The sequence below is a fragment of the Excalfactoria chinensis genome, chromosome Z, assembly GCF_039878825.1.
Source record: "Excalfactoria chinensis isolate bCotChi1 chromosome Z, bCotChi1.hap2, whole genome shotgun sequence".
In the NCBI taxonomy this organism is placed as follows: domain Eukaryota; kingdom Metazoa; phylum Chordata; class Aves; order Galliformes; family Phasianidae; genus Excalfactoria; species Excalfactoria chinensis.
In genome coordinates this window covers 35,868,174-36,002,633 of record NC_092857.1, presented here as the reverse complement: position 1 = coordinate 36,002,633, position 134,460 = coordinate 35,868,174, and the positions used below count along the sequence as shown (strand labels likewise).

The 134,460-nt window shown below is 44.0% G+C and overlaps 4 protein-coding genes across 4 annotated transcripts; 2 read left to right on the top strand and 2 right to left on the bottom strand.

Moving 5' to 3' along the window:
* Window positions 1-10,294: 10,294 nt before the first annotated feature.
* On the top strand, window positions 10,295-16,873 carry LOC140264545 (rho GTPase-activating protein 32-like). Its single transcript, XM_072360399.1, has 11 exons — window positions 10,295-10,345; window positions 10,530-10,611; window positions 11,094-11,237; window positions 11,485-11,587; window positions 11,748-11,880; window positions 12,141-12,223; window positions 12,588-12,695; window positions 12,961-13,106; window positions 13,428-13,585; window positions 15,147-15,211; window positions 16,684-16,873. Exons 1-11 carry the CDS (start codon window positions 10,295-10,297, stop codon window positions 16,871-16,873), a joined length of 1,263 nt encoding a protein of 420 aa, XP_072216500.1.
* Window positions 16,874-35,533: 18,660 nt separating this feature from the next.
* Window positions 35,534-52,626, bottom strand: LOC140264544 (rho GTPase-activating protein 32-like). Its single transcript, XM_072360398.1, has 13 exons — window positions 52,576-52,626; window positions 52,310-52,391; window positions 51,684-51,827; window positions 51,334-51,436; window positions 51,041-51,173; window positions 50,698-50,780; window positions 50,225-50,332; window positions 49,814-49,959; window positions 49,335-49,492; window positions 47,709-47,773; window positions 46,094-46,241; window positions 36,738-36,834; window positions 35,534-35,703 (listed from the first exon to the last, which is right to left on the bottom strand). The coding sequence occupies exons 1-13, from the start codon at window positions 52,624-52,626 to the stop codon at window positions 35,534-35,536; spliced, it is 1,488 nt and encodes a 495-aa protein (XP_072216499.1).
* Window positions 52,627-63,718: 11,092 nt separating this feature from the next.
* On the top strand, window positions 63,719-90,241 carry LOC140264543 (DNA topoisomerase 2-beta-like). Its single transcript, XM_072360397.1, has 26 exons — window positions 63,719-63,855; window positions 64,167-64,377; window positions 64,828-65,018; window positions 67,676-67,892; window positions 71,343-71,435; window positions 71,531-71,645; window positions 73,555-73,676; window positions 74,471-74,619; window positions 75,186-75,417; window positions 76,987-77,121; window positions 77,599-77,799; window positions 78,887-79,082; window positions 79,217-79,308; window positions 79,954-80,109; window positions 80,275-80,358; window positions 81,280-81,477; window positions 82,030-82,174; window positions 82,706-82,819; window positions 84,452-84,510; window positions 85,694-85,727; window positions 86,165-86,366; window positions 86,862-86,944; window positions 87,258-87,368; window positions 89,117-89,233; window positions 89,711-89,808; window positions 90,003-90,241. The coding sequence occupies exons 1-26, from the start codon at window positions 63,827-63,829 to the stop codon at window positions 90,162-90,164; spliced, it is 3,546 nt and encodes a 1,181-aa protein (XP_072216498.1). The 5' UTR covers window positions 63,719-63,826; the 3' UTR covers window positions 90,165-90,241.
* Window positions 90,242-99,775: 9,534 nt separating this feature from the next.
* On the bottom strand, window positions 99,776-120,476 carry CEP78 (centrosomal protein 78). The gene is made up of 16 exons (XM_072359760.1): window positions 120,313-120,476; window positions 118,773-119,042; window positions 118,386-118,561; window positions 117,719-117,791; window positions 117,141-117,244; window positions 115,610-115,784; window positions 113,985-114,098; window positions 113,689-113,753; window positions 110,322-110,430; window positions 108,736-108,871; window positions 107,805-107,850; window positions 107,038-107,151; window positions 102,785-102,862; window positions 101,579-101,745; window positions 100,775-100,928; window positions 99,776-100,582 (listed from the first exon to the last, which is right to left on the bottom strand). The coding sequence occupies exons 2-16, from the start codon at window positions 119,023-119,025 to the stop codon at window positions 100,070-100,072; spliced, it is 2,277 nt and encodes a 758-aa protein (XP_072215861.1). The 5' UTR covers window positions 119,026-119,042; window positions 120,313-120,476; the 3' UTR covers window positions 99,776-100,069.
* Between the last annotated feature and the right edge of the window lie 13,984 nt (window positions 120,477-134,460).

The following is a 134,460-nucleotide window of genomic DNA, read 5'->3' as shown; positions in this document are numbered from 1 at the left end:
CTGTTGCTTAAACATTCAATACTTTCCACTCACTGAAAGGATGATACATCAGTATTCAAACTATTGGAGAAAGCTTGCTTTAGTTTGCAAGGGACTAGCTAATTCTTTGCATTCATCATGGGGATTGATGCATTTAAAAACACTGCTTTAAATCGAAAAACAACTAATTTATTTCATGCATTTAATAAGTAAGCACACAAACAAATAAATAAATAAATGTTACTCTTCTCTGAATTTCTATCTCAGAGCAGAAATTGTCCAAGAAACTTCTGTTTTAAGAACTGCAAGATCGTGAAGATGCCGGTATTCCGTGACCCTGTGTAACTAACATCCTATGTAACATGACCAGATGTGAGGGTGGCAAATTGCAAGAAAGAAGCATCCTTTATTTCCCCCCCCACTCCCAGCATACTTACTGAGACACCATCTCCAAGACTTTGTAATCTTTTTCCACAGCTTCTCCACTGCTGACATCAAACTTATTCCTTTGGTCAGTATTCTGAGAAGAAACAGAATATTAAGACATTAACACCTTTGTACTTATCAAGTGCATCATTACCTAATAGACCAGGTAACTATCCATGACAAGATACAAAACAGGCTGCTCAGGACAGATGTAATCACTTATGTAGTAAGTATCACATGCCCAGAAAGGTGCTGTAAACCCTAGTTCAAAAAACCAATGTTGTGCTTGCTGCATGGCATGAGAGCATTAACATCTGCCATTTGTGCAACGAGCTGTCTCCCAGGCTGAGATCTCTACACCATGTTACTGATGGCTAAGTAAGTGCTAATTCCTGGTTACCCTCAGGAAACAAAAGCGAATGTTGCTGTTGCATCCAACAGTTTTGTAATTAACAGGTTATTTCCAGTTATCTCGCACCTTCAATACCTTTTCAGTTTCTTCCTTAGGCACACTTTAGCAAGTTACTTCATGTAAGCATCAAATATTGCTTAGTCTTAAGAGTGTGGAAACTCCATTTATCTGTATGTTGAAAAGATTAAGTAATCACACTGGGAGCATGCCATTGCTGCTTCTCCGAGCATCAGAAACAGCTGGCAGACGGGGTGGGGGCAAAGCCACTGTTATCACTTTCCCCTCCCCACCAAATATCAAGCCTCAGTCTCAGCAAAGCAGCACAGTGCAGGCAATTCTCCAGCTGTGTGGCAGGGGTAGTGTCATAGGGTACTCAGCATTTGGTTCCACGGCTGTCTTCTGTAATCCTGCCAAGCGAGCACTGCTGGCTACATACCTCTCTCTGTGCTTCCTTGGCCCGTCACTGCTGCTTTGGATTTTATGCTGCTTTAGAACTCGTGTCTATAACATAACATGACATAAATCCCATCTTGTCCCATTTCCAGCATTCCTTCCTAGTTGTTTTCCGTAGTTCAGGAGCTCTAGGATCTTGTCTGGAATTCAGTAGAATCCAAGGTGAAAGTTAAGGCTTGAATAACTGCAGCTGAAAGAATTTCTGATGCTGTCAGTGTGACTTTTGATTTTCAGAGTTTGGATGTCTCTGGCACCCGAGCCATTTATTTATTTATTTTACTACTTCTTTAAATAGCCTTAGAAAAAGTAATTGCTTAATGCACTGCACAGAACACGTTTTTACATTACATTAAGAACTTACGCCTGGCCAAGTTGATTCACAGCATCGGTTTGAGATTTCCAGAATGTACGTACCTTGACTTTTCCATGGAGTGAACAGAATCACGTCAGTCACTGGAGAGGAACTTACATCTGCATCCGTAGATGTCATGTTCAAAACACACGTGATTCATGTGAAACAAGGCTGTTATGAAAGCATAAACGGCTCCATAACATCAATGGATCATCTCTTCAGCTGGCTGTCTCCTGGAGCTGTAGCCATTAGGGGCATCTCCTGTACAGCTGAATAGTGAAAAAGTTGAAGGCGAAGAAGACGATGAGCCTTCATCCCACCCCCACCCCCACCACTCACTACGCAGGCGCAAGGGGGAGGGGCTGATGCTAATGGGGTCTCAGGAACGCCACGATCAGACCTGCTTGATCTCTGCTCTGTGGTGATGGAGTTGGATTCCTAAGGCACTCCTGCAGCAGGAGCTGTGCTGCCATTGTGGATGGGAGCAAACGATCTCTAGCATCCCGGTGCTGCTCTTGATCAGCCCGAGCTTCCTGTCTGTGGTTTGTGCTGCCGTTCAGTGCTGTTTTTCCTGCTGTTTGGATGCTGCTCCCTCACACCTCCGTCCTCCCCCCGCGGCCATTCCTGGCTCCCAGCTCCTGACCGGTGTCCGCCCCTCCCCCGGCCTCCCATTGGGCAGCGGCAGCTCCGCCGGCTCCGATTGGCTGAGCCGCAGTGCGCGGGAACCAGCGTTGCGTCCCGGCCGTTTGGAGGGGCGGCTCCACACAGAGTGCGGGTCCCGCAGCCCGGTCCGAGGCCGAACGGGACCGGCGCGGCAGCCGGGGCTGTGCGAGCTGCATCGGGACGGAAACCGGCACCACGGCAGCGAGTGCTGAGGAGAGCTCCGCCGGAGTGCGGGGAGAACGGCACTGGTGCGGGGAGAGGGCTGGGGGGGGCAGAAGGGGGGATGGAACTGGGGGGGAGGAGGGCAGAGGGGGATATGGGATTGGGGGGGAGGGTCCAGAGGGGAATATAGGACGGGGGGGGGGGGGGTCATAGGGGGGATATGGAACTGGGGAGTGGGCAGAGGGGGATATGGTGCGGGGGGGCGGCAGAGGGGGATTTGGGACTGGGGGGAAGGGGGCAGAGGGGGATATGGGACTGGGGAGGGGGCAGAGGAGGGATATGGGGCTGTGGGTAGGGGGCTGAGACGGGATATGGGACGGGGTGGGGGAGAGGGGGGATATGGGGCTGTGGGGAGGGTCCAGAGGGGGATATGGGTCTGGCGTGGGGGGGGCAGAGGAGGATATGGGACTGGGAGGGGGGGGTAGAGCGGGGATATGAGGCTTTGGGCAGGGGGAAGAGGGGGATGTGGGACTGGGAGGGGGGGGTAGAGGGGGATGTGGGACTGGGAAGGGCCAGAGAGGGATATGGGACTGAAGGGTGGGGGGCAGAGGGGCAGAGGGGGATATGGGGTAGCGGGGGAGGGGCCAGAGGGGCATATTGCACTCGGAGGGGTGGCAGAGGGGGATATGGGACTGGGAAGGGCCAGAGGGGGATATGGGACTGAGGGGTGGGGGGGAGAGGGGCAGAGGGGGATATGGGGCTGTGGAGGAGCCATAGGGGAACATGGGGATGTGGAGGTGCCAGAGGGGGATATGGGGCTGGGGGAGAGGGGGGAGAGGGCGATATGGGATTGTGGGGGGCCAGAGGGGGATTTGGGACTGGGGGAATGCCACTGGGAAAGGATCTCTCTGTGTAGATTGCTTCTCTTGGAGTTTTCCCTGTGAGCCTGTGCAGGTGTGCATTTTGCATTTGTTTTCAATGGTCTCTTTCTAACTCCACCGCTCTAGTTTTGTTTTTTCTTCAGGGGCCGTAGAGGGATGTGGGGGGGCCACTGGGGGATGTAGGAAAGTAGGGGGCTGTGGGGGGACTCTAGGTAGTCATATAAGACTGTAGGGAGCTGTGCAGGGGCTGTAAAAACCTACAGGGAGCTGAGGGGGACTCTAGGGGGAATATGGGGCTGTGGTGGGCCATAGGAGGACTAGGGGCTCTAGGGGGCTATGAGGGTGTTTAGGGGTTGTGGGGAGCTATTGGAGGATATGGGCAGATTATGGGCCAGATCCTCCAATTTCCAAGCCAGATATGGGCTTGAAGGGGTGGTGTCTAGAGAGAGAGAGGGTTGTGGGGGCCTAAGGGTGATATGGGGCTCCTGGGGGCTGTTGGATGCTATGGGGAGGAATATGGAGTTCTAGCAGATGGTGGGGGTGTAGGTGTGGTCTATATATGTACATAGATGGGAATCTAAGTATGAAAAAAGATACATCCACGTGTGTTCTGGGCTGCACTGAAAAAGGGGTGGCCAGCAGGGAGAGGGAGGTGATTGTCCCCTCCTACTCAGCTCTTGTGAGGTCCTCTTTGCAGTACTGTGTCCAGGCCTGGGAAGGATGTGGAGCTGTTGGGGTTGGTCCAGAGGAGAGCCACTGTGAGGATCAGAGGGCTGGAGCAGCTCTCCTATGAGGAAAGGTTGAGGGATCTGGGCTTGTTTAGCCTAGAGAAGAGAAGGCTGCGGGGAGACCTCATTGTGGCCTTTCAGTACTTGAAGGGAGCGCACAAACAGGAGGGGGAAGGGCAGTTTATGAGGGTGGATAGTGATAGGACAAGGGGGAATGGAAGTTGTGGATGCCCCATCACTGGAGGCATTCAAGGCCAGGCTGGATGTGGCTGTGGGCAGCCCGGTATGGTGGTTGGCATCCCAGCACCCAGCAGGGGTGTTGAAACTAGATGATCGCTGCGGTCCTTTGCAACCCAGGCCATTCTATGATTCTCTGATATGGGGGGGATATGTCTATAGGGTGGACAATAGGGGGATGTGCTCTGTGCAGCCCTGTGCACACACACACGCGTGTGCAATTCCATCCCGGCTTTATGCAATCCTGTGTGCACTCACATGTGTTTTGTATTGATTTCCCTCTGAATCCTCCGGTGGACTCGTAGTTAGGCTGGGAGTGAAGGGGAGCACTGGGTAGCTGTTTGTGTTCCCTGCTGTGTGCTGTGGGGTTGTGCTGGCAGCGGTGCGGTTGGTTTGCTTTTCCTTGGGAGGGTGGGAAGGAGCTGAGCAGGCCCGGTTCTTTTCTCCAAGGGTTCTGATCCTCCAGTGTCACTGCACCAGGGAGTGCACGATCTAAAGGACTTCTGGGTTGTGATAAACTCGTATCTCGGCAGCTTCTATGATTTCAGGTTGGGTGTTCTAGTGCAAGCAGTTTGGGGGCATGATTTATTGTCCCTGTAGCTAACACAGTGTGGGAAATTTTGCCCTGCTTTGGCTTGCCAGTGCTTTCCCCTGTCTCCACTTGTCTGGAGCCTCCTTGAAATGTATGCCTAATTTGGAACTATTTTCTTCTTTCCTAGCTTTTGTGGTATAAAGAAGCACAGAAAGGTGCTGGAACAGCTTGTTCTGGATGGCATCTCCAAGCAATTGGAGAAGAGCAAGACTTTCAGGAATAGTCAGCATGGATTTACCAAGAGCAAATTGTACTTGACCAACCTGTTAGCCTTCTCTGATGGCATCACCAGCTGGGCAGATGGCGGGAGAGCAGTGGATGTCGTCTACCTTGACTTGAGCAATGCTTTTGATGCAGTCTCCCACGACATCCTTGTAATGAAGCTGAGAAAGTGTGGGACAGATGAGTGGCTGGTGAGGTGGGCTGAGAGCAGGCTGACTGGCCAAGCTCAGAGGGTGGTGCAGAGTGTGGTTGGAGAGCTGTGAGTGGCGATGCTCTCTGGGGGTCGGTGCTGGGTCTGGTCTTGTTCAATGCCTTTGTCAGCGACCTTGATGAGGGGTAGTGTCCACCCTCGGTAAGTATGCCAATGAGTCAAAGCTGGGAGCAGTGGCTGGCACACCGGAAGGCTGTGCTGCCATTCAGCAAGACGTGGACAGGTTGGAGAGCTGGGCCAACAACAAAGCAGATGAGGTTTAGCAAGAGCAAGTGTAGAGTCTTCCAGCTGGGAAGGAATAACTGCAGGTATCGGTCGAGGCTGGGTTGTGACCTGCTGGAGAGGAGCTCTGCAGAGTAGGGCCTGGATGTCCTGGTGGGTGACAGGTCGGCCATGAGCCAGCAGTGTGCCCTGGCGGCCAGAAAGGCCAGTGGGATCCTGGGGTGCATTGAAAGGAGCGTGGCCAGCAGGGGAATGATCTCTAGAGGTCCCTTCCAGCTCCAATTCTGTGGTTCTGTACTTGCATCATTGCTTCTTGCAGCAGTACAGTGTTTCAGAAGAGAGAAAAACGTGGTGGGCATAAACTGGATTTCTGCAATTAGTAAAGTTGTGCCGAGATCTTGGCAGACTGTTGCATCTGTGAATGTGTGCAAAGCCTGCCGACAGAGAGAAATAACTTTTCCCTGCAGGTTGAGCTTTTCTGACGTAGGTCATTGCTAGGTGAGCTTCTGCTTTAAAGCATCAAGCTGTATAAACAAGGCAAATTGAAAAGCAAGCTTGCCAGTTCTTTTTTTTACCAGTGATTTTTTCAGGAAGAAAAGCTTGGAGATGCTGTTTGCTAATGGAAGATGGAGAGAGGAAAAGCAGGAGAAAGGCATGGTGTGCATAGCCACCACATCCCATCTGCAGTGTTCTCCCCCTGTGCAAATGAGGAGCAGCTCAGCAAGCTTGGCCTGGGCCGTGGAAAGGGAGCTTGCAAACATCTGGGCCAACCCCAAACGAGTTAGTTCTGCAGGTTGGTTGTTTTCTGCTGTTTGTCTGCCATCCTGTTGCTCAGTGGTAGATTTGTTCATGGTCAGTGCCAACAGGAAACACAGCATTTCTGTTTTGGCTGTCCCAGCGCTTAGATCCCTTGCTGCTGGGATGGGGTGTATGAAGAATGATGCATGTGTTGATGTCCAGCCTGGCTCTGTGGATGAATCTGCATCCCTGGCAGGACTGAGGGTGGGAGCAGGCCAGGTTGGATCTGATGCACTTTGCTCTCGTTCGTAATGCTTGTTCTTGCGCAGGAGGGCAGGTGGTGAACCTCATGAGCCAATGCCTGCAGGTGGGGTTTGCGGAGAAAGAGGTCCTGCAGGTCTTGGGTGACACCCATGGAACCGTAGCGAGGCTGCATGGCTGTAAAACACTGGGAATCGACAGAGGCGTGAAGGTGAGCTGTGGGCTCCAGTACCACAGGAAGGGATGTGTGTGCTCTGGGTTTGGATGCTTCTGTGTGTTTTAAGTGACTGAGAAACCGATGCTCAGTTCGCTCGAGTGTATAGAACAAGTGTAACATCCTTTCTGATGGAGTATTGTGAAAGGAATCCTATGGGTTTGAACAGGAATTGATGTGACTTCTTTTGTATGAATAACAGACTCATTGTGCAGCTTGTGAATGAATTCATTCACGCCTGCTGATTGGTGCTGTTCTCTACAGGGAGCTGCAGTGGAAATGGACACTTGTGGTCCACTGTCTGGCCCCCTCCCGCGTGCTCAGATCAGCCAAGTTGTCAAGGCCTGGCTCTTGGTTGGTGAGTTGTGCCGAGGTCAGAGAGTTGGATTTTCTGGGCTTTGAGACACGTCTTCCAGTTGCACGTTGTATTATTTCTGATGTGCTGACCTGTTGAGCTCCAGCCCCAAATGAGGATTCAAGTCCTACCACAGCAGGAATGGTTGAGATTGGAATTGGAATGCAGAAGGCTGGAGCCAGCAGGAGCAGGGAATCCATCATCCCCCTGTACTCGGCACTGGTGAGTCCTCACCTTGAGTTCTGTATTCCGTTCTGGGCCCCTCACTGCAAGAAGGACACTGAAATCCTGAGATGTGTCCAGAGGAGACCAGTGAAGCTGTGAGGTGTCTACAGCACAATCTTATGGGGAGCTTCTTATGGAACTGGGATTATTGAGTCTGGATAAGAGGAGGCTCAGGGAAGACCTTATCATTCTCTGTGACTAACAGAAGAGAGGTTATGTGGGGGTGGGGGTTGTCCTGCTCTTCTCCCATGTAACTGGTGACAGGAGTGGAAGGAACAACCTCAGGTTGTATGAGGGGAAAATTCAGCCTGGATGTTAAGAAAACCATCTCCAAATGGGTGCTCAGACGCTGGAGGCATCTGCTGGTTGAGCACTTTGTTGGGTGAGCATCACACTGCTGGAAAGCACGCAGCTGTTGTCTCTGCGAACAGCCCCATCCGTGGGGACTGGTGGCTTTTTCATGTTACCCTTGTGTCTCAAGTCCCACATGCAGTTACTCGTGCTGTTTGAAAGCACCATCTTAGAGGCAGCCTTGATTTCTCCAGCTGCGAGCTTTGTGCCACGGGAGCTCTCCTGCTTCTCCCAGGGATGGGCGACCGAATGGAAGGCCCAGCAGAAGTCTGGGTAGGTGATGTCACTTGCTGTTCCTTTCCTCACCCGTGCCAGGAAAAGCAGGGAATGGGACCGGGGGACATCCCAGCGGTGGGTTCCTGCCTCAGCAGAACTGAATGGCTGTTCTGATCCACGTATTTTAACCTGAGTGGATCTGACACTAACAAGAGAGGCGAGGGGCCTGTGGGAAGAAACTGAATGTGCCACAATTTGTGGTGCAAGGTGATCTCAGAACTGCTGCTAACAGTGCCGAGAAGGCTTCCTTTTTGACGGGGAGAGGATTAACTAGGTTATTTTAATGAATCTCTTTCCTTTCTGTTCATCTTTCATACTACCTCTCATAAAACTGTCTGTGGATCCTCAAGTAGTACTTCTTGCTAAAGAGAATACGCGTGCTGCCTGCATTTTCATCTGCGCAAAGGATCTTCTAATCATCTCTGCCTGTGTTTCTTATTAACCCTGAGGTGGAACGGAGTAGAACACAGACCTGGGTGCATCTTCAATCAGGAGCAGGGACAAACAATGCTCATCTTAGGTGACTGGCTGACAACAAGAGCAGAGAGGTAAGTTTCACAGGGTCGCGTGCCCATTTAATTTTATTTTTCATTCATGATGCATAGAGGCGTTACCCAGACAAAGTGAGCATTTGTCAGCTGGACTTGCTAGAAATGACGTAGGCAGTGAAAATGGGTTTGAAGCATCCCAAAGAGCCCTGCAAAAGAATGCTGAGAGTTAACCTGGCACCCTCCTTTGGAAACCTGCGGTGTCTGCCAGCTCTTCAGCTGTGCCCAAACACCTCCCATTGCACTGCCACACCAGGATGTAATTCCAACCCCACCCTGAGTTCTGGAATGTTGTGGTGCCGTGTTGGAATCAGATGTGACCCCGTGGTCTTGCCTCTCCCCCTTGTGGGGGGTCATGGTGGACCAGACTGGTGGCTGCTGGTGATGTCATAAGCGGCTGGAATGAGGGGAGGAGCGGTGCGTTCTGTGTTCCTTTGTGGGAGAGTTGGAGTTCGGAGTGGTTGGTTTTCTTGTTGTTCTCGTGCGTTTAGTGCCTTTGTTTGAGTACCATCGTGCGCAGCATCCTGTAGGTAAGCTGAGCCAGCGTGGGATGGACGGGTGGGCAGTGAGGTGTTGAGAAGTGCTGGCTGTCGGAGCTCACAGCACCGTTTTGCTTACTCTTGAGCATCAGACGTCATTTTCCCCCGGTAGACACGTTCCAAAGGGGGTGTCCATAAAGGTGGCACCTGTCCCATGCTTCTTCCATCATCTTCTGTGCTCAATTGTGGAAGCATCGTCAAGTTGCTGGGCGGACAGGCACCATGTAGCCTGAGACTCAGCATGTCTTGCAGCAAGTGGATGGGACAGTTGTGCTGTGTGCGTTATGCCATGGCTGTCTTAGCCCTGCTCACTGACCTGCTCTTTCTCTCTCCTCTGCCCACCCTCCGCCCACTGCCTTGGTGCAGCTTTTGCTCTCAGAAGATCTGAGCAGAGTGACCAGGAACTGCTGCAGATAGCCTGAGGTGATCTTGTTGCCAGGTATGTGCCATGTTTGTCCTACCACATTGTTTTGCATGCCATGGGCTTCTTCACTGCCCTCCAGCTCAGCCCTCAGAAGGGTGCTGTCTGATGCCCTGCTGTCACACTGTCAGAGCGCTCTGGGCGAATGCATCTGCTGCTCTGTGCCAGAGTCCCCATCTGCTGGCAGAGGGATAGCAACTTGGTACAATGCTGCCACACACGCCTATGTGGCAGGGTATGCAAGGGTAGTTCTGAAGAAGTCTCTCCATACTGTGCTGTGTGAATAGAGACAACAGAAGTGTGTTTCTGCTCTGTTCCAGCTTGTCACACCTGTTGTGATGGGCGTCACGTGCAGCAAGATCAGCAGTGAGCCTGAGTTGGCGGGCACGGAGGTAGAGTGTGAAGTTCTGGCTTGTCTTTGTTCCCTGTGTTGAGCCAGCAGAGGGAGCTGCAGATGTGCTCTCCTGCAGGAAAGAGTTTGTCCTCAGCTCCTGACCACAGCCTGTGCTCTGTTTTGCAGGCTGATAACATGTGGAAGCCGCAGCTGGTGCGTGCGGAGTCATCTCTTAACGTTCCAGCGATTGCGGCAGCCCATGTTATCAAGCGCTACGTCGCCCAGGGGCCGGATGAGCTCTCCCTGGAGGTAAGCAGTTCCAGGCGTTCCTTGCCTTGGGGGCTGCATTGGTGCAATGGCTGTCAAGCTTGAGGCTATTCTGCGGCGCAGAAGCAGGCAGTCGTTTGAGCTGTGCTTTCCTGCCAGCTGTGCTGAAGCTGGGATTGACGTTTCAATCTCTTGCAGGTAGGAGACTTGGTGAGCATTGTTTCTATGCCACCAAAGGAGCTGAGCCCCTGGTGGAGAGGCAAGCGTGGCTTTCAGGTAGGCACACGCTTCCGACTAGAGAGCCCAACTTCAGTAGAGTCAGGAATCTCAGCTTGGAGCTGCTCTGCCTGCACAGGATGGCTTCCGGACGCAAACGGTTGCCCTGTGTCGGTGACAGAGGACTTTCCCTTTGGCTCTGGGCTCGGGCTAATGCCCAGCTGTCTTTTTGTTCTTGTTACAGGTTGGGTCTTTCCCTGGTGAGTGCGTGGAACTCATCAGCGGAAAGGTTCCTGAGTCTGTCGTCGATTCATTGCCAAAGCCAGGTACACATGTCACATTTGACAATGTGGGGAAGTAAAATGGGGTCAGAGCGTGGCTCTCGGGGTGTTCGTTAATGCCCGCGTTGAGCAAGCTTAGCAAGAGGACTGCATTAAGGTCCATGGGAACACGCAGAGATCTGTCCCAATCCCACTGTGTTTATTATTGGGCTTGGGGAAGTCACGGAATCCTCCTGGAATGGCTTGGGATGGGAAGGGGCCGAAAAGGATCATCCTCAGGCTCCAAGGCCCCTGCCTCGGTCTGGGTGGCCAGCCTGCGCATTTAGCAGGAGTCGAGAGCAGGCTGTCCAGGGCCCCTTCCGACCTGGCCTTGGACACTTGCAGGGACGGGGAAAATCCGTTCTTGCGTGTCCTTGTTGGGAATGTTCTTCCCATTGTTCCGTGCTCGGTCGAAGTTGTTACGCTCGGCCTCGTCCAACCGAGCCAAGCCTGAAATGAACTGGTTTCTTTGTTTTGTTTCTTTGCAGTGCCGAGGAAACGGGGCAAGCTCAGCACCTTCCTTCGTTCCTTGGTGAAGGCCCGCCCCAAGAGATCGGAGCAGCCGGAGCCGGCGAAGGAAGGGGTGTTTGGGTGTGACCTGGGGGAGCACCTTCTCCGCTCTGGCCGTGATGGTAAGGAACAGCCCATTGCTGAGATCTTCCTCGGTTGGGCATCTGAACATGATAGGTCGTGGCATTTCTGGAAAGCCAAGAACACGTCTCCGTGCAGTTTCCTCACAGCTGTTTCTGCCAGCTTTCTCCTCTAAGGAGGAAGCAAGCGGTGGCCCGACTGGGCTTAGTGGCTGGGATGGGAGAAGAGCACGGCCTGAAGCAGGACTTGAGTAAGAAGCTGAGCTAACCGCTGGCTCTTGTTCTATAGTCCCCCAGGTCCTGCAGAGCTGCGCCGAGTTCATTGAGCAGCATGGCGTGGTGCAGGGGATCTACCGCCTGTCCGGCGTGGCGTCCAGGATCCAGCGCCTACGGTAAGAGTGCTGCGACTGACACAGCTGTCAGCAGGGGCACGTGCCATGCTGCGGGCGTTCAGAGGAACCCCTTCCTTTTCTTGACTGTATTCTGTGTGGCTTTGGACTTGCTTTCCTCTTTCTCAAAGCCCTCTGCCCAATCCTGTGTCCTTCTCTGCAGCCATGAATTCGAGTCGGAGCAGGTTCCCGAGCTCAGCGTCCGAGACATTCACAGCGTGAGCTCCCTGTGCAAGATGTACTTCAGGGAGCTCCCAAACCCTCTGCTGACCGAGCAGCTGTATGGCAAGTTCTCGGTAAGCTCAGGGCAATGTCTTGGAAATGACACGTACCTCTCCCCTGGGCGTCCTGGCTGATGGTTGCAGCAGTGCCCCAGCTCCGAGGTCTTATTTCTGTTAGCCCCATGAGGCATGTCTTTGCCACCTCCTGCCTCTGGCTGATGCCACTTCTGGTGGTGCCAGGAGGTGCTTACTTAAACCATTCACGACGCTTGCGAGAATTCCCTTCCCTTTGCTATTCCCGCCTGGTGTCTGAATCCCTTCCTGCCTTTTTCCAGGACGCTGTTTGTGCTGCCACAGAGGAGGAGCGGCTGCTCAGCATGCAGGACGCCATCCAGCAGCTGCCCGCTCCTCACTACAGGTCAGTGCTGCGCTCGGTCTGCTGAGCTCAGCCCTGCTGCCTTTCAGAGGGCGATGATGCGATTCCAGGTGTTGCCTCACTCTGGCAGCATCATGCCTGTGCACGCTGAAGCGGCTGAAGGCTGCGTCGGGTCGATTGATTGGGTCAGTTCCTTGGCACGGGGGCACGGTTGGTGGAGCCGATGGCTGCGGCTGTGCTGTGCTGGGGCTTGGTGCTGCAGCGTGGTGGCACTTAGTGAAGTTTTATCTACTTCATATTCAGGGACGGTAGCAATGACAACAACCAGCATGAAGTGAGGTTTGTTTTGTGCACTGCAGCACGGCTTGCTTTTTGGTGCTGAACATCTGCCCCTCTTGTTTTCCAGGACGCTGGAGTACCTAATGAGACACTTGGCGTCTCTGGCCGGGAACAGCTCCGTCACCAACATGGGTGCTCAGAACTTGGCGATAGTGTGGGCTCCAAACCTCTTAAGGTAAACTTCTTTTTCTGTTTCAACACGATGCTTACTTCTGCTCTCCCCCAACCCCAGGGGCACAATTTCTAGACAACAGTTTCTAGTCACTTGTTTAGCTGGGACTGCAGTGTCCCTGATCATCCAGGAGAATTTCGTCAGTGGCATCGCTGATTGCCCACTGCGGAAGTCTCCAGGGACCAACTTTTCAGTTTTTGGCTACAGAAATTCAGACTGGGGGAAACGATCTTGGGGAAATGACTTGTAAGATCTGCCTTTTCTTCAGATCCCAGCAGAGCCAGTCTGCCTCCACCTACGGAGAAGCTGCCTGCATGGAGCTGCAGATGCAGTCAGATGTTGTGGAGTTCCTCATCAGCCACACAGACGTCCTCTTCCCCTCCACATCCACATCAGCCGTGGGAGAGGAAGCAGGTGAGCGTCTTCCTCCATTAGCTTGATGTTGATCTGACACCTTGATCCAAGCCAGGCCTTCTCCAAGACCTTTGAAAATGCTTTTGCTGTTGAGGAGACTGCAGGCTTCTGGGCTTAGATTAGAATATGGTGCCCCGTTCCTGGATCCTGAGAGTGTCCAAACCCCTAATTTACATGGAGAAAACCGTCACAGCTGTTCAGATGTTTTGAGCTCCTCTTCTTCCAGTGCCTCGGATTAGCAAGTCTGAGAGAAATGCAGAACTGGGATGGCTGTGCTGCTGCTTTCTGATCCTCCCTCTTACCTGTGGTTTCCTCTTGCAGGGCACAGTTCTTTGGACGGGCCCAAGTCTGTGTGGGTGTCTCCTCCATCTGCAAAGCTGCTCACGCTGCAGGAGGCACAGGCTGAGAGGAGAGGCCAGAGCAGCTCTCCTGCTGCGACACGGAGCAGCAACACTGAGGTGGAGGAAGGCCCCACAGCTGTAATGAGGAACTTCCACACGGTCATTGATTTTCCATCTGAAAGGTAAAGAGGACTTCCCTTTCCATCCCCTATCATCATTAGTCGGGTGGGTTTGCCAGGAACGGGCAACTGTCAGCAAGGGCTCAGAGCAGCTCTTCCCTCACCCTGCACCATGACTGACAGCATGCTCTGTTTTCTCTCTCCAGACCAAGCTGTCGCAGCAAGAGGACGGAGTCACCAGCTGGCAGTTGGCGTTCCTGTTTCTGCCTGGGCAAACCATCCCCTGTGGCCGAACGCCAACTGCAGAGCAGTGCCAGGGATCCCTCAGAAGAAGAAGTCGTGGTCCTGGCAGGTAAGGGTGCAAATGCAGCTTTCAAAACACTGCTTGTCAGCAGCACAGGTAGGATTCATGTTTTCAGTGGGCTTGTACCTCCTTCTGGCGTTTGAGCCCATGCCTGACATCTTTGGTTCACCCCTGTCTTTCCCAAATGAGTCTCTTGTCAACACAAGAGCTGGACCTGCATGAGAATCACTGTCAAGACAGTGACACTGTTGCTAGAAGCCTATTTGCTTCTGCCCACCACCACTACATAGCCAAATGTCAAGAACCTCTTTCATGATTCATCTTGTGAACGTTTGACACTAACCGCTGTGCATCTACTCCTTCCTAGGTGACCCGAGCCCATGTGTGTCCCGAAGACGCAGGGCATGCTACGACAGCGCATCCTGTGCTTCCATCAACGCAGAGCTGCTAGGAAGCACAGGGTGCTGCATTTCAATCGATAGCCTTCCATATGGCACCATCAATGAAGAGAAGAATGTCATCCTTGTACAAGCCCTCGTTCATCCCATCCCTCCGGAAGCTGCTGACCTGAGCCTGCCAGAAACCACAGGCACCAGCCTGGATTGGGACCCAGTGCAGGGGTCCCAGGACAGCCCAGCCCAAGCACAGCCCGAGTGCCCCGACAGCAGCACCACCATGCAGGCTCAGGTCAGCATCAGTGAGGAGAAGCTGAGCATCTTGGAGGGGGGCATAGAATCAGACCGCCAGTCCCAGCCTCCAAGCAACAGCACGAGCTGTGAGCCGCTCTCATGATGATAAGGGAGGATGAATCCCACCTTTCCTTCAGACCTCACACCCCCTCCTTTCTCCTATTGAATAAAGGCCCGCTCGTGCTCAATCAACGCCTTGACTGCATTCCGAGTCTTCATTCGCAGAGACTGGGATGAGTGCAAGAAACAGCAAGGCAGCTCAGCTTGCACCGCTCTGGCTGTGGGGTGCGTGCAGGGACACTGTAACCATACAGGGAAAGGCTTCCACTGCTTCCTAAAGCTGTAGTGCAGCCCTGCTACTGCTCTGTGGCACAAAGCCCTGAGGGGTGTTACTTATTGTTAGCCCAAGGGAAGTCAGCTTCATGCACTGCGTTTTGTTGTTGCCGGGTGAGAGGGGGATGCACCTTGGTGAGAAGATGAGCAGTGCTGGATCTGCCTCTAAGAAGATGTCCTAAGGAGGAGGTGAACACTGCTGGCACTTCCTCATTGCACGTGCTTGGAGGATCTTCAGTTCATGCACATTTCAGGATGTCTGTCAACAGCTACGAGGAAATTCTCAAGTCCTGGGAATTGCATTGAACAGTTGGAACGGGTAAGTGTCATTTGTACAGAAACAGCACGCCTAACAGTCTGTGTCACCACTCCAGAGTTAATCTGAGAATAGATTGACAGCTCTTGTCAGTTCTCTGAGTCAGGTTTCATTGGTATAAACTTGAACTTTTGAAACCAGTTGGAAATTGATGGTGCCGATTACCTCTTCCTCTAATTAAAGCATTACACACAGTGTATGCTAGGTGCTCTGCTTTACCTGTAGTGTTACATTAGAGAAGAATTCACCCTCAACTTTAAGCATCTGTATTTTGAACTGTGGGTGGTTTTGCAAAGGTAAAACTCGGGCGGCATCTTCTTACTGGTGAAAGAGCTGCAATAAAAGACATGGACAAAGTTACTTTAGGGGTAAGCCAAAACGCATTTCAATATGATCGTATCTTCTGTTGGAGTTGCGGAGTTCTCAAGAACACGGGGGCAGGGGGATGGTACATAGGAATGCAGCCTACTGGTCCCATTGCCTTTTGAAAGAGGCTGTAGAACTGGAAAGAGCTGAACAGAGCACCACAAACCTTGTTCCTCGTTGTTCAGAGGGCAATATTCTCTGGCTGTAAAGTGGAGGAAGTTCAACATCATGACAGCAACTTTCACAAAATGCCAATGAAAATGCTGAATGTTTTTCTGTTCAGTTTTCACAGATCTGCGTTCCAGAATTTCTATGGAGTGATGTCAGTCTTTGCTGAGTTGATGTTGAATTGTGCACTGTGCCATGTGTGCTTTTTATGTTCCACAGCAGTCAGATGTGGTACCTGGTATGGCACAGTAGTTAGCGATTCCATAGCTTGCTTTTATGGTCTCTTAAGGACGACTTGTCTCATGCTAAAACAGAAACTGATGCCACGAAGAACTGAAGTCATCCACATGTTTGCCCACTGTATCATGTAAGAGAGACACCAAAGAAATATTTATAGCCTTAGAGGTAAGAAATAGTTTCTGCCACACTTGGGTTTACTGTTTTGATCTTTAGCAGTAGACAATAATATAAAAATAAAGCTGAGATGAAATGATTCTGACAGATCTCAGTGGAGACCGGGTTCAAGATTCACTGGTTTGAAAATTAAGTAGGAAATGTGACATGTTCTCTCTTTGTAGAAGCCATTAATCAGCACTCACGGTAAGAGAACTGGTTTTAATTCCTAACCTATTTCAGTGTTTTGAAGTAGCATCTGCGAGGTCTGTGGGACACCAGAGCCCCCGAATGTTGTCACCTTCTGAGTGATCTGTGCCACCCACAGCACGAATGCAATGCTTCAGTGACACAGTTTGAGGCCAGGGTCAGATTTCTTAGCTGGTGTGGTCTGCCACAGTGACGACCCAGGGCGTAACTGGAGCACTTGTGCATACTGCTCTGATTGAGCACGGGGAATGGGAGAGAGTCCTGTCGGTGCTGCTCCGTGCTTTCTGTGCTGCCGTTGTTACTGATCTTTCTCTGATACTTTCTACATGCATTTTCAGATCACCTTATCTTACAGGGCAGCTCTCTGATTCCACTGTTTCTAAGGACCGCCTTTCGGAAGAGGAAGCTCGAGTCTGTTTTCGACAGATTGTTTCAGCAATTGCTTCTGTTCGCAGTCAGGGTTATGCCCACAGAGACCTCAAACCAGTAAGCCTGAACTGTAGTCAGTCTTTCATAAATAACCATTAACGTGTTTTTATGTTTCTGCCGGGGGAGAGAGAAAGTTACCCTGCTGTTGTGGTTTAACCTGGCAGGTGGCTCAGCATCACACAGTCCTCCACTCCATTCCAGTGGACTGCAGGAGAGAACTGAAGGGGGGAAAAGTAACACAAAGTGAGATGGAATTATTTACTGAGATAGAGAACAGGGAAATAGTTACGATGAATGCAAAAGCAATTGCTCGCCACCTACCAATCCGTGTCCAGTTAGCCTCCTGGTAGTGGAAGAGATTCACATGAAGTTCTACCCCCTTCAAAACTCTTTCCACAAGTTGTCGTATGGTATGGAACATCCCTTTGGCCGGTTTCAGTCAGCTGTCCTAATTCTGTTCCTTCTCACTTCCTTGGGCACTCAGCTGAGATTGACTTTGGCTCTGCACAACGCTGCCTGGCAGCAACTTCAAGCATCACCGCGCTGTCTACATTGCTTTTCTAGAACGAAAGCATTCGTACTATCAGACACTGAAGAAAATTCAGTCCCAGCTGAAACTCAGACATCCTTCATCATCTTGTGCTTAGAATTCTTTCACTGCAGGAAACGTTAGATACTTATTGCTATTTGGTACTACGTTCTGGAGCTGAGCTGGATTTTGTATCTTCCTCTGGAAGAGGAGTACAACATTATGCTCCTCATGGGACACAGATCTGATATGAGTGTTGGTTTCCCATTTTTGTTACGCTCTTTGCTGCAGTTTGTATCTAGAGAACAGCCCTTGTGGTGTCAGTCTGTTGTGTAAACTGCTCTAGTTTCGTGCCTCAAGGAAGAGTGATCCTTTAAACAAATGGTGGCCATACAGAGGGCGTGGGGTGAGATGCATTCCTCTGGCCCCATCCAGTGGATTTTCTGTCACTGAAGACTTGAAGCACAGGTTAGGTACTGGAAGGCTTGAATCTTTCCTCACAAGTAGGTTAGAGCTTTGCATTTTTTAAGCTGCCGGTATCTCTCAGTAAAGCAAATCATTACAGCACGAGCATTTTCCTAGGCATCTTATGAAATCCCTCTATCTAAAGAACCTTTCCCCTCTGAAAAAGGAAGCCCTGTCTATCCCTCTTAGAAGAAACTGGCTTCCAGCTGAGAGGCTGATGGATTTATAGGCTTGGACGGTAACTTGGTGTGGAGGGGACTTGTAGAGATCTGTGCCTGAACCTGCTGCTCTGGGAATCGTCAGACCAAGTTTCTCAAGAGCTTTTCCCACTCTCATCATCGCCTTCTCCCAGGGATGAGGCTGCATGTTCTCTCTGGGGAATACGTTCAGTGCTTGAAAAGCTTTTTCCTTCTATCTAGTCTGCTGTTCTGGTGTATGGCTGTTTCCTGTCACTATCCCATCGTGACCTGCTGGCCACAGCCTCAGTCAATCTTCATACGCGCCCCCTCTCCCCCCCGTAGGCATTGAGAAGCTGCCACGAGGTTCCTCTGAACAAACATCTTTCTCCCCAGCTTCTCTTCACTGAGTGGGAGCTTCAGCCCCCTGCACAGGCTGCAGGTCACCCACAGAATCTGTTTCAGGTTGTTATCCTTCCTGGCCAAAACTAGATACAGTGTTGTAGATGCGGTCCAATGAGTGTTGAAGCAGGAATGACTTGTCCTGGTCTGGTTGTGCTGCTTTTTAATGCAGCTGATGACACTGTTGTACTTCTTTTCTGTCAGAGCGCACTGCTGGCTTGCATTCAGCCTGTGCTCTATCACCACTTGTCCTCCTAGTCCCCAGGTCCTTTCCAACAGATACAAGCTGGTATTTCCCACCTGGGCTATTGGAAGATGGGTACTTGCTAGCAGTCAGTGAAGATCTCTGAGACGGCGAGAGCGAGCGAGCTTTTAGTAGACTGGGAACCACTGTCCACAGCAAGAAATAACAGAAGAGAAAATGTCTTTCCTTGGGCACTTGGGTGAAAATCATTCCTGACTGCTTTCCCATCCACCGGGAAAATCTGCTGACTGATAATTAGGAGCTGATAGACTTTGGACTCTGTGCAAAGCCAAAGGGAAGAGCATCTGTTAAATAAAACATAACGTGCCCCCAGGTAATGCATGTTTGACCACCATATGCAACAGGGACTTGTCCGAGCAAACACCCTAAAATCAAGCTGTTTCTGTGGCTGGCATGTACTTGCATCTTGTTTGGAATGGCCTGAACTGTGTGAGAGTGGTTAACAGATTGCTCAGAAGCACAGTTAGATCATTTTCTCTACCTAGACTCCCTATTTTCGTAGTCTAAGCTGTAGATAACCTTGTAGGTACATCACCTGTCTTATGCAAGGGTCTGTATTCGGAGTATGGGGTTGGTGCGCCTCAGGAACCTTCTAAGGAACTGTAGGTAGGCTGAGATTGTGGATAGAATAAAATGACTTTTGCAGGTGACATACGGATCCTATGATTGCATATGCTTGAACTGAATTGTTTCTTGATCTTCAAACTGATTTCCAGAAGCCTTTATTAACATGGAAGATGGGTGCTGGTAAGAAAGAATGGGAAGGCTGCCTTACTGATTCAAAGAGAATTACGTACCCTCAAATAATTTTTCCTGGCCAAAGTTGGAGCCTCCCACAGGTAATCAAGGCCGACAGGCTGTTGTTGCACAACCAACAGGCACGATCCAGATGATCAGCTGAGGAAAATAATGCAACATGCCAAGGGCACTGGATAAGTGAGCAGCTTGAGATCTGCACATTTACGTGATACTCACGGTCTTAGACAATACTTGCTTAGTGAGGTCACATTGAATGAAAGCAAAATGTAAGATGAATGAAAATATACACAGGAGAAGAAGCCTCTGAGGCTTCTGAAGTGTTATTCCCCGAAGACGTCAACTCTGTTAAAGCCAATGTTTCTCTCTATTCTTTGTGTTATTCCAGGGAGGCCTTGATTACCGCCTGAGCACATGCTGTGGAAGCCCGGCTTCTTCAGCACCAGAGCTAATCCAGGGCAAAGTGGATACTGGCTCAGAGGTATGTAGACCGGTGTTTTGTTTTACCCTCTTTCCCTCCCCTCTGCACGGAGCATTGAAACGCAGTGGAGCTCAGGTAGGCTCTCTTGGTTTCCCTTCTGAATTCTGCTAGGCTGCATTGCTTGGTAGCTCTCAGAAGCTGTCAGTGGCCGCAGACTAGAAAAGTGCAATTGGTCTCAGTTCACACAGCTGGCTGGTTTGTCTCTGGCTGATCCCGAACTGTCTCAAGCGACTGCTTTGGGGCTCTACAAAACAGCAGCTTCAGAGATTTGCACTGAGAGGCGTGTGAACCTTGTTGTGCCTATACATCAGTAGAACAGCAGCAGAGCCTTACAGGTGACTGTGCTGACAGCTCTCGTAGCCAGTAACACACAACTGTGCTAAATCCCTTGTGATGGCTTTGATTTCATTTTTGCCAGTGAAATCCTGGTCAAAGGAACTGCAGCAGTGTGATGAGCTAAGATGAAGATACTGGTTTTAGTAGCGCTCTAAGTTGAGTGGAAGAGCAATTGAATGAGGGTTATGTGCTTTCTCTGGGACTGTAAGGTTTTTTTTGCTGAGGGAAAGAGCCAGCTTTTCATGGGCCATGTGTGGGCTTTGGCAAGGACAGACAATGCAATCTGTCAGTAAGCCATTTTGGGTGCTTCAGGTTTGTAAGCTTGTCTTTTTGTTTTTCAGGCGGATATTTGGAGCATGGGTGTCCTGCTGTATGCTCTGCTGTGGGGGTTTTTCCTTTGGATGATGACAATACGATGGCACTCTACAGGAGGATAACATTGGGTATCAGTGGTGCTAGAATACACTGAGAAGGGAAATAGCTGAGCTTGACAAGAGGCCTTGCTGTTCGGATGGCAGAACATGCTGAGCTGTGGGTAGAAAGGCCTGTCTGTGCACTGAAACTTGGTCCATTTGTGAGCAGGACTTTGCCCATCTCTGCAGGGCAGCAGAAAACTCTTTGTGTTCATCATTATGCCAAGAAGCAGAATGCGGCACATGGCAGATGATCCAACTGCTTCAGGTGTTTGTTTCCTTAGAGTTGTGAATAGTTTTGGACTGAGAGTTTGCAAGCAGAATGGAGCTCTTAGAGCTGTCAGAGATCATTTCTGCACTGTTCAGTTCTACCTGCCTAACATACACAGGATCTCAGAGCTGCATTGCTTGAATTGGTGGAACTTGTGTAAGTGAACGGGGATGAGCAAGTTTTAGAACTTAATCAGACTGCAGTAAAAAAGGGGATAATCTCACGGGTATTAAGATACAGGCTTGCTATTTCTGCACCGAATTGGCTTTTATTTTACGTGGCTGTGATCTGAAGGTTGCTTGAAACGCAGGCACCTAAGCACTGTTGTGTCACTGAATTTCACACATTATAGACCCTGAAATGTCCTGGAATCTAAAACTCTGACTTGTTTTAAGCCTGCTGCTTGAATCTAATCAGGGTCATCGTGTCTGTGTGCAGTGTTTCTTTCCCTGTGATGCTCCACATCATTTCATTTTGGGAATACTGAAGGAAATCGACTATGTGCCATAACTGTGGTCAGAACAAAGTATGTCTGGTGTGATCTCATGCATTTTGTAGCTCTTGTGAGCAGTTTGCCTTCCAGCATTGCCCCCAGCCAAGCACATACTGATTTCACCATTGTATTTATTCAAGTGATTCTTAAGGCTGATTTCTCATAGGTCTGTTCCTACGTTTGGAAAGTAAAGAGACGTCAGTATCACCCAAATAGTTGTTCAAGGTTCATTCTAAATCCTCTTTTATTTTAGTTGTTTTATTTTCATTAAACTGTTCTATTGCAGGGAGGAAGATACGCTGTTCCCAAATGGCTTTCACCTCGCAGTACCCTGCTAGTTCACCAGCTGCTACAGGAAAAAGAGCCGCTTCTATTCAGATGGATCTACAAGATGCTGTTGCAGGAGCTCAAAACACTGGTGGAGTACCTGGAAATTATTCAGTGTTTAAACAAGTTAAATTGTTCCATGCCATGAAGAAAAGGTGAGCGTTGCCTTGTGCTGAAAATTCTCAAATAAAAACATGGTACCAGTTACAGGTAATAGAAATAATTTCTATTAAACAGTCTTCAAGCAGCTTGCGCTTGGATGTTCTTAATTGTGCTGTAGAACTAAAACCGATCTGTAAACCAAAGATGTCTCATAAAGAAAGCTGAACATACTCAGTATGCATTTGAGCTATATCTAGGCAGTCTCATAAATACAAAATGCTTGTGGAACGTTTGCTGTAACCACAGGTTCTGTAACTGCTCTTCCCAGCTCAGGTGTTTGACCTTCCTTTTGGTGAAGTGATGAAATACTGCTGGTCTCTATTTGTGCTTCTAGGCACCTCGATGCTCTTAGGAATAGAAGAATTGTCTCCGGTTCTTTTCAATGCTGTAAGTAACAGCTCGAGTGTTTCTGCCCACTGGGTAGACCCAAAGAAGCGGATTGCAGTTAAACAACTGTTAAGTCACCCTTGTCTCGTGCAAGGTCCTTCTGATGCTGTTCACTGGTTCAGTAAGTGCACGTACCCAAAGAAGTATTTTCTGAAATCTTTTCTGGACCGCTGGCATCCTCACAGCATGGAAGTGAGAATGCATTGCTTCAGAGGCTGCCGGCAAGTGGTGTCTCTCAGGGGTCCACCTTGGGACCAGTGCTCTTCAACATCTTGATCAGTGACCAAGAGAACGGAACTGGGTGCACCTTCAGGAAGTTTGCAGACAGCTGAGGAGAGAGGAGCAGTGGATAAGACAGGAGGTAGGGATGCCTCGTCCCTGGTGCTATTCAAGGCTGGGCTGAATGAGGCCCTGGACACTTTGATCTGGTGAGCTGCAACTTGGCGACTTGGAACTCGATGGTCTTTAAGGTCCGTTCCAACTCGAGCCATGCTACGATTCTCTGGATCTGTGCTTGTCATTTCTGTCTCCTTGTCTCTCAGTTGTTTCCCAAGGGTGGGAGGCTGGGGAAGCAGGGTTGGGGTGGGAACTGGAGCGTGTGGGGAGATTGTTGCTGCAGATACTGGAAAGTTGCTGTGTATTTGCAGGCAACTGCTCTAGTAAAACGTCTCATCTGCTGACAGGTTTTGTACTTGAATTCAGAGCTCAGAACCTGTTGCCACAGAGGGACTAGTTGCTGAAGTTGGATGGCTCTTTCTGTTTGCTCCTTGTAATAGGTAGCCATAACACTAACTGTTTAAAAAAGCATCTGAAATCATGGCTAATTACTGACTGCTGCATAGCAGAACACTATCACGGTGAGATTGGGCTGTGAGATGACTTGAAAGCTGCTTCCTCAGTATCGGTCTTCTTCTTGCAGCTGGGACGCCTCGATGAAGACTGTGCAACAGAGCTTTCTGTGTTTCACAACAGGAGAGGAGAGAGTCTATCAGCATTAACATCAGAGGTAATGAACGTCTGCCAGGAATTCTCTGTATTTAAGCCCACTACTACAGTAAATAACCTTACTGCATGAACAGACTCTAACACTCACTTCTTCTCAAACATGAAATATTTCATACCCTTCAGAGGTAAGGTACCACTGCAGAACTTCATAGTCTACCTAATAACTACATTTCTGAAGTTCACAGTTATTCTTTTTTTCTCCCTTAATTGTGTTTTCTCAGCCTTTCTATGTTATTTATATGTTCTGTTCTACCATGCTAAAATCCTTATGGATCTCTGGAAGTCCAGGCAGACTCAAAACAGAAACTTATGGACGAACAACAGATGTCACATGCTGGCTTAACTCACATTAGTGAAATGTTTCACTAAGAGGTGGAAAATATCAACACGTGGCTCAGACAACCAAGCAAGTTCGGGGAATTACAGTTCACAAATGCTTAAAGAAACAAATTCATTTCAGTAACTTTTGGAAATAAATGAGGAAAGCTGAACTGAGTGCTTCCAGAGATGCTGTACAAGTGTTAATAATGGCATTCCAAGCTGTAGAAGAGATTTAAAACATGATGGGTACTCTGGCTTTACCCTGAATCTGAAAATTGTCTCTTGAAATTGAACTGTCTTTCTATTAAAGAGAAAGTGGTAGAATTTGAAGGATTGCTAAGATTTCCGTATAACTTTAGTAAGAATAGATATAAAACGTAAGTTTTATCTAGGAGAGATCATTTGTGGAGTCACTGTTACTTCCTTTTAGGTACAGGGAATAAAAAGAACAGTCTACCTACAAGGGGAAAAAGTGCTTCTGTTCAAGTCTGTGATATTTTCACAATCTTAATTCAGAGGACTTCTCATGCCTTGTAAGTCATTCAAGCTTATTGTACTACACTGAGTCTGTCAAGCATTGTACTTACGGTTCTCATAGCAGTCAAAATATCCAATCCAAATCTACCTTCTTCCAGTTTAAAGCCATTTCCCCTCATTCTGGTGCTACCTGCCCTTATAAAAAGTCCCTTCCCAGCCTTCCCTGTAGGTCCTATTGAGATACTGGAAGGCTACTAGAAGGTCTCCTTGGAGTCTTCTCCAGGCTGACAAGCCCCATCTCTCTCAGCCTGTCCACATAGTAGAGGTGCTTTCAGCCCTCTCTGATCACCTTCATGGCCCTCCTCTAGACCTGCTTGAGCAACTCCGAGTCCTCCTTGTGTTGAGGGCTCCAGAACTGCATGCAGTACTCCAGATGGGGTTTCAATGAGTGTGGAGGGGCAGCACCACCTCCCTCGACCTGCTGGTCATGCTTCTACGCTTTAAGGCTTATGCTGTAAGGTCCTATATGCTTTAAGGTTTAGATTAGCTCTAAATGTTTGGGTACCTTACTTGTTCTGTTTGGCTTAGCAAGGAAGGTCTTCTTCTGAAGCATCCTCAGTCTTCGTCTGGGCAGCATCCTTAGAAATTACATGGACGTTATGTGAGTGGGTGCTCCAAGGGGGGAAGAACTCACCTTTCTGATCTGTTTCCTTTTAGGACACAGTCCTGGAGAGGATTTGCTTTACTTGTTTCCCGGAGACCTGGATTCTCAGATGGCTTTGACTGCAGCAATTTCTGATGTTCAAACTCTATTTTTCAGGTTTTGTTAACTTACTGCTATGCACTTTGTTTGCCTTTCACAAATGGAACTTTGCAAAATAAAGCACGGGTACTCAAATGAAGTGCTGCTGCGCCTCCTGTGCTGGAAGGTTAATGACCTATGTAACTTCTTTGCAAAGTATAAGTGCAGCGTGCATTGCAAGATGTATTAACTGCAGCGTGAGAAAAATCAGTCCTGTCTAATTCTCATTTAGGAGATAGGAAAGCCTAATCTAACAGTAAAAGAAACCCCAAAACCTGGAGACTTAATATCCAACAGGTGAACAGGTAGGATTAGGGTCACCCTAGGAAGTAGCAAGTGCTGCAGTTTGGTTTGCTTATCTCTGAACCACAGAGAGGCACCACAGTGTGAAGGGCAAACGGAATGAAAACACATGCACAGGCGCTCCACATTCAAAGCGTTTTGGTTGCCCAGGACTTTGTCAAGGAAGCCCTTCTTGCCCCTTAGCCCCAGGAGTCTGACTGCATCACCCCTGTGATGGACTGAACAGCGACTGCAGTCGCACACCCTGAGAAAAACCCTGATCTCAGTCCCTCAAAAGACCACTTAGAGCTGCTGTCCTGTGAAAGTCCATCCCTGTCAAACTGTCACAGCACTCTGTGTTACTGTGTGTCTGAGCGTCAGCTGGCCCACCTTCCAGCACTGCACAAGATGTCACTGTCCCCCCTTATTCAGTCAGCCTGTTTCCTCTAAGCACACTCGGCTTCTCCTCACACTACTGGCAGTAAATATTCACCTGGAAATAGGAAAAAATCCAGCTAAAAACGGCAGAGGGAATTAAGAGGGGCACAGCAATCGCAGTCTTGCTTATCCGATTCGGGATTAACGACTTCTGTAGCTATTTTATTTACTCTCCCGCAGGAAAATTCACGGGAGGATTTCTTATGCCGTCAGTAGAAATACTGTGCTTCAGTATTGGAGTTAATTTCTGACCTTACTTTTCATGTCTTTAACAGTAACGTGACACCTCCTCACATTACAAAGGAAAAGCAACAATGCATGTAGGTTTTGAACAGAGGCAGAAATGGCTCCATGCAGGATTGAACCTATCAGTTGCGCTGTATCTTTGTGGCCCCTTCATTAATTAATGCCCAGAACGCAAGCGAATGGACACACTTTCCTCCTGTAAACCTGCCTCTGCACCAGTCGAGTCTATAAAAGTCTGCTCTTAGTGCAAGGGCTCCTAGGAACTCAAAGCAGGACCGAGAAGTGGAAGTTACAGACTGATGCTGAGATCCTAATGAGCGCAGTGAATTATTGCTGCCCAACCAAAGCAGCCCTAAGAGCCAATCCTTAGAGTACCGTGCACATGATGAAGGACAACCTGTCTGGCTGTCCTGACGTCCAGAAGGGCCAACAGCAAACAGACGGCCAGACCTTCATCACACACTGCCACGCACTCTCGTGTTTGCACTGTTACTCCCTGCACGTGATTCTTGTCTCCGACTGTCTCGCCCCAATTCATAGGAGGGAGGCAAGGTTCTTTAATGTATGTATACCCGGCGTGAGATTAAGAAACAACGGTTCAAATGTTGGTCCAACCAGTTTATTATAAATCTTAATTAGGGAGATGGGGAAGGAGAGGACGGACACTATTATGATATAGGGTGATGGGGAAGGGAAGGCAGGCGATAGTAAAGGTAGGAAATAGAAGCAAGGAGTCTTTGCAGGAAGCAAGAGGGAGATAGTCACCACCATGGATCCAGCGAGGTTTGTCATTGATCTTCATTAGTGGTGGGTCGTCAGGCGTTGTTGTTCCACTGATGATGATGGTGACCACGACGACGACGACGATGAATGAATGAATTTCCAATGGTAGCACCAACTTATTCATAAGTCCAAAGTGGTCGAGTCAGCTTTCTCTTTGGAGTGACAGCTCAAATCCAAAGTAGCTGAGTCAGCTCTCCTTGGGGTAGAAAATTCTGGCTTTGGGATCTCAGCAAAAACTCCTTTTGTTCCCATCTTCCGGGCCTTGCCAGCAGATAAGAGGGAGCAGGGATGCCCATCTGCATCCTGTTTTTCACAGGACACGATGGCATCATTCCCCAATTTTCCCATACCAAGCTGGAGCTATTTAGTCCCAGGCCAGATCTTCTACCCATAAACACTCCTGTGCACTCTGTTCCGGAAGCAAACAGCTATGAAGGAAGGTGCTGTCAGATGCCTACAGGGTGATGTTGATTGTCACACGGTAGCACCCATCACTTGCCTCCTCCATAAATCAGTGAGAGTCTCATCACTAGAAAACACCTCAGGAAGCAAGCTTTGAGCCAGAAAACAAAGAAGGGTTCTCACACCACCCCGTGGCTCAAAGGTTGCTCAAAACTGAAGCATAAGTGACCCTCCATGGTGGTGAGGAAAAGAAAGAGAAAAAAAAGTAAGCGTAAGGGAAAAGAGGGATGGGTGATAAGGGGGAGTTAAATGTTAACATAACCATCATCACTCAATCAAAACCTTGATTGATAACACCCTAAACATAAGGTTATAATTATTTTCAATCAATACATCTGCACTCATAAACTACTCACAGACAGTCACTTACAGCTACAGTCACTTACTCCCATTGTTACTTGCTTTAACCTTTTTGCTGTTTTTTGTAGTAGTTTTTTTGTTTGTTTGTTTTCCACAATTCTACAATTATTACCCTCAATTACACTTCCATGTACCATAAACATTTAACAATCACAAAGACTGTGACAATAACCAATAGTATCAAATAAAATAAATAAATAGGGGTATTTGTGTCAGCTGAGAGATATAAATACTAGTTTGGCAAGTTAGAGTACTGTTATAGTCTACAGAACTTTTCACAGGACAGTGTGTGTAGGACACCCCACAGTATAAACCACAAGAGGGACAATCCCAGATACACATCTCTTATCAAAACTAAGACATTTTCCAACAACCGTATTTTGTATGGAACTCCTGGACTGATGTGACACCGAAAAGTATCAGTGCAAAGGGCTTTATGATAGATTTCTTTTGTGACCGCATCTAACAAATATTAGATGGGTCCCATTGTTCATTTCCCAGTTTTCTAGGAATTGGAAAGCAGAGGATTCTGTCAGAAACATCAGCAGGAACAGTTGTGTTTTTAATATAGTTGATAACCAAAACACTACCCAGTACTGTAGTTATGTATCTGGTAGCACTGTTTAAGCAATATTGGTCAGTTCCCATCCCTTTTTGTTATGCTGATGTAAAAGCAGTGTTTCACACCATGGCAGAATGGAAGTGCTTGTCAGCATTTAATTGTGAGGTCTACTTTCCCTTCATCTTGTCTTCCATTTCTTGATTGTCTTTTCCTATCTTGTATCTTTTTCTGTTCATCTGATGGCAAGATGATTTAACGTGCTGTTTTGGCAAAAAGTGGTATTTTTCCAGGTTAGTTTTCAGCTGTGTTAATGATTCATACTGGCCAGTGTGATTGGTTGGATTTCAGAAATGGACCAAGATGAATGGCAGAAGTCTGTGACTGATAACGTGAGACAGGAAGTGATGGACACTTCAACTGTGGTGACTGGACTTAGGATCTGTTTGTAATTAGCAATACTGCATGGGTGCTTGGATCAAGAGTGAGCTTGAGGAGTTGATCTAGCTGAGAAGCAATCAAAATGCTCAGCTGTGGCAGGATTTGGCATGGTCTGCTACTGAATTGGGGCAGTCGTATGGGTAGCACGGTGATGAGACTGCAGAATGGGAATAAACAGTAAGAGGCGGAAACTCCTTCGACTGCCAGTGTGCCAGCTAAGATCAAACATCTTTGATGTGACTGAATGCCTAGAGTTGAACTTCATTATGCAGCATCTTGAGAACTTAACATCCTTCTGCTCAACCACTCAGTGAAATACAGTCTTGTTTTCACTTAAACAAAAAATGCTTGGCAAACCAAACTGAATTTCTGCTTAACTAGAAGGTATGATCTGAAAACTACTTGCTCCTCCCACTAGAGGGAGTTAGCACTGACAGTTCAAGTTCTTGATGAGAATGTAGTGGAGGAATGTAGAGGCCAGCTCCTCTGTGCCCTCTTGCTGGCCAGAGAGAAGGGCTGCCCGCTGGGCACAGGGAGCGCCTTGTAGCTCCTGTGCCGTGCCCTGCCCTCCAGCCCCCTCCTCATCCTATGCAGAACGCCACTCCCAGCAGCACAACTTCCATTTTGGAATCTTCCCCATGTCAACAGATGTCACCTTGGTTACTGCTGCCCCACCTGGTGCACTCACCTCTGAGAGTGCTGGGCAGGTTGCAGCCATGTCCAGCACTAAGAGAGTGAGCATTGATGAAATCGTGCTTTTAAGTGAGATGAAGGAGCTGGGGGCCCCAGAACCAAAGAGGAGGAGGGGGCGCACCATGACCATCAAGTGGAGGAGAGGGAAGGGAGCCTGTTTCCATCTTACCAGGACCAGCCTTGTGACCACCAACCATGTGGAGCCAATGGAGGTGGATCCCCCTCCAGATGAGCCGATGGAGGTGGATCCCCCTCCAGAAGAGCCGATGGAGGTGGATCCCCCTCCAGATGAGCCGATGGAGGTGGATCCCCCTCCAGATGAGCCTATGGAGGTGGATCCCCCTCCAGATGAGCCGATGGAGGTGGATCCCCCTCCAGAAGAGCCGATGGAGGTGGATCCCCCTCCAGATGAGCCGATGGAGGTGGATCCACCTGTGGCATAGCTGGCCTGGCACCACACCACCGTGCCAGGCCCCGCGTTGGCGTGGTCACAGCTTCACCATCGCTGGTCCAGGTGCTTGGCTCCTTCCCTGCTGCGCGGCCCCTGCCCCCAGCATTAGCTGGGTGGCATTATTTAACATCTGCTCCTCCTCCACCTTATTGCTCCTCTGGTTCTGTGGGCCCCCAGTTCCTTCTTCCCCCTGTTGGAGTTTGTTGTTGATGGTAGTGTTAGGTTAGTGTTAGTGTTCAGTTTAGTTTTAGCATTAGGCGTAGGTTCCAGTTTGTTCTTTAGAGTTAGGCGTAGGTTCCAGTTTGTTCTTTAGAGTTAGGTAGGGTTCCTGTTGTTATTTTAGTGTAAGGCATTGGCTGCTGCACTCAAGTCAAAGTAACCGCTGCTCATTGGGTAAGCACACAGCTGGTTGCTCACCAGTGGCTGGAAGACTGCGTAGAGGAAATGGACCTGGGGGAACTGACTGATGCTTTTGTTGTTGTTCATGTGTAATACATTTGGAAATAAATCTTCTGTTTTTTGATAGCTGGAGCTAGAAGAATGTAAAGAGAAACTAAAGGAGGAACGAAGAGCAAGAGTAAAGGCTGAGGAATGGATAATAAATAATATTCTTAACTATTTATCTTCACTTGACACCAATCAAACAACTGGCTTATTTATTTGGAGTAATTTTCAATAACTCCCCAACCTCATAGCTTCCAGAATTTCAGTTCAGAGTGATATGGATCATTTGCTAGCCTAAGGACAATGATGAAATCTACATTTGGTAATGTGTTTGTTCTGTTCTACCTATTCCAGAGCCTTGAACTCCTGGCCATGCTGATCTTCCAATATACTTTGTTCTTTTCAGGTGTATTAGTTACAAAAACGAGCATTTTGGCGTTTGTTTTCCTTGAGAAAATGATTCCTTCTGCTTGAAATTTGTAACAGTTGCAGTTCTTTGATTTTCACTGAGTAAACATATATCTTACTTATGCTGTATTGTTTTGCTTTAATTTCTTGTTGTGTTTTTCTTTGTTTTAATTGTTCCTTTTGATGATGAAAATCTCAGATGCATTTATTGGGTAGGTAGCATGTTAGCTGTAGCTCTGAGTTGCTCTTGCTGACCTACATTAAGACCCTTTTGATTTAAGGGTAATCAGTAAGCAGAATTCTGTAGCAAAGAGTTAATGTAGTGTAAATGTTTGAGATGCACAGAGCAGATGAGATAGATAATATGCATTCCTTCTGATACAGAGAGGTGAACGTAGCATAATGGCCTTCAATATGGCCTTTTTTATAGGTAAGAGTAAGTTATTTGTGAATGTATTGTACATATGGAGTTATGTGATTTAAAAATAGTGGCTTTTTGCTTGCACTTGCTCCGCGCTGTTCAGTACATACTGAAGGCAGTGCTGAGTCATCAGCTTTGAGTTCCTGACGTAAGTTCACGTAGGGTAGCATAGAATTGCATCTGTAGATAAACAAACCTGTTCCATGTGGCAATGCTCTGCATATTTCTGGTACAGGAAGCTTGCTGTCAATTATCTGTGCATTTCTTTTTGTGCTATTCCTCTGTAAGCTTGCTAAGATGGTGTTTGCGTATTTTTTGAACTGGGAATGATAGGAATGGTTTTACTTTTTCTTTAGCTGGAAGTTGAAAATGCAAGGCTGAGGAATCTAAATTCTTCTCTATCTGAGGCTCTTCATATGCAGTCAGTAACCAACATGATTTTGGAAGATGAAGGTGTTCTAGGCAGCATTGAGAACTCTTTCCAGAAGTTTCATGCTTTTTTAGACCTTCTTAAAGATGCGGGGTAAGTTCTCACTTCATTTGAGTTTAACTGCCTCTGTTGAGATTCTGTTACAGTTATCCTCTGAATGAATGACTTGGCCTTCTTCCTTCAGCTCCCTAGAATTGTACTAGTAAAGAGCTAAGAGAAAAAGGAATTTCTGTACATCCTTGCTGTTCATGTTGTTCAGTGACACAAGCACTGTCCCACTGAATTCAAGCACATGTCCTTCAAAAAAATTTGGAAGAAACATGTTCCAAAGGACAAGAAAACTGCTATTAAAACATCATTGCTCAATCTTTGCTGGATTATCTGTTGCTTCTAGCATCCCTGTGGTTCAAACTTACAAGGCAGTTGAGCTGGCTTCAGAAAGTTTTGGGGCTCCTTCTGCTGATTGACGGATGAAAAGACGGATGAAAATATCCTCTGTACTTAAATGTTGGATTGTTTATTAGAGCTTGAAATATTCAAGAGAATATTGATCAAAGTTTGTATTATGGTTCTGACATATTTTGTAGTGTCTCAGAGTTGGTTTATTTTTCTCATTCATCAAAATTAAGTTCTTAGGCCTGTTCTTGTAAAGCTTATTTAGCATATAAAGCTTATTTTACATATAAATAATAATTTGTATACATATAATAATTTTGTCTTTTTTCTTTAACTTTGTTTTACAGACTTGGACAACTTGCTGTATTGGCTGGGATAGACCAGTCAGATTTTGGTCTTTTGGGACACCCACAGATGAATTCTACTCTCAGTAAACCTGTTAATATGCTAAAGGAGAAGTCTTTGGAAGAAGGAAAACAAGAGCATACCCAAAATAACAAAGTCAGTCTATAGAGGGATTGCTAGTTGTGATGTACTTGATGCTATTTTAATGTATTTTTTGGCAGTTTCCCTACCCTGGACAGTAAGATGTACTGTCATGTAATGCACTAAAGAAAGTTGTGGTGGTAATTTTCTTGCATAATTTTCTCTCTATATCACTATCAGTATATTTATTAGAATCTCTTATTTCAGAACAGAGATGGGAACATCCAGCTTTCTTCAGGCACATCTCAATCTCAGATGATTGTGAATTTCTCTGCTCTAAAAGAGATGCACGAATGTCATACTGCTGCACAACAGCTGCGGCCAGCCTTATGGAAAGAAGGCGAAGCTCAAGCAACTAACCAAAGCAAAGAGGATAAATCTCAAAGTAGCACTCCAGCATTGCCTGAGTGGAGAGTCAAACAGAATGAACAAGCAAAAGGACATCATTCAGCAAGGCAGTTGGTTACTAGTCTGAATTCATTTCCTGATTCAAGTCTGTATGTTAAATACAATGGTAGTGGAACATCCACTGCTTCTGATGGAAAAGGCAAATACTGTTCTTCAAAGAAATACATCCCTAAAGTGACTGAAACTTTAATTGTCAATGATGGAGAAAGAGGAGAGCAAAGCAGACTGCAGATGGTAGGCTGTTCTGGAACTGATACTGTAGGATCTGCATTGGAAATACAAGAAAGTATACAAAGTATTGCCAACACTTGAAATGTTTTGACTGTTCTTTATGTGTGTATGATTAAAAATGTGTCTTTAATACTTCTGTGCGAGTTGAGAGACTTTCTGTAAAGGAATGTAGACTTGAAGACTTAGCATTCCACGCTGCTCTAGTTTTGTTTCATGTTTGCACCACTTGTCAACAGCTTTGTGTTTTTTCTTTTGAAATGAATTATTTGCTGGTACCATTCACTTCTTACCACTTGAAAAGAATTTCCTGGAGTGTGGTTTTGTTTATCATAGATCTTCTCCTAGAAGTTTTGGGCTAATAAAACAGTACAACTTTATTTCTGTTCTAGTCTATTGCAGTGGGAATGGACACAGTGGTTATGGGGCAAATTCCCCCATGTCCATACTTTATATACTGATTGCAGATGGTTAGGGGTTTAAGTTTCTTCTAATGTTGCCCAGGTTCTTTCTCCCTGAGGCAAAGCTTGTATTTATCCCTGTAGCTTTATGCCTATAGGTTTCAGTGATTCTGGAAGCCCCCTAATTAAAGGATTCATCCTTTCAGGATCAACAGGCATCATCATAGGTGATTCATGATGTGGCTGCAGCTTTCTATCATACATCATTTGCAAACAGGCAGCCTTTTGGACACTTTCCACTAATTGATCATCTGTTCCAGTAATGGCAAGAGGGTCTCCCCTTTCTAAAGGGTTAAGACCACCTGCCCAATAGGCAGCCCTCTGCGTTAGGGACCAGGGAGCACAATTGTTACCAGTAGTTAAAAATACTCCTGGACCCCAATTGACTTGCGGAATCAAACTCTATAATCCAGAGATGGGTTATAAAGCAGGTATGTTTATTACAGCGTTGCGCAGCGCCAGGTGCAAGGGGGATAGCTCCTCCAAACTTGCACACCGACTTGCAAAATCATGACACAGATATAGGTACATTTAATGCGTAGTCAATGATTTCTTGGACTTCTAATACATAGTCAATAGTTCTCAGAATTCTGATACATATTCAATATATATTGAATATATTCATATTGAATATAGCTCTTTAGCATGCAGACCCCCTCTTGTCTTATCAGGGGGAATGCAACTCCTCTTCTGGTATTTACAATATCTATTCTCCTCCTTGCCTGATGTCTTCCGTGAGGTCTCACTCCTTATCTGCATCCTCCCTGCTCTCCTAGGCCCCTTGTTTCTTTTACTTGTTACCTTTAAGTTTCCTTTACTTATTTCTATAAACTACCTTTAACTATCCCCCCTTTAGCCCCCCTTTTATTCGGAATTCTAGCAGAGCACCTGTTTTCCTGCTTCACTGTTCATTCCCCTCTTTTCTTTAATCTAGCAGGATTTCTCTCCTGCTAGATCATTCCTTTCCAGTGTGTGGCATCTAGATTCCCTTATAATTTCTATGTTCTTGTTGATTGTCACCCACCAAAACAGTGACTCAAATCCTGCAGCATTTTGATTTCTTGCCTTAAATTTATCAGGGACACCTGTAGGTACCCTGACTGAATCTATATACATTTCTTTTTCAAATGCCAGGGTGAATAGCATAACTATTTTTCCCTGTCCTCCAACTTATACACTAATCACCAATTATTACAGTTTTTGATGAAGGTGTTCTTGCTTAGAGTCCCTCCCGGTTTCCCAGCAATATCCCTCCAATATGCCAATATACGTTATAAGGGAGTTTTCTTAGGTATCTCTTTCCCTTGAGTTCCCCATTACTCTGTTTTCTATTGATTCGTACACACACAACAAGGGGGAGCAATGTTTCAAAACAAATTTCGTAAAGTTAACACGTTAAAGCGGAGGTAACACAACCCTATTGTATCCCTAATCTGAATCTTTATCACCCTTAAACCGCGGCATTCTCTACAACAAAAGCAACAGGGTCTCGATACTAATTGTGATTTGCCTTTTGCGGGCTTTCTTTCCACCACCCTACTCCGTATGCACTTCACTATTATGTGCGTTACAGTTGCCACAATACTAACAACAATTAATAAGACAGAAACATCATAACATAGACAAAAACATCGTAACATATAGAACATAGAGCCCTTTCGCGGCTGTTTCCCTCGCAGGAGGACGGAACCGCGGGTCGTGACTCCGCACTCGCCCCGCAGTTGGGCTGCGTCTCACTCACACCCACACTCACACAGACTGCACAAGACCGGTCTTTACACAGTTCAAGGTACAACATTTCTCGGAAAATATCAAAGTTGTTGGTTCAACACTTAGTTCAAATGTACAGTAACAAGCGCTAATAAGAGATGTTAATAATGGCCAAATACACAACAATTCCTGCTAATACAGCTAGGAAAACCCGGGTTAACATTGACAGAGTATCCACTATACTTTGTCACCAACCAACCCCTTAAGGGGGAGCAAAATAGCTCTCCTCGTGCACGTACGGTAATCCCGGTGGGACTCGAACCCACAGCTGAAACTGCCTTAGTGGGACCCAAACCCACAACTAGAACAGCTCAGACCGCTTCAGTGGGACTTAAACCCACAATTGAAACGGCTCAGAGACCGCTTCAGTGGGACTCGAACCCACGATCTACACGGCCTCTGATCGTGATTACACAACCAACAACCCGGGCCCTTTACCAAAGGGGAGAGCATGACAGCTCACAACTCCTGCGTAGGACGTCTCCTCACGACTTACGGATTCCCCTGTACCCATTAAACATACCTTATCCGCCGATAGACGGTCCTTGTCTGCTCCCGCAGTGATCGGATGAGGGAAGGGAGTCCTTCCGAGAAATCTCGGGGCGCGCCAAAGGTGTCCCCTCTCTCAGCCGGTCCAGCAGCCGAACAGAGAGGGTCCCATCTGGGGTGCCAAAATGATTTGCGGAATCAAACTCTATAATCCAGAGATGGGTTATAAAGCAGGTATGTTTATTTCAGCGCTGGGTGCAAGGGGGATAGCTCCTCCAAACTTGCACAGCAACTGGTAAAACCGTGATACAGATATAGGTACACCTCATGCATAGTCAATGATGTCCCGTAATTCTGATACATATTCTTTATCATGTAGACCCCCTCTTGTTATCGCCCATCTTGTCAGGGAGATGCAACTCCTCTTTTGATATTTACAACCCCTAATCCCCTCCTCGCCAGATGTCTCAGGGAGTTCTCACTCCTTATCTGCTCTCCCAGACCCACTGTCTCCATTCCTTGTTATTCTACCTAACTAAATCATTTTCTGAAAACTACCTTTAACTATCCCCCTTCTAGCCCCCCTTTATTCTGAATTCCAGCAGAGCATCTGTTTTCTGCTTCCCTGTTCACAGTCTTGCCCAGACTGTCAGGCTACACACCCAACCCCCTGCATAGGTGTTAATCCCCGAGGATTGAACTCCTTAGAACTTTGGCAAACAGATGTTACACATTTACCAGAATTTGGAAAGCTTCGCTGTGTTCATGCCTCCACTGATACCTTCTCTACCTGTATTTTTGCATCTGTGCATACAGGAGAAAAAGCAAAAGATGTGTGTAAACACTTTTTATTAGCTTTTGCAGCCCTGGGAGTCCCTAAAACAATTAAAACAGACAATGGGCCAGGATATGTGGCCCACATTACCCACTCCTTTTTTCAGCAGTGGGGTATTCAGCACCTGACAGGCATACCCCACTCTCCTACAGGACAAGCTGTTATTGAACGGGCCCATGGCACCTTAAAGGCCATGCTTCAAAAACAAAAAAGGGGGAGTATGGGTATGACCCCTCAGGAAAAAATAGCTAAAGCATGCTATGTCCTCAACTTTTTAAATCGCTGGGCAGCAGAAGGCCCCCCAATTTACAGGCATTTTGGTAACAATACTTCAACTCCTGTGAAGGAAAAAGCACAGGTGATGGTAAAAAAACCTGAGCAATAATCAATGGGAACGACCCTACTCGTTGGTAACTTGGGGTCGAGGTTATGCTTGTGTCTCAACAGGAACAGGTCCGAGATGGGCACCAGCACGATGGGTCCGGCCATCTGTCTCATCATCTGTAACATGATCACTGCACCGTCATCAGCAGTTTGGACTCCAGCTCAACTGAAACAAAATGTATGGGTCACCCTCGCCAACAGGACGGGACAGGACACACTGTGTTTGTCAACTGCGTCACCGGAGAACCCATTCTCAACCTGTTTGGTGGGACAGCCCCTGGACAACTGGCCCAGACCGAAAGCTGCTTTTTGGGTAACATCGAACACAAATGAAGTAGTTGACAGATGTGACGGATGGGCACCCTATCTGCAGCAGAGCAACCTTGAACCACAAGAACTGGAATTACTGGGATCAGACTTTTGTTTGTATTTTAGTTATAGTGGAAAAAATCAATCGTTAATTCAGTATGTTACTTCTAGTATAGTTGTTTATAGGAACCACTCTGCTTGGTGTAATTATACTTCAGCTGACATCTCAAGATCCAGTAACCGTCCACTTAGCTTGCCAGCAGGGATTGTTCTCATTTGTGGGGACAGGGCATGGCCTGCTATCCCCTCTCACATCAAAGGAGGTCCATGCAGTTTGGGAAGGCTAACTCTATTAACACCTAATATCTCTATGCTTACTCACCACCGAAAACGCCTTAAGTGAACCCCACATGCTTTTCAATCAGACTGCAAAGACAATGTAGAATTTTGGAACAGTGGGGGAATAACAGCAGCATCCTTGTTAGCCCCAGGTGTTGCCTCAGCTACTGGCTAAACAAACATGCTACTTCTCTGGCTTTAAGTGGATTATTATTAGATGTAGATTCAGTAAGACATGCTACACTGCAAAATCGTGCTGCCATAGATTTCTTGCTTTTAGCTCAGGGTCATGGGCGTCTAGACTTTGATGGTATGTGCTGTATGAATTTATCAGACCATTCAGAATCAATACACAAGAGTATTCAAGATTTACAGAGTGGAGTTAAAAAGTTACAAGTAGATGATAGTTGGGATCTATTTGGAGGTCTTTTTGGAGGTTTTGCAGGGTGGATACAAAATCTGCTAAAATTAGGGTTAGTTTGTCTTATTGCTTTTTTCTGTGTTTTAGTTTGTGTCCCATGCTTGTTACAGTGTATACAAAAAATGATACAGAATGCTATGAACCAAGCCTTTTTTATTAATAAAGAAGGTGGAGATGTGGGGGAAGATGTATGTGTGATTGAGTCACCAGAGAGCTTATCAGACTCTTCGATGAACCTTACCATTGTGAAACCCTGGGAGACTGGGATGTGAGACATGAGCAAGCAGTGTCTGTTTGCTCCTAAGAGCAGACAGAAGGTTCCATTGATATTCATTGTTAATTCTGTTATTCTCAAGGAACCTTTCATCCATTATCACTTTGTCTGGGAGAAGCTGGGACTAGTTAACTGATTAGAGAAACAGAAGAACAGGAATGTCTTGTTTGTAAGTAAAATGGTATACAAGATGTATGCTGAACTCAATAAAGAGACTATCCTGATGCAAGGAGAGAGCTCTCTGTCCTGACTGAGCACTGACAAAAACGCTTTGAATGCGGAGCGCCTGTGCATGTGTTTTCATTCCGTTTGCCCTTCACACTGTGGTGCCTCTCTGTGGTTCAGAGCTAAGCAAACCAAACTGCAGCACTTGCTACTTCCTAGGGTGACCCTAATCCTACCTGTTCACCTGTTGGATATTAAGTCTCCAGGTTCTGGGGTTTCTTTTACTGTTAGATTAGGCTTTCCTATCTCCTAAATGAGAATTAGACAGGACTGATTTTTCTCACGCTGCAGTTAATACATCTTGCAATGCACGCTGCACTTATACTTTGCAAAGAAGTTACACAGGTCATTAGTCTTCCAGCACAGGAGGCACAGCAGCACTTCATTTGAGTACCCGTGCTTTATTTTGCAAAGTTCCATTTGTGAAAGGCAAACAAAGTGCATAGCAGTAAGTTAACAAAACCTGAGAAACAGAGTTTGAACATCAGAAATTGCTGCAGTCAAAGCCATCTGAGAATCCAGGTCTCCAGGAAACAAGTAAAGCAAATCCTCTCCAGGACTGTGTCCTAAAAGGAAACAGATCAGAAAGGTGAGTTCTTCCCCCCTTGGAGCACCCACTCACGTAACGTCCATGTAATTTCTAAGGATGCTGCCCAGACGAAGACTGAGGATGCTTCAGAAGAAGACCTTCCTTGCTAAGCCAAACAGAACAAGTAAGGTACCCAAACATTTAGAGCTAATCTAAACCTTAAAGCATATAGGACTTTACAGCATAAGCCTTAAAGCGTAGAAGCATGACCAGCAGGTCAAGGGAGGTGGTGCTGCCCCTCCACACTCATTGAAATCCCATCTGGAGTACTGCATGCAGTTCTGGAGCCCTCAACACAAGGAGGACTTGGAGTTGCTCAAGCAGGTCTAGAGGAGGGCCATGAAGGTGATCAGAGAGGGCTGAAAGCACCTCTACTATGTGGACAGGCTGAGAGGGATGGGGCAGGTAGCAACAGAATGAGGGGAAATGGCTTTAAACTGGAAGAAGGTGGATTTGGATTGGATATTTTGACTGCTATGAGAACCGTGGGTACAATGCTTGACAGACTCAGTGTAGTATTAGAAGCTTGAAATACTTACAAGGCATTAGAAGTCCTCTGAATTAAGACTGAAAATATCACAGACTTGAACAGAAGCACTTTTTCCCCTTGTAGGTAGATTGTTCTCTTTATTCCCTGTAACTAAAAAGAAGTAACAGTGACTCCACAAATGATCTCTCCTAGATATAACTTACATTTTATATCTATTCTTACTAAAGTTATACGGAAAGCTTAACAATCCTTCAAATTCTACCACTTTCTCTTTAATAGACAGACAGTTCCAAGAGACACTTTTCAGATTCAGGTTAAAGCCAGAGTACCCATCATGTTTTACATCTCTTCTACAGCTTGGAATGCCATTGTTAACATTTGTACAGCATCTCCAGAAGCACTCAGTTCAGCTTTCCTCATTTATTTCCAAAAGTTACTGGAATGAATTTGTTTCTTTAAGCATTTGTGAACTGTAATTCCCCGAACTTGCTTGGTTGTCTGAGCCACGTGTTGATATTTTCCACCTCTTAGTGAAACATTTCACTAATGTGAGTTAAGCCAGCATGTGACATCTGTTGTTTGTCCATAAGTTTCTGTTTTGAGTCTGCCTGGACTTCCAGAGATCCATAAGGATTTTAGCATGGTAGAACAGAACATATAAATAACATAGAAAGGCTGAGAAAACACAATGAAAGGAGAAAAAAAGAATAACTGTGAACGTTTATTACCTCTGATGTTAATGCTGATAGACTCTCTCTTCTCCTGTTGTGAAGCACAGAAAGCTCTGTTGCACAGTCTTCATCGAGGCGTCCCAGCTGCAAGAAGAAGACCTATACTGAGGAAGCAGCTTTCAAGTCATCTCACAGCCCAATCTCACCGTGATAGTGTTCTGCTATGCAGCAGTCAGTAATTAGCCATGATTTCAGATGCTTTTTTAAACAGTTAGTGTTATGGCTACCTATTACAAGGAGCAAACAGAAAGAGCCATCCAACTTCAGCAACTAGTCCCTCTGTGGCAACAGGTTCTGAGCTCTGAATTCAAGTACAAAACCTGTCAGCAGATGAGACGTTTTACTAGAGCAGAAGTTCTGCAGAGACACAGCGCCACCCAGTGACCAACGGCAGCCATTGCCTGCAAATACACAGCAACTTCCCAGTATCTGCAGCAACAATCTCCCCACGCGTGCACTCACTGAACCAGTGAACAGCATCAGAAGGACCTTGCACGAGACAAGGGTGACTTAACAGTTGTTTAACTGCAATCCGCTTCTTTGGGTCTACCTAGTGGGCAGAAACACTCGAGCTGTTACTTACAGCATTGAAAAGAACCGGAGACAATTCTTCTATTCCTAAGAGCTTCGAGGTGCCTAGAAGCACAAATAGAGACCAGCAGTATTTCATCACTTCACCAAAAGGAAGGTCAAACACCTGAGCTGGGAAGAGCAGTTACAGAACCTGTGGTTACAGCAAACGTTCCACGAGCATTTTGTATTTATGAGACTGCCTAGATATAGCTCAAATGCATACTGAGTATGTTCAGCTTTCTTTATGAGACATCTTTGGTTTACAGATCGGTTTTAGTTCTACGGCACAATTAAGAACATCCAAGCGCAAGCTGCTTGAAGACTGTTTAATTACTGAAATAGTAATTATTTCTATTACCTGTAACTCATACCATGTTTTTATTTGAGAATTTTCAGCACAAGGCAACGCTCACCTTTTCTTCATGGCATGGAACAATTTAACTTGTTTAAACACTGAATAATTTCCAGGTACTCCACCAGTGTTTTGAGCTCCTGCAACAGCATCTTGTAGATCCATCTGAATAGAAGCGGCTCTTTTTCCTGTAGCAGCTGGTGAACTAGCAGGGTACTGCGAGGTGAAAGCCATTTGGGAACAGCGTATCTTCCTCCCTGCAATAGAACAGTTTAATGAAAATAAAACAACTAAAATAAAAGAGGATTTAGAATGAACCTTGAACAACTATTTGGGTGATACTGACGTCTCTTTACTTTCCAAACGTAGGAACAGACCTATGAGAAATCAGCCTTAAGAATCACTTGAATAAATACAATGGTGAAATCAGTATGTGTTTGGCTGAGGGCAATGCTGGAAGGCAAACTGCTCACAAGAGCTACAAAATGCATGAGATCACACCAGACATACTTTGTTCTGACCACAGTTATGGCACATAGTCGATTTCCTTCAGTATTCCCAAAATGAAATGATGTGGAGCATCACAGGGAAAGAAACACTGCACACAGACACGATGACCCTGATTAGATTCAAGCAGCAGGCTTAAAACAAGTCAGAGTTTTAGATTCCAGGACATTTCAGGGTCTATAATGTGTGAAATTCAGTGACACAACAGTGCTTAGGTGCCTGCGTTTCAAGCAACCTTCAGATCACAGCCACGTAAAATAAAAGCCAATTCGGTGCAGAAATAGCAAGCCTGTATCTTAATACCCGTGAGATTATCCCCTTTTTTACTGCAGTCTGATTAAGTTCTAAAACTTGCTCATCCCCGTTCACTTACACAAGTTCCACCAATTCAAGCAATGCAGCTCTGAGATCCTGTGTATGTTAGGCAGGTAGAACTGAACAGTGCAGAAATGATCTCTGACAGCTCTAAGAGCTCCATTCTGCTTGCAAACTCTCAGTCCAAAACTATTCACAACTCTAAGGAAACAAACACCTGAAGCAGTTGGATCATCTGCCATGTGCCGCATTCTGCTTCTTGGCATAATGATGAACACAAAGAGTTTTCTGCTGCCCTGCAGAGATGGGCAAAGTCCTGCTCACAAATGGACCAAGTTTCAGTGCACAGACAGGCCTTTCTACCCACAGCTCAGCATGTTCTGCCATCCGAACAGCAAGGCCTCTTGTCAAGCTCAGCTATTTCCCTTCTCAGTGTATTCTAGCACCACTGATACCCAATGTTATCCTCCTGTAGAGTGCCATCGTATTGTCATCATCCAAAGGAAAAACCCCCACAGCAGAGCATACAGCAGGACACCCATGCTCCAAATATCCGCCTGAAAAACAAAAAGACAAGCTTACAAACCTGAAGCACCCAAAATGGCTTACTGACAGATTGCATTGTCTGTCCTTGCCAAAGCCCACACATGGCCCATGAAAAGCTGGCTCTTTCCCTCAGCAAAAAAAACCTTACAGTCCCAGAGAAAGCACATAACCCTCATTCAATTGCTCTTCCACTCAACTTAGAGCGCTACTAAAACCAGTATCTTCATCTTAGCTCATCACACTGCTGCAGTTCCTTTGACCAGGATTTCACTGGCAAAAATGAAATCAAAGCCATCACAAGGGATTTAGCACAGTTGTGTGTTACTGGCTAAGAGAGCTGTCAGCACAATCACCTGTAAGGCTCTGCTGCTGTTCTACTGATGTATAGGCACAACAAGGTTCACACGCCTCTCAGTGCAAATCTCTGAAGCTGCTGTTTTGTAGAGCCCCAAAGCAGTCGCTTGAGACAGTTCGGGATCAGCCAGAGACAAACCAGCCAGCTGTGTGAACTGAGACCAATTGCACTTTTCTAGTCTGCGGCCACTGACAGCTTCTGAGAGCTACCAAGCAATGCAGCCTAGCAGAATTCAGAAGGGAAACCAAGAGAGCCTACCTGAGCTCCACTGCGTTTCAATGCTCCGTGCAGAGGGGAGGGAAAGAGGGTAAAACAAAACACCGGTCTACATACCTCTGAGCCAGTATCCACTTTGCCCTGGATTAGCTCTGGTGCTGAAGAAGCCGGGCTTCCACAGCATGTGCTCAGGCGGTAATCAAGGCCTCCCTGGAATAACACAAAGAATAGAGAGAAACATTGGCTTTAACAGAGTTGACGTCTTCGGGGAATAACACTTCAGAAGCCTCAGAGGCTTCTTCTCCTGTGTATGTTTTCATTCATCTTACATTTTGCTTTCATTCAATGTGACCTCACTAAGCAAGTATTGTCTAAGACCGTGAGTATCACGTAAATGTGCAGATCTCAAGCTGCTCACTTATCCAGTGCCCTTGGCATGTTGCATTATTTTCCTCAGCTGATCATCTGGATCGTGCCTGTTGGTTGTGCAACAACAGCCTGTCGGCCTTGATTACCTGTGGGAGGCTCCAACTTTGGCCAGGAAAAATTATTTGAGGGTACGTAATTCTCTTTGAATCAGTAAGGCAGCCTTCCCATTCGTTCTTACCAGCACCCATCTTCCATGTTAATAAAGGCTTCTGGAAATCAGTTTGAAGATCAAGAAACAATTCAGTTCAAGCATATGCAATCATAGGATCCGTATGTCACCTGCAAAAGTCATTTTATTCTATCCACAATCTCAGCCTACCTACAGTTCCTTAGAAGGTTCCTGAGGCGCACCAACCCCATACTCCGAATACAGACCCTTGCATAAGACAGGTGATGTACCTACAAGGTTATCTACAGCTTAGACTACGAAAATAGGGAGTCTAGGTAGAGAAAATGATCTAACTGTGCTTCTGAGCAATCTGTTAACCACTCTCACACAGTTCAGGCCATTCCAAACAAGATGCAAGTACATGCCAGCCACAGAAACAGCATGATTTTAGGGTGTTTGCTCGGACAAGTCCCTGTTGCATATGGTGGTCAAACATGCATTACCTGGGGGCACGTTATGTTTTATTTAACAGATGCTCTTCCCTTTGGCTTTGCACAGAGTCCAAAGTCTATCAGCTCCTAATTATCAGTCAGCAGATTTTCCCGGTGGATGGGAAAGCAGTCAGGAATGATTTTCACCCAAGTGCCCAAGGAAAGACATTTTCTCTTCTGTTATTTCTTGCTGTGGACAGTGGTTCCCAGTCTACTAAAAGCTCGCTCGCTCTCGCCGTCTCAGAGATCTTCACTGACTGCTAGCAAGTACCCATCTTCCAATAGCCCAGGTGGGAAATACCAGCTTGTATTTGTTGGAAAGGACCTGGGGACTAGGAGGACAAGTGGTGATAGAGCACAGGCTGAATGCAAGCCAGCAGTGCGCTCTGACAGAAAAGAAGTACAACAGTGTCATCAGCTGCATTAAAAAGCAGCACAACCAGACCAGGACAAGTCATTCCTGCTTCAACACTCATTGGACCGCATCTACAACACTGTATCTAGTTTTGGCCAGGAAGGATAACAACCTGAAACAGATTCTGTGGGTGACCTGCAGCCTGTGCAGGGGGCTGAAGCTCCCACTCAGTGAAGAGAAGCTGGGGAGAAAGATGTTTGTTCAGAGGAACCTCGTGGCAGCTTCTCAATGCCTACGGGGGGCAGAGGGGGCGCGTATGAAGATTGACTGAGGCTGTGGCCAGCAGGTCACGATGGGATAGTGACAGGAAACAGCCATACACCAGAACAGCAGACTAGATAGAAGGAAAAAGCTTTTCAAGCACTGAACGTATTCCCCAGAGAGAACATGCAGCCTCATCCCTGGGAGAAGGCGATGATGAGAGTGGGAAAAGCTCTTGAGAAACTTGGTCTGACGATTCCCAGAGCAGCAGGTTCAGGCACAGATCTCTACAAGTCCCCTCCACACCAAGTTACCGTCCAAGCCTATAAATCCATCAGCCTCTCAGCTGGAAGCCAGTTTCTTCTAAGAGGGATAGACAGGGCTTCCTTTTTCAGAGGGGAAAGGTTCTTTAGATAGAGGGATTTCATAAGATGCCTAGGAAAATGCTCGTGCTGTAATGATTTGCTTTACTGAGAGATACCGGCAGCTTAAAAAATGCAAAGCTCTAACCTACTTGTGAGGAAAGATTCAAGCCTTCCAGTACCTAACCTGTGCTTCAAGTCTTCAGTGACAGAAAATCCACTGGATGGGGCCAGAGGAATGCATCTCACCCCACGCCCTCTGTATGGCCACCATTTGTTTAAAGGATCACTCTTCCTTGAGGCACGAAACTAGAGCAGTTTACACAACAGACTGACACCACAAGGGCTGTTCTCTAGATACAAACTGCAGCAAAGAGCGTAACAAAAATGGGAAACCAACACTCATATCAGATCTGTGTCCCATGAGGAGCATAATGTTGTACTCCTCTTCCAGAGGAAGATACAAAATCCAGCTCAGCTCCAGAACGTAGTACCAAATAGCAATAAGTATCTAACGTTTCCTGCAGTGAAAGAATTCTAAGCACAAGATGATGAAGGATGTCTGAGTTTCAGCTGGGACTGAATTTTCTTCAGTGTCTGATAGTACGAATGCTTTCGTTCTAGAAAAGCAATGTAGACAGCGCGGTGATGCTTGAAGTTGCTGCCAGGCAGCGTTGTGCAGAGCCAAAGTCAATCTCAGCTGAGTGCCCAAGGAAGTGAGAAGGAACAGAATTAGGACAGCTGACTGAAACCAGCCAAAGGGATGTTCCATACCATACGACAGCTTGTGGAAAGAGTTTTGAAGGGGGTAGAACTTCATGTGAATCTCTTCCACTACCAGGAGGCTAACTGGACACGGATTGGTAGGTGGCGAGCAATTGCTTTTGCATTCATCATAACTATTTCCCTGTTCTCTATCTCAGTAAATAATTCCATCTCACTTTGTGTTACTTTTCCCCCCTTCAGTTCTCTCCTGCAGTCCACTGGAATGGAGTGGAGGACTGTGTGATGCTGAGCCACCTGCCAGGTTAAACCACAACAGCAGGGTAACTTTCTCTCTCCCCCGGCAGAAACATAAAAACACGTTAATGGTTATTTATGAAAGACTGACTACAGTTCAGGCTTACTGGTTTGAGGTCTCTGTGGGCATAACCCTGACTGCGAACAGAAGCAATTGCTGAAACAATCTGTCGAAAACAGACTCGAGCTTCCTCTTCCGAAAGGCGGTCCTTAGAAACAGTGGAATCAGAGAGCTGCCCTGTAAGATAAGGTGATCTGAAAATGCATGTAGAAAGTATCAGAGAAAGATCAGTAACAACGGCAGCACAGAAAGCACGGAGCAGCACCGACAGGACTCTCTCCCATTCCCCGTGCTCAATCAGAGCAGTATGCACAAGTGCTCCAGTTACGCCCTGGGTCGTCACTGTGGCAGACCACACCAGCTAAGAAATCTGACCCTGGCCTCAAACTGTGTCACTGAAGCATTGCATTCGTGCTGTGGGTGGCACAGATCACTCAGAAGGTGACAACATTCGGGGGCTCTGGTGTCCCACAGACCTCGCAGATGCTACTTCAAAACACCGAAATAGGTTAGGAATTAAAACCAGTTCTCTTACCGTGAGTGCTGATTAATGGCTTCTACAAAGAGAGAACATGCCACATTTCCTACTTAATTTTCAAACCAGTGAATCTTGAACCTGGTCTCCACTGAGATCTGTCAGAATCATCTCAGCTTTATTTTTATATTATTGTCTACTGCTAAAGATCAAAACAGTAAACCCAAGTGTGGCAGAAACTATTTCTTACCTCTAAGGCTATAAATATTTCTTTGGTGTCTCTCTTACATGATACAGTGGGCAAACATGTGGATGACTTCAGTTCTTCGTGGCATCAGTTTCTGTTTTAGCATGAGACAAGTCGTCCTTAAGAGACCATAAAAGCAAGCTATGGAATCGCTAACTACTGTGCCATACCAGGTACCACATCTGACTGCTGTGGAACATAAAAAGCACACATGGCACAGTGCACAATTCAACATCAACTCAGCAAAGACTGACATCACTCCATAGAAATTCTGGAACGCAGATCTGTGAAAACTGAACAGAAAAACATTCAGCATTTTCATTGGCATTTTGTGAAAGTTGCTGTCATGATGTTGAACTTCCTCCACTTTACAGCCAGAGAATATTGCCCTCTGAACAACAAGGAACAAGGTTTGTGGTGCTCTGTTCAGCTCTTTCCAGTTCTACAGCCTCTTTTAAAAGGCAATGGGACCAGTAGGCTGCATTCCTATGTACCATCCCCCTGCCCCCGTGTTCTTGAGAACTCCGCAACTCCAACAGAAGATACGATCATATTGAAATGCGTTTTGGCTTACCCCTAAAGTAACTTTGTCCATGACTTTTATTGCAGCTCTTTCACCAGTAAGAAGATGCCGCCCGAGTTTTACCTTTGCAAAACCACCCACAGTTCAAAATACAGATGCTTAAAGTTGAGGGTGAATTCTTCTCTAATGTAACACTACAGGTAAAGCAGAGCACCTAGCATACACTGTGTGTAATGCTTTAATTAGAGGAAGAGGTCATCGGCACCATCAATTTCCAACTGGTTTCAAAAGTTCAAGTTTATACCAATGAAACCTGACTCAGAGAACTGACAAGAGCTGTCAATCTATTCTCAGATTAACTCTGGAGTGGTGACACAGACTGTTAGGCGTGCTGTTTCTGTACAAATGACACTTACCCGTTCCAACTGTTCAATGCAATTCCCAGGACTTGAGAATTTCCTCGTTGCTGTTGACAGACATCCTGAAATGTGCATGAACTGAAGATCCTCCAAGCACGTGCAATGAGGAAGTGCCAGCAGTGTTCACCTCCTCCTTAGGACATCTTCTTAGAGGCAGATCCAGCACTGCTCATCTTCTCACCAAGGTGCATCCCCCTCTCACCCGGCAACAACAAAACGCAGTGCATGAAGCTGACTTCCCTTGGGCTAACAATAAGTAACACCCCTCAGGGCTTTGTGCCACAGAGCAGTAGCAGGGCTGCACTACAGCTTTAGGAAGCAGTGGAAGCCTTTCCCTGTATGGTTACAGTGTCCCTGCACGCACCCCACAGCCAGAGCGGTGCAAGCTGAGCTGCCTTGCTGTTTCTTGCACTCATCCCAGTCTCTGCGAATGAAGACTCGGAATGCAGTCAAGGCGTTGATTGAGCACGAGCGGGCCTTTATTCAATAGGAGAAAGGAGGGGGTGTGAGGTCTGAAGGAAAGGTGGGATTCATCCTCCCTTATCATCATGAGAGCGGCTCACAGCTCGTGCTGTTGCTTGGAGGCTGGGACTGGCGGTCTGATTCTATGTCCCCCTCCAAGATGCTCAGCTTCTCCTCACTGATGCTGACCTGAGCCTGCATGGTGGTGCTGCTGTCGGGGCACTCGGGCTGTGCTTGGGCTGGGCTGTCCTGGGACCCCTGCACTGGGTCCCAATCCAGGCTGGTGCCTGTGGTTTCTGGCAGGCTCAGGTCAGCAGCTTCCGGAGGGATGGGATGAACGAGGGCTTGTACAAGGATGACATTCTTCTCTTCATTGATGGTGCCATATGGAAGGCTATCGATTGAAATGCAGCACCCTGTGCTTCCTAGCAGCTCTGCGTTGATGGAAGCACAGGATGCACTGTCGTCCCATGCCCTGCGTCTTCGGGACTGACGAGGGCTCGGGTCACCTAGGAAGGAGTAGATGCACAGCGGTTAGTGTCAAACGTTCACAAGATGAATCATGAAAGAGGTTCTTGACATCTGGCTATGTAGTGGTGGTGGGCAGAAGCAAATAGGCTTCTAGCAACAGTGTCACTGTCTTGACAGTGATTCTCGTGCAGGTCCAGCTCTTGTGTTGACAAGAGACTCATTTGGGAAAGACAGGGGTGAACCAAAGATGTCAGGCACGGGCTCGAATGCCAGAAGGAGGTACAAGCCCACTGAAAGCATGAATCCTACCTGTGCTGCTGACAAGCAGTGTTTTGAAAGCTGCATTTGCACCCTTACCTGCCAGGACCACGACTTCTTCTTCTGAGGGATCCCTGGCACTGCTCTGCAGTTGGCGTTCGGCCACAGGGGATGGTTTGCCCAGGCAGAAACAGGAACGCCAACTGCCAGCTGGTGACTCCGTCCTCTTGCTGCGACAGCTTGGTCTGGAGAGAGAAAACAGAGCATGCTGTCAGTCGTGGTGCAGGGTGAGGGAAGAGCTGCTCTGAGCCCTTGCTGACAGTTGCCCGTTCCTGGCAAACCCACCCAACTAATGATGATAGGGGATGGAAAGGGAAGTCCTCTTTACCTTTCAGATGGAAAATCAATGACCGTGTGGAAGTTCCTCATTACAGCTGTGGGGCCTTCCTCCACCTCAGTGTTGCTGCTCCGTGTCGCAGCAGGAGAGCTGCTCTGGCCTCTCCTCTCAGCCTGTGCCTCCTGCAGCGTGAGCAGCTTTGCAGATGGAGGAGACACCCACACAGACTTGGGCCCGTCCAAAGAACTGTGCCCTGCAAGAGGAAACCACAGGTAAGAGGGAGGATCAGAAAGCAGCCACACAGCCATCCCAGTTCTGCATTTCTCTCAGACTTGCTAATCCGAGGCACTGGAAGAAGAAGGGCTCAAAACATCTGAACAGCTGTGACGGTTTTCTCCATGTAAATTAGGGGTTTGGACACTCTCAGGATCCAGGAACGGGGCACCATATTCTAATCTAAGCCCAGAAGCCTGCAGTCTCCTCAACAGCAAAAACATTTTCAAAGGTCTTGGAGAAGGCCTGGCTTGGATCAAGGTGTCAGATCAACATCAAGCTAATGGAGGAAGACGCTCACCTGCTTCCTCTCCCACGGCTGATGTGGATGTGGAGGGGAAGAGAACGTCTGTGTGGCTGATGAGGAACTCCACAACATCTGACTGCATCTGCAGCTCCATGCAGGCAGCTTCTCCGTAGGTGGAGGCAGACTGGCTCTGCTGGGATCTGAAGAAAAGGCAGATCTTACAAGTCATTTCCCCAAGATCGTTTCCCCCAGTCTGAATTTCTGTAGCCAAAAACTGACAAGTTGGTCCCTGGAGACTTCCGCAGTGGGCAATCAGCGATGCCACTGACGAAATTCTCCTGGATGATCAGGGACACTGCAGTCCCAGCTAAACAAGTGACTAGAAACTGTTGTCTAGAAATTGTGCCCCTGGGGTTGGGGGAGAGCAGAAGTAAGCATCGTGTTGAAACAGAAAAAGAAGTTTACCTTAAGAGGTTTGGAGCCCACACTATCGCCAAGTTCTGAGCACCCATGTTGGTGACGGAGCTGTTCCCGGCCAGAGACGCCAAGTGTCTCATTAGGTACTCCAGCGTCCTGGAAAACAAGAGGGGCAGATGTTCAGCACCAAAAAGCAAGCCGTGCTGCAGTGCACAAAACAAACCTCACTTCATGCTGGTTGTTGTCATTGCTACCGTCCCTGAATATGAAGTAGATAAAACTTCACTAAGTGCCACCACGCTGCAGCACCAAGCCCCAGCACAGCACAGCCGCAGCCATCGGCTCCACCAACCGTGCCCCCGTGCCAAGGAACTGACCCAATCAATCGACCCGACGCAGCCTTCAGCCGCTTCAAGCGTGCACAGGCATGATGCTGCGAGCGTGAGGCAACACCTGGAATCACATCATCACCCTCTGAAAGGCAGCAGGGCTGAGCTCAGCAGACCGAGCGCAGCACTGACCTGTAGTGAGGAGCGGGCAGCTGCTGGATGGCGTCCTGCATGCTGAGCAGCCGCTCCTCCTCTGTGGCAGCACAAACAGCGTCCTGGAAAAAGGCAGGAAGGGATTCAGACACCAGGCGGGAATAGCAAAGGGAAGGGAATTCTCGCAAGCGTCGTGAATGGTTTAAGTAAGCACCTCCTGGCACCACCAGAAGTGGCATCAGCCAGAGGCAGGAGGTGGCAAAGACATGCCTCATGGGGCTAACAGAAATAAGACCTCGGAGCTGGGGCACTGCTGCAACCATCAGCCAGGACGCCCAGGGGAGAGGTACGTGTCATTTCCAAGACATTGCCCTGAGCTTACCGAGAACTTGCCATACAGCTGCTCGGTCAGCAGAGGGTTTGGGAGCTCCCTGAAGTACATCTTGCACAGGGAGCTCACGCTGTGAATGTCTCGGACGCTGAGCTCGGGAACCTGCTCCGACTCGAATTCATGGCTGCAGAGAAGGACACAGGATTGGGCAGAGGGCTTTGAGAAAGAGGAAAGCAAGTCCAAAGCCACACAGAATACAGTCAAGAAAAGGAAGGGGTTCCTCTGAACGCCCGCAGCATGGCACGTGCCCCTGCTGACAGCTGTGTCAGTCGCAGCACTCTTACCGTAGGCGCTGGATCCTGGACGCCACGCCGGACAGGCGGTAGATCCCCTGCACCACGCCATGCTGCTCAATGAACTCGGCGCAGCTCTGCAGGACCTGGGGGACTATAGAACAAGAGCCAGCGGTTAGCTCAGCTTCTTACTCAAGTCCTGCTTCAGGCCGTGCTCTTCTCCCATCCCAGCCACTAAGCCCAGTCGGGCCACCGCTTGCTTCCTCCTTAGAGGAGAAAGCTGGCAGAAACAGCTGTGAGGAAACTGCACGGAGACGTGTTCTTGGCTTTCCAGAAATGCCACGACCTATCATGTTCAGATGCCCAACCGAGGAAGATCTCAGCAATGGGCTGTTCCTTACCATCACGGCCAGAGCGGAGAAGGTGCTCCCCCAGGTCACACCCAAACACCCCTTCCTTCGCCGGCTCCGGCTGCTCCGATCTCTTGGGGCGGGCCTTCACCAAGGAACGAAGGAAGGTGCTGAGCTTGCCCCGTTTCCTCGGCACTGCAAAGAAACAAAACAAAGAAACCAGTTCATTTCAGGCTTGGCTCGGTTGGACGAGGCCGAGCGTAACAACTTCGACCGAGCACGGAACAATGGGAAGAACATTCCCAACAAGGACACGCAAGAACGGATTTTCCCCGTCCCTGCAAGTGTCCAAGGCCAGGTCGGAAGGGGCCCTGGACAGCCTGCTCTCGACTCCTGCTAAATGCGCAGGCTGGCCACCCAGACCGAGGCAGGGGCCTTGAAGCCTGAGGATGATCCTTTTCGGCCCCTTCCCATCCCAAGCCATTCCAGGAGGATTCCGTGACTTCCCCAAGCCCAATAATAAACACAGTGGGATTGGGACAGATCTCTGCGTGTTCCCATGGACCTTAATGCAGTCCTCTTGCTAAGCTTGCTCAACGCGGGCATTAACGAACACCCCGAGAGCCACGCTCTGACCCCATTTTACTTCCCCACATTGTCAAATGTGACATGTGTACCTGGCTTTGGCAATGAATCGACGACAGACTCGGGAACCTTTCCGCTGATGAGTTCCACGCACTCACCAGGGAAAGACCCAACCTGTAACAAGAACAAAAAGACAGCTGGGCATTAGCCCGAGCCCAGAGCCAAAGGGAAAGTCCTCTGTCACCGACACAGGGCAACCGTTTGCGTCCGGAAGCCATCCTGTGCAGGCAGAGCAGCTCCAAGCTGAGATTCCTGACTCTACTGAAGTTGGGCTCTCTAGTCGGAAGCGTGTGCCTACCTGAAAGCCACGCTTGCCTCTCCACCAGGGGCTCAGCTCCTTTGGTGGCATAGAAACAATGCTCACCAAGTCTCCTACCTGCAAGAGATTGAAACGTCAATCCCAGCTTCAGCACAGCTGGCAGGAAAGCACAGCTCAAACGACTGCCTGCTTCTGCGCCGCAGAATAGCCTCAAGCTTGACAGCCATTGCACCAATGCAGCCCCCAAGGCAAGGAACGCCTGGAACTGCTTACCTCCAGGGAGAGCTCATCCGGCCCCTGGGCGACGTAGCGCTTGATAACATGGGCTGCCGCAATCGCTGGAACGTTAAGAGATGACTCCGCACGCACCAGCTGCGGCTTCCACATGTTATCAGCCTGCAAAACAGAGCACAGGCTGTGGTCAGGAGCTGAGGACAAACTCTTTCCTGCAGGAGAGCACATCTGCAGCTCCCTCTGCTGGCTCAACACAGGGAACAAAGACAAGCCAGAACTTCACACTCTACCTCCGTGCCTGCCAACTCAGGCTCACTGCTGATCTTGCTGCACGTGACGCCCATCACAACAGGTGTGACAAGCTGGAACAGAGCAGAAACACACTTCTGTTGTCTCTATTCACACAGCACAGTATGGAGAGACTTCTTCAGAACTACCCTTGCATACCCTGCCACATAGGCGTGTGTGGCAGCACTGTACCAAGTTGCTATCCCTCTGCCAGCAGATGGGGACTCTGGCACAGAGCAGCAGATGCATTCGCCCAGAGCGCTCTGACAGTGTGACAGCAGGGCATCAGACAGCACCCTTCTGAGGGCTGAGCTGGAGGGCAGTGAAGAAGCCCATGGCATGCAAAACAATGTGGTAGGACAAACATGGCACATACCTGGCAACAAGATCACCTCAGGCTATCTGCAGCAGTTCCTGGTCACTCTGCTCAGATCTTCTGAGAGCAAAAGCTGCACCAAGGCAGTGGGCGGAGGGTGGGCAGAGGAGAGAGAAAGAGCAGGTCAGTGAGCAGGGCTAAGACAGCCATGGCATAACGCACACAGCACAACTGTCCCATCCACTTGCTGCAAGACATGCTGAGTCTCAGGCTACATGGTGCCTGTCCGCCCAGCAACTTGACGATGCTTCCACAATTGAGCACAGAAGATGATGGAAGAAGCATGGGACAGGTGCCACCTTTATGGACACCCCCTTTGGAACGTGTCTACCGGGGGAAAATGACGTCTGATGCTCAAGAGTAAGCAAAACGGTGCTGTGAGCTCCGACAGCCAGCACTTCTCAACACCTCACTGCCCACCCGTCCATCCCACGCTGGCTCAGCTTACCTACAGGATGCTGCGCACGATGGTACTCAAACAAAGGCACTAAACGCACGAGAACAACAAGAAAACCAACCACTCCGAACTCCAACTCTCCCACAAAGGAACACAGAACGCACCGCTCCTCCCCTCATTCCAGCCGCTTATGACATCACCAGCAGCCACCAGTCTGGTCCACCATGACCCCCCACAAGGGGGAGAGGCAAGACCACGGGGTCACATCTGATTCCAACACGGCACCACAACATTCCAGAACTCAGGGTGGGGTTGGAATTACATCCTGGTGTGGCAGTGCAATGGGAGGTGTTTGGGCACAGCTGAAGAGCTGGCAGACACCGCAGGTTTCCAAAGGAGGGTGCCAGGTTAACTCTCAGCATTCTTTTGCAGGGCTCTTTGGGATGCTTCAAACCCATTTTCACTGCCTACGTCATTTCTAGCAAGTCCAGCTGACAAATGCTCACTTTGTCTGGGTAACGCCTCTATGCATCATGAATGAAAAATAAAATTAAATGGGCACGCGACCCTGTGAAACTTACCTCTCTGCTCTTGTTGTCAGCCAGTCACCTAAGATGAGCATTGTTTGTCCCTGCTCCTGATTGAAGATGCACCCAGGTCTGTGTTCTACTCCGTTCCACCTCAGGGTTAATAAGAAACACAGGCAGAGATGATTAGAAGATCCTTTGCGCAGATGAAAATGCAGGCAGCACGCGTATTCTCTTTAGCAAGAAGTACTACTTGAGGATCCACAGACAGTTTTATGAGAGGTAGTATGAAAGATGAACAGAAAGGAAAGAGATTCATTAAAATAACCTAGTTAATCCTCTCCCCGTCAAAAAGGAAGCCTTCTCGGCACTGTTAGCAGCAGTTCTGAGATCACCTTGCACCACAAATTGTGGCACATGCAGTTTCTTCCCACAGGCCCCTCGCCTCTCTTGTTAGTGTCAGATCCACTCAGGTTAAAATACGTGGATCAGAACAGCCATTCAGTTCTGCTGAGGCAGGAACCCACCGCTGGGATGTCCCCCAGTCCCATTCCCTGCTTTTCCTGGCACGGGTGAGGAAAGGAACAGCAAGTGACATCACCTACCCAGACTTCTGCTGGGCCTTCCATTCGGTCGCCCATCCCTGGGAGAAGCAGGAGAGCTCCCGTGGCACAAAGCTCGCAGCTGGAGAAATCAAGGCTGCCTCTAAGATGGTGCTTTCAAACAGCACGAGTAACTGCATGTGGGACTTGAGACACAAGGGTAACATGAAAAAGCCACCAGTCCCCACGGATGGGGCTGTTCGCAGAGACAACAGCTGCGTGCTTTCCAGCAGTGTGATGCTCACCCAACAAAGTGCTCAACCAGCAGATGCCTCCAGCGTCTGAGCACCCATTTGGAGATGGTTTTCTTAACATCCAGGCTGAATTTTCCCCTCATACAACCTGAGGTTGTTCCTTCCACTCCTGTCACCAGTTACATGGGAGAAGAGCAGGACAACCCCCACCCCCACATAACCTCTCTTCTGTTAGTCACAGAGAATGATAAGGTCTTCCCTGAGCCTCCTCTTATCCAGACTCAATAATCCCAGTTCCATAAGAAGCTCCCCATAAGATTGTGCTGTAGACACCTCACAGCTTCACTGGTCTCCTCTGGACACATCTCAAGATTTCAGTGTCCTTCTTGCAGTGAGGGGCCCAGAACGGAATACAGAACTCAAGGTGAGGACTCACCAGTGCCGAGTACAGGGGGATGATGGATTCCCTGCTCCTGCTGGCTCCAGCCTTCTGCATTCCAATTCCAATCTCAACCATTCCTGCTGTGGTAGGACTTGAATCCTCATTTGGGGCTGGAGCTCAACAGGTCAGCACATCAGAAATAATACAACGTGCAACTGGAAGACGTGTCTCAAAGCCCAGAAAATCCAACTCTCTGACCTCGGCACAACTCACCAACCAAGAGCCAGGCCTTGACAACTTGGCTGATCTGAGCACGCGGGAGGGGGCCAGACAGTGGACCACAAGTGTCCATTTCCACTGCAGCTCCCTGTAGAGAACAGCACCAATCAGCAGGCGTGAATGAATTCATTCACAAGCTGCACAATGAGTCTGTTATTCATACAAAAGAAGTCACATCAATTCCTGTTCAAACCCATAGGATTCCTTTCACAATACTCCATCAGAAAGGATGTTACACTTGTTCTATACACTCGAGCGAACTGAGCATCGGTTTCTCAGTCACTTAAAACACACAGAAGCATCCAAACCCAGAGCACACACATCCCTTCCTGTGGTACTGGAGCCCACAGCTCACCTTCACGCCTCTGTCGATTCCCAGTGTTTTACAGCCATGCAGCCTCGCTACGGTTCCATGGGTGTCACCCAAGACCTGCAGGACCTCTTTCTCCGCAAACCCCACCTGCAGGCATTGGCTCATGAGGTTCACCACCTGCCCTCCTGCGCAAGAACAAGCATTACGAACGAGAGCAAAGTGCATCAGATCCAACCTGGCCTGCTCCCACCCTCAGTCCTGCCAGGGATGCAGATTCATCCACAGAGCCAGGCTGGACATCAACACATGCATCATTCTTCATACACCCCATCCCAGCAGCAAGGGATCTAAGCGCTGGGACAGCCAAAACAGAAATGCTGTGTTTCCTGTTGGCACTGACCATGAACAAATCTACCACTGAGCAACAGGATGGCAGACAAACAGCAGAAAACAACCAACCTGCAGAACTAACTCGTTTGGGGTTGGCCCAGATGTTTGCAAGCTCCCTTTCCACGGCCCAGGCCAAGCTTGCTGAGCTGCTCCTCATTTGCACAGGGGGAGAACACTGCAGATGGGATGTGGTGGCTATGCACACCATGCCTTTCTCCTGCTTTTCCTCTCTCCATCTTCCATTAGCAAACAGCATCTCCAAGCTTTTCTTCCTGAAAAAATCACTGGTAAAAAAAAGAACTGGCAAGCTTGCTTTTCAATTTGCCTTGTTTATACAGCTTGATGCTTTAAAGCAGAAGCTCACCTAGCAATGACCTACGTCAGAAAAGCTCAACCTGCAGGGAAAAGTTATTTCTCTCTGTCGGCAGGCTTTGCACACATTCACAGATGCAACAGTCTGCCAAGATCTCAGCACAACTTTACTAATTGCAGAAATCCAGTTTATGCCCACCACGTTTTTCTCTCTTCTGAAACACTGTACTGCTGCAAGAAGCAATGATGCAAGTACAGAACCACAGAATTGGAGCTGGAAGGGACCTCTAGAGATCATTCCCCTGCTGGCCACGCTCCTTTCAATGCACCCCAGGATCCCACTGGCCTTTCTGGCCGCCAGGGCACACTGCTGGCTCATGGCCGACCTGTCACCCACCAGGACACCCAGGCCCTACTCTGCAGAGCTCCTCTCCAGCAGGTCACAACCCAGCCTCGACCGATACCTGCAGTTATTCCTTCCCAGCTGGAAGACTCTACACTTGCTCTTGCTAAACCTCATCTGCTTTGTTGTTGGCCCAGCTCTCCAACCTGTCCACATCTTGCTGAATGGCAGCACAGCCTTCCGGTGTGCCAGCCACTGCTCCCAGCTTTGACTCATTGGCATACTTACCGAGGGTGGACACTACCCCTCATCAAGGTCGCTGACAAAGGCATTGAACAAGACCAGACCCAGCACCGACCCCCAGAGAGCATCGCCACTCACAGCTCTCCAACCACACTCTGCACCACCCTCTGAGCTTGGCCAGTCAGCCTGCTCTCAGCCCACCTCACCGGCCACTCATCTGTCCCACACTTTCTCAGCTTCATTACCAGGATGTCGTGGGAGACTGCATCAAAAGCATTGCTCAAGTCAAGGTAGACGACATCCACTGCTCTCCCGCCATCTGCCCAGCTGGTGATGCCATCAGAGAAGGCTAACAGGTTGGTCAAGTACAATTTGCTCTTGGTAAATCCATGCTGACTATTCCTGAAAGTCTTGCTCTTCTCCAATTGCTTGGAGATGCCATCCAGAACAAGCTGTTCCAGCACCTCTCTGTGCTTCTTTATACCACAAAAGCTAGGAAAGAAGAAAATAGTTCCACATTAGGCATACATTTCAAGGAGGCTCCAGACAAGTGGAGACAGGGGAAAGCACTGGCAAGCCAAAGCAGGGCAAAATTTCCCACACTGTGTTAGCTACAGGGACAATAAATCATGCCCCCAAACTGCTTGCACTAGAACACCCAACCTGAAATCATAGAAGCTGCCGAGATACGAGTTTATCACAACCCAGAAGTCCTTTAGATCGTGCACTCCCTGGTGCAGTGACACTGGAGGATCAGAACCCTTGGAGAAAAGAACCGGGCCTGCTCAGCTCCTTCCCACCCTCCCAAGGAAAAGCAAACCAACCGCACCGCTGCCAGCACAACCCCACAGCACACAGCAGGGAACACAAACAGCTACCCAGTGCTCCCCTTCACTCCCAGCCTAACTACGAGTCCACCGGAGGATTCAGAGGGAAATCAATACAAAACACATGTGAGTGCACACAGGATTGCATAAAGCCGGGATGGAATTGCACACGCGTGTGTGTGTGCACAGGGCTGCACAGAGCACATCCCCCTATTGTCCACCCTATAGACATATCCCCCCCATATCAGAGAATCATAGAATGGCCTGGGTTGCAAAGGACCGCAGCGATCATCTAGTTTCAACACCCCTGCTGGGTGCTGGGATGCCAACCACCATACCGGGCTGCCCACAGCCACATCCAGCCTGGCCTTGAATGCCTCCAGTGATGGGGCATCCACAACTTCCATTCCCCCTTGTCCTATCACTATCCACCCTCATAAACTGCCCTTCCCCCTCCTGTTTGTGCGCTCCCTTCAAGTACTGAAAGGCCACAATGAGGTCTCCCCGTAGCCTTCTCTTCTCTAGGCTAAACAAGCCCAGATCCCTCAACCTTTCCTCATAGGAGAGCTGCTCCAGCCCTCTGATCCTCACAGTGGCTCTCCTCTGGACCAACCCCAACAGCTCCACATCCTTCCCAGGCCTGGACACAGTACTGCAAAGAGGACCTCACAACAGCTGAGTAGGAGGGGACAATCACCTCCCTCTCCCTGCTGGCCACCCCTTTTTCAGTGCAGCCCAGAACACACGTGGATGTATCTTTTTTCATACTTAGATTCCCATCTATGTACATATATAGACCACACCTACACCCCCACCATCTGCTAGAACTCCATATTCCTCCCCATAGCATCCAACAGCCCCCAGGAGCCCCATATCACCCTTAGGCCCCCACAACCCTCTCTCTCTCTAGACACCACCCCTTCAAGCCCATATCTGGCTTGGAAATTGGAGGATCTGGCCCATAATCTGCCCATATCCTCCAATAGCTCCCCACAACCCCTAAACACCCTCATAGCCCCCTAGAGCCCCTAGTCCTCCTATGGCCCACCACAGCCCCATATTCCCCCTAGAGTCCCCCTCAGCTCCCTGTAGGTTTTTACAGCCCCTGCACAGCTCCCTACAGTCTTATATGACTACCTAGAGTCCCCCCACAGCCCCCTACTTTCCTACATCCCCCAGTGGCCCCCCCACATCCCTCTACGGCCCCTGAAGAAAAAACAAAACTAGAGCGGTGGAGTTAGAAAGAGACCATTGAAAACAAATGCAAAATGCACACCTGCACAGGCTCACAGGGAAAACTCCAAGAGAAGCAATCTACACAGAGAGATCCTTTCCCAGTGGCATTCCCCCAGTCCCAAATCCCCCTCTGGCCCCCCACAATCCCATATCGCCCTCTCCCCCCTCTCCCCCAGCCCCATATCCCCCTCTGGCACCTCCACATCCCCATGTTCCCCTATGGCTCCTCCACAGCCCCATATCCCCCTCTGCCCCTCTCCCCCCCACCCCTCAGTCCCATATCCCCCTCTGGCCCTTCCCAGTCCCATATCCCCCTCTGCCACCCCTCCGAGTGCAATATGCCCCTCTGGCCCCTCCCCCGCTACCCCATATCCCCCTCTGCCCCTCTGCCCCCCACCCTTCAGTCCCATATCCCTCTCTGGCCCTTCCCAGTCCCACATCCCCCTCTACCCCCCCCTCCCAGTCCCACATCCCCCTCTTCCCCCTGCCCAAAGCCTCATATCCCCGCTCTACCCCCCCCTCCCAGTCCCATATCCTCCTCTGCCCCCCCCACGCCAGACCCATATCCCCCTCTGGACCCTCCCCACAGCCCCATATCCCCCCTCTCCCCCACCCCGTCCCATATCCCGTCTCAGCCCCCTACCCACAGCCCCATATCCCTCCTCTGCCCCCTCCCCAGTCCCATATCCCCCTCTGCCCCCTTCCCCCCAGTCCCAAATCCCCCTCTGCCGCCCCCCCGCACCATATCCCCCTCTGCCCACTCCCCAGTTCCATATCCCCCCTATGACCCCCCCCCCCCCCGTCCTATATTCCCCTCTGGACCCTCCCCCCCAATCCCATATCCCCCTCTGCCCCCCTCCCCCCCACTCCCATCCCCCCTTCTGCCCCCCCCAGCCCTCTCCCCGCACCAGTGCCGTTCTCCCCGCACTCCGGCGGAGCTCTCCTCAGCACTCGCTGCCGTGGTGCCGGTTTCCGTCCCGATGCAGCTCGCACAGCCCCGGCTGCCGCGCCGGTCCCGTTCGGCCTCGGACCGGGCTGCGGGACCCGCACTCTGTGTGGAGCCGCCCCTCCAAACGGCCGGGACGCAACGCTGGTTCCCGCGCACTGCGGCTCAGCCAATCGGAGCCGGCGGAGCTGCCGCTGCCCAATGGGAGGCCGGGGGAGGGGCGGACACCGGTCAGGAGCTGGGAGCCAGGAATGGCCGCGGGGGGAGGACGGAGGTGTGAGGGAGCAGCATCCAAACAGCAGGAAAAACAGCACTGAACGGCAGCACAAACCACAGACAGGAAGCTCGGGCTGATCAAGAGCAGCACCGGGATGCTAGAGATCGTTTGCTCCCATCCACAATGGCAGCACAGCTCCTGCTGCAGGAGTGCCTTAGGAATCCAACTCCATCACCACAGAGCAGAGATCAAGCAGGTCTGATCGTGGCGTTCCTGAGACCCCATTAGCATCAGCCCCTCCCCCTTGCGCCTGCGTAGTGAGTGGTGGGGGTGGGGGTGGGATGAAGGCTCATCGTCTTCCTCGCCTTCAACTTTTTCACTATTCAGCCGTACAGGAGATGCCCCTAATGGCTACAGCTCCAGGAGACAGCCAGCTGAAGAGATGATCCATTGATGTTATGGAGCCGTTTATGCTTTCATAACAGCCTTGCTATCACATGAATCGCGTGTGTTTTGAACATGACATCTACGGATGCAGATGTAAGTTCCTCTCCAGTGACTGACGTGATTCTGTTCACTCCATGGCAAAGTCAAGGTACGTACATTCTGGGAATCTCAAACAGATGCTGTGAATCAACTTGGCCAGGCGTAAGTTCTTAATGTAATGTAAAAACGTGTTCTGTGCCGTGCATTAAGCAATTACTTTTTCTAAGGCTATTTAAAGAAGTAGTAAAATAAATAAATAAATGGCTCGGGTGCCAGAGACATCCAAACTCTGAAAATCAAAAGTCACACTGACAGCATCAGAAATTCTTTCAGCTGCAGTTATTCAAGCCTTAACTTTCACCTTGGATTCTACTGAATTCCAGACAAGATCCTAGAGCTCCTGAACTACGGAAAACAACTAGGAAGGAATGCTGGAAATGGGACAAGGTGGGATTTATGTCATGTTATGTTATAGACACGAGTTCTAAAGCAGCATAAAATCCAAAGCAGCAGTGACGGGCCAGGGAAGCACAGAGAGAGGTATGTAGCCAGCAGTGCTCGCTTGGCAGGATTACAGAAGACAGCCGTGGAACCAAATGCTGAGTACCCTATGACACTACCCCTGCCACACAGCTGGAGAATTGCCTGCACTGTGCTGCTTTGCTGAGACTGAGGCTTGATATTTGGTGGGGAGGGGAAAGTGATAACAGTGGCTTTGCCCCCACCCCGTCTGCCAGCTGATGCTCGGAGAAGCAGCAATGGCATGCTCCCAGTGTGATTACTTAATCTTTTCAACATACAGATAAATGGAGTTTCCACACTCTTAAGACTAAGCAATATTTGATGCTTACATGAAGTAACTTGCTAAAGTGTGCCTAAGCAAGAAACTGAAAAGGTATTGAAGGTGCGAGATAACTGGAAATAACCTGTTAATTACAAAACTGTTGGATGCAACAGCAACATTCGCTTTTGTTTCCTGAGGGTAACCAGGAATTAGCACTTACTTAGCCATCAGTAACATGGTGTAGAGATCTCAGCCTGGGAGACAGCTCGTTGCACAAATGGCAGATGTTAATGCTCTCATGCCATGCAGCAAGCACAACATTGGTTTTTTGAACTAGGGTTTACAGCACCTTTCTGGGCATGTGATACTTACTACATAAGTGATTACATCTGTCCTGAGCAGCCTGTTTTGTATCTTGTCATGGATAGTTACCTGGTCTATTAGGTAATGATGCACTTGATAAGTACAAAGGTGTTAATGTCTTAATATTCTGTTTCTTCTCAGAATACTGACCAAAGGAATAAGTTTGATGTCAGCAGTGGAGAAGCTGTGGAAAAAGATTACAAAGTCTTGGAGATGGTGTCTCAGTAAGTATGCTGGGAGTGGGGGGGGAAATAAAGGATGCTTCTTTCTTGCAATTTGCCACCCTCACATCTGGTCATGTTACATAGGATGTTAGTTACACAGGGTCACGGAATACCGGCATCTTCACGATCTTGCAGTTCTTAAAACAGAAGTTTCTTGGACAATTTCTGCTCTGAGATAGAAATTCAGAGAAGAGTAACATTTATTTATTTATTTGTTTGTGTGCTTACTTATTAAATGCATGAAATAAATTAGTTGTTTTTCGATTTAAAGCAGTGTTTTTAAATGCATCAATCCCCATGATGAATGCAAAGAATTAGCTAGTCCCTTGCAAACTAAAGCAAGCTTTCTCCAATAGTTTGAATACTGATGTATCATCCTTTCAGTGAGTGGAAAGTATTGAATGTTTAAGCAACAGGAATAAGTGTTTGTTCTTAAAGCGCAGTTGAGCATTTGAGTGTGAGGAGAAAAAAAAACACATTCCAGTGTGGGTGGTTTAATGTATATTTTAATTAATGAGTGTTTCCTGTATTTCTATTCAGTGGAGAAATGGCAGATGTGGTGTGACAGGAGAAATGTCCTTTACAGGAGAGTTAATAACAACAACACCTTGTCTTTTTACTTAGTCCTTTTAAAGAAGGCGAAGGATGACTATACAAGGTTTGATCAGACATAAAAACACTTCAGCATTTAGTTCTGTTATTATCTTCCTTGCTGTATAACGTGGCTCTCGGTGTAAAGGCACAGAAGAAGGTGGTAGTTGTAGATACATCTTGTATTTGTACGCCAGTAAGATTATTAAGTTATTGTTATATTCTTATAAAGTTTCTGATACCTTTCATAGCCTTTGTTAAATTAGGTTGTTCTGCCTCTAGAGCAGCTACGAATTTGAGAAGTGCCTTTGTGAGTCAGGAAAAGATCTGTAGCGTAGTATCCCATTTCCAGTGGGGAAAGAAAAGAACGGTGCAAGCATACATTTTTACTTCTCAAGCACTTCTACTGTCTCCATGGACTTAGCAGTGCATAGCTCTGCTTTATGGAAATGTATGTGATTTAGTGCTTAAAAAGGAAAACGTATTTGCCTTAGGAGCCTTCCAATTTTAGATCCATAAGTACACAAGATGTATTCTGTATTTTTCCAGGTCTAATGACATGGCTGGTTCACAAGAAGGCAGCAAAGAGAGTGTGCTGAAACCAGCACCTTTCAAAAGAGGCCGAGTGCAGAAACCCAAACCAAACCTAGAAAGAACTGCTGCATGGAGAAAAGACCACAGACATGAAAAAGATCCTGAAGAGGACAAGCAGAAGGATATGCGTTACACCATGTGAATGAAAGCAATGATTCCTGCCACAAAGATGTAAGCTTCTCAAGCAGCTGCATAGATGTATTTTTGCTGGGCAGTGGTAAGAAAGATTTACCACTTAATCTGTAAGCATAGTATTTGTGTGTCTTATTCCTTCCAGTTAATCTGAATTTTTCTTACATTTGCTGACCTGTCTTGAAGGTACAGGTTCTTGATGTTTGATGTGATCTTAGTTGATCTTTTTCATGGCGTCCCTTACTTTGCTCTCGTTCTAGCTACTGCTGAAAATTAAATACAAGCATGTGAAATGTGATTGGAAGGATTCGTCTTGTCCCATGCCATCAACTGCCTGTTTGTTTTTTTAGGGAGTCTGGTCCTGAGATCCAAGAAGACAAAACTGTTACTTCATCAGTTCGGTTACTGAGGAGTCGATTCCATAGACCAAAGCCAAATTTCAGAACAACAAGTAGGAAGGAAGAGATGGATATAAATGAAGGTGTATCGCAGGAGGATGCCAACAAGAAGGAAAGTTTGATGCAGAGTAGTCATGAGTCTTGCGTCCCTCCAGATGCAGATGTAAGGCTTTTTCTTTTTTTTGTCAGTTGGATTCCAGCTTCTGAGTTTGTGAAACTGATAGAAACACTTGATGATGTAAAGAAAAGATAGATTAATCTTTTTAGAAACCATATATTTTTTCAAAAGCTGTGATTTTCTGTGTGGGAACTCTTGTACTTCCAGTTGTTTCTGACCTGAGGTGAACTTCATGAAATGACGGTGAAGAAATAAAAGTACTGAAAACATCTACTGAAACCTACATTTCAAGGTGTTTAGTTAAAGAAAGACATACGAATTTTTCTTGGGAAGCCTGTGAAATGATTAGGGAGCAACTAAAAGGAGATGGTCTTTTTGGACAGGAAGTGCTCTGAGGAGCGATTAGTACTGAGCTTTGTGGACATAAAGCTATCTCCTTTTTGGGTTTAGTACCATGACTTGCTTTTGCTCATATTTGTTTTTCCTATTTTTCAGAAAGCAGAAAAAAACGGTGAAGTCCTGCAATCATTGGAATCCTTAGGAAAGGCAGAGTCAGTTGGCCCACAGGATGTTTCTGAAAGCTCAAGTTTTAAGTCCCCAGACACACTTTCTGGATCAGAGTGTGGCAACATGGAGGCCTGTCTACCTGTAGATAACCTGAATGAGACCTCACGTACTAATGCTGGGTAAGGGTCTAGCTGCACTTATACCTCGACTAACAAGGAAGGCATTTTAAGAGGAAACTGTTCTGCTGATGGATTTCTAATTGACTAAGAATGTCTAATAAAAATTCTGAATGCTACTACTTGTAGATTTAACGCTAGTTGTATGAAAGCCCTAGTTACTGCTATGCTAAGCATCACATGAATGAATGTTTACTTTAGATTGAGAGAACAGTTTGTGCTGTAAGGGATCTTAAAGACTATCTCACTTCAGCTGTCCTGCTGTACCTCCCACTAGATCAGGATGTTCAGATCTGCTAACCAAACTAGCCTTGAACACCTGCCTCTAGGTATGGGGCACCCATAGCTCTGGGCAACCACCGCTCTTCCAGGCTCCTGTGAAGTCTATCTCTGTGCTTATTATATGCCCACTTTAAATATTGAAATGACTCAATGAGGTTTCCCCCCCAGCCTTCTCTTTTGCAGGCCGAAGGTACTCAGTTCTCTGTCTTTCTGCACAGGGGAGACTTTTGTGGCTCTGATCATTCTTGTGGTACTTCTCTGCACTTTCAGTAATAGATCTACATATTTCTTGTGCTGAGGACCCCACAGCTGGATGCAGTACTCTCCATGGGCTCTCCTGAAAGCTGAGTAGGTGGGGAGAAACACCTTCCCCACCCTGTTGGCTTCTTTTGGATGCAGACCAGAATATGACTGCCTCTGGGCTGCAAGTGCATGTTGCCAGCTCGTATCCAGCTTTTCATCTCTTAAGCCCTTATCCACTGTGCTGCTCTCATTCAGGTCACCCTCCCAGTCTTTACAGGTGTTGGGCATTACCCCAACCTTTATGCAGGATGCCGTGCTGCACTTTGTTGAGCTTCACGAGATGCACATGGGCTGACTTCTTGTGGGTTGTCTGAATGGCATCCCTTCCTTCTCTTGTTTCAACTTCACCACTCAGTTTGATATCATCCATAGACTTGCGGAGGATACACGCAACACCACTGTCTCATTACTGAAGCTTTCTCCGTATGGACTCCTGAGAGATGCTGTTTGCTACTGCTTTGCATTTGGACATTGAGCTGCTAACTGCAATTCTTTAGATACATCTATTCAGCCACTTCCAAATCCATCTAGTAATCTGCTCATTACATCCGTATCTCTCCAATTTAGAAGCAAGAGTGTTGTGGGGGATCCCTCCCCACACTGTGTTCCTTGATTTATTTTGCCCAATGGAAAGGTAGTGACTATAGCATACTTCCCTGACACCGATTAGGTGCACCAAAACAATTTATTAAATGTATTCTGAACAAGATTTTGCACATATATCTATAATCATATGTATTCTAAGCAAACAGTGCACTAGCCTCAGGCTGATCAGTGCTCTGCAGGGGGTGGGGGGAGCAAATTTGGGTAGCAAAGGTTATATGACCTGATGTGTTCATTGCAGGGTGGGGACTGAGGTGGGGTGGTGTCTTGTAAGTGGGGGTTCTTAGGTTGGCTAGGGGGAGCTCTTAACGCTGTCCTCTAGCATCCTGACTTGCATGATAAGTGGGGAAGGGGGTGGAGGAGGGAAATGAACTGTTACAAACAGTATGGGAGGAGCAATTGTTGAAAACTAAGATAAAGTTGTACCTCGGCATTTTCCATGTTGTCTGTTTGCAGATATCCTTGTCTCATTCATCAGAGGGGATGCAGTTTCTTACACATGTTCTTCGTGTACCCATTAGAATCCCTTGCCTGCATCAGCTTAACTTTCCTGATCCCATTCCTATGCTTCTGTTGGTATCCAAGTATCCCCAGGGTGTGTGTCTCTACTTCCACTGGCTGTGCATTCCCCCTTACATTTCAGTTGGACTGGGAGGTCCTGGCTCAGCCATGCTCTTCTCCTGCCTTCTGTGCCCACTGTCTTGAACATGGGAATCAAGAGCTCTTGTGCTCCAAGAAAGATGTCTCTAAATATCTGCTGGCTCTCTTCTGCTTCTTTATCTATGACAGCTGTTTGCAGGAGAATCCCATTAACAATTAAGAATTTCACTTCCTTAAAATGTAGGGTCCTTACTGTACTGCTCAGCTAAAATCATGAATTCCACCAGCACTTAATCACTGCATTTTCTCTGTTTGGACTTTCCTACCACATGAACTAAGAAGTTATCTTCAGTATACTGCAAGAGTCTCCTTGACTGCTTGCAGCTTGCTTTGACACTTTTCCAGTAGATGTTAGGGTGGTTAAAATCACCAGGCAATATTGGGGATTGGAAGAACTCTACATCAACGCCCTCCACCCAGTAGGAAACACCAACTACGTAGTTTTCTTGCTTGGTTTGGTCTCTAATTGTCACCCATACTCCACAGTGGCTGCTGGCTCCTGGCTTTTACCCATGCTACATTGGTAAGAAGACGCCTTCTATTGCAGGATCACTTTGCCATCTTGTTATTTGTGAGCATTTAGGAGTCATTAAGAATTATTTCTGTTGTGGAAGTAGTTAGTAGATGAATGCCTATACACATTTGCTGAAGAAAAAGAAGATTTGTGTGTGTAATTTAACACGCAGCAGAACTTTGCATTTGTGTAATGTCTTTCAAAAAGCAAGCTGTGTTTTATAAAAGTGAACCTGTGCTTTTTGATGACGTGCTTTTGTATTGAATTGGATATTGTTTGTTTGTTCTGGTTGTCTTAGCACTGATAGAAAAATCCCAGCTCGAGGTGAAAGTAAACAAAGACCTCTTCAACCTGTCCAGTTAGTGAGGGGCGGATTCCAGAAGTACAAGCCCAACTTGGGAAGAGGTGTTAGAAGGAAAGAATTACAAATACCAGAAAATAATGAGGATAAGAAATCTGAAGCGGATGACTTGGAGGTGCAACAAACTGAGTCTGCTCGTCAAGTGTCAGCCTTTGTAAGTATACTAAGAATAGCTACTTTGCCTTCGAAAATGTGATTCCAAGTTACATGTTCTATCTTGGGCAGTTGTAATAGAATATTTAACGTTCATTCCCTGCTCTGAGAAAGGCAATAGAGCTCAAACAAATGATGTCTCACAGCTGCCTAGGGGACCTGATTTTTGTTTCTGAGTAAATATGATCAGATGACGATCTATTCTTTGAAGATTTATCAGTGTGACATGTGTTTATTCACATATGTGTCTGGCACATTTGAATCTGAAATCTTTTAGGTAGTTGTTTTCAGATGCTATAGACACGACAGACTCAGTCAGTACACCAGGAAGTTGTGTTTCACAGAACTTGAGGAAAGACAAATGACAGGAGTGTCTGTAATGAAACTGTTTTCATCTTTCACGTATTTTCTGTTTTAGTTTTAGATGCTATTAAAAAGAGAAAGGTGTAAGAAAGGGAATGAAAATTGGGAAAATACTTGTATTCAGAAATGATATATATATATATGTATGTAATGAAAGTCATATAGAAACATTTAACAACATGTTATGGATCCAATAAAAGAGTATGTTTTTACTAGCAGAAAACGTGAGAAAACAGTAGGTGCCTGCTTTGTTGAAGGAAAAAACCTGATGTATCAAATGTTATTTGTACCTGTCACTTTACTTCTGTCCATGATGCACTGAAATATAATTCATATATGTAGTTATCTATCTCAGAAAAGTGTGTTCATCTAGATAGGAAGGAATCTGTATGTTTGCATGTCTGCTATGGAATCACAGAAATGTAGGGGTTGGAAGGGACCTCTGAATATTAGCTAGTCTTAACCCTGTGCTAAAGCAGATTCCCTACAGTGAATTGCACTCAGGTGGGTTTTGGATGTCTTTAGAGAAAGTGACCTCACAACCTCTGTGGTCAGCCTATTCCAGGGCTCTGATGCTCTCAAAGTTAAATATATATATATATTTTCCTCATGTTGTACACAACTTTCTGTTTTCCAGTTTGTGTCCATTACCCACTTGCTGGGCATCACTGAAAAGAGGCTGGCCACATCTACTTTGCAGCTTTCCTTTAGATATTAACAAGCATTGCTAAGATCCCCTCTCAGTCTTCTACAGTCTGAACAGTCCCAGATCTTTCATCATTTCCTCATACAGGAGATGCCTCAGCCCCTTAGTCGTCTTTGTGGCCCTCCACTGAACTCTCTCTAGGACTTCCCTTAACCCTGTTCCTTAAGAGACTCTGGAAAACCTGATTAAGAATCTGAGTTCTGCAAATGGACTTTCACATACACCAGAATTATCATTCAATGGATATTTCGAGGAAACATAGCAGGATTCGGTTGCAATTAAAGTTGTGAAGACTGGAGTCACTTTTGATGCCAGTCTTAGCCCTAGAGGCAGATTCTGTTCCTACTAAGAATTCTTTGTAGTACCTTTGTTTTTATTACTTGCTTTCATTTTTCATCAGTACAATTTCCAAGTGCTTACATACCATTATAGAGGATCTAGTCTTCTGCTCTCTGTTCTACTTTTTACATTCTTCAGCTTGTCTTCAGTCTGATCTTCAGAGGCTAGGTATAACTGCACATGATATGCCAGGGCTGTATAAAGTTGTCCTATTTATGTACAGAATGGTATTAGTTTAAATTATGTCTGAGGCCAAATAACCCGTTAAGACTGATACTTATTGTCTAAAATGATATCCTGTCAATTCTGTATGAAATTAGTCATCTATTACTCGGGGAAGAACTGCTGACTACTCCTAATGCTGTTAACAGAAGCTTCATTTGTATTCCCATCCATATTTTTGCTGCTGCAAGCTATAATCCAAGCCCTAAGCTCAACTTCAAGTATAATGGGGTTTAAGATTGTAGGTCCTACCAGATCTCATGACAAGAAAAATATTATTTCACATTCTAAATTCTTCCGTGCTCATAAGAACTTATTTTCCTAGTAATGCTTCTGGTCATTTGTCACTCAATTGGTCTAGGAATTATATAGACACATGGAAAGGATCCAGAATAAAACTGTAGGATTTTAGCCATGTTTGTACAACAGCTTAAGCTGAAGCCTTCAGAGGTCTGTGTCTCACTCCAATTATTGGAAGAGATGGTTCAATACACACATATATATACCCAGAAAAAGATGAAGACAGCAAACAAAGCCAGTGTTTTCCAATTGATTTATTACAATTGATTTTATTTATTATTGATTTATTATTGAAAGTTGGCGAGAAAAGAGAAAAATTCTAGCAAATGATTTATAGAGCAAGGATAGTCCCCATCAGGGATCCAGCGGCGTCTTGTTGGTCTGCAGGGAGGCAGCAAGTTGGTCAGTGGTATCTCATTTGATATGCAGTTGGGTAGAGGGGTACCTGCTCTTCCTTGGGATTTTATCCTCTCTACTGCATCCTTTCCGTTACCGGGGCAACACCTGTTTGTTGGGGCACTCCCTAGTTAGCAGGGGCCTCGTGTTCTGTTGGTCGCAGTGACAGTAGCAGTTGAGGTACTCGCATCTTGCTCGTACTCGCATCTTGCTCGTCAGGAGGAACAGCACATCCATCCTCTTACCACTGCGCTCATGGTAATTAACCATTAACTCCAAAAGCTTGCTGAGCAGGTTCTATCTCAGATGGCTGCCACTGAGCAAGCTTTGAGCCAAAAACTGTTAACATTCTGACTTGTCAAACTGTTGAGCTTTGCTCACAGAGGCAGCCAAGCTGAAGCTGAACAGGGTGATATTACTTTATCCCTTTCTCTTATGCAGGAGAGTGCTTGAAATGATGGTATCTCTGTCTTTTACTCCATCATAAAAAACGTAGTACTTCAGTAACTCACAGAATTTTCCCAAAGTAGTTAAAATTTTACTTGAACTGCATATTCAGTCTTTATGTATTCTTCTTATTTTTGGAGAAGAAACTCACTGGATGGGAACTCTACTTCTGTAACAGATCAGTCTTTCGGAACATTTTTGTGTCATTTTATAGTGATAAGCTGTTGTTTTAAAGTGATGCCTTGTATTCGTAAGGACTGTCAGCTAGCCTAAATTCTCATTTAGTCTTTATAAATCATCAGTTTTGTTAAGCTGTCAGTGTGAGTTAGAAAAACCTTCTGCGGCAGTGTCCAATAGGTCACAAGCAAGTACTGCTGTATAAATGTAAGCATTAATCACATGGTTTATCTATTTAAATACTGAATACTTGATCAGATAGTTTCCTACACCAGGTCGCACAGGTAGGTGTCCAGGCGGGTCTTGAATATCTCCAGACTCCACAACCCCCTGGGCAGCCTGGTCCAGTGCTCCGTCACCCTCCCTGTAAAGAAGTTCTTGTGCACATTCGAGCAGAACTTTCTGTGCTCTGTTTTCTGGGTGTTTATACAAACATATCTGTTTATATGTTTATACAAACATATCTACACTTACAATATTATGAAACTGAAATTTTTTCAGGCGTTCAGTAAGAAGAAGATTGATGATCGAAAAGAATGGTTAACAGACTTCATGGAGGACAGTCAACAGGGTTGGCTACATGGCCGTCCTGAAGTGAGTCCTAACCAACAGTAACAAATCTTGTGGATGAGATTTAAATGTAACAAGGTGTTTGTATTGAGTGAATAATGTATGTGGGTTTTTTTCAGCCATTTTTATATAGTCCAGCGACAACACATTTGACCTACGATGACATCGTTAACGAGGAGACGATCCCTTTCTCAAATTCAGACAACGAAGGATCTATTCCCTCCCTTGTTGATGGTAAGCTGACAGTTTATGATGATTTGTTGGAATATTCTCTTTTATTGTTTTTTTTAAACTTGTGATTTGGTTTGAAAGCCAATCTATTTAGACAGAGTTTAGAAGACTTCTGTATTTTTGTTGTTGTCATTTATACGCTGAGGACTTGTGACAGTTCTTCTGGGAAGAAGTTTAAACTGATACTTTGTAGCCTTTAAGCTTAACCCTGGACATTACAAGTACTTTGCTTCTACTTAAGCAGTCAGAAAAAGCAAGTCTTTGAAGTGCTTAATAATTACAATTCAAGTTGTCATCTGAATTGAGATAAAAATGAAAGGATGAAATGTATTCTCCCATCGTGTAGCACAAACACTCTTTTAGTGCTTACTGATCCTTCATGCAGTCATCCTATGGTTCTCTAAATCAGATTTACTAACTCTTCCTTTGCAATGGCGTATGAAAAGAAGCAGCTCTTACTGCACAGTTTGTGCTTCATGTGTAAAGCTGTCTGCAGGCAGCATGAACAGAAATTTCCGCCTGTATTTTTGTCAGTATAAATATGCTCACGAAGATATGGTAAAAAAGACCTCGAGGTTTCATAAGACAAAAAAGAAAAAGCATTTATCTCCAGTTTCCAACAAACTTTTTATAGCCGTGGTATTCAGCATTCTTGATGCTACAAGCTCACACCAAAATATCTAATGCTGCAAGAGCATTTATCTGTACAGAAGTGTAAGAAAACTAGAAGGGAACCTTTCTATGAGGAACACATGTATTATATTATATTATAGACACATAAATAACATGTATACATAATGCAATCTAATTTCTATGTGTATATGTATATAAGATGTAAACATACATAATTGCTATTCATGTCACTGTTAGCTTTGGGTCTAATTTTGCTTCTGATCATGGATCTCTGAACTGCTCGGAAGGTCAGATTCTGTTCTTCACTATCACAGGTGGTAAACAACAGGGTGTTCAATTGGCAAATCTCAGAAAAAAATACAGAAAAAGAAAATTTTGACCATCTCTTAACAGTTACAGCTTTCTTATTTCCTGGTGATTTTCCTCTGTGAAGGAAATCCTGTTACTGTCATTATGCTAGAGAACATGATACAGACCCATTATTTAAAAAAAAATAAATAATTGATTTTATGTACCTAAATGAAGCGGAGACTGAAGTCATGTCTTTTTTTTTTTCAACTTTTGCTCTTACCTAGGTTAGTAATGCGTATTTAAATGCATTTTAGTAGCGTATGTGAGTTGAAACAATGAATAGATGAATAAGCATGTTTTGGTTATCAGTTACAGGTGGTATGCAGAAAAATTATATGGTTCCTTCCACAAAGATAGTGTACTTCAAGTGTACAGGTCCATCAAGTGTACCTAAATGATAAAGATCAAAGACAATGGTTTCTTAAAACTGTAAAAGATCTAGAAGGGATAGAAATAGCATGTATTTTTATTTTAACAGAAATAGTTAACTTTCAGAGTGCTTTAAAAGAAGTGTAAGCTACAATTACAGTTGTCACTGCTGGATTTGTGTTGATTCTTAGGAAAAAGATTTTGCTTGCTATACTGGAAAGAAACAACTATTAACTTGCAGAGGTACATTTAGGATGAAGTTCTACTTCTTAGAATAGTGTTGAGTGCTACTGGCTCAAAGGGTGAAGTTTCCACTCTTTGGGTGACTTTTTGTTATAATAATCATTTCTATTATTATTTCTATTATTTTACAATAATTGAAAAGAATTTATTTTGTTCAAATTATAATTTTACTCTAAAGTTTAAGCTTCTTTCCAGAGTTTAGAGATGAGAATAAAGCAAAATCAAGTTGTTTTTTTTTTGTTTGTTTGTTTTGTTTTTTTTTCCTTGGAAACCAATGCTTTTTTATGTGTTGAAAATGGCATCTTCTTCTTACTAGGTTTAAAACCAGGGCAGCGCAAAGTTTTGTTCACTTGCTTTAAGAGGAATGATAAACGTGAAGTAAAGGTTGCTCAGCTGGCTGGTTCTGTTGCTGAAATGTCAGCTTATCACTATGGGGAGGTGAGTACGAAGAGTAGAAAAGCTGTGAGAATTTGTAGCCTGTGTACAATGTTTACTGTATTAAAATTCCGAATCTTTTGACTCAAAGTAGTAATTACAGATTTAATTCTAAAGAGTTTGAGCCAAGCAGTAAATAATTTAAAAAGAAAATGTATTTCCATTCCTTCCAAGTCCTTATGCAAGGTGGTATTACCACGTAGTTTATGGATTATGGAGAAATGGTAAGTAAATAATTCCATAGTAAACTTCTTCCAGATTCTCAATCACAGTAACTATGTGCAATGGAAATTTTTGGTGTTGAGCAAAAAATAGAGTACAGTGTTCTCCAAAACCTGATACAAGATTGAAACAACGGTTATTTCTTACTCTTGTTTATTTGTGTTTATCTGGAATATCAACACGAGTTGCCATATTCATTCTCTTTCCATCCTTTCATCTTTGCCTTTGAATGCAGTGAGATGTAGTTTGTGCAAGAGAAAGCAGGTGCAATCATTTTTTGCCCCTTGAATTACTCCAGAAAAGTGCGTTAAAAAAAATCGAGAATACTTTGGGTTTTTCTAAGCATTGAGTACAAGGACATTTAATTCAGGGAGGCAATGTGGCTATGAAAGAGGGAGCATTATGCTTTGCCAGTAGCTCTAGTAAGAGGCTATATTTCTTCCTCAAGCTGACTTCTTTGAAACTGAGGTCAGGCCAGTCACAGAATTCCTGGGCATTGAAAATCTGCATTATTGACTGATTAGGAAAGAGTGTACTTCTAATGTTTATTTCTGTGAACATGTATTTTCTTGCAGCAAGCATTAATGATGACTATTGTCAACTTGGCTCAGAACTTTGTTGGAAGTAACAATGTTAATCTTCTACAACCTATTGGTCAGTTTGGTACCAGGCTTCATGGTGGAAAGGATGCTGCCAGCTCTCGCTGTATTTTCACTATGCTAAGGTAAAGATATTGTCAACGGTTTAAGCTTTTGAGAAGCTTTATTCCTGAAGTAGTCCTTTCACAACAGTAAAGGATTTTATTTATTTATTTGTATTTTTTTATGTGAAAGGGATAGGAGATTAGTCTATTTTGATAGCTGTTAGTGCTCAAATTTTGCCTTATGTTTGTAAGTGTGGTTTTCCATCTTGAGTTTTCTGCAGAGATTTTCTACGCATAGAACTGCTGTAGAAAATGTAGCTTTCAAGGAATTAAACTTTGAATTATAAAGACTGAAAATGCTGTAGACTTAGGTCTGTGTGCTGTGTGATCATCTGTTAGTGTATTATGTACATGCATAATTGGGAAGGAAGCAGACATCATCTGCTATTAGTATGCCATTCCATTGGGAAGAACTTTGTTTTCTCAGGAGGTGCGACATTACATTGTAATTTCAGCTTCAGAATGGCAAAGAATAGAAGAGATGAAAAAAATAGGTCATATTTGGACACTCTGAGGGTTAAAGCACTTATACATGAAACCAGTGGGACTCCAGTTAAACAGATTTTTATTTTCTTTCTTTTTTAAAGCCCTTTAGCCCGGCTTCTTTTTCCATCAGTGGATGACAACTTGCTGAAATTCCTTTATGATGACAACCAACGTGTAGAGCCTAGATGGTATATTCCCATCATTCCTATGGTTTTAGTAAACGGAGCTGAAGGAATCGGTACTGGATGTGCTTGCAAACTCCCAAACTATGATACCAGAGAGATTGTAAACAACGTCAGACGAATGCTGGATGGCTTAGATCCCCATCCCATGGTAAAAATAATATACACTAGCATTTTATCCATTTGGTAATCAAATCTAATTTTGTGCTTAGGAAATGTAGTCATATACCTCCATGAATGCTTGATTATTGAAGTAGTTGAATTGGTTGAATTGTCTGGTAATTTTGCCTTACTTGACTGTTGGAAAGTGATGTGGAGAAGTTCATCTTGAAGAAAAGAAACAGTGCAATTTGTGGATTTCCAGTTATTTCAGAGGACTTTCTGTTCTCTGTTGACAGTAAGACTTCAAAGTTTCAAGTCCTAAAGATAGTCATTTTGCATGGGAGTAGAGTAGAAAGTTGTGCTGCTATTTCTTATACGAGGTGCAAGTATTTATCTTCAGCCAAATATAAAATTTCCACCATCTTATCCAAATCTTCAACACATCTGTAAGCATAGGAGAAGGTACTGTCACTGTTCAAGAAAGTCAGCAGCTGCTGAACTGTACGTAGCTTCTGCTCCTTTATTTAAAATTTTACAAGAAGTTCTTGGAAGTGGTGTATATTTCAAAAACACTTTGCACAGTAAGAATACTCGTGTGAACCCAGAACCTTTGTAATCAACAGCTAACGTCATCTATTTAACCTTTACAACTAATTGATAAGTGGGTATTGCTACTTTGTGTTGTCTAAGTCCTAGGGGCAGAAACATCTCTACTTAGATCACATTTCACTGCCTCTGAGAGTGCAATATCAGTTTTCATGACTCGGTGAATTTTCTTTTTCAAATACTTGGGAACAATAATTAGAATTTTTTTAATTAATGCAATCCATTGCCCTTCCCTTAGGACTCTTAGGCCTTCTGTGTAGTCTCAGAGTCAATTGAAGCCTCACTGTGATAGATGGAGGCAGAACTGCCTCTTTTAGTCTCCTTTCTGTATTCTGGTATGTGTTTGTGGCTGCATGGTAAACTGGGTAAGGGAATCAATTCAGTTAAAATAAATAATAACAGTAATTAAAAGTCTGTCACCACATTAGTTGATGTTTAAACTGAATGGGTTCCACTATCTTTGCCAAACAGCACATGAATAAAAAAAGTAAATGACTAGGGAAGGTAGCCCAGCTTCTCCATTTCTTTTAGTGCCGATGTAAACTTAGAGTGAGACTGGGGTATTTATGCACTTTCTGTCCGGTGTTAGCTGTGTTTGCTGTTTTCTGGGAAAAAAAAAAAAAAAAAAATCATACAAAAGGAAATCCAAATTAAAAAAAAAATAAAAAATGCCACTTAAATAAAAAAAAAAAAATTCAAAACAAACAGAATCTCACAACCAACAAACCAAAGAAAGACAAATTCCACCTTTCTGGATTCAGCTACATCTTAATTATGTACCTACTCTTTAGGTAATAAGGTAATTGCTTCTGTCACTTGCACATGTGTATCTTTTTGGCTTTTTCTGGTAATGATAAAACCATGACGTAAGATTATTACCAGCATGAGGGGCTGGTTGATGGATTAGCACAGTATAAAGTGATAGCTGTATGGTGCATGGGGAAAAACAAATATCTTCCGTATCTTATTACAAAGTTTCTTAGTATCCCACTGATTTTTATTGCAATTTCAGCTTCCAAACTACAAAAACTTCAGAGGAACCATTCAAGAACTTGGTCAAAACCAGTATGTGGTCAGTGGTGAAATATTTGTGGTGGACAGAAACACTGTAGAAATTACAGAGCTACCTGTAAGAACATGGACCCAGGTAAGTTACAGTAAAGAAAAAAAGCTCTAAATTAAACAGTTTTATCCTACACGCAGGAGAACATTTTAGTCCACTTCTGATCATTTTATGCACTTGGAAAGAAACATGGTTTCATTCTTTTCTTTGCCTTTGTAAAAGAGGGTTCTACTTGTACCATCTCATCTACTGTCTATACTACAAAGAATCACTGCTTCTTCTGCTGAGTTAATACATAATTCCCTTCCCTTCCCCCCCCCATCTTTTTTTTTATTTATTTATTTTTAAGTAGACTTTCTTGACCTTGTAGAATGGCTCTTATGTTTGTTCTAATCCCAGCTTTCATTTTGCAGGTTGTATTGGTTTAGTAAATTATCACTGGTTTCAGTTGTGGTACACAAGTTGAAATCTTAGCTTGGTTGTGAGCTTGGTTTAAAGAATGAGGAATCTAAAGAAGTTGAAATAAGTGTTTCTGGTTTTTTGCTATCTTTTTCTTAATAGGTGTACAGAGAACAGGTTCTGGAACCACTGTTGAATGGAACTGAAAAAACTCCAGCATTAATTTGTGACTACAAGGAATACCACACTGATACGACTGTGAAATTTGTTGTGAAGATGACAGAAGAAAAACTTGCAGAGGCAGAAGCTGCTGGATTGCACGAAGTCTTTAAGCTTCAAACAAGTCTTACTTGTGATTCTATGGTAACTTTTTTTCTGTTTGGCTATCAGAATATTTACAGTTGCTTGTTGTAAACTTGAATGTTTTTGTAGTGATTTTGGCATAAATGAACAAGTCTCTTCTTCATATTTGCTGCTGACAAAAAGTAATTGTGAACTGTTTGAATTCAGTTGTCTTGGAGATAATGCACGTCTTTTGACCATGTTGGGCTACTTGAATTTTGAAAGTTCACTGGAATTGTCTAGAATTTTAGTCTTTTTATGGCAGGTACTACTTTCAAACATTATCACGAAGCAAAAATACACACATGTGTGTGTTGTAAATGGCCTTGCTCAATCTATTGTGTAGATTATTTTTGAAAAGCAAATGCACCAGATCAAGGTGACTGTACTTTGCACAGGTTCGAGTAAGTGTAGGGACTACTGCTAGAATCTCTCTGTAAGGCTTGTATTTGTGTAGGAATCAATCTGTCCTGGTGTGAACATGTTAAAAAGTTAGATGCCTGTGTGAGTCCATTATGCATCCACCTACCAAACAGATACTTTAGACAGATGAATTCCCCTAGAGAGGGATTTATTTCTTTCAGCTGACTAGAAAGGGGTGCCCAGGGTGACTAGTCCACCTATAAATGTCTGAACTGGAGGTGTCAGAAGTCAGGCAGAATTGATTTTGCCTGTGAAGTAAAAATGATTTATTTCTTTGTACTTGAAGGATTTCTGAGATGTTTAAAGTGGCAGTTTTCACACTGGAGGTTAGAGATTATAAAAAATACTCTTCAACTGTTATACGATTATTATTATTATTATTATTATTATTGTTGTTGTGAATTTAGATAGAATTGTAGTTTCATCTGAATTTTGGTGTCCTCTCCAGGGCTTTCTTGCTTGAAGATATAATCATAAATCTTATGTTAAGTTGACTTGTGACTAAAAATATAATCTATCTAGCTATGTGCTATATAGTCCCAGAGGAAGGTTTGAGCTCTCAGTCTTCAAAATGCTATTCTTCATATAGTGTGCATGTGAGAGCAATAGAAATAAACTCATACAGGAAGATTAAAAATCTTGAGTTATGAAATCTCTTTCAAGCCATATGTTATCTATTTTGTAGGTGCTCTTTGATCATACGGGATGTTTAAAGAAGTATGAAACTGTGCAAGACATTTTGAAGGAGTTCTTTGATTTGCGATTACATTATTATAGTTTACGTAAGGAATGGCTTGTGGGAATGCTGGGTGCTGAATCTACAAAGCTAAACAACCAAGCTCGCTTCATTCTGGAGAAGATACAAGGGAAAATTGCCATAGGTGAGTTAACACTCTCTAAAATAGAACCAGGGAGAAATCTGGAAGTGATTTAAATGTCGTAAAATGTATTTGTATGTAAGACATTGAATTTCGCAACACCGATTACTGACTTTGGTTTTTTGTTTGTATTGTAGAGAATAGATCAAAAAGAGACTTGATTCAAATGTTGGTTCAGAGGGGCTATGAATCCGATCCAGTTAAAGCTTGGAAAGAAGCACAGGAAAAGGTGAGGATCAGAAATCTCTGGATACATTTGATGCTGTTGTTATAAATGATATTCATTTATCAAGATGTTTGGTTTTGTAGTAGTCTGATTAATTTATGACACAACACTTTAACAAGATTAATCATTACTACTTTTTATTGGCTTTCATTCTTACAAATACGAATTTACATACAAATATTGCTGCATAATGGTGGTATTCCACATAGATAATTCTAAGAAGACAACTAGATGATATAAAGGTTGAGAATGAGAAGTTCATACATTCAGGGTTTTTATAGCACTTTGTATACTGCTATACAAAACTGTACTCGTTTCTAAAGAAACAGATGTACGTGCATGTCCAGAGAGCAAAGATCTTCATCCTGTGTGAGATAGCTAGGAAAATACAAGTTTCTGTAGCCAGTGGGATACGGTGCGTATTGCTAATGTTAGGTTCAGCTTTGTATTCTTACATCAATGACTAAACAGTCCAGCCATAAGAAATGACAGGAACATGGCTATTTGGAAAAGACAAGAAAAAATTCCTTGTTACTGAATGCACGAGGAAACACCTTAGTAATCCATCAGGGTATTTTGGGGAATTGCTGCTGTTCATTTACAGAGCTAAGATTATTCATCTGTCTAATTCTGAATATTTCACTTTAGGCAGCAGAAGAGGAGGACCCACAAAACCCAAATGATGATGCTTCCTCTGCTTCTGGATCGACTTCTGGCCCTGATTTTAACTATATGTTAGACATGTCTCTGTGGTCTCTCACAAAAGAGAAAGTGGAAGAGCTCATTAAGCACAGAGATTCAAAGGTTGGTACACTGTGAGAGGCTTCTTTTGAAATGATTTAATAATTACGGATGTGCCCAATTGTGAATGTTCAGTTCAGACAGTATTTACTAAGTTACTTGTAACTTATGATTCAGCCAACTCATAACGTAAAAACTTATATTTTATATGCTACTTTCACATTTTAGGAGAGAGAACTAAATGACCTTAAAAGGAAATCTGCTTCAGATCTCTGGAAAGAAGACTTAGCAGCTTTTGTCGAAGAGCTTGAAGTATGTTTTACAAATATTTCTAAAAATAGATATTAAAAATAAGCAAAAAGAAAACAAAACAAAAACCAAAACAAAACAAAAAGCAGATTGCTCTCCAAATATAGGGGCAAGTGGGAAATCTGTTTTGTTCTCAGGGATTCTTTCTTGTATTTGTACAGTACAGTGCTTTTCCCAAGTCTGTGAAAGAAAAACTACCAGGAACAAATTGGTTTTCAAATGTCAAAAAAACTGGGAGTAGTAACTAGCAATTCTAAGTGAGGAAGCATTATCAAATGTAAAGCCACAAATTTGGGAACAAAGCATGTAGACCAGAAGTGCTAGACAAAAGGCTTTTACCTTGCCTCATTAGTATCTCTGGCAAAAAGGTAAAGGCGTATTGATGATTGCTGAGCCTCAGCCTTCAGTGTTTCCTGAAAATGGCTGATGTAATCTTTTGAAGTAACACAGGATAATCCAAATAAGATGTTTATTTCTCTGCACCTTCATGGTGCAGATGCAATTGGAAGTATTCTGTGCTGAAACCTCAACTTCTGTAATAAAAAACTGGAAAGGACTGGAAAATGTGCCTTATAAAACTTAATCTAAAAGCTCACTGCTTGCTTTAAACACCGAAGGACTGAAAAGTTATATCAGTACCTGGAGATACACGTGAGGAAGAGGAACTTGATGAAAGAAAGATATTCCAGAGTGTCCAAAAGTTTTCATTTGTTTGGGCTTGAAAAAAAGCGTAGCTTTTAACCACATGAAGTAGGGAAGAATTTACCAAGATTGATTGATTTTCCATTAGTAAAAGGTGCGCTATAATTCAGCTGACAATTAAGGGCAGTCTTCTACTCCATGTTAAAAAAGACTGAAAAAGCACCATGTTTTGCCTTTACTGAAAATGAACATGTTTCCCTCTCGCCCCTGGTTTTTTGTTAGAAAGTAGAAGCACAGGAAAGAGATGACATTCTGGCTGGCATGATTGGCAAGCCAATAAAAGGTGAAGTTGGTAAACCCAAGATGAAGAAGCTTCAGTTGGAAGAGACCATGCCATCACCATTTGGGAGAAGAATAGTTCCACAGATTACATCTGCCATGAAAGCTGATGCCAGTAGGAAATTGCTGAAAAGGCAAAAGGTAAACTAACTGTTGCTATAGTTACATTCTTTAACTGCTATATTTTTCCGTGCTGATAATGCAAATCCAAAGACTAGATCCCACTAGACCCCATTAGTACTGTATGTACGTATGATGTTTTTCTAACTTAATGTGTAAAGAAATTAATGCTGGACTTATTTTATATTTGAAAGCCTATTATGACTACTTATTGCTGGAGTGTTTTTGTTGCTTTTTTTCCCCTTCCAATACTATTAAAATTGGCAATATAATAGTCTACTTTAATTTATTCTCTTCTAAAAATTGTATTGCAGTTTATCACAGTATCACAGTATCGTGCGAGTTGGAAGGGACCTTAGAGATCATCGAGTCCAACTCCTGGGATTTGAGCCCTCTAGTGTAGCAGAGCGGCAGTTCTACCACTTGCGCCACAGGGGGGATTCAAACCCAAGCCTCCAGTGTTGCAAGCGGCGGTTCTAACACTGTGCACCACCGGTTGTTATTTATTTATAATATTTATTGTTGGAATATAAAGGTATAATTTTATTTTGACCAACTTGTTAATATTTTTAGGGTGATGCTGATGCTGTAGCAATAAAAATGGAATTTGATGAAGAATTTGGTGGTGCGCAAGCTGACAGTGGTGGGGATGACTCGGTGAATACAGCAGCCCCAGCAGATAAAATCGTTAAAGTGAAGAGAGAGAAGGAGGAGCCTGGTGAGATATCCTTACGCAGTCATCATTAAGCTTGAATGAGTACTAATTTTGCATTAATCGTATTTTTAACACATTATGAGAAGGGAAATATACCACAATGAGTATTTCATCTGATTTTCTTCCTTAAAGAGATGTGCAGAAATACTTCCAAACACTTCTGTATTACTTTCAGCATACATGGAAATTAAAAGCAGAGGTATTCAATGCTCAAGTTAAACATGTGGACACGTCTATTATGGTTCTCTAGTTGTAGTAACTGACTGAAATTTCTGTAGAGTATTCTGCTTCTCTTGAGATGGGGATCTTCTGCTTTCTACATATGGGTTTGAGGGGGAGGGATCTAAATCGTTGAATATGTGAGTAGAAAAAAAATCGATTGTTTATTACATAATTAGATTGTGTACAAATGAAAATATATGACGTGTATGTTCTCTGCCACTTTTATTTATGTGGTAACGTAACTATACTGAAGTATGTAAAAATGTATTTTCCTTTTAGCTGAGAGGCCCAAGTATACATTTGACTTGTCAGAAGAAGAAGATGATGCCGATGATGATGCCAACAATAAGAATGATTTAGATGAGCTGAAAGTAAAAGTTTCTCCACCTATAAATGACAGAGAGAAGGAGTTCGTTCTCTCAGACAGTTCAGAAGAAGATGAATATGACTTCCCTCCATTCATAATAAAGCCATCTCCAGAGTAAGTACTGTAACTCAGCAGTATATATTTTTAGATAATTTTTTTTTGAATACAGAAACCTCTAAAGAAAACTGACAGAATATTAATTATTAATCTTCACATAAGATGTAAAATAAAATGTATATGTTTCTGGGGAGGAATGAAAGTGTATATTATCATCTCACCATTGCAACTGACTTGGGCAGGGAAGACATGGCTCACCGAATTGTGATAGAGTGTCAGTAATGTCATCTGTTAATCGTATTTAGTAAAAATTTCTGTTTTCCTTCTTGTACCAACAGGTATACAGACTTATTGATAAACATGTAGTGCTGTCAATTTAAGATGGTTATGATGCATGACAGGATAGGGATTTTATTAAGGATTTGTCTGTTGAAGTGCTAGATACGTGTTAGAATGTAAAACAATAATTTAATCTCTTATGGATGCTATAATGTCTGCATATTTTAATATGGAGTTAATGCAATTAATGCAATTTCTTCTTGTGTCTGGAAGTAGAAAAATGTCTCAAGAGAAGAAAAATCAAGACTTTGGGAACATTTTCTCATTGCCATCCTACTCTCGGAAGACAGATGATGGTGAGCTTGATTTCACTGATCTGATTACCATTAGCAGTTTTTACAGAATACGTACGGGGTTTTATGTCATAAATAGAAACTTAACGCAGTAGTCTTAAGAGTAATGGTATTGAGATTTATGCAGGGGAAAAGAAATAAGAGGTTCTGATCCTTAGAGGAACATGGCTTGTATTGTAGGGACATGGTACACACATAGCCTAGCTGTAGTATCAGAAAGGTGTATCTGTGAAAGGTCTATCTGCTGCAATTAACTTGCATTTTATTCTCTTCACTGTGATGTTTATGAAAAAGCCCTTAGTGACCAGACCAAGAGTTGCTGTGAAAGATTTTGTAACTTGATCCAGAAATCTTTCACCTTATCCAAAATACTAGAGTAGAAATTAATAAAAATAGAAGAGAAGAGGTTTTTGCTAATATCCAAACTGAACCTCCTCTGGTGCATCTTGAAGCCATTCCCTGTCATCCAGTCTCTAGTTACCTGGGAGAGGAGGCCAGCCCCCACCTCGCCACAACCTCCTTTCACGCAGTTGTAAAGAGTGATCAGATCACCCATGAGCCTCCTCTTCTGCAGACTGAACAATCCCAGTTCTCTCAACCATAAGATGTGTGCCCCAGTCTCCTCACAGCTTTGTTGTCCTTCTCTGGACATGCTTCAGGGCCTGGATTCTTTCATGTAGTGAAAGACTAAAAACTGAACATGGTGTTCAAGATACGGTCTGGCCAGAGCTGAGTACAGAGGGACAGGGGGATCAGCTCCCTGCTCCTGCTGGTCGCACTACTTCTGATGTTTGGTAGCAGTTTAAATTATGTGCCTCTGTTCTTCTAGACTCAAACAAGACTTTTTTTTTTTTTTTCCTCAAATTCTTTTATAATCTGAGGCAGGCCCTGCTGAGTGACTTCCCCTTGCATTTATTTATGTGGTAACGTAACTATACTGAAGTATGTAAAAATGTATTTTCCTTTTAGCTGAGAGGCCCAAGTATACATTTGACTTGTCAGAAGAAGAAGATGATGCCGATGATGATGCCAACAATAAGAATGATTTAGATGAGCTGAAAGTAAAAGTTTCTCCACCTATAAATGACAGAGAGAAGGAGTTCGTTCTCTCAGACAGTTCAGAAGAAGATGAATATGACTTCCCTCCATTCATAATAAAGCCATCTCCAGAGTAAGTACTGTAACTCAGCAGTATATATTTTTAGATAATTTTTTTTTGAATACAGAAACCTCTAAAGAAAACTGACAGAATATTAATTATTAATCTTCACATAAGATGTAAAATAAAATGTATATGTTTCTGGGGAGGAATGAAAGTGTATATTATCATCTCACCATTGCAACTGACTTGGGCAGGGAAGACATGGCTCACCGAATTGTGATAGAGTGTCAGTAATGTCATCTGTTAATCGTATTTAGTAAAAATTTCTGTTTTCCTTCTTGTACCAACAGGTATACAGACTTATTGATAAACATGTAGTGCTGTCAATTTAAGATGGTTACGATGCATGACAGGATAGGGATTTTATTAAGGATTTGTCTGTTGAAGTGCTAGATACGTGTTAGAATGTAAAACAATAATTTAATCTCTTATGGATGCTATAATGTCTGCATATTTTAATATGGAGTTAATGCAATTAATGCAATTTCTTCTTGTGTCTGGAAGTAGAAAAATGTCTCAAGAGAAGAAAAATCAAGACTTTGGGAACATTTTCTCATTGCCATCCTACTCTCGGAAGACAGATGATGGTGAGCTTGATTTCACTGATCTGATTACCATTAGCAGTTTTTACAGAATACGTACGGGGTTTTATGTCATAAATAGAAACTTAACGCAGTAGTCTTAAGAGTAATGGTATTGAGATTTATGCAGGGGAAAAGAAATAAGAGGTTCTGATCCTTAGAGGAACATGGCTTGTATTGTAGGGACACGGTACACACATAGCCTAGCTGTAGTATCAGAAAGGTGTATCTGTGAAAGGTCTATCTGCTGCAATTAACTTGCATTTTATTCTCTTCACTGTGATGTTTATGAAAAAGCCCTTAGTGACCAGACCAAGAGTTGCTGTGAAAGATTTTGTAACTTGATCCAGAAATCTTTCACCTTATCCAAAATACTAGAGTAGAAATTAATAAAAATAGAGGAGAAGAGGTTTTTGCTAATATCCAAACTGAACCTCCTCTGGTGCATCTTGAAGCCATTCCCTGTCATCCAGTCTCTAGTTACCTGGGAGAGGAGGCCAGCCCCCACCTCGCCACAACCTCCTTTCACGCAGTTGTAAAGAGTGATCAGATCACCCATGAGCCTCCTCTTCTGCAGACTGAACAATCCCAGTTCTCTCAACCATAAGATGTGTGCCCCAGTCTCCTCACAGCTTTGTTGTCCTTCTCTGGACATGCTTCAGGGCCTGGATTCTTTCATGTAGTGAAAGACTAAAAACTGAACATGGTGTTCAAGATACGGTCTGGCCAGAGCTGAGTACAGAGGGACAGGGGGATCAGCTCCCTGCTCCTGCTGGTCGCACTACTTCTGATGTTTGGTAGCAGTTTAAATTATGTGCCTCTGTTCTTCTAGACTCAAACAAGACTTTTTTTTTTTTTTTCCTCAAATTCTTTTATAATCTGAGGCAGGCCCTGCTGAGTGACTTCCCCTTGCATTTATTTATGTGGTAACGTAACTATACTGAAGTATGTAAAAATGTATTTTCCTTTTAGCTGAGAGGCCCAAGTATACATTTGACTTGTCAGAAGAAGAAGATGATGCCGATGATGATGCCAACAATAAGAATGATTTAGATGAGCTGAAAGTAAAAGTTTCTCCACCTATAAATGACAGAGAGAAGGAGTTCGTTCTCTCAGACAGTTCAGAAGAAGATGAATATGACTTCCCTCCATTCATAATAAAGCCATCTCCAGAGTAAGTACTGTAACTCAGCAGTATATATTTTTAGATAATTTTTTTTTGAATACAGAAACCTCTAAAGAAAACTGACAGAATATTAATTATTAATCTTCACATAAGATGTAAAATAAAATGTATATGTTTCTGGGGAGGAATGAAAGTGTATATTATCATCTCACCATTGCAACTGACTTGGGCAGGGAAGACATGGCTCACCGAATTGTGATAGAGTGTCAGTAATGTCATCTGTTAATCGTATTTAGTAAAAATTTCTGTTTTCCTTCTTGTACCAACAGGTATACAGACTTATTGATAAACATGTAGTGCTGTCAATTTAAGATGGTTACGATGCATGACAGGATAGGGATTTTATTAAGGATTTGTCTGTTGAAGTGCTAGATACGTGTTAGAATGTAAAACAATAATTTAATCTCTTATGGATGCTATAATGTCTGCATATTTTAATATGGAGTTAATGCAATTAATGCAATTTCTTCTTGTGTCTGGAAGTAGAAAAATGTCTCAAGAGAAGAAAAATCAAGACTTTGGGAACATTTTCTCATTGCCATCCTACTCTCGGAAGACAGATGATGGTGAGCTTGATTTCACTGATCTGATTACCATTAGCAGTTTTTACAGAATACGTACGGGGTTTTATGTCATAAATAGAAACTTAACGCAGTAGTCTTAAGAGTAATGGTATTGAGATTTATGCAGGGGAAAAGAAATAAGAGGTTCTGATCCTTAGAGGAACATGGCTTGTATTGTAGGCACACGGTACACACATAGCCTAGCTGTAGTTATCAGAAAGGTGTATCTGTGAGATTGATCTTGACTGTAAGCGATCAGGATGATTTAAAATATGCAGTGAACAAATCTTATTCTGAACATACTCTGTGGTTATAGATACAACAAAATTGGACAGTGACGAGGAGGATTCTACTCCTGTTTTCTCATCACCTTTCGCCTCAAAACAACCAGAGAAAATTCTAAGTAAAACAGTAGCTGCTAAAAAAGGTAAGTGTAGGATTACAATGTAAATCAAGTTTTTTCAAGTTCTTCACTTCCATTCACTTCACAGCATTCACCAGTTTTCATCATCTCTCCTTTGCCCAAACTGTACATGATCACCATTTCTTTGACAGTGTAGTGATAACTTAATAGCTTAGTTATTACTCAGCTGGTATTCTTTTAGTCATGTCCTTAGTTCTGTGTTCATGCAATGTTCCATCCACTCACCTTCTGGTGAGTGCCTCACAGGGGAATGTCTATTGTGTAGCTGAAGCAATTACTACAAACAGTCGTATGTGGGGTTTTTTGTGACTTCAGAGTTTGAATTTTGGAGGACAGGAAGCTGATACGGAAGGACTGCTTGTTCTGTCTCGTTACCTGTATGGCCACATTCCTTTCTCAGTCCAGGGACAATAAAGGAATAGTTAGGAGTTAAATTTCTTCTCAGACCTTGATCAATTTGATATGAAATTTTCTGATCTCTGGCATCAACTGACTCTGACTTGCTTTATGCTAATATAGTTCTTTTGTCTTCTAATTGCGATATCTATAGAGACCTATTTGTTGTTTTCAAATATGGTTCCCGAGTTCCGACCTAAGTATCAGTTCTTCACTCTCAAGATCTATCTAAAAGGCTGCCGGAGCCTCTCCTTGATGCCAAAGAAAGCTTTATTTTTAATATTAGCAGGCCATGATACTTGGACTACTTAGTAGGTATCATCCATCACACAAAGCAGTACACTGATTCTCCAGCAGGGAGCAGTTAAAGGCAACGCTGCCAAAAAGATTCTGGAGACACTCATCTGTCTGAAGACATTCCCTTAGCAGTATCACAGATGAAAGCTTGAGTACTCACCAGTGTTCACATTCCTGCTATGTGGAGCTTTTTACATGCTCCTTATCTTTAAGGTATTCAGGGCTGACAGATTACACATGGGTCAGTAGCGAAGCAGAGGGTTTTGTTAAAGGCTGGATTGTCTTCCAACATGTGGAGTGCATTACTTCTCCGTGGTGTGAATGTATGAGGGCTGCTCCGAGACCAATGCCTCCTGTTTTATTACGTTGGCCCGCGATATCAGAGGTGGATGGTGGTGGTGTGGCAGCCGAGGTTGGTTGAACCTTCCCAGCAGTATTCCATTCCATTTCCTTGTAATGTAACAGATGGCAGCAAAGGGGCAGTCTGACAAAACGGTGTCTGATGTGGAAGTGCAGGTGAAGCAAAGGGGTGGAAATGAATTCTTCTATGTGGAAAAATTGCACCCACTGACATTAATCAACACTTGCTGAATGTTTATGGACACCAAACAGTGAGCACAGTGAGGCAGTGAGGGGTTCGTTTCATCAGTGCTGACAGTGACAGTAGGTCACCTCTGCTGGGGTAGATTTTTACCAGCACAGCTCTTGTTCATCGACGATGAAAAGGCATAGATAATGAAAACACTATTGAATGGTGTTATTGAGCTCTTTGTATTCATTGTAATTTCCATGAGAATGAATAGGAGGCATTGCTTTCGGAGCAATACAAATACTGTATTATAAAGATGGCAAGACAGGTTGTGTAGCAGTAATAGAAATTCAGTGAGGATTCCTGTTTATTTCTCACAGTTCTAACATAAAAGTTGAAGTATGTTTTCCTCAAGTGTAGGAGGCTCATCTCATTTTAACATCTGCCATTTATTCTGTAATTTATTAAAATTTGATATTTCTAAGCAATATGTGAATGTAACACATTTGGTATCTCTGACTTCTAACAGCAAAAGTAGATGCACCACCTAAACCTAAAAGGGCTCCCAAGGCCATGAAGACTGAAACTGTAAATTCTGACTCGGATTTGGAATTTGGCATTCCAAAGAAGACTGCGGCACCCAAAGGTAGTAATTTAGGTGTGGTGTCGATTAGCATCACACGATGTCTGTGCTCTCTGTAACACAGGTTCAAGGTTATATTTCAAGGGAAGCAGAGATAGTCTCTAAAAGAACCACACTGATTTATTAGTAAATGAATCATCGGCAGATTACTCAGCCCTGAGCTTGTTCTATGACAGAAAGTGTTCACTGGTGTTTCTTGGCCATCAGTGCTGTGAACTTCTTAAGTGACCTTCGCTGTTGGGAATTTAATGACTCCAAACCCCATGAGAGAATGGTTAACTCCAGAGGAAGTATGAAAGAGAGAGATAAAACTGAGAAAATCAACTGTTACGTTGTATTTTCTGCCTATTGAGAAGAAGCTTGAGCTGTAACTGAATTTCAACTTTACACACAGACATGATGAGATGTAACAATATCACTGCTGTTTTTTCCAGCGTGCTGAACTCTGATGTTTTATTGAAATTATGTTCTCTCCCCTAGGAAAAGGGAGAGGGGCAAAGAAAAGGAAAGCATCTGGCTCAGAAAATGAAGGTGATTACAACCCTGGGAAGAAGGCACCTGAATCAACACCGTGCAAGGTCAGTCCTCTCATGGTCCTTTCCACTTTTCACTTCAGTAAAAGATGCATGTTCTTATATCGGGGTGCTGATGTAGTAACCAGGGTGTAGCTGTGATTATGTTAGAGCTGTTAGAGAAGAGTTGCTTCAGGACTGAATGTCACGATGCAAAACGCACAGAGCTTCACAAAGGATTTGTCTTTTGTTTTCCAAAGAAACCCAAGAAGGCCGCTTTCGACCAGGATTCTGATGTGGAAATCTTCCAGTCAGGCTTTGCCTCCGAAACTGCCCCGAAGCCCCGGACAGGTTGGGCTAGCAAAGAAGTGAAGTATTTTGCAGAGTCCGATGAAGATGATGATTTTGGTATGTTTAATTAAGTGCCCAAAGAGCACACAACTGTTTTCCAGCGACTATCTTGTGTTGTCCTTTTGGTCCCTTCTGTCGCAAACTTTTGGACATTTGACTTATCTTATGTGACAAATGTAATTGATGGGTTTTATTCTTGTGTGTGGGCATTTTAACATTCTGTTCTTACACCAACAGTTTTGTGCTCTTTTTTACTCATTGAAATGTCATGTATTTGTCGGACTGGCTTGTAGAGATGTTCTAGACAGCGGTGCTAAAGCACATTTTAATTGTCATGGTTGCAAACAGCAAACCTGCTTTTTGAAATAAAGTTTAAGCATTAAAAAATGGAAAACTCTCCGTCTTGTGTGTGTGTAATGTTGGGGCGGAGGGACCGACTGCCACACGGGTGCTTTTTTAAAATAAATATATCCCACTTCCCATAGTCAGTCTTCACCAACTATTCTTGAGTAAAACGAGAAGTGAAGCAGGACCCATAGTCAGTCTTAACGTGTCTGGGTAAACCGACCACAGCAGCAGCGGTTGCCAAATGGTATCGGACTGCAGTCAAGCCAGACCTGACATGCTGAGTGGCCGTGATGACAGTAGAGGAGGTACTCACAGCAATAGCCAGCCATTGACGGGGAGACAAGCAAGGCTCCCAGATGATACCAGTTTGCCAGATCTGCAGCGACCCTAGGCCAAAGACAGGAGTGCTGGCAACTGTATCTGCTATTGCATTACCTCTGGTAAAAAGGCTTGGCACCTCAGAGTGACCACGCACATATAAGGATGCAACAGGAGCTGTGTGAGAGGCCAAGGTCTCTTCCAAAATTCCAGCAGCCTCTGAACTTGGGAGGCCCTCCCGGCCCATCCGGGCCAACTGCTTGGCTGCAAAGATGGAGTCAGCAACAATGTTAGAGGGTATCATTCGCCAGAGGTGCACTGCGACCGTCACAGCCATCACCTCAAGCATCTGCACGCTGACCATTCGGTTTGTGAAGACAGCAGCCTGTGAACTACGGTTGGGATCCTGCCAAACCACCGTCCTGAGATCAAGAGTCTCGTGCTCTACCAACTGAGCTAGCTGGGCCATTTCAAGGCCTCGAGCAGTGTCCCACTGTGCAAGCGATCCTTCCATGCAGCTCTGTAAGATCTTTTGCCAAGCTGCAGCCATTTTGCTAAACGGATTTTGGGGTCTTTTGGGTCGGATCCCTTTAGCTGACCATACAAGGGCTTCATCAATCGAGAAGGTATCCCCAAAGCACCCCGAACCCACTGGAGGCCTCCTGCCAGTTTCTGCATATTCCATAGTTTCTTAACACATGGTTGAATATCAAGACCCACCAGATGCATCATCTCAGTGCTAAACTTATATTCCAAGCACTCTGCTCTAATTCCCTCTTGCATGTCTATACCATGCACAGGGTGAAAGGGATCATCTTGTTCAGCTGCCACAACCATCAGTCATCCACCCTTCTTTCCAGAATGTATATTGCACCAGCTTGAGAATCACGCACGTGAGGCTTTCAATGTCGTGAGGGAGCACAGGGCCATGCGCCGTTAAAGTCTCTGATGTGTTTAAAGCCAGGGGCAAACGGAACTCGCGGCAGCAGCCGGCAGCCCGGTGCCGGAAGGTGGAGCGGCTCCGCGCCGGGGAATCGAGCCCCGGCCCCCCGCGCGCCAGGCGGGCTGCCCCCTGGGACGGAGGGAGTGCGGAAGCGCCGGCGGAGGGCGGGCGCGGGCAGCGGGGCGCCGTAACTTGACCACGTTTCTAGTCCCCAACACTTAAAGCAGGACCCACCCCGTCCGTGCCTCTACCACCCAGGATAGCACTACGCCTACGACCCCCGCATCGGCACCTCCCATATCCCTGTGCCGCACCGCAGCCGCACCCCCCGTCCCCCGGGACGGTCTCGCCGCCACATCCTCCGCCCCTCTGGGTGGTGCCACGATTGCACTCCCCGCCTCCCAAGGCGATATCACGCCGGCACCCTCCACCCCCTGGGCGGTGCCGTGGTTCCCCTCCACGCCCTCCGGCGATCCAAACGCCGGGCTATCCTGTCGCTGCCCACAGCCGCGCCGCCGCCCCCCCCGGCCCGAAGCCGGCCCACCGGCCGAAACTTGCCCAATCCAAGCCTGCAGCCGCTGCCCCGCGGGGTCTCCCTGGACCTGGCTACTCTGCGGGCGGCACACTGAAAACGGCACCATACTTCCATCCGCTTCCATTTCCCCCCCCCGGAAAGGACAGATCTGGTTTTCTTTTATTGTCTCAAAGATTGCTTTGTGAGGCTTTTCTGATGATAAGACTCTGACTGGCGACTGCTGACTATCTAGGAGGGTGAATGGTGGTTGCTATTGTGCCATCCCTGCTTATGATTGCAAAGATAAGCAGAGACAGGACAAGCAGTCTTTTTCAGGGGTGCTGCTTGAAGGAGCTGACCGCTGCAGAAGGCGATAATGCTTGTGTCTGGCAAACAGAGGCACCACCAACCCCTGCTGGCTTATCTGTGGGCCAGGAATGTCACAAAAGCTGGTTTTAAACCATTTTACAAAGAGTGTTTACCTGCTGGTTTAGAAGCTCAGTGTTTGTTCGAGATACATTCCCAAAAATGCTGAGCGTTCTTGTAAGCCTCAAACTTCAAAGAAGAAGAAAAACAACCCCACCGAAATGGGGGATAAAAGGCCCTCGCTAAACTGGGGATTTTGGAGACGGACTCAGGAGACGATCTCCCAAAAACACCTTTGATGGAGAATTCCCTGAGGGGAAAACCCCTTCGGAAGGCCGGCTTGCTGCAGTGCTTCCTGACTTTCTGCCATCCCCCGCGGTGATCAGACGAGTTCCTGAAACCAACGGACCTTACTGTGTACCTCGCTGGACCCACGGTGGTGTCTATCTCTTTTGCTCTCTACAGACTCCTTGCTTATATTTCCTACTTTTCCTATCGCCCACCTTCCCTTCCCCGTCTCCCTAAAACGGCTAGGACTGTAATAAACCGGTTGGACCAACATTTGAACCGTTGCTTCTTAATCTCACGCCGGGTATACACGTATCAAAGAACCTTGCCTCCCTCCTACAGATTGGAGCGAGACATTTATTATTGGCGTCACGGACAGGATGCCCGCCGTGAGAGTGTTGTCCTCCCAGATATAGCCTGAAACTTTTCTATGTGCACCTCCTGGAGTTGCCAGGAGCGACAGTTTTGGTAACTTAGATGTGAGCACCTCTCCAGGAAGACCGCTCCTTATTCTGAAACTTTACTTGCTTTTGTGTTCACCTCTTGGGGACGTAGGAATTAATCTTGAGTATTTGCTTTTGTTTTATACGTGTGTGCCTCCCCGGGAAGCCTATTTTGCATTATGTGGTTTAAGTATCTTGTAACATATTTTGGAATTTGAAAGTATTTTTGTGTGAGCCTCTTGGGGAAGCGAGGAGGTAATTTTTGAGGTAAAACGTGTGTTACTCTCCAAGAAGTTTATTCCTTTTTTGAGAAACTTTAAGTGTTTTTCTTGTAGCTTTAAGCTTGAAGTTTTTCTGGCCAGACAGGATAGCCAGGAGCGATTGAGGTGTTGACACGTTCTTTGTAAGTGTTGATTGTGCTTCTTGGTCTTTTGCGTAAGGGAGGAGAGATTGGAGAATTTGCGTTGTTTAAACTTTTTCTGTGCGCACCTCTCCGAGTTGCAAGCACTGAGGGTGTCTTGTAACCGAGGTGCGGAATTTGCCGTTTTTTTCCTCCGTGTGGCCTCGCAGGAAAATAAGGGGCGATTTAACCCCAAAGGTGTTGTTTTAGCCTGCTGTCTTTGTGTGCTCCTCTCAACAAAAGGGAGGCATGAGTGTAGCATTTACGTTTGTTTGATTGGTGCGTGCCTCCCTGGGGAGGGGTAAGGAGTGAAGTGTACCTTCTCTTCCCTTAGTGTAGATCCTTTCGGGTATTGAGAAATGAGTGAAAGTATTGCCACTATGGAAAGTGAAAATGTGCTATTTGACCTCTTAGAAAAGCACGGTGCTCGGCCCTCTTTATCAGGGGTGGATTGGGCACGTCAAAACTGGCATAACTTGCAGAGTGTTTCAGACCGCATTTGTGTTTTACAACATGGGGCTCGTACCCGAGCCGGGAAAGGAAAATCGTGTATTTGTGCGGTACTCGGTGCAGCTTTAAAAGCAGCCGTGGAGTTCCGAGATGAAAAGCATTCGGCAGAAACCCAAACCATACAAGCATTACAGGAATCAGTTAAAGTAATGCAAGAGTTGGTAAAAACTCTGCAGAATCAAATAGCGAACCTTGAGGAACAATTACAAAGAGAGCAGCATAATTCAGTTTTGTTGCAAATGGCTTTTAAGGAGCTATCAGCGTATAAGAACACTAGCAATGCTGTTGTCCATAATTTGCCTCAAGAAAAAACTTTTCCTCAGAAGGAACTACAAGGAATGAGGGAAGGGCTTGACAAATTAGAGGGCTCGCCAACCCAGTTGTGTCCTCTAATAAACTGAATATGCATTTGATAATGGTGAGGACCTGGATCCTAAAATGAATGCTAAAGGAATTCCCTTCTCTGTCACTGAATTAGCAAAACTGAAAAAGGATTTTAGCCGTTCTCCAAAAGAATCAGAAACGGAATATGTGTGGAGAGTCAGTCTCACTGGTGGAGACCAAATACTGTTAACTGAGAAGGAAGCTGAAGGTTATTGGGGTCCAGGAGTATTTTTAACTACTGGTAACAACCGCGCTCCCTGGCCCCTAACACAGAGGGCTGCCTATTGGGCAGGTGGTCTTAACCCTTTAGAAAGGGGAGTCTCCAAATGATGTATGATAGAAAGTTGCAGCCACATCATGAATCACCTATGATGATGCCTGTTGATCACCGTGTGCCTCCGGTGGCGCAGTGGTATAAGTTGCTGCTTGCAACACCAGAGGCTCGGGCTTCGAATCCCCCCTGTGGCATAAGTGGTAGAACTGCCTCTCTGCTACACAGAGGGCTCGAATCCCGGGAGTTGGACTCAATGATCTCTAAGGTCCCTTCCAACTCGCACGATACTATGATACTATGATGACTCCTTTAATCAGGGTGCTTCCAGAATCACTGAAACCCATAGGCATACAATTACAAGGAAAGATACAGGCTATGCCTCAGGGAGAAAGAACCCGGGCAGCATTAGAAGGAGTTGTAACCTCTAACCATCTGCAGTCAGGATATAAAGTATGGACATGGGGGGAGGTTACCCAAGAATTAATTAACTATGAAAGAAAATATGGGCCGGTGATTTCTAACACTAGTAAATTTGACCCAGGGGAAGTGAGACTCGCAGCAGTCAGCCTTGCTTCTAGGCCACCTAGCCCAAAGCTCAGTGGAACTGGAAGGGTCTCATTGCCAGGAAGAACAGGCAGGCGAAATATTGACCATAAATGTAATCGTCTCTGGACGCTGGGCTGGCAAAAGGGTGTTCCACGAGATGTGATGAATGGATTACCCACAGTCAGACTAGAGAAATTAGTTAACTGGTGGCCAGAACAAAAGCTCAAGAAGCCCAAGGAAAGCTGATGCTTTCGCCCCCTCCCCCAGATGAGCGGGAGGTGGAGGGGGGGAAGGCAGTGAGGGGTGGATGTATTAGAAAGCTCACAACAGAAGGAGAAGATCCTCGATTTAACACCTTCTGTCCCAAGGCCTCCCACTCCTGCCAATTGCCCCTGTGAGTCACAATACAGTTACTGATAAGCCAGGGAAGCACTCATCTCCCTGGCCAGCCTGTGCCAACTGACTCAGCTAACCTGAGGACAGTTTCCCTAACCTTGATGAAATCCCTTAACAAATATCCTTGGAAGGCTAAGGCCTCCCCGATAAAGAAATGTAAAGTCAACTCTTGCTGGATTGTTCCCTCATTTTTTAATTGTATTTACAATAGCCCCAAAAGGGCAAGTTGTCTTGTTTTATTTTACAGAAGATCCCCGTGGGACCTTTACTGAGCACAGAATGGCTGATAGCTGACTTTAACCATTTGTGTTTTGTGACAGGAAAATTGAAGATGAGATCATGCTGGAATGCTGAATATACCTCTTGGTTCCATATTTTGGTAGCAATAGTATTATGTTTTGTTTGCTGTGGCTGTGGGTTGTGATCGATATCAGTCCTTGGATCTGTTAAAACTTCACAATTGGGTTCAGAGTTTTTACAGGTCATTCCGGCTTTCTGGTACTCTCTGCACAGTAATGACCATTCCTTCTGACCCCTTCTTTAACCCCTTTTGGTTAAACTGATTGTGATTTGCATGTAACTCCTCCATAGTGTTTCCAAATTCCTTACAAATTGGGAAATGAGCCAAGGGACCCATCTAATATCTGTTAGATGTGGTCACAAATGAAATCTATTATAAAGCCCTTTGCACTGATGCTTTTCAGTATCACATCAGCCCAGGAGTTCCATCCAAAACATGGTTGTTGGACTAAGGGTGTTTGTGGAAACTGAAGAACTGTATTGTTTAATCTGTGGGTTCTGAAGGGAATGGGACAAACTGCTTTGATGGTATAAGAAAGTGTAATTATATAACTGAGGGTATGTGGAAGTGTAACTGAAGGTACAAATAGTGGAATCATGTATAAAGGAAAAAGGGTTAAAGAGAAAGTGAGTTTATGTAATGATGAGAGTCTGGAAAGTGAGAAAGTTTGGGACAGACACAGGCTGAAGAAGGCAAGGACTGGCAAGGTATAACAGGGGTATCAGGACTGAAAAGAGGTGAATGATATGAAAGCAAAAGAAAACAAAAAGAATTCCTGTCTGGATCTTGGCTTACACTGGGACTTCCTGAATGGAGAAAACAGCTGACACAAATAACCCTATTTATTTATTTTATTTGATACTATTGGTTATTGCCACTGTCTATGTGATTGTTAAACGTTTATGGTATATGTAAGTATAAATGCAAATGGCATATGGAAATGTAATTGTTAATGGTAAATGGCAGTGGAAGTGCCGCAAGAGAACGCATCCCCCGTGCTGCTCCTCCTCACCGCCCCCCCCCATCCTCTGCTGCTTGTGATCAGAAAGTAAACAAATCGTTACTTCCGAATAGGGACAAAAGCACAACATTGGAAGTGCACGTGCCCTTAGTTTAGTGTTAATTATTACCCCTGCTAGGATCAGTATTACAGACAAGGTTAGTGATCAATTTGGTGTGGGTAGTAGAAACCCCAGGTAGGGATAAGAATGCAGTGTCTCATACAGGTTAAGAAAGGCAAATACGATCAAAGTTTACCTGTGGTAATTAGACACGGACTCTGTGGTTAGTGCAGAACAAAAACTTTTATTGTGAACAATGAACTTAAATAATATGAACATGGTCAAGTGCCTTATTAAATGTGACTCTCTTTTCACGTGCGATGGTGCTGGATCTTCCATCCTGCCCTGAGGAAGATGGCGCTGGAGCTGTGCTTGACCCTTGGGTGCCGTCCCGCAGCACCCAGTGTTTGGAACGAGGCACAGGCACTGTCAGTCTCAACTCCATTTCGTTGTACCTCAGTGGTGTCTCCCGGTAATGGGAGATGAGGTCGTAAAGGCTGTCAAATATTTGGTTATTAGTTAGGAAGTACCTGTGGCTGTTGGCATCCTGCCACCAGTGGATGCGACAGTGCTGCACCCCTCCATTGCGCCAGATGGACAGGACGTAGTCCCCAGTGAATGTCCCGCTCTCCCTGACAAGAAAGGAGCCATCGGGAGCCCCCATCATGGCGCAGTACTCCCTCAGCAGCCGCTCAGCGATGAGCCGCCCACTGCACCCTGGTCCCATCCTGCCATGGAACCATTCCTGCGCGAGATGCAGCTCGATGTTGGCGCTCACCTCCTTCTGCGCAGGTCGTCTTCTCCATCTGTTCCAGGCTGGGACTTCGTAGAGCAGATTCCGTGCGTAGGTTATGGGGTAGTCCATGATTTGAGAATCTGCGATCTGCTCCCTCTGCTCCTCCTCCATGATTTGAGAATCCTCCCTCTGCTCCTCCTCCATGATTTGAGAATCCTCCGTCTGCTCCTCATCCATGATTTGACTATCCGTTGTCTGCCCCTCTTCCACGATTTGGCTATCTGCCGTTTGCTCCTCTGTTTTCGCCACTTGCTCCTTGGTCACACATGAACCCACGGTCTCTTGCCACTCACTCCAAGCCGCCTCAGTTTTGGCGGGCTTGCCAATGGTCTTTATAATATCTGCTCACACCCATGCCAGGTGTGCAAGCTAGATGTCCTGTGATCATGCCAAGAGGGTCTGGCTGGCAGGAATAGTTACAATTTTTCGCTTTTCTCCCTCCTTGTCTGCTGAATTGTTTGCACCTCTGAAGGTCTTTTGCTAGTCCGAGCAAGAATGTCTTCATTTTCTCCCATTAATATACACATTAAAGGAACTCAAGTAAGGGACCTGGACAAATTTATTGATGGAGCTTGGAAATTATATAGAAAGAGGGACTGTAGTGAAAGAATTGGGAAGAACAATAGCAGCTGCACTAGAGCAGGACCTGAAGATCCCAGGATGAATTTTGTCCCCAGTGGACTGAACGCATTGTGCACACAGCAGTGTAAAGATGTTTGTTTTCTGGTAGATATCGGTGCATCTCACTCTGTACTGCATCAAGAATGACTGCCCATTGGTGATGTTTGTAACAATAGTAGGAGCAGGTCAATGAGAAAAAGCTTACTAATTAAATAGAAAAGGGAGCTAAGGGTAAAGCAAGTAACAATGGGAATTAGTGACTGTAGCTGTAAATAACTTTCTGTGAGTGAGAGGCGGTTAAAAGAATTTTGCTGGCAGTTGCTTCAAAATCACAAGCAGTGAGTCATGACTGAATTCACAGATCCCAAATGCTTAAGAGAATATCTAAAACCACACAGACTAATGTACTACTCTGCTATTATTCTGAAGTCTGTCTAAATAGTGCACTTTCATTGTGCAATTACTTGTGCACTGGTGCAATAGCCAAGGTGATCTGCAGTTTACTCGGTAAAAGATTTGCATTTGAGGATTCAAGCTTACATTCACAGTTCTCAAGCAAACAGAGACAGGAATTTCCACAGACCTTTTTGTGTTACAGAATTCTCACTACTGATGAGAAAAAATTAGCCACACGACAACTTCCCCACCCATCAGCTCAGCCCAAATTATGTTGCCTAATTCATAGACATAAAAGACCGATGTCTTCCATTGCTCGACTCCCTCACTGCTTCTCAGCTCTCTGGACAAAGTCCAAAAGCCAAGAAAAAAAAAAAAAAGAATAAATAAATAATGACATGACCAGCAGGTTAAAAGGTTTCAATCACAGAAAATCCTAACTGCTGCTATAAGGTATGAAATTAAGGTGAAACTTTAATATTTGGTCTACTTTCAGAAGAGGCAGCTTTTCAGAACCAACTGCCAATACAGCAAAGTTGGAAGCTTTAAACTTCTCATAAGGATAAGCATTATATATCAGATTCTACTATCCCACTTCTCCAAGACAGCTGTGGCAACTTCACAGAACTCTGTATGAAGAAAACAACAATACAACCTTCCCCCACCCCAACGTTATGCTTGTGAATATCATACCCCCAGAGTTAGGCATGAACGGGTATTTCCCCCCAAAACCACTGTGTCCATTCCCACTGCAATAGACTAGAACAGAAATAAATAAAGTTGTACTGTTTTATTAGCCCAAAACTTCTAGGAGAAGATCTATGATAAACAAAACCACACTCCAGGAAATTGTTTTCAAGTGGTAAGAAGTGAATGGTACCAGCAAATAATTCATTTCAAAAGAAAAAACACAAAGCTGTTGACAAGTGGTGCAAACATGAAACAAAACTAGAGCAGCGTGGAATGCTAAGTCTTCAAGTCTACATTCCTTTACAGAAAGTCTCTCAACTCGCACAGAAGTATTAAAGACACATTTTTAATCATACACACATAAAGGACAGTCAAAACATTTCAAGTGTTGGCAATACTTTGTATACTTTCTTGTATTTCCGATGCAGATCCTACAGTATCGGTTCCAGAACAGCCTACCATCTGCAGTCTGCTTTGCTCTCCTCTTTCTCCATCTTTGGCAATTAAAGTTTCAGTCACTTTAGGGATGTATTTCTTTGAAGAACAGTTTTTGCCTTTTCCATCAGAAGCAGTGGATGTTCCACTACCATTGTATTTAACATACAGACTTGAATCAGGAAATGAATTCAGACTAGTAACCAACTGCCTTGCTGAATGATGTCCTTTTGCTTGTTCATTCTGTTTGACTCTCCACTCAGACAATGCTGGAGTGCTACTTTGAGATTTATCCTCTTTGCTTTGGTTAGTTGCTTGAGCTTTGTCTTCTTTCCATAAGGCTGGTTGCAGCTGTTGTGCAGCAGTATGACATTCATGCATCTCTTTTAGAGCAGAGAAATTCACAGTCATCTGAGATTGAGATGTGCCTGAAGAAAGTTGGATGTTCCCATCTTTGTTCTGAAATAAGAGATTCTAATAAATATACTGATAGTGATATAGAGAGAAAATTATGCAAGAAAGTTACCACCACAACTTTCTTTAGTGCATTACATGACAGTACATCTTACTGTCCAGGGTAGGGAAACTGCCAAAAAATACATTAAAATAGCATCAAGTACATCACAACTAGCAATCCCTCTATAGACTGACTTTGTTATTTTGGGTATGCTCTTGTTTTCCTTCTTCCAAAGACTTCTCCTTTAGCATATTAACAGGTTTACTGAGAGTAGAATTCATCTGTGGGTGTCCCAAAAGACCAAAATCTGACTGGTCTATCCCAGCCAATACAGCAAGTTGTCCAAGTCTGTAAAACAAAGTTAAAGAAAAAAGACAAAATTATTATATGTATACGAATTATTATTTATATGTAAAATAAGCTTTATATGCTAAATAAGCTTTACAAGAACAGGCCTAAGAACTTAATTTTGATGAATGAGAAAAATAAACCAACTCTGAGACACTACAAAATATGTCAGAACCATAATACAAACTTTGATCAATATTCTCTTGAATATTTCAAGCTCTAATAAACAATCCAACATTTAAGTACAGAGGATATTTTCATCCGTCTTGCTTTCTATCAATCAGCAGAAGGAGCCCCAAAACTTTTTGAAGCCAGCTCAACTGCCTTGTAAGTTTGAACCACAGGGATGCTAGAAGCAACAGATAATCCAGCAAAGATTGAGCAATGATGTTTTAATAGCAGTTTTCTTGTCCTTTGGAACATGTTTCTTCCAAATTTTTTTGAAGGACATGTGCTTGAATTCAGTGGGACAGTGCTTGTGTCACTGAACAACACGAACAGCAAGGATGTACAGAAATTCGTTTTTCTCTTAGCTCTTTACTAGTACAATTCTAGGGAGCTGAAGGAAGAAGGCCAAGTCATTCATTCAGAGGATAACTGTAACAGAATCTCAACAGAGGCAGTTAAACTCAAATGAAGTGAGAACTTACCCCGCATCTTTAAGAAGGTCTAAAAAAGCATGAAACTTCTGGAAAGAGTTCTCAATGCTGCCTAGAACACCTTCATCTTCCAAAATCATGTTGGTTACTGACTGCATATGAAGAGCCTCAGATAGAGAAGAATTTAGATTCCTCAGCCTTGCATTTTCAACTTCCAGCTAAAGAAAAAGTAAAACCATTCCTATCATTCCCAGTTCAAAAAATACGCAAACACCATCTTAGCAAGCTTACAGAGAAATAGCACAAAAAGAAATGCACAGATAATTGACAGCAAGCTTCCTGTACCAGAAATATGCAGAGCACTGCCACATGGAACAGGTTTGTTTATCTACAGATGCAATTCTATGCTACCCTACGTGAACTTACGTCAGGAACTCAAAGCTGATGACTCAGCACTGCCTTCAGTATGTACTGAACAGCGCGGAGCAAGTGCAAGCAAAAAGCCACTATTTTTAAATCACATAACTCCATATGTACAATACATTCACAAATAACTTACTCTTACCTATAAAAAAAGGCCATATTGAAGGCCATTATGCTACGTTCACCTCTCTGTATCAGAAGGAATGCATATTATCTATCTCATCTGCTCTGTGCATCTCAAACATTTACACTACATTAACTCTTTGCTACAGAATTCTGCTTACTGATTACCCGTAAATCAAAAGGGTCTTAAAGTAGGTCAGCAAGAGCAACTCAGAGCTACAGCTAACATGCTACCTACCCAATAAATGCATCTGAGATTAAATTGTTAAAGAGGAACAATTTAAAACAAAAAAAAAAAAAAAAAAACCAACAAGAAATTAAAGCAAAACAATACAGCATAAGTAAGATATATGTTTACTCAGTGAAAACCAAAGAACTGCAATTGTTACAAATTTCAAGCAGAAGGAATCATTTTCTCAAGGAAAACAAACGCCAAAATGCTCGTTTTTGTAACTAATACACCTGAAAAGAACAAAGTATATTGGAAGATCAGCATGGCCAGGAGTTCAAGGCTCTGGAATAGGTAGAACAGAACAAACACATTACCAAATGTAGATTTCATCATTGTCCTTAGGCTAGCAAATGATCCATATCACTCTGAACTGAAATTCTGGAAGCTATGAGGTTAGGGAGTTATTGAAAATTACTCCAAATAAGTAAGCCAGTTGTTTGATTGGTGTCAAGTGAAGATAAATAGTTAAGAATGACTACCTCTATTATCCGTTCCTCAGCCTTTACTCTTGCTCTTCGTTCCTCCTTTAGTTTTTCCTTGCATTCTTCTAGCTCCAGCTATCAAAAAACAGAAGATTTATTTCCAAATGTATTACACATGAAAACAAAAAAAGCATCAATCAGTTCCCCCAGGTCCATTTCCTCTATGCAGTCTTCCAGCCACTGGTGAGCAACCAGCTGTGTACTTACCCAATGAGCAGCAGTTACTTTCACTTGAGTGCAGCAGCCAATGCCTTACACTAAAATAACAACAGGAACCATACCTAACTCTAAAGAACAAACTGGAACCAACGCCTAACTCTAAAGAACAAACTGGAACCTACGCCTAACTCTAAAGAACAAACTGGAACCTACGCCTAACTCTAAAGAACAAACTGGAACCTACGCCTAACTCTAAAGAACAAACTGGAACCTACGCCTAACTCTAAAGAACAAACTGGAACCTACGCCTAACTCTAAAGAACAAACTGGAACCTACGCCTAACTCTAAACAACAACCAGGAACCTAAGCCTAACGCTACAACTAAGCTGAACACTAACACTAACCTAACACTACCATCAACAACAAACTCCAACAGGGGGAAGAAGGAACTGGGGGCCCACAGAACCAGAGGAGCAATAAGGTGGAGGAGGACCAGATGTTAAATAATGCCACCCAGCTAATGCTGGGGGCAGGGGCCGCGCAGCAGGGAAGGAGCCAAGCACCTGGACCAGCGATGGTGAAGCTGTGACCACGCCAACGCGGGGCCCGGCACGGTGGTGTGGTGCCAGGCCAGCTATGCCACAGGCGGATCCACCTCCATCGGCTCATCTGGAGGAGGATCCACCTCCATCGGCTCTTCTGGAGGAGGATCCACCTCCATCGGCTCTTCTGGAGGAGGATCCACCTCCATCGGCTCTTCTGGAGGGGGATCCACCTCCATCGGCTCTTCTGGAGGGGGATCCACCTCCATTGGCTCCACATGGTTGGTGGTCACAAGGCTGGTCCTGGTAAGATGGAAACAGGCTCCCTTCCCTCTCCTCCACTTGATGGTCATGGTGCGCCCCCTCCTCCTCTTTGGTTCTGGGGCCCCCAGCTCCTTCATCTCACTTAAAAGCACGATCTCCTCAATGCTCACTCTCTTAGTGCTGGACATGGCTGCAACCTGCCCAGCACTCTCAGAGGCGAGTGCACCAGGTGGGGCAGCAGTAACCAAGGTGACATCTGTTGACATGGGGAAGATTCCAAAATGGAAGTTGTGCTGCTGGGAGTGGCGTTCTGCATAGGATGAGGAGGGGGCTGGAGGGCAGGGCACGGCACAGGAGCTACAAGGCGCTCCCTGTGCCCAGCGGGCAGCCCTTCTCTCTGGCCAGCAAGAGGGCACAGAGGAGCTGGCCTCTACATTCCTCAACTACATTCTCATCAAGAACTAGCACTGACAGTTCTAACTCCCTCTAGTGGAAGGAGCAAGTAGTTTTCAGACCATACCTTCTAGTTAAGCAGAAATTCAGTTTGGTTTGCCAAGCATTTTTTGTTTAAGTGAAAACAAGACTGTATTTCACTGAGTGGTTGAGCAGAAGGATGTTAAGTTCTCAAGATGCTGCATAATGAAGTTCAACTCCAGTCATTCAGTCACATCAAAGATGTTTGATCTTAGCTGGCACACTGGCAGTCGAAGGAGTTTCCGCCTCTTACTGTTTATTCCCATTCTGCAGTCTCATCACCGTGCTACCCATACGACTGCCCCAATTCAGTAGCAGACCATGCCAAATCCTGCCACAGCTGAGCATTTTGATTGCTTCTCAGCTTGATCAACTCCTCAAGCTCACTCTTGATCCAAGCACCCATGCAGTATTGCTAATTACAAACAGATCCTAAGTCCAGTCACCACAGTTGAAGTGTCCATCACTTCCTGTCTCACGTTATCAGTCACAGACTTCTGCCATTCATCTTGGTCCATTTCTGAAATCCAACCAATCACACTGGCCAGTATGAATCATTAACACAGCTGAAAACTAACCTGGAAAAATACCACTTTTTGCCAAAACAGCACGTTAAATCATCTTGCCATCAGATGAACAGAAAAAGATACAAGATAAGAAAAGACAATCAAGAAATGGAAGACAAGATGAAGGGAAAGTAGACCTCACAATTAAATGCCGACAAGCACTTCCATTCTGCCATGGTGTGAAACACTGCTTTTACATCAGCATAACAAAAAGGGATGGGAACTGACCAATATTGCTTAAACAGTGCTACCAGATACATAACTACAGTACTGGGTAGTGTTTTGGTTATCAGCTATATTAAGGACACAGCTGTTCCTTCTGATGTTTCTGACAGAATCCTCTGCTTGCCATTTGGTGTCCACTGCTTCTTGTACTGGCACTTGGCACTGAAGGGACTAGCTCTGTATTCTCTGCATCCTCACTTCATGAATTTATACACATTAATACGATTCCCCCTGAGCCTTCTCATCTTCAGGCTTAACAGCTTAATAAACAGTCTTCCCTCATAAGAGAGATGTCCCTTTGTTACTTTCATGGCTGTTCCTTGGACTCCTCACCAGGATGTCCATTCCTTTGTTACACTGGGAAGCCCAGAGCTGAACACAGCACTCTGAGTATGGCGTCACCAGGGCTGAGTAGAGCTCAACCTGATGAGAACTCTTCCTAATGAAGCCCAGGACACTACTGACCTTCTTCACTGGCCTTCAGTGTTGGCTATTTTCAACCTGGCATGCACCAGGAAATTAAGGGGCTTTTATGCAAAGCTCCCTTCTATCAGGGTGGCTCCCAGTATCTTCTACTGGTGCCTTCAGTTGTTCATCTTCAAGTCACGGGGCTTCAAAATTCTCCTCGCGGAACTTCTTCACTCTCTAATAGTTGTGTCTTGAAAATAAGATTCCACTCTCACCAAATACCAGGAACACAAATATCAAGTAGTTCCTGAAAACAGTGAAGTTCTTGCTGCATACATGTTTCCGGCACAATATTCATATGATGTGGATTTCCACGATTCAAACTATGCTCTAGATAGAGTGTTGAAGCCGCTGTGCAGCACAGTATCAGTGTGCTGCACATGAACAGTATTATTATGAAACCACCTATGAAGAACAAAGCTCTTACACAACTTCAACTCTCAGGCCCACAGAGAACACTCCTGAATACAATTTCTGAATGACAGACCTAAAGTATCTATTAGCTGAAAAAAGTCACATTACCATTTACCCTGCATTTGTAGTAATTTTGCTTTTCCCATCAACTCTAAGCTATCCTAACTTGGCCACTGAACGTACATCTGCAGTGTCAAAGTTTTACTGTGCTGTGGTTATACAAAGACAGCTCTATCATCCCAGTACTTATAGACGTGAGCAGTTAGTGCACAACATTTAGTGGACAGTGACAGCTACCACAAAAACAACTGCAGGTCTTATTTTAAGCAGTATGTACTTGGAGGCAATACAGCTTCTCCATTCAAATTTCAAATCTGAGCAACACCTGAGATATAACCCAGTCTCTGAGTGAGCATGTTATTTTTATAACAGTGCTACATTAGGACAGTAGAGTTACGGGGTTGCTTCAACATGCCATTTGTTTTCATTTCATTAGAATGTGCCCTGTGAAGATACTTGCACCAATAGTCTCACTACTGCTCTTTATTTTTATTTATTTATTTACTTATTTAGAACTACCAAAGTAGCATCAGGAATAAAGAACAAATATGCAAAAGCACACTGCTGACTTGTTAAGTATTCCATCAGCCAGGACCCTTACATCCTTCTTGGCATGGCTACTCTCAAGTTCTCCCAGTATGAATACATATCTGGGATTATCTTGACCTAAGTGCAAAACCTTGCACCCTGCTCTGTTAAACCACATTAGGTTCACAAGGGCCCACTCTTTAAGTTTACCAAGGTCCCTCTGGATGGCATCCTTTCCTTCTGCTTTATCAGCCACTCCACTCAGCATGGTGTCATCAGCAAACTTGCTGAGGGTACGCTCAATCCCATCATCTACGTCACGATAAAGATGCTGAAGAGTATTAGTCCCAAGACGGACCCCTGGGAGACATTGCTTGTTACAGGGCTCCATTTGCACACAGAGCCATTGACCACAACGCGATCAACCAACCAACTCCTTATCTACCTAAAATTCCACCCTTCAAACACAGCTGATTTGATTTCACAGGTCTTCATGAAATTTAAGAACATACTTCTTACCTGGAACTGTTGATACTTTGTTACACTAACCTTATCTAGGGATTTTGTCAAATCAGGATGATTAATAACATTTTCTAGATCTTCAGTCTCTTCACTTTCAGATGTTGAAGCACTTTCCACAGTCACTTTCACAGGAATATCCGTCTGATTGCACCAGAAAACAAAACCCAGCCACGGTATCAATCCATGCAATAACATAACAAATTGAATAGTATCAAACACCTTACTTCAAGGCAAAGCTTTCCACAAGTCCATTTAAATGCATATTCAGCCTGCCCAACTATGCAGCTTCTTCCTGATGTACGGGGAAGAAGAGAGGACTGGGAGGGGACAAAAATGGGATAGGAAGACGGAGCAGGAAAGAGACTTCCTCCCTCACCCCACCTACTCTTCCCCCTTCCCCCACCTCCAATTCGGTAGTTTCACAGAGGGGTTCAAACTCGAGTACGTAAAGCTAAGTAGTCCAAAAGCAGAAGGAAGACAGGAAGAGAGAAAGCAGGAAGAGAGAAAGCAGCATCTCTGGGAGAAAAAAATGAAGATCTCCTTAAAGCCTCAGGTTGGGTTACGTCAACCCAAGCCCAGCTTCCCAATTAGAGTAAGAAAAAAAGGCAGAGAAAGCAACGGAAATAAATTAGGTATCAGTGTTTCAACCAAATACTGAAGAAAACTTATTTCGCACTTCTACGAGACAAAGAAACTAAGTTAAAATGTTTTGGTTTCAACTTTTAGACAGTAAGATTCTAATGAGAGCACATCTTTTTATAATCTAATAAAGAAACTGTCATATGAGTAAGTACCTCAATCTTCAGTGGTAACTGTTCTGAATTGTCCACTGGCCCTCCCCTGAAAAGTTAGAAAGAAAACATTGGGAAGACAGAAATGTATCATGTCATCATTGATGCCTTTATTTCCAAACACAGGGACCTAGGAGAGGTGATGAAGTAACTTAAAACAGTGTTAGACCCTTTTGGCATTCCTTTAACATTCAATACATCCACGTTCTGCTCAGCTATTATTCCTATTTAATCATGACTAAGGACAGTGTTACTGGATGCTAACAACACCTTCAATAGGTAACTTGTTTTGTTTATTATGAAAACAGGAGAATTTGGTGTCCAGAACCTCTAGAAAAAAAAAGCTTAATAAAAATAGTTATGATAGAGCATTAGGTAATTTTTTTTTGTACGCTTATTTGAACAACCTCAGCTTTGAACATGCGAGATCTAAGGATCCATGGTTATCAGGGTTTTATACTACAACTACCAAGTGTTACTACGACTTCCAAGTGTTAGAAAATGAATTTTTTTTTCTTCAGCTTTATACTGTTTAGAAAGTTATTAAGCATCAATAATGCTGACAGTAAGGAAACAACACAGAAAGAAGAGACAGGCAGATTACCTAGACAGCCTGAACTGGATGCCAAATTATACTACAAGCTCAGAAATGTACATTCCATTTTCAGCTACACAGAGTCTAATAAATTATTAGTAATGAGAGAACAAGTCAGCAAGATTTTTGTACACTTTTTGATTCCTATGGTGTATATTTTAAAAATTTACTTGAGCAGGATTTGTAACACCCTCAAAGAATGCTCCTATTTTCAGAAAAAGTTTTTCTTTTTTTAGTGTGCAACTTTCAAACATGTACTTAAGAGAAAAAAAAAAAAAAAAGCCTTCCTCTCCTCTATTTTTCATGCATTGATATTCTCCCCTCGTAGTAAGGACTCACCTGCACCTCTTTGCACGTTCTGCAGTGCGCCAGGGAAGGAAGCCTTTTGTACCTGGTGGTAGTGGTTTTGGTGAATAGCTGTCTTTCACAGGTGTAGCCTTTTTCCCAGGACTCACAGACTTTTTAGAGGTTAATCCTGTATTGAATAGCAAGAAGAGCAGAAAATTCATGATACCTAAGTATTTACATAGGAAGTCACAATTTATAAGCAAAATCTCCAATGTACTAACAGGGGCTGTGGGAAATCCATCATTGCAGCCTTATTTTGCTCAAGTTAGCAAGAACCAACTTTTGTTTTGTTTCTCAAAAGGAGGGCTGGCCCGCTAGTCTGCATGCAGTCCACTAATATGCTTATCTGCTGTATCACAAAAGGGCGCAAACTTCTACAGACAGGCAGTTTTATTCTTATTAGCAATCTGAGTTTTTCAACTCACTTCTCCAAACTTTCAGCTCAGGCAGCCCACGAAGAAAATAATGCAATGCACGTTCTTTCAATAGCCCTCTAGTGGTCCCAGTGAGAAACGTATTTTAAAAAATGTTCCAAGATGCTTACAACTAAAGCTGCGATTTGTGTTGATCACTGCCACAGACCGCCAGCAATACCACCACTTACGTGGAATAGTAATTAAAATTCACATTTACTGTTTCAGCCTTTTGTCATTGTTCAAGTCATACACTGTAATTCAAGAAAAAATTTAGAATAAACCTTAGGGAGAATGATCACCAAGGCTTTTTGTATCAGTAAAAGTAACAAGCTCAAAACTGTTAAATGAGAGGGGACTCAAGTTACTCCTTTGAGAGCAAGCAGCAAAGCAAGCAGTTTCTTTCAATGGTGCAGAAACACGGAGCTGTAGTAACTGCATTCCAAATTTCAGTTTGTTCTCAGCAAGTAAACAAGGCAAGAGAGGTTGGCCGAGTTTGTTATTTTTCAACATTCTTCTCCCTTTCTGAATCCTGTGTTTAAGTATGGCGTTTTGTTCTCCCATCACTCTGCTCACCGGAGTTTATTTGTACAGACTTTAATTTGATTCATGCCTACCTCTTTACTTCCAGATAATCAGAGAAAAGTTGAAAGAGCCAAATGCATTACAGTAAAGCTTTCAGTAACATATTCAGAAGTGTTGTGTATCAACTATGAGTATTTATAAATATTCACAATACCTATGTAATTTTAAACACACTGTTTATAATGAGCTTATATGAAGTTTAAAAGAAAAGAACATTCTTTGTATATCAGTAAAAGAAAAATCATTCTTGCTTGTTTTGGCAGAGGACAGTCTGCTACAGAAAGGTTAGAGAAATCAGAAAAAATAGGCAACTCACTACCAGCAAGTGTACTAAAGGCAAACACCTGTAGGGAGGATGCACTCAGAATTCAAGTCAGTGTATTCTACTCTTTTCCTAGCCATATATCTAGCAACATTAAAAGCAGGTGTGAATTTGCTATAGAAATGTCTGATAGTAGAAGACATAACTGAGTATAAACTAAATGTTCCTTGAAGGAAGATTCTGCAGAACACTGAGATTTAAACACATTGACTGTAGTGAATTTAAGAAATGTCTAAAGAAAATAAAGACAAAATTACCAATACGAATAGTAGCTTTTCCTTTTCGACCACTTCCTAGGACAATAGTTCTTTTCTTTGGTCTAGCTTTCAAAACATCCTTGGAAGACGGGGAAGACAGCCACTTATACTAGGATTTATAAAGAAAGAAATGTTACTTCAGTAGCAGATACTTAAAAAGGTGCACATTTAAGATGAAGGGATTTTTTGTTAGATAGATGTAGGCCTCTGCTTGTTACACAACTTAATAAAACTGTAAAGCTCAAAGACAGATTCAGTGCAAGTCTGAATGCTACATTATCAGCAAAACACTTTTCCTTTTATAGAGAAAATAAAAGCACCAACTCTATAAAAGGAAACCCAGGCTCTTGCTTCTCATTCTCTACAGAAAGCTGTCTTACTAGGAATGACTAGCTCAAGCCAAGGTTCTCCAAAGTAATAAAAAAATCTAACTTACATGATTTTATTACCACCAAAGTCAGTATTTAAAAAAAAAAAAAGTTTAATTTTCATTGCCTCTGGCAAAAAGCCTCCTTACAAAGAAAGAACACCCAAATTATAATTAAGACAGTGATAACCAAAAGCAACTGTTTATTTCTTTATAGCAACAGGTTTATTCTTTAAAGGTTCCTCATCTGCCAATTACTTTTATTATTAATTATTTATTATTATTCCGTGTAGATACGCAAGTTACTATGTCACAATGTTTTCAGTATGCATAATTAGTACAAAATTCACTCGTGAATTTGTTTCACAGGAAATATTATTTGCATTACTATTAGCCCTAAGCCCTACAACGCGCAGTAAGCTGATGTCACACCTACCTAATGCATAGGGAAGATCGTTTATTGTGCTCTAATCAACCAATTCCAGCAGATTTATCATTGGCAGGACCCTTTCCTCTCCCACTGCCATTCCCACCTCCACACTGTTTTTTGTGGTTGTTTTTTAAAGAAAAAACCTTCAGACTTAAATAAGCCTTATATAAGCTACATTTTGACCAAGCTCTTTAGAGAAGCAAGCTGTTGGTTTTATTTTGTAGTTTGAAATGAACTCCAAACTTTTGAGAGTAAAAATAACTTATCTTTGTTTTACTACACACATTAAACAGCAGCTATTAATAGGTTAAACTTGACATTCATCTACACAAGAGAAGTGCCGCTAACATAATACTACTTTAAGGGGCCCTTTGTATTTGGGGGAAAATTGCTTACATTTACAGGCTTTACTTAGCAAACCACCTTGCAAATCTGAAAAAACAACCCAAACAGCAAGAATTTGTATGCTACTGAAAAGCACAGAAGTGATTCACCCTTTTCTCCATAAGAAGTGAAGGACTGTTGTGACTGACAGCCAATGAAAAAGCCTTAACAGTACACTAAAGGCTATGACAGCCAGTAAGTACCTCATCTGCTGTAGTTAGTATGGCTTATGTAACAATGTCACTCAAAAGTCCACTTAACTCCTCTTTAGGAAGCAACACATCAGCAACTTATCTTTTTTTTTTTCCTGTCTTGACAAGCAGGTTAGGCAAAAAAATGTATTTCACAGAAGCATCCTGCTCATGTGGTATAGAACAGAGCTCTGTATGTATCTGAGGGGTGACAGATTCCACATTTTCTTTATTTTACTCATGGAATTTGTAGCAGTTAGCCTGGCAAGCTGAAAAGCTGTGAGTAGAGAGAGATGAATCTGAAGAATGTCCTAGGGATTGTCATTCATGGAAATCTTTAGCTGCTTCTACAGGGTAGATGAGTTAGGTAGCCTCTTACAAGAAGAAGCCATGGACTAGTTTCAGACAAAGTTACACAACGACAGGACAAGGGAGAATGGCTTTAAAGGGAAAGTGGAGGTTTAGGTTAGATGTTACGAGCAAATTTCTTACTCAGATGGTAGTAAGGCCGCTGGCACAGGCTGCCTAGAAAAGCTGTGGGTGCCCCATCCTGAGAAGTGGATGGGACCCTGGGCATCCTGACCTGGTGGGCAGCAACCTTACCCACAGGAGGAAGATGGAACTGGGTGATCATTGAGCTCCCTTCCAACCCAAGCCATTCTGTGAGGATATTCCTGACAACACTTAAGTTTTGTTTTTCAGTTTTTATGTTAAAAAATAATTAAAAAAAAAAAAAAAATACACCCACATTGACTTTTAGCATATAACATGTCAAGATATTACCTTCAAGAAACTCAACTGCTTTTCTCTTCATGATATTAATGCTTACGTAACTGAGCTTAAAAAAAAGAAGCTCAGCTTTTACAGTTGATTTAGGATAGTAAATGTTTCAGTTTCAAAAGAAACCATAGTTGGTACAACAACATCAAATGTTTGCGTTCATCTGGCTGAACAGGAGAATTATCCCATTTTGAATGTCTCCACTGTTACCATGATAAGCAGTAAACGCTACTTACAAGAGACCACCCCCAGAGCTTATGAGATAATAGATACAGTCTGATGTGTTGCAATTTCGGGGAAAAAAAGCTGTTATCTATCAAGCTGCTGATCCATTACTTTTTATACTGTTAACTGGATATGCAAGACGGCTAGCACTGACAGTAAGGCACACTACACTGCACTATTCTGACAGATATTAAACAAATGTCTTAATTAGAACGATCTCAGTAAATGGGACATTCATCAGACAGTTGCTTCTTTTCGCAGTTCAACTTTCCGTTCACCTTGAGCTGCATTCTCTCTAGGCAGATACCATTTCCATGTCACACTCACAGCATTTTCTAAGTGTAGACCGCATTTGCAAAGGAGAAAAAGTTTTTCACAGTTTCTCCAAAAAGGTAAAAAAGACATCAAAATGGAAAACCATATGAATTCACGAGACGCCAAATGAAATCCTCAGTTCATTCAATTCTCCCTATAAAACCCACAGCTCTGACTTTCAAGCTTTTTCAAAGCCAAAAGGGCAGTAAGTTCTAAAACAAGATCTGTGATTGCTACACTTCTCAGAAAACCAGAGTTAAGTGTACACCCACTTGCTTACTAGCTCTCTAATTCAGATTTTTATGTTATATACAAAAGATTTAGTATCTAAATGGCACAGGTTTTATAGAAGTTACGCCAAGCGCTATACTGAGTATTAGATACTAAGATTTCAAAGGGTGCTGTGCATCTCTATGACTTTTTTTTTTTTTAAGATGGTTAATACTGGGAAGAACAGTCTTGAGTAACTTAAAAATTGATTATGTAAATTTTCAACAATACTATCAAAATAAATTGAGTTTTAAATTAAGGTTTTTTTTCAATGCTCAAGTGTCACTTCCCTATCAGTAACTAGGACAGCTGCATTAGATTAATTCTGAACAAATCCTTGCAAAAAACCAAAAAACAAAAACAAGCCAGTTACAAGAAAAACAAAACAAAACGCCTACCACATACCTCTGAATTACCACTATTTCCATTCAGGAGAACTCTTTCAATGACGTTTTTCATCAAAACGTGATCTAGAATGAATCAAGATGTCTTAAGAATTCACTATGAGAGATTTCCTATGAGACAAGTATTTATGAAAATACATCACTGGATAAGTAGTGGCTGCCCCCGTCACTTCAGCCATTCTTAAAAGCCTAAGCAAAATACTGTTCCAGGCTCTTTTCCTTGAAAGCAGTATATTTTCCCCCACTGAAGTTATTAGAAAAAAAAAAGAAAAATGTACAAAGACTATAGATACATACCAATCAATGGATTTTTTCTTATATCAAGAACCACTAATGTTGTATTACTTTGGAGAGCATCTAATAATGACCTTGCTCCTTCATTGGATATTCCACACTGCTGTAAATCAAGTGCTAAAATATTTAGAGAGGATAAAAAAAGAATAAAATAATAAAAAAACAAAATTAGTCAATGGCATAACCTCTAGTGAATATCTAATACAATTCTGTGTGAAAACATTAATAACTCTTTCACATCTGAAATTCATAATTAGTATTACAGACCAACACTAAGAAATAAACAACTGCAAAGGAAGGAAGACAAAATCACAGTTAAGTCACTGCGATTGAAAATTCCTTGTAGATTTATTTCTGGATACCAACTAATTCGGCTGCCCAGAGTAACATAATACATATCAGCACACAACTTCAGTCTGAATAGGCTGCAAAATTTGAACCTTTTCTAAGCATTTCTAAGGAGGGACACCACACAGCCTCAGCAGACAACATGTACCAGTGCATTTGCTCCACAGCAAAATATCTCTCTTAATGCTTCCAATGGAAACTCCCATGCGTCCATTTGTGCCCAGTGTCTCTTTTCTTGTAAATGGGCCTTTTTTTTTTTTTTCCTTAGTACTGAATAGAATCCAGCTTCATTCATTTCTCTCCCTCCTCTCAGACAGCTGTGCATTTGAGGAATCCTGCCCTTAAGACTACTCTCTCCAGGCTGAACAGCAATAGCTCCCTCAGCCTTTCTTCACAGGTGACACTCTCCTGTCCCTTGACCATCCCAGATGCCCTTTGTGAGAATCTCTCAAGTACATTCACCTCTCTCCTGTACAGGAGCACACTACTCCAGGTGTGGTGGCCTCTCCAGTGCCAAACAGTGAGGACAGATCATTTTCCTCTAGCTGCTACCAACCCTTCTAATGGATGATAGCCTTCTCTGTCACAAAGGCAAACAGCTGGCTCACAGTTAACTCCTTTCCAGCCAGTCAGCCCTCAGCATGTACAGCTACACGCGATTATTCCTTCCCAAGTGCAGGACTTTTGAACTTGCATTTACTGCACTGAATCTCTCCAGTTTGCTGAGGACCCTCTGGATGGCAGCACTTTTCCATCTCACCAAAAAAATCAAAGCAATGCTCATTGGCCTACAATTCTCCACAGTCCTTCTTTCTGCCCTTTCTGAAAACAGGATTAGCACTTTCCTCTTCCAGTCACCTAGGTCAACCAAGACTGAGACTGAACTCACAATGACATCTGGGATCTCTTACAGCTCTTCTGAGTGCACCCCATCAGGACCCACAGATGTCCAGTTTGCTTACGTAATCTCTAGCCTGATATTCAGATGCCAATATGCGTGTTACCTGTGCATCTGGCTCTGATGCTCAGGTACTGAAGTAACTTAATTCCATGTGCAGAATGCTTTGAATTGTACCATCAGTATTAGTCAATTCATACACACATATGATAGAACAAATTACTACAGGACACTTCCTTTAAGAAGAGGTTGCTTTTCAAAGAGATAATTCTTTCCTAGATGAATAGGGAATTACTCTACTACTTACATTTTCTCTAACAGACAGCAAACTTTATTTCCTGTCCGACTTTACTATATCTCAGGAATCAGTATTTCACAATACCTTTAAGCCACAGGTCTTCTCCCAGACAATCTGCAAAGGCACTTGCTCCTCTATCTCCAACAAGCATGTTGCAGTTGAAAGTAACACGCCTCAAGCCTGTCATATAGTCAAGGTCTGGTCTCCTGTAACGTAAACTTTCAGCCCAAGCTTCACCATGTCTTTTCAATGCCTGGTGCTTTGAAATAAGGAGTTACCAAATGTGAAGACAAAGCCAATATAAATAACAAACAGATAATAACTAGTATTTAATGGCTTGTGTGTTGAAGCATTTATATTAGCTGACAGTTTAAGAAATACAGGTCGTGCTTCAGAGTTACAGGTAAGTCGTGTTTGTTCTCATCAACCAGTTCCAAAGTTATTAAATATGAACAGAGAATTCTAAACAACTTACCGCCTTCTTTGCCCACTTACAATGCATCATTAATAAGACATACACAGTAGGAAATTTTGTGCTCTCATGCAAGCTAAAGTTAACATCAATTAGAATACTGTGATAGTCACTAGCTTATTAATTAGTAGCTTGTCAACAGCAAACTATTATTTCTACTAAATGCCTGAGAATACTTCAGACATTTTGAAACATTTGTGACAGTGATGAAAGCACTTCTTGAAACAGCTATCATTTACAACCCAAATCCTCACTTGAAAGAAAGCAAAACATAAAAACAGTCAAAACTGTTATTTCTTTAAGCAAAGGCTGTTAAGACAGACCACATTTAATTTCCTACACCATAAATACGCTTCTTCTGCATTCAGTTTCACAAACTTCAGAAAGACTGTTCACACACTTAGCATCACATTTACTTTGATGGGTTAGAGGTTGAAAGAAAAAAAAAACAAACAAGTGTTCAATAGCACAAGTTAATTCAACATTCAGAGTCAAGGAAATATATAACTACAACAAAAAGCAGGCCTGCACGCTCACTGCCACTTAAAATGACAACTCATTTATTCATTATCCAATCCCGATACATTTTAATAAATTAGGAAAAACTTGGAAGAGGATTTAAGAGAACACGTATCTAAAACAGACATACTGCTTCCTTTGAGCTCAGACTTATTATAACAAAATGATCAGCATGTACAGCACACAGGACAGCCTGCACTTTTCTTAGTGTTAGTCAGAACATTTTCCTTTACTATAGCTTAAGTGATATACTAAGACCTTCACACATACTTAAGTAACGATTCAGTCTCCATAGACAATCACTTAGAGGCTTATGAAATACATCACAATAAAATTAGTTCAGCATTAAAAAAAGTAAAACGGCAATAGCCCTCTCACAATGAAATACAGTTTTCAGCATATATTTTAAGAGGGCAATCTGTGACATATCTGCCATAACCTCTCTTCCCTGAGATTTCTAGTCATGAACCATTCCCTGAGCTCAATACAATATACTGAATAGCAGTTCTTTTGTTATCAAATTAAAAAATGGGACATAGATTTCTTACAAGCTGAGTTTAGTTGCTATTCTTAGTTATTAAAGTTACTGTGTAAATTTAGCTCCAAGAAATGAGATAAAATTACCTTTAATACATTCGTCATGTGTTCTGCACCTCGCCAGGTAAGGCTACACCCTGTGAAATTAACGTATCTGATAGTAGCTGAATTCTTCACACTCTGACAGACAGCTGAGAAAACAAAAAAAAGTACACACACTAAGTACAAACCACAATCAGGTTATCAAAACAAACATCTTTTCACTATCTTGTTAAGAAGCTGAATCAACTTCAGTAGGCAAATGCCATGACATAGAACTGGTCAAAGATGCCCTTAAGCTGATGTAAAATTACGTATTTTAGCACAGGTGTTTAGCAAAGATTTATCTTATCATGCAAGAAAATGTTATTTCAGTCTACTTGTCTCAACTCAATCTCACAACTGATGGAAATAAAACCATAAGTGTAATTATTAAGTAGTTTAGCTTTTTGCCAGTATCAAGAAAGCACTATCAAGTCTAAATAATGTAGATACAAATATAATGTATCTTGTTATTCTAATTACTACAAACAAATTTAGAACAGGAAAGGAAATACTTCAAAAACTAATCCACTTGAAGACTATAAGAAAGCAGTATATTGACACGTTTTTGATTCTTAACTTACTTTCTAATCCTCCATCTCCAATTGGACAGTGGGCTAAAGAAATGCTCTCTAGAGATGAAGTTGTGGCCATACCCTTCAGAATAAAAACAGTGTTTTTACTGATTCAAAAAACAAAAATACAATTAAAGAGAAGTCCAAGTCACTACAAGAAACCTTAGGGAGCTGGTAGGAAGGTCAGAGCTCGCTTCAAGCTGGTTCATTTTGTCTTAACACAGAAGGAGCCTAGACTACAGGCAAAAAGCACCACTTCCTTTCCTAGAAGCCACTCAAAAGCAAACTAGAGACAGTATTCTAATTAACACACCTTAAAGATCTGCTTTAATCTTCTTGGTGTATCACCACTTTTATCCTGCCATTCACAGTTAATTTAGTTACACGTATAAGTTGTATACAGCCACATACAACACAAGGAAGTTGGTAATAACTTTTGCATAAGTCTTCCTTAACCATAGGGCATAGGAAAGCTATATGACTTTGACAGGTTTTGACAGAAAGAACAGTGTTACGCTAAATGTCTCAAAAGAATCACGCATACCTTGGGTAACACAGAAGTGTTAAAACAGGTACATTTTTATGCATGACATATTTGTCACAGATGAAGTTTAGCTGCTACTTCTCTTAGGTTCCAATCATTTTTTCATCTATTTGTACAGCAATATAGTCTCACCTTTGTTAGAAGTATTAGATCTCTCTCCCTCAGAAGCAAACCTTGCAGTTCTAAATTTTTTAGTACATCTGAGATGCTGAGACAGCCTTTGACAGCTTTGCATAGTTGGCCAGTCAAATCCTTTGATCTAATTGCTGGAATTCTCCTTCTAAAGTAAGTTTTATATCTTTCAGCACCTAGTAAACAAAAATTTACACAGTGATAATCCCCAGTCTCTACTGACTTAGAAGAAGCCATAATTACAAAACATTTTTTTGCTGCTGCTTTTAAATAAAAATCATTCCTTAAATGGTTCCTCTTCAAACATTTACTCACACAGAAGTTTTACATAATACATTTTAACATATACATCAACAAATTAATCCTCCAGAGCCACTACTTACAAACCTGATTCTCCAAGACCTTGTTGATGAAAACTTCTTATTCCAACAGAAGTCAGAGTCTTATCATGCCTAATAGCATCTAAAAGTGGTGCCCAGTCAGCAGTTTTGATGCTATCTACACTTAAGTCTAGAGTACCCTGAGCCAGGTTAGCTCTCACAGCTTTCAGTGGGACAGAGCCTTGAACAGCACAAAGATGTTCATAGTGCGAGTAGAAATCCAGCATGCATTGCCTTCTTATTTTGACTGAGTCAATCATTTCTCTACTTGATGTTTCTGTAAAATAAGGAAAAAATATATCAACTTTTTCCAACAAGAAATTCATTTAGCAACAATCTCCATTCAGCATGCATAGTCAAAACATGAGTATGCTTACACACATAAGATATCAATAGTTCTAGTTGCTGTATTCAAGACAACGCTGAACTACCCATTTAAGCACAGCTGAATATGGGAGGGTGGAGGGGGAACAACACAGAAAAACCTACATGTTGTTATTTGAATAAAACCACAACAATCTAACATTTGAGAAGAAACTGCTGTTAAGTTCACATTTTCATCTTAAACCTTAATTTAGTTGCATCAGCGTCTGCAAATTCCTGAAAGCCCTGAAAATCTCCTGACCCAAAATCAAAAGATACAAAGGACTATTCCTAGCAGAACTACTTGTGGTTGTCCTTAGTAGAATCACAGAACAGCCTGGGTTGAAAAGGATTACAATGATCACCCAGTTTCAAACAACCCCCATGCTATGTGCAGGGTCACCAACCACCAGACCAGGCTGCCCAGAGCCACATCCAGCTTGTCCTTGAATGCCTCCAAGGTTGGGGCATCCACAACCTGCTTGGGTAACCCGTTCTAGTGCATCACCACCCACCGTGTGAAAAACTTCCTCCTAATATCTAACCTAAACCTCCCCTGTCTCAGTTTAAAATCATTCCCCTTGTCCTATTGCTACCTGCCCTTGTAAACAGTTCACCTGCAATCAAAAGTTTGATTCCCATTTGATTTTAATTTTTTTTTATTATTATTTATTTATTTCAAATTGGCTCAAGATAGAATTAAGTATCCCACACAGGATGCCAAATAGCAACATTACAAACTTCCGTTCATGCTGTCAAAGGCTACAAAGCCTCAAGAATCCTCGGAAACATTCTGACTGGAGAAGAATTATTGGCCACGTGCAAGCATGCGATGACTGCTACTTCTAAGAATACAATTTCGGATTAAAGTTATTACTTCAGTGACTGAAATTATATAACGCCGTCCTTAGTTTCTCGGCTCCCACGTACTTACTGCCCGCCGCCACCAGCGGCGCTGCCACCCTGACGCCCTCCCTCCTTCCTTCCCTCCGCGCCCCGCCTTCCTGACAACGCGTATCTCCCAAGCCGCACAAAGCGGCGCAGAGCCCGCAGCTGCCCGAGCCGCCTCCCCCTTCCACACATCTCCTCGCGGCTGCGCCCAGCACGGGCACGGCCGCCTCCTTCCCCCACCAGCCCAGTCCCGAGGCTCGCCCGCCACGTCCAGGAGCGGGCTCGGAGCTAACCTCGCAGCTCCTCCCCAGTCTACCAGCACGGCCGCCGTTCCGCCGCTGCCCGGCCCGGTGCCGCCCCTACACGCGTAGCCGTTCCCCCGGCAGCCAACCGCCCGCCTGCCCGCCGCCACGTGGCGCAGCGAAGCGGCCCCAGTACGGGTCGTGGCGAACACCGCTATCCCCCGGCCCCTCTTTTTCATGCATTCAAAATGGCCGCGCCCAGCGGCCGCCCCGCCCCGCGTGGGGCCGTGCTCCCCGCCGTCCTTCCCGCCGGCAGCGCGGGGCGGGGCGGGAGGCTTTGGCGGTGCTGCGGGACATAAAGGAGAGCGCGGCCCCTCGGCCTTAGGTGTGAGGCTTACTGGCTTGTACCTTGGTAAAGCTGGTGCCTGGGAATGGTTCGTACGGGTTCTGGTGGTGGTATGTCACAGTTTCCCTTTTCTAAGAGAGCTTTTAAGGGAGGGCTGGAAAAACAGCAAGTGTATTGCCTACTGCCCTCATATCCATGCTACCAGAGATGCATGTTATAGTTGCTGTGAGCTGAATATAGTGCAGCGTTTTGGCTGACAGCAGTAGCTTCCACCAGCTGGTCTGAGTGATGTGAGAGCAAACCCCTTTTCCTAATCGCATTTCTCATTACTTCGCTGGCTTAATTCAGAAAGACCCAATTGCAGTTCCTACTGGAGAGACCTTGTTAGCGCACAGTGGAAAGCATTAGAGGTACCTGCTTTCTAACACCAGCAACTCCGTGTAGTCTGTGTCCCAACACTGGAATTGCAGGTCAATCACTGAAAGGGGCACCAAACACTTCAGAAAATGCCTGCTGCAATTAGGCTTATTTGGCCAGTTAATGTTTCTAGTCTGCTTGCAGACAGAAGGATTAAACTTTAAAGACGGGAAATCTATAAACAGATTAAGGCCCTTAGAAGACTGCCAGAATGCTGTGTGTTCACAGAGGTGCAGTGCAACGTACAGCTGATGTTATCAACATCAGAAGTAACCAAAGCATCCCAAGTGTGCTGGAACAGGAATTAGTTCAGTAAGTCTCAGGTCACTGTCTGTACAAGTTGTTTCATCGTGACATTCTGTGAATTGAGCATAAAAGGCAAGCTGTGCAGGGCTATAATCATCCAGATGCTAACAGCAGATTCTGATTATGACTATAGCAGAAAATATTCCCAGTGCTTGTAATGCCTCTTACGGTCACAGACAAAACTCAAAGCAAAATCAAATCTACGGTACATCTAGATAAAATGCTGTCTATTCTGCTTTGGTAACTCACCATTAACAGCGTAGGAGTTATAATACATCTTCATTGCTAGTCCACACACACGTTTGAAATTGTTCTTGATTAATATGTCCTTAATTTTTTAGTCTTTTTTTTTTTTTTTTTAAATTCACGCATTTTAGTTTTCTGAACCATCTTTTCTCTCTGTCAGAAATCTGCTTTTGTGTAGGTTGGTGTCTACAAATCATCTTAACCCGACGAATCAAAGCTATGAGATAGTGATAACCAGATCTTAGCACACATGGGTTGAGCTTATAGTCATTTCCCCATTTTCTTTGGGAAATTAATCTGAAGTGCTTAATCTGTTATTTCAGCGGAAACTTGGAATCCTGTGCATTTTAAGCCATGAAAGATAGAAAGGGTGTCTGAAGATTCTGGGGGAGTGGATATTACCTACTGGAAACCCTTCAGCCTTAATGTTTTGTTGTCAGTTCTGGTGTCAGTTATTCTGTGTGTTGTAAAGACTGTGAGTTCGAGACAAAATTTGGATCACATCACCCCTGTCACTGCTAGGTGGATGAAGCAAGAAAGTTGTCTGTATGCAAGTGATACACATAACAGCGTCATGTGATTGCATCAAGACCGAGCCTGAAGAAAGCCAGATGAGGAGTGATCACACTGTTAACAAAGCTCCTGTAATTTTCTGTCGTGTTCTATCAAACAATTGCCCTAGATCTTGAAATCCGCAAGTTACTAGGATCACCATCAAGTTATAATTAAAAGGGAATTTGTTAGTAAATAGACATCTTCAGATTGGAAATTCAAAATATTGCAGGGGATCTGATGCAAGTTATGCCCTAAGCAGATATAAATACACGTAACGATGAATCTGCCGTTCCTATCTCAGTTCCCATCACAGTCTTGCATGCATGGTGTTTCCACAGCTTACAGACTGTAAGTAACTGAAGTAACTGTAAGTAACTGAAGTAATCGTATTTTATGGCCACCGTGTGCTTTAAAAATGCCATGAAGATTTGGATTTTTGGTAATTAGTGAAAGATTTGACAGTGTAATGTCATTGAAGAGCTGTTCTGGATGTCCAGGAAATAAACACATGGGCAAGTCTGAGCACACAGTGATGTGACCTGGATATATGCTGTTTTCTCTCACGTTTTGCAAATTACAAACAAACACCCATATGATATCCCAGTCATTCGAAAGCATTCCAAAGTCTTTTGTTCTCACAGACTTCCAAGTAAGTGTGCCGGTCTCATATATTTAATTTGTAAAGAACAAGTAAAACGTAAAAAATAAATGTATTAAAGCATCCAACTTTTCCACGGGAAAAAAAAATTCAGGATACAAGAAAGTAATTTTTGCATCACTATCTTTGATTATTCAAGATTATTTCTTGAGCTTGTTCATTACTGTGTATTTCCCAAGTCGGTCAGCAATGAAAAAGAAAACCTTTTTTTGTTTGTTTTTGTTAACGATGGACTTAAAATCATGTCATGCTCTTAAATGTATGGTGCACACAACATGTTTGTTAAAAACATATGTTTTTGTGCACTTTGGTCTACTTACCAAAGCAATAGAAGTGTGATTTCCTAAACAACCTGACAGAGTTTAAAGAGCTGCTGCTAGGTCAGTTCTCCTGTCCAGAAGCGAGAGAGGAACTCTGTTGCTAGGTGGCAATGTTCCTCAAGCAAAGATGTATTGGTACAGCTTATAAATCTTGGGTTTTAAGCAAGCAGAAAGTAATTAGAATCACAGAATGGCTTGGGTTGGGAGAGACTGTAAAGCCCACCCAGTTCCATTCCCCCTGCCTGGTTGCCCCCCACCAGCTCAGGCTGCCCAGGGCCTCATCCAGCCTGGCCTCAAATGCCTGCAGGGGTGAGGCACCCACAGCTTCTCTGAGCAGCCTGTAGCAGTACCTTACCCCCCCTTGGAGTAAAGAAATTCATCCTGATAGCTAGCACAAATTTATCCTCTTTTGTTTTAAAATCATTCTCCCATTTCCCTATCACTATCAGATCTTACAAAAATACGCCCTCCCTCCTGATTGTCATTATTTAATTTGTGCCGTCATTAGACAGCTTTATCGTGTTCTTCTTGGAACTTCCCGATTACATGATGAGAAATGCACAGTATTATTTATTACATGCATTACGCCATAATAGGACGTAGCACTTTAACACACGGGAAATATTTTAAAGAAACCTCAAAATCTCAGTATTTCTCTCAGGACAATCCAAAGGCATTCCAATTAAAAAATAAGTCAAAATGAATTACTGTTTGTGAATTTTCATATGAAGGCGCACTGAACAGTTAAAAGAGTTTTGAGACTCCAGTTTAATTTATTACCAAGTTTTTGCACAAAAGGCCTAGAAAGATGGGGCTGATGTTGCAGGCTGAAGCAGTGTTAAGGAGGGAACACTTTGGATGGCCTAAAGGGAAATGAGAGAGAAAAAGCTGGCAAAATGGAAATATAAAATATGTATGGACTGAGGAGGAAAAAAAAAATAAATGTTGAGACCTCAAGGGTGAATATTCTTTGTTTCAGAAAATTTGAGATGGATATAGGTCATTTAAATCCGGTTCTTTTATCTCTGCAAATAACAGCCTGTCTCATTTCTATGGGCAAGCTTTCAATGTCACAGAGTAGGATGTGTAAAAGCAAGTAAAGACAACTGAGTGAAAAGCAGATGTTGTTTAGTAGAAATAAGGCATTTTTCCTCTTGTCTACAACTGGCTTCCTTTTCTGTTGTAAAAAGCTAGATCCCTGCAGTGTGCAGTACAACCTTGTAACTTCTTTCCATCTCACCGTCAGGAATGTTCATAAAATCTTTTTTCAACCATCTTAGAAAAAAAAAATCTTAGAAATTCTTAGAAAATAGAGGGCTGGAGTAGCTCCCCTGTGAAGACAGGCTGAGGGAGCTGGGCTTGTTCAGCCTGGAGAAAAGAAGGCTGCGGGGTGACCTTATTGCAGCCTTTCAGTACCTGATGGGAACCTATAATCAGGAGGAAAATCAGCTCTTTGAAAGGGAAGGTAACAGCATGACAAGGGGAAATGGTTTTAAGTTGAAGTAGGGATGTTTAGGCTGGATATCAGTGGGAAGTTCTCTACTAGGAGGGTGGTGAGGTGCTGGAACAGGCTGCCCAGAGAGGCTGTGGATGCCCCATCCCCAGAGATGTCAGGCTGGGTTGGATGGGGCCCTGGGCAGACTGGTCTAATAACAGGTATGGAGGTTGGTGGCCCTGCTTGCGGTAGGGAGGTTGGAGCTTTTTTGATCCTTGGGGTAGCTTCCAACCCAAGCCATTCTGTGATTCTGTGATTGATTCTGAAAGTCATGTATATGAGAAGCCACAAGGGAAAATCACACAAGAAATTAAATGTCTCAGAGTTAGGAAGTGATGAAATAATGAATGAAGAAGATGTAGAAAGAAAGTACAAAAAAAGAGCTATACTCTTTATTCTATTGGCATATGTACAGAATATGTTATCTAAAATGTACTATATGGTATATTATCTAAAACTTGCATCTGTGTATTTACAAACAGCTCTATTTATAAGGATATAATTTTTTTTTTTTTTTTTTTTTCTGACATAGGTATTTATGTAGGTAAAATTCACGATATAGGGAATGTATAAAAAATTAATACACTTTTAGCTGACCCTTCTTGTCCTTAAATTTCCTCCTAGCTTAGGAACCATTTTCTAGGCCTCGCTGCATAGGGTTAGTCATGGTATTTTGATTCCCTATGCAGACCTGCTCAGGCTGAGCTGCCACAGTGAGTTATGGTAACAGTACCATTACTACATTAATTTTGAGGTATACAGTAACTTCCGGTATTTCGGTACTGAAAGAAGGTGAAAAATAGTCTCTTTTCATTATGGTTAGTTTCAGATATGCTTTTTATCTGTTGGAGGAAGATAAGGATTGCAACAGACTCAATCACATAGAGTTAAATGGTTGAAAGGACAAATGCTTTCTATCGTCCATCCAGCTTGGTAATGTTGATTTGTAAGATGATATTGCAGGGGGATCCCCAGTGCCTGAGGAACACTGAATTTTCCATATAAAACATAAGGGGCATGGACAGGAACTAAGATACCTGGATAGCTACCATACTCACCACTGCTGCTAGATGTCTAACTAGATGTTTCCTCATAATGCCCATGCACCTTAGCCTGAGGAACACCAAGCAGAGGTAGCTGGCAATGCAGAGTGCAGCAGACTGAAATTCTTGTACAGCTTTCATTACCAGAGATGTGTCTAACTGTACATGGTAAAAGAGCTAAATTTCATTTTGAAGGCAATGAAATTGGATTAATTCATCAAATATTTAGTACGTAATTACAATAATACATTTATATCTTCTGTTCAGCTTTTCATCATTGGTAGTTTAATCACATCTGACATTTAACTCAATGTATAATGACTTCTTAGTTTCTGTTAATAGCATGTCCTTCTGTGACGCTGAATGAGGCTTGCTTGGACTCGAAGTTCTTGCCTACTTACGGAGGTCTTCTTGTCTCTTTGATTTTAAGGAATTTTCTGTCAGGGCAACCCAGAGAACATTCGATTATTCTTGACATTTGTATTTCCAGAACAAGTTCGTTTCAAAAAGTGAGAATTAAAAGGTAGGCAGATACCTTTGGAACTAAATAAATGTTTGCCTTTTTACGACCTGAAGTAAAAATAAAATACAGAGCTCTGATGCATTTATTTTTTGTAATAGTTTCCTGCAAGCTGTGCTTCTTTTTACTAAAAGTTTGTGCTGAAATACAGAAATTCAGAATCTTGTTAGAAAATACTGTTTAGACTTCTAAAGCTTCATGAGAACAGTTAGAAACACTCATTTTCAAGCAGTAGCCAGATGTTTCTATAGCGAGTTTATAATCTCCTGAGGATGTACTGAAGTTTCATTTTCTTTTCTTTTTCTTTTCGGTTTACTCGGTGTTGTCCATTAAATTTGCTTGTAAATTTCAAGTTCAGAGGCGTACCTAGAGCTTTAGGTCAGTATCTCAGGTGGAGACAACCCATTCTGAAATCTGGTTTATGATCAGTTTTGGCAACAGTGTTTCATCACGTACTTCCCATTACTAATGGTTACATTATTTAAAGAGCTCTGTTTGTTTTCTTTTTAATATTTTCTTTATAGACAGTTTGGGTTTGCTTGTTTGTTTTTTAATACTTCTGCTGAATTGCAGACCATTTTATGAAAACTTAAAATTCTTGACCAGTCCCATTCAGTGCAAGGAAAAGAACATAACTTTGTTTTTCTACATTTAGTAGACTTTTAGTGTCCCCCAGGACAATCTGTGTAACTTTTCCAGTCACAGAGTTTAGACTGACAGGTGTGTATTTTTATTGGTGTCCTTGTGACCTTCCTGTTGGTGGGTATGTCCTTGACGCTCTTCCAGTCTGCAGGGACCTCCCCAGGCTCCTACGACCTTTGGTAATTTGTTGAGAGAGCTCCAGCTGTAATGTTTGTCAATTCCTTCAGCACTCTGGGGTGAATCCCATTGGGCTACATGGACTTACGAATGTTGAACTGATACAGCTGTTCCCTCATTATTTTGGTAACCGCAGATGGAAAGTCACTGCTGCCTCAGGCTGAAGACTGGGCAGCCTGATATCTGTCATTCCTATTAAATACTGAGGTTAAAAAAAAAAAAAAAAAGGCATTAATGTCTCTGCCTTTTCCTCTTACACGCTTTCTGGGTAACCACCTACAGTAGCTATCAGTCCAGCATTTGTCTTTGACCTCCTCTTGCTGTTGCTGATGATTTTCACAACTCCCTCTTGAGCTATATATTCTGAGTTAAGCATTATCTCTATCTCCACAAAATTGTATTTTCAGGACTTAATTTCTCTTGTGCCTCCTCGGTCAAGAAAGCTGAAAACCTATAGGTACTAATTTTAAAGCAGAGCATTGAGTAGGAAATATTTCTTCTGTGGTATCTTGGTCCTTGGCCTATACTTTATGGGAAGCTGTTTACGTGAGTTCAGCAGAAGAACAAAAGACAAAATGACAGCAGCAAGATTTTTTAATGAAACAGAGAATTGGATTTGGTTGTATTAAAATTTATTTTCCTGTTCTTACTTCTTGTCCAGGGGAGATTTACCTTCTCTTAACATGCAATGGCTTTTTGACTTTATGCTGGATGCTGCTTCAAAGGTCACACAGCCCTACTCAAAATATCTGTCCAGCAGGTGTAAATATACCTAGAAAGGCCTGAAACAAAACAGCTTTGGATACACCTGGCTAGAAGAAGCAGTTGGGGTGGAAAAATAATTAAGTAGCATTTTTAGTTTTATTATTGTTTAAGAACCTTGGAAGAATTAAGTTCTTCAGAAACAAATGCTGGTGTTGTTAGTACTGCAAATGGCCTCCAATGCAATCCAAATTCAGAAAGTAAACAAGCAAACAACAAACAAAAACAGGTAGGGAGGCTTCTTCTCTTACCCTGATAAAACCCAGTGATTCACTCACGATTCTGCAGTATTCTGCAGAGAAAGTTCTTGAGCTTTCTCATATAGGAAATTGGAAAACTGGGTCTTCAGCAATTAACTGAGGTGTGTGTATGGTTGGTGACATTTAGAAATACTAAGTGTTTGCTGAAAGGAGTATTTTTTCAGACTCGTAGTCAAGGGCGAACATATTTTCACAACAGTGATGTATAAAGACAGAGTAGCATTTGCCTGGCTCAGAAAAGTAGTTTGGCGGCCATCCAGCTTTGGGCTTATTATTAGCAAAATGCTAAAGGACAAAATCCAGCATCACAGTCAATGCATGTAGAAGTAGGAGTGGAATGGGGTGGAATGAAGAAGTGGGAGTACAGAAATGTGAGTACAGGAGGAATGTAGAGTGTAAAAGTATGTAAGTATGAGCATGGAATATGCTGTCCTAATTCTGACATAGTTGTTTGATGATACGTAAGAATTCAGTGTATAAATATTGTTAATTAACATGTAAATATTTTTTAGATGAATTTCTCTACCAATAGCTTCTCAATCTGAAAGTAGATGGTTCTTTTCTTATATATTTTTCCACCCTGAGCATCATTTCGTGTAATTTTCCCCTATCTGCAGCATCAATGCCATGTTTGGATTTTCTCTTTAGAAGTCGCAAAATAAATCACTGTGCTGGCAGAGAAAAGAACCTGTCAAGAATGGTACTTCTGTGTATTCTCCAAAATGCATTAACTTCTGAAACAGGGATATAAGTATTACTAAAGCAGAAGGCCTAGCGCACTGTGCTGTATGTGGTGAGCTGACATCAGATGGTGGAGCAATGCCTGCCCAGCCAGTCTCTCATTCCCCCTCCTCAACAGGATGGGGAGAAAAAGTAAGGTGGGAGAGCTTAAGGGTTGAGATAAGGATAGAGAAATAATTTGTCAACTACCATCAAAGGCAAAACAGATTCAACCTAGGAATGATTAATCTACTGCCAATTAACTGTAGAATAGTGTAGAAACTAAGAAAATACAATGACAAGCACTTTCCCCTCCACTCTGCTTTCTTCCCAGGGTCAACTTCAGTCCCTCGTTCTCAACTTTTCTACCTCTTACGTCTTTATGGTAGGAGTTAGTCCACAGCACTCTGTCCCAGCCCCTCCTTCTTCTTCCCAGCGTGAGGTCTTGTGATGTTGTCTGCATAGGATACAGTCCTTCATGCCAGATGCAGCTCTTCAAGAACAGCGTTAGTCCTCTCCACAGGTTTGTCTATCAGGAACTAACAACTCCAGCGTGGGTCTCCCTCAGGCTGCAGATCCTTCTGCCAAATGGTCTCTCCGCCAGCTGCAGCTTCCTTCAGGACATGCCTGGCACAGTGAAGTATCCTTCAATGGCTGCAGTGTGGCGTGGTCCTGTGTGGGCCAACACCATGGTTAGAACCGCTGCTTGCAACATCGGAGGGCCCAGGTTCGAATCCCCCCTGTGGCACAAGTGGTAAAACTGCTGCTCTGCTACACTAGAGGGCTCAAATCCTGGGAGTTGGACTCAATGATCTCTAAGGTCCCTTCCAACTCGCGCGATACTATGATACTATGATACTATGGTTCGTCACTGTCCTATCCACAGGCTGCTGACAAACTGCTGCTCGGTGCCTGGAGCACCTCCTGCCCTCCTGCTGCGCTGACCTTGGGGGTTGCTGGGCCTTTTCTCTCATGTTTTCTCTCTCCCATCTCCCAGCTGTTATGCAGCATTTTTTACCCTTGATAAATACGTTTGATAGTGGCACTAGCAGTGCTGCTGGCAGACGTACCTGTGTCCTGTGGTGAGTCTATTGTGCAGTCACTGTGTCCAGCACAGGGCAGTCCCACATTTTGTCTCACAGAGGCCACCTATTCAGACACCTTTTTCTGCCAAATCTTTGATATGGACTCCTGGTACACCAGAATGTATTTCCTGCATCAAGAAAGTAAGTGGCAAACAGCAGGTAACATTTATACACACAGTTTTCGGGGTAATGTGTGGCAGACATCCTTCTAAGCCCTGAAAGGCTATTAGCATTTCTGAAAACAAATTAAGTAAAAATTCAAGAATAAGTCTTTTTTTTTTTTTTTTTTTTTTTTTTTTTTTACTAGTTACGAATTCTTCAAATAATTGTTATTACCTGAATAACAGTAGGCAAGTGGATACTTGCAGGAACAGTGTTCCCAAGGACAATATACAATAATTGGTAGTGATAATGTATTTTTCTCTCTCAAAAGAACAGGCTAATGCCTGTTGTATTTCTAACCAGGTGAGAATAGCAGAGCAAACCTAGAAATACAATCAGTGATCAAGATTTAAAGTAAGTAACAGTCTGATTTTATGTATAAAATGTTCCTGACAGCAAGGTAGGTACAGCTGGCACCACAGTTAGTTGTAAGAGATTGCACTGCTAATGACTCAGTGAGTACCGTACTCAGAAAAGTACAAGATGACCAACTCTTAAATAGAAGCTCTAAGTTTTTCAAGTGGTGGTTTTGTTAAGTAGTAATGGAAGAATGAATCTAAGCTCCTAAAGCAATCCAGCTCTCTTCCTGACATGTAGGCCCATTGCAGAGAGAAGCCTGGCCTCACTCGCTGTCACAGCAAGAATTCCTTATTAAGACTACTTGTGCTATTTGCTGACATCGAGAGATGAAGAGCTCAATCCGGATGTTTCCAAAGCTGCTGAGGAAACTCATGAGCAGGCAAACGTATTTGGAGCCATGTTTGTGCAATGCAGCAATAGTCTTGGTTAGTACTTCAGTATTTTGTTAGCATTAGACTTTCTTTCCCACCTTACAGTTTATTAATCAAGTTAATTAAGGGACTAACATTTGATTCTGTGGAAAATCAACAGATTGCTTTTGCTTCTTTGTACTGGGAGTTATCCCAAGGAAACCAACGTATTTTCAGATGATTCTTGTCTGTCTGCTCTTTAAGGTATCCAGCTGACGTTTTCTATATGGAGACTTGTGTTTTCACATAATGGCTATCTTTGAGTTACCCTTAAGTGCCTACATCACATCGGATGTCTGAATCTTCCAAAATCAGTACATGAACAGTATTAAGAAGACAGGACAAGCCCTTTTATTTCAGTGTTTGGCCTTGCAGCTATATTTAGCAAAACGCTTGAGAACTCATTTCACTTTCATTCATGTCTGTAGCTCTGTTGGAGCCAACAGGAATCCACACCTAAGCACTCTGGGAGTTTCACATCACACCTGATGCCTCTTATTTATATGTAGATGAGACACAAAACATTTGAAAAAAAGGTTAAGAATAACAGCTTAGTGCAGTAACATGTGCAGTAAAACATTTTGATGCCTGATACGTGTATGTGTATCAGTATGTAAATACGTGTGAATTTTCAAAAATAAATGTGAATTATTACTCATTGTTTATCACTACATAGGGAGTAGATATGACTTCTAAACAGACATACTAATTAGAGTTTGCTCTTAAAGAGAGATAAAAAACACTCCTTATGGCCGACGTTAATGTAGATTATCAGTTAAAGTCTTTTTCCTCTTGCAAGTAGAACCTGTTTTGAACATTTCTGAAGCTCTGAAATATTAAATTGTTCATGCTTACCATGGGCTGTTTTCCCGAGCTTCAAAATAATGTTTTCATTACAAATGTAGCCCTTGATTTCAAATGTTGTCTTATGAAATGTAATGCACACGAGTCTCTGTGAGGCTGCAGCCAGCAGGTACTTGAGCACACTCGAATGCTCCCAGTAACTGCTGAATTTTACACCCGAGTAACACACTGATGTGTCAAAGGTAGAAATTCACTTTGTGGCATGCACACAAAAATCGGTGTTTGACATGAACTCATCTCCCTGATCTTTGCTGTAATTCTTGAACAACAACTTGTTTGTAAAGACTCATCACCACAGAGGTTGTGAGGCAGACTGTGACTGGCGAACATGTTCCTTCTAAGGAGAGAGCTTTTTGGAAGTTGTGAGAGTGGTAGTTGCTAAAAAGAAATCCAAAATTGGACAGACAGGAGGAAAACAGATCCTAAACGCTGATCAAGGGTACAGTGTCCTAAATCAGACCAGCAAACAAGTCGCATTGGCTTACTAATACAGAAGTTGCTAACTGATGGTGTAATTTTACTTACAGTGATACATTTATAACCGCTAAATGTTCTACTCTGCACCTCTGCAGAAGGGCTGAAGATTTCTGTGAGTTCAGTTTGTGCTCACACTGGGTGACACACAGTATAGCTGCAGAGAGGGTTTGCCATGGCGGAAAGAAGGAAATGTATCCACTGAGAAAACGAACATCTCTGAAATACCTGTATTATCACACAGAGCTTCTCCTATGTATTTGTGTTACAGCTGATTCCAATTAGGGCTGCGGCACTAATGCTCTCCAAAGACTACATTACAGAATTACAGAAAAAAAAAAAAAAAAAGGAAAGCCACTGCTTAGCCGTTGTTTGCTGTCTGCATGCATGCATTACAAATCTGCTGTCTGCATGCATGCATTACAAATCTGCTGTCTGCATGCATGCATTACAAATCAGATCTTGAGTAACTTACAAAAGGATGCAACAGATGAACAAAGCATCCAAATGGGGCAGTGAAGACAAAAACAGAATGTAGGAGAGATTAAGTGAACGGCAATAACTAGTATCTACAATTTACAACAAGAACTCAAATGACAAGTAGTACTCTCAGCTCACGGCTAGAACAGGCTGTTCCCAGCATGGTCAGCTGTGTAAGAACCGTATCAGATGTAATCCTCGTGCAAGGACTTGATAAGGTCTGGTGGAGACTGCAGAGCTGGATTTTTTTTCCATTCATAAAAGGAAAAGAGAGAGGGATTGAAATGGTAAAGGCATATAAAATATTAACTGGGTACTTGTGGTTTAATCCAGCAGGTGGCACAGCACTACAGGGCTAGTTGTGAAGGTTGTGGCACCTACAGGGCCCATCAGAAGGTTTAGAGTAACTGCAGGGTCTGTCAAAAACATCAGAGCAATCACAGGACACAGTGCAGGGGTTAGATCAACCACAGGTTGATCTGAGTACAGTGCACCTCCTTTTGGAGGACATTTTATTCTCACTGCAATACTTGGAACAGCCACAGGGCCTGTAGCAGGAGTAACTGCAGGGCTTGTCATGAGGGGTGGCGAGTCTTTTGCTTTATTATCAGACCTATAGGTACTCTCTTCCCCTTGGGGAGGCTGAATAGTGTTAGTGCTCAGTAGGCGTGGGCCAGGCCCCAGCATGCTGCCATGATTTGTGCTTCTGTAGGACCTCCTGGGCAACAGGAGACCTTTATGAAATATTCTGCCAGTTTGTCATGATTCTGCGGTAGTGAAGAGGTCAAGTTCCAAGTCACTCACAGTTGTCTGGAACTTCAGCCACCTGCTCGTACCACCCCACACTCCCTGCCACTCAGAACTATCCCACCTCAGGGCAGTGATTTCCTTAAATAATTGTTTAATCTAAAACATAACCAGAAACATGTTCATGAGGCAGTAATGGCAGCACACTGGTTTGAACATTCCATGGATACTCAGAATTCCCAAGAGGAGTTTGTAACTGGCTCGAGAGCCCCAGGGAAAGAAGGAAAATTAAAAGGGAAGTTGAGGAACTGCTGGAAAGTGCCCTCTCCTATCTCCTCCTAGCTAGGCTCCCCGAGGAGACAAGGGAAAGAGTTAATTAATAACAATATCAACAATATGGCTTCTAAGACTCAAAGATGACTGCAATGACTAATGCACATTAGTGCACAGCATTAGTTTCTTGGGAGCCAATTTTTTTTATGATATAAGCCAGGGCCACGCTGCACAGCAAAATAAAAACCTTAATCCAACCCCCAGAGATGAACAATGCAACAAGGAAAATAAGCAGCGAGTAAGACGCTACACAATATAGTTCCATGAGAAGACTCTCAAAGAGCTCCATACATAGGGAAAACATCAACATTGTGACCAGCAAATATCAAACTACTACAACTCCCTGTGTTAGCATACTACAGTCAAACCTGCTGTTATCTCAGGCCTTCCACACTGGGTGCTAATGTTGTGGTTTAACTCACAAATTACGTGAATGAAGCAAATCCTTTGTGAGTTTTGGATCAATACCTAATAAAGCCACAAAGTAGTAGCAAAACACAGGTTTAGCAGGTCTGTTTCCTCAGTAAGCAGCACGATGGACAGAACTTCCAACTCCATCATCTTGGAAGAAGTACTGGAAGATCATGTGTTGGGAGCCTTACAGAAGACATCAAATTCAGATACTGGTGATCTTGAACAGCCCATGTCTTTTATACTGTGACTTGTGCTTAGGGTTCGAGAAGCCTGTATGTTATTAATACACTCTGTAACCTACATCTCTGGGGAGGGTAAACTGTAGTGAGCCAAGGGGCGAATATACTGATCTTGGACATGTTGTTGGTATCTGTGCCCCACACTGCAGTTAACCTGGAGCTAT

Coding starts and splice junctions, on each gene's coding strand:
- LOC140264545 (XM_072360399.1), top strand. CDS start 10,295: ATGCCACCAAAGGAGCTGAGCCCCTGGTGGAGAGGCAAGCGTGGCTTT. Junction 10,346..10,529: donor GAGGCAAGCGTGGCTTTCAG/GTAGGCACACGC, acceptor TTCTTGTTACAG/GTTGGGTCTTTCCCTGGTGA. Junction 10,612..11,093: donor CGATTCATTGCCAAAGCCAG/GTACACATGTCA, acceptor GTTTCTTTGCAG/TGCCGAGGAAACGGGGCAAG.
- LOC140264544 (XM_072360398.1), bottom strand. CDS start 52,626: ATGCCACCAAAGGAGCTGAGCCCCTGGTGGAGAGGCAAGCGTGGCTTT. Junction 51,437..51,683: donor TCTCCGCTCTGGCCGTGATG/GTAAGGAACAGC, acceptor CTTGTTCTATAG/TCCCCCAGGTCCTGCAGAGC. Junction 46,242..47,708: donor GCATTGAACAGTTGGAACGG/GTAAGTGTCATT, acceptor ATGCATTTTCAG/ATCACCTTATCTTACAGGGC.
- LOC140264543 (XM_072360397.1), top strand. CDS start 63,827: ATGAAAGCAATGATTCCTGCCACAAAGAT. Junction 82,820..84,451: donor GGAGTTCGTTCTCTCAGACA/GTTCAGAAGAAG, acceptor TTGACTTGTCAG/AAGAAGAAGATGATGCCGAT. Junction 86,367..86,861: donor ATAATAAAGCCATCTCCAGA/GTAAGTACTGTA, acceptor TGTGTCTGGAAG/TAGAAAAATGTCTCAAGAGA.
- CEP78 (XM_072359760.1), bottom strand. CDS start 119,025: ATGATTGACTCAGTCAAAATAAGAAGGCAATGCATGCTGGATTTCTAC. Junction 107,851..108,735: donor GAACGTGCAAAGAGGTGCAG/GTGAGTCCTTAC, acceptor CTAACTTTTCAG/GGGAGGGCCAGTGGACAATT. Junction 100,583..100,774: donor AGCATACCCAAAATAACAAA/GTCAGTCTATAG, acceptor CTCTTATTTCAG/AACAAAGATGGGAACATCCA.